This window comes from Plecotus auritus (assembly GCF_963455305.1).
Source record: "Plecotus auritus genome assembly, chromosome: 6".
Classification (NCBI taxonomy): domain Eukaryota; kingdom Metazoa; phylum Chordata; class Mammalia; order Chiroptera; family Vespertilionidae; genus Plecotus; species Plecotus auritus.
The window spans coordinates 51,487,425-51,631,603 of record NC_137773.1 but is presented as its reverse complement, the minus strand read 5'-3'; the positions used below and the strand labels follow the sequence as shown (position 1 = coordinate 51,631,603).

Here is a 144,179-nt window from a genome sequence, read left to right as displayed (position 1 = left end):
ACATGGATATATACTTTTAAGTAATCACTGACCAAATTAATGATTACACTAATATAAAAACTTAACTTTTATTTTTCTGAGATTATTTCTTATGAATTTCTGGGGTAGGGGAATAAAGAGAAAATTTGTTTCTTTTTTCCTTCATCACATGACATGAAGATGAGAATATTGTGGGCATCATTACCCTCCCCCCCTTTAAGAATGGGAATCTCTCCTCACACAGCAGAAATGCTTTCACTCAGACTAGAGAAAGAATTCTCTTTGGAGGGGAAATTTCTATGTAGACTGTGGTTATACCTATTTTGTCTCAACCAGAATCATCAATTAGACTGATTTTTTAAATTTATCTTTAGATTAGATAGTAATTGATTGAATTTATCATGCAGTGATTTTATTCTATTAAGATATTTAGAACAACAGGTTTTATAAAGCCACAAATCAGTTATTTTAGTCATATAGAACTTTCAATAAGGAAAGTAGTACATTTTTTAAAAGACCACAAATAGTAGCAAAACATTCTGGAACCAAGCTCTTTTGAATTTACTACCATCACATCTCTCCCTCCTTCCAGTCCTCTCCATCTCCAAATTGTCTCCAACTGTTACCTTGGTTCAATTCCTCACACCTGTAGCCACTTAGCAAGTCTTCCTACTATTCGTCAGTTATTCTAAAACTAGAGGCCTGGTGCACGGATTCGTGCACTGGTGGGATCCCTGGCCTGCGGGGATCAGGCCAAAACTGGCAGTCCGACATCCCCCAAGGGGTCCTGGATTGTGAGAGGGCACAGGCCAGGCCGAGGGACTCCACCCGTGCCTGAATCCATGGACCGGGCCTCTAGTATGCATATAAGATCTTTGGTTAATCTCTTCCTGCCCTCTCCCCTTCCCTCTGAGAGTCATCAGTCTGTTCCATGTTTCCATGCCTGTGTGTTGAGCGTCTGCCCCCTGGTGGTCAGTGCACATCATAGCTACCAGTCGAACGGTCAAATGGTCGGACACTTAGCATATTAGCCTTTTATATATATACTAGAGGCCCGGTGCACGAAATTCGTGCACGGGGGTATGTGTGTCCCTCAGCCCAGCCTGCACCCTCTCCAATCTGGGACCCAGTGAGGGATGTCCGACTGCCCGTTTAGGCCCGATCCCACTGGGCCTCACAATCCAGGACTGCTGGCTCCCAACTGCTCGCCTGCCTGCCTTCCTGATTGCCCCTAACCGCTTCTGCCTGCCAGCCTGATCACCCCCTAGCCACTCCCCTGCCAGCCTGATTGATGCCTAACTGCTCCCCTGCCAGCCTGGTCACCCCTAACTTCCCTCCCCTGCCAGCCTGGTCACCCCTAACTGCCCTCCCCTGCAGGCCTGGGTCCCTCCTAACTGCTGATCGCCCACAACTGCCCTCCCTTTAAGGCCTGGTCCCTCCCAACTGCCCTCTCCTGCAAGCCTGATCGCCCACAACTGCCCTCCCTTGCTGGCCATCTTGTGGTGGCCATCTTGTGTCCACATGGGGGCAGGATCTTTGACCACATGGGGGCAGCCATCTTGTGTGTTGGAGTGATGGTCAATCTGCATATTACTCTTTTATTAGCTAGGATAGAGGCTTGGTGCATGGGTGGGGGCCAGCTGGTTTGCCCTGAAGGGTGTCCCGGATCAGGGTGAGGGTTCCCTTGGGGCATGGGGCAGCCTGGGCGAGGGGCCTGTGGTGGTTTGCAGGCCGGCCACTCCCCCTGGTGACCCAAGCGGAGGCCCTGGTATCTGGGGTTTATTTATCTTCTACAATTGAAACTTTATAGCCTGGAGCGGAGCCAAGCCTTCTGCTTGCTCCCGTGGTGGCAGCCTTTTTTGGGGGGATTTATGTATCTTTTATAATTGAAACTTTGTAGCCTTAAGCGGAGGCCTGGGCCCTTCCTCCATCACTGGGGGCAACTCTAGCCTTTTGCTCTTTCCAGCTCCGTGGCTGCCGCCATTTCTGTTTGGGTTTATGTATCTTCTATCATTGAAACTTTGTAGCCTTGAGTGGAGGCCTAGGCCGGGAACGGCAGGTGGAAAGCTTGGCTTCCTCCATTGCCAGGGAAACCCAAGCCTCCCTCCTGCTCTCTGTGGCCGTAGCCATCTTGGTTGGGTTTATTTGCATATTTGCTCTGATTGGCTGGTGGGCGTGGCTGGTGGGCGTGGCTTGTGGGTGTAGCGGAGTGAGGGTTAATTTGCATATTAATCTTTTATTAGATAGGACTAGAGGCCTGGTGCACGAAATTCATGCACAGGGGTGTGTGTCCCTCAGCCCAGCCTGCACCCTCTCCAATCTGGGATCCCTCTCACAATCCAGGATTGCTGGCTCCCAAGTGCTCGCCTGCCTGCCTTCCTCATTGCCCCTAACCACTTCTGACTGCCAGCCTGATCACCCCCTAACCACTCCCCTGCCAGCCTGATTGATGCATAACCGCTCTCCTGCCAACCTGATTGCCCCTAACTATCCTGCCCTGCAGGCCTCATCACCCCTTACTGCCCTCCCCTGCAGGCCTGGGTCCCCCCCAGTTGCCCTTCCCTGCAGGCCTGGTCACCACCAACAGCCCTCCCCTGCAGGCCTGGGTCCCCCCCAACTGCCCTTCCCTGTAGGCCCAGTCGCCCCCAACTTCCCTCCTCTGCTGGCCTGGTCACCCCTAACTGCCCTCCCCTGCAGGCTTGATTGCCCCCAACTGCCCTCCCTCCAGGCCTGGTCCCTCCCAACTGCCCTCCCCTGCTGGCCATCTTGTGGTGGCCATATTGTGTCCACATGGGGGCAGCCATCTTTGACCACATATGGGCAGCCATCTTGTGTGTTGGAGTGACAGTCAATTTGCATATTACTCTTTTACTAGATAGGATTAGATAGGATAGAGGCCTGATGCATGGGTAGGGACCAGCTGGTTTGCCCTGAAGGGTGTCCCAGATCAGGGTGGGGGTTCCCTTGGGGTGTGGGGTGGCCTGGGTGAGGGGCCTGTGGTGGTTTGCAGGCTGGCCATGCCCCCCGGCAACCCAAGCGGAGGCCTTGGTATCTGGGATTTATTTATCTTCTATAATTGAAACTTTGTAGCCTTGAGTGTAATCCAGGGCCGGCCAGGGTGTGCGGGAAGCCTGGCTCCCTCCATTGCCGGGGAAACCCAAGCCTCCTGCTCACTCCGTAGCCACAGCCATCTTGTTTGGGTTAATTTGCATACTCGCTCCTGATTGGATGATGGGCGTGGCTTATGGGCATAGCAGAGGTACAGTCAATTTGCATATTACTCTTTTATTAGATAGGATAGATGGCAAGTTGGTCCTGTTATCTCCTAGTGTAAAACTTTTCACTAATCCACCAATACCCAATTGAGGACATTTAAATTTGTTACTACTTTACAGTCAAAATTCTTATTCTATAGTATGACAGTCAAAACACACCTGTCCAATCTTGCCCCAGTCTTATCTTCTGCCCTTATTCCTACTTTCCTGCAGCCTCCAGCCATCCTCCCTTCCCCATGAACCAGACAGTCTAAATGATTTAACAGCATCATTACTTGAACTTGTCATCCTGTTCATATTATGCCTCAAGGATCTTGTAAATGTGTTCACTCTACCTGAAAAGACACTCCCAATCCCTCAGCTGGCTCAATTTCTAATTACTCAGCTCAAACAACATCTGCTTTGCAATACCTTTCCTCACCTCACTGAGCTAAATCTATCACACCTTTCTTTGTGTTATTCTGTACCTTTCTATATTATTGCATTTATCATTCTGTTTTTCATTTATTTGTTTATATTTTAGACTTTCTGAATAGAGTGGGAATTGCTTGAGAAGAAAAACCATATTAGGGCCCTCAATAAATGCTTGCTGAATAATATTATAAGGCTCACGGAATTATGGTCTGTTTTCTAGAGTTGACCTCTATGAAACTGCTGATATGCAGCCCATTTTTGAGCTTCAGAGATAGAAATGCCATAGGATTCAACCTAAATATATCCCAAGAGGTAAATCTTGAGAAGAGTTTAGATTGTTAACTTTACTAAAATCATTATAATTTCTAATGCAAACCAAGAATTTTCTCAGATTGTATGGAAATTCAGCTGAAGAAATTCCCAAATATAATTTTTTTTTCCACATAAAGAAATCAGCCTAGCCTGGCCAGCATGGCTCAGTGGTTGAGCATTGACTTATAAACCAGGAGATCACAGTTTGATTCCTGGTCAGGGCACATGCCCGGGTTGTGGGCTCGATCCCCAGTGTGGTTCATGCAGGAGGCAGCTGATCAATGATTCCCTCTCATCATTGATGTTTCTATCTCTCCCTCTCTGAAGTCAATAAAAATATATTTTAAAAAAAGAAATCAGCCTATAGTTTTCTTCTCTTTGTACAAGGCCCACCTGTTATTCTGAATGGAATTTTTATCTGTCACTTGATTGCCTTACAATTAATATAGAAAGAGCTTCCAGCTCCATTTTGAGGTTGCCGAGGCTACAGGTAAAAGCTCTCCTATGATTGTTTTCTGTACTTTTCTTTTTTAAACATACATTTACAGATATCTTGCTTGAGTCTCTATTTGGATGCTTTCCTCTCATATCTTTGTTAATAGCCTAGGAGGACAAGCATAGGGTTTTGGTTCAACAATGCTCTGGGAAGCTTTTTCAACTTTAGCATCACCACACTAATCAATTTCCATGAGAAGTGTCGCTGCAGGCAGATTCCAGTGCAATTACATGTGCCACCTCCCATTATTTTAGCTTCACTGTTCCCGAAGAGCTTGTTTCCCAAGTATTTACACATGACTTTTCATAACAGTGACTGGCTTTCTCCCAAGCTGAAAGTTGAACAGAAATGTCTTCATATTATTTCTCAACACTCTTTCAAAACTCAAGTCAATATAATAAAGTTGATATGAGAGCTTATATAAGTTCTTGCAAAGACATTTCTTGTCTGACAATAACTCAGAAAGATTTACCCATGAAAGTAACGGTAATGAAGCAGGATTCTCTCTTAATTCTGTTGGACCTATTGGCAATTTTGGTTATAGCAGTATTTTCTGCTTTTCTTTAAAAGTCAATTTCCTGTTTCCTCATAACTCAGTACTAACTGGAAGCAGAATTCTTATATTCTTGTCAGCATACAGAGTTGGCCATCATCTGGACTATGTGGAGTATCTTTGTGTGGTTGAGTTTTGTCTAGTCAAGTTCCTATAGTTTGCAGTCTAATATAAATATCTGGCTTAAAAATGAAGGAAATTGTGTGTGTGTGTGTGTGTGTGTGTGTGTGTGTGTGTGTGTGTGTGTAGGGAACTTACCCTACTAGATATAAAGACTTATAAAGCTATAGAGATTAAGCCCAGCCAGGTGTGGCTCAGCAGTTGAGCATCTACCCAGGAAACAAGAGGTCACCAGTTCAACCCCTGGTCAGGGCACATTGCTGGGTTGCAGACTCAATCCCCAGTAGGGGGCATGCAGGAGGCAGCCAATGGATGTGATTCTCTCTCCTCATTGGTGTCTCTATCTCTTTCTCCCTCTCCCTTCCTTTCTGAAATCAATAAAAAAATATTTTAAAAAGAAGATAGTTGGTATAAGTTGATAGATAAATAAATAGCCAATGGAAAAAGAATAGGGGGCTGAGAAAGTCCCCAAGTATATAGAAAGGAACATTATGACTGATTAGAAATCAGTGAAGAAATGATGAACTTAGTAAATGGTATAAGGATTATTGGGTATCCACATGGAAAAATAAATAAAATCAGCCCCTTACCTCACAATGTATACACACAAAATTCCAAATGGATTCACAATTTAAAAGTGAGAAGAAAAATTATGAAGTTTTTGGAAGAAAATACTTCTTTGATTTCAGAAAAGGGCAGGACCCCTCCATCTGCATAAGAATACAAAATGCTCATTAGTCTGGCCCCACATCATACAGACAGTGCCAGGACAGGTATGTGCTCCAAGTCAGTTAGTGATGATCGAGGAAGTGTAATTTTACATTTGTTATTTACTTATAATATGTACCTTTCTGGATTTCAAACGGTATTTACAGTAACTTACAATAAGTCACAGTCATACTCTTCAAAAATTAATATAGGGAAATATGAAAACAGGCAGAAAGAAGAGGCAATAATTATAGATTCATGAGTAACTCATCTATATATATAAAAGGCTAATATGCAAAGTGTCCCCTCCGGAGTTCAACTGGGAGACTGGGAGTTTGATCACTTGCTATGACGTGTGCTGACCACCAGGGGGTGGCCCAGAATAAAGGAAGGCCCTGGACGGCAGCCAGCAGCCAGAGGAAAAAGGCCCCAGCCAGCAGCTGGAAGGCCCCGATCGTCCCTGATCACTGGCCAGGCCTAGAAACCCTACCCATGCACAAATTTCATGCACCAGGCCTCTAGTTAAATATAAGCTCTTCTAGCACCTTAAACCTTCCACTCAAAGTTAGCCACTCACTACACGGACATCAGCTGTAATTTGAGTTTTAAAGGAGCATGAATATTGTATTTCCTTACTATGCAAAAGAAAGACCGTTATGAAAATTCATTCAATTACAATGAGAATGAATCTTACTACATTTCAAAATCTTAGGACCTAGTGAAAGTCATATAGAGAATCCTTTCTCTGCCTCCTTGCATGAGTCCCAGAGAACTCTGTAGGAGACCCAGAAAACACAAATAACTGGCATTTTTGGGAAGGCATTTCTGGTTCCCTATTGCAGCCTCCACGCTAAGAAAAGATAAAACCAGCTAGGCATTTCTCCAGTCACTACAGACTTGGAGGCAGGGCTACAAGTGATTGCCAAAGTGTTTTCTGTGGCCAGAAAACACACGAGGAGCTGCCTCTCCGCCTCCGTTGGCCTGCTGGGACCTAGGAAGACAGATAGAGTCCTGGTGTATTTCCAGATATGAATGATAAATAACTCAATAAGAGGGGTGTCTAGTTATGTTAGCACAGGTAGAGGGATAATAGTTGTTGTTGGGGTTTTTCCCCTCTTTGGAATTTTAAGAATTGAGACCTTACTTGCTTTTTTCCCCTTGGGCAAGTTTTAATTTAAAAAAAGATTCCTTTTCTCTGAATGGTTTAAAAATATTTAATTTTCTTCCAGGCATTTTCTTGAAGTAATTTCCTGCTTTAGCTTGAAAAATGTTAAATGTGGGATGGGGATAAAGAAAGATCTACCAGACTTTAGGACAAATAATCCTTATGTAAGGCCAAATCAAAAGTATCCCAAGAGAAGTACAGTCGTGCCATCTTTTATAATTGGTTTAAAAAGATGGGACTAAAAACATACAAATCTGTCACTTGATTGCCTTACAATTAGTATGGGGAAAGCTTCCAGCTCTGTTTTGAGGTTGCTGAGACTACGGGATGAAAACTCCCCTGTGATTCCTTTCTGGTGTCTGTCGCAGGTTCTGCGATTGGCTTAGTGATCAAAGACCTGTGGTTATGCTGGGCTGCATAGGTATTTTTCTGTCAAATGGCTATTTAAGAACAAGTTTTTTCCTTAGCCATAGGTGTTGCAGATTTGAGATTAGATTCTCATAGTTTTATGCTCAAGAGGGAATTGGGAATACTGAACTTGGAAGAGAAGGAAAGGGCTCAGATTCTCCAAAATAGTACCTAATTATAATTTCCTGCCAGTCATTTCCTCTGCCACACAGCAAAAACCTTGCTGAAAATGGAAAGAAAGGTGATTATCCTAATTCTTAGATTTTCCTGAGCATGAAAAGAGAGCCAAAGTGATTTCTTAATGTTCTCTTGGAGAGAAGAAACTGAAAGAAAACTGAACCATGTTTCTCGATTCTTCTTTTTTTTTTTAACGACCCCTGAAAAACTTTGCAGCATCGCCCTGGCCGGTTTGGCTCAGTGGATAGAGCGTCAGCCTGCGGACTGAAGGGTCCCGGGTTCGATTCCGGTCAAGGGCATGTACCTTGGTTGCGGGCACATCCCCAGTGGGGGGTGTGCAGGAGGCAGCTGATGGATGTTTCTCTCTCATCGATGTTTCTAACTCTCTATCCCTCTCCCTTCCTCTCGGTAGAAAATCAATAAAATATACTTTAAAAAAAAAAAACAAAAAAAAACAACAACTTTGCAGCATCAAGTTTTGTTAGTAGAGTTCTCTAAGTAACTTCTTTTATTTGGTCAAATCAATTCACTACTTTCACAGCTCTGAATAACATTTATTCATAGGTATTTACTGAACTGCCTACTATGGTACTGTCATTGTACTAGTGTGGATAGACTGAGAAGCTTACATTCTAGTTGGGGAGAAAGAAAATAAACAAAATCCTATAAAGTATATTGGTACACAGAAATGTGAAAGTACTTACGGAAGCCTCTAGGAGGAGAGGGTGAGTCACGGTCACAGAGGGCTTCCTGGTGAAGAGAATTTCTCACCTGAGTTTTGAAGGATGAGTAGGGATAGCCAGATGAAGAAGTGGGGACGTGGGTCAGTGGGCATCCCAGGTAAAGGGAGGAGTCAGAGTTGCCATTCAGAGTCTAAGATGGTTGGAGTTCACAGTTGATTCCTGTGTAGATGCTGCTACTGCTTTAACTAGCGTGTGTGCCCCCATGTATGCTGGATGCATTCCAGTGCTACCTGGAACTCTAACTAGTTGGAATAGAACCCTAATAATCACAGAGTAGGCACATGTTTGGACAGGACCGTTGCCTTTCTGGTTCTTTCACACAGTTCCTGCTGTCTGCATGCCTAAAGTACTTCCATGCTTTCACATGAACTAATTTTTTAGAAAATGTGGATGTTATATAATCAGAACGCCAATACCTAGAGGCAATTCGTTTTGCCATTAGTCAAGTATTTTATTGACCATCTTTGTCTCGGCTAACCCATCTGGATTCCACTGTACTACTTTTCAATCATGAAAAGGCTCCCTTGTTTTTAAGGCAATAAAACATTGTTTATTGTTTATGACATTGTTTGGCATTTTCTTTGTTCAGAAGACAGAAAGATATAATAAGGCATTTTACTAGGCTTTTTAAATCTAAGCCTTTATTTTTCAGGAAGAATAATGCATACATCTACAGCCTAACCATTAAATTCTAAATATGACCCATTTAAAAGAGAATTTTAAAAAGATATCATTATTTTAAAAGCTATTTCCTGACATACTTCCTACCTCCCCATCCTCCAAAAAACCCGAAAAAAACAACAAAAAAAATACCACACCAAAACTATACACAAGATTACAGCTGCATTTCTGGACCAACAAAATGATAATTTCTTTTCTGAAATTTGGCATATCTCTGTCTAGAACCCCCTCTGTGCTGTATGCCCAAAGGCCGTGATGCCAGTCACCGCTCCAGGAGGTTCCGCTATATCACTCCTGGTCACCGAGGGTATGACAGCACCCTCATTCTCCACTTTCTAGAGTGAACTAGTGATATGTTTTCCTTTTACATGTAAATCGAGCTTGACTCCTTGATCCCTGGCTCCCAGGCCTCCTCTGCCCTTCCCTGGGGATTCCAGGCCCACGCCTCCCACCCAGCCAACTGTTGTGCTGCTGAAACCCAGATGCACCAGTGGCCTTCCTTCCTTCCTTCCTTCCTTCCTTCCTTCCTTCCTTCCTTCCTTCCTTCCTTCCTTCCTTCCTTCCTTCCATGAGTAGTTATGGAGTGCCTGCTACATGTCAGACACTGCTCTAAGCAGACACCAAGACAGACAAAAATCCTGGACTTCAAGAGGCTTATATTCCTTTTAGGAAATAATTTTTAATGTATTCTTTTTCTTTACAAATCACCAGAGCATCATGCAATGCTGCCAGCATCGGTGCAAGCCTGGGTCACAAACCGGCTAGGACGCTCCGTATGACTTTCGTTGTGGAATTACCACCGCTGCATGTACCTTCCTTCTGAGCTCTGGTTTGCCTTTTTTGACGGTGGCCATCCCCATGTCTTGCACACCAGCCGCAGGAAGTCTGTTTAGTCGCCCCGTGATCCCCTTCACGGAGAAGATATCCAGATTTTTGGCTCCTGTGCCATCAGCACAGGTGATCGCTACTCACACCCAAAGGCTCAGGAAAACCCGAAATTTCGCACTGGAGGACACACCATGTCCTCGCTTCAACACTTTGAACACCGGGAAGGGACTTATGTTCTAAGGTGCATTTCTGTAGCCTGGTGCCCTGCTCTCCGTTTCCATGCTTCTGGCACAGGTCTCTGCTGGTGTGGCTGGGGCCCAGTGTGCCTTCCAGGTACTTTGCTTCAGTGCCACTCTTAGAAGTATCCTTCTCAGTACAGCTCTTCCAGTTCATTACACGCAGATGTTTTTACAAGGTTTGCCATAGTACTCAGGCAGGGAGAAATTCCTGCCGCAACTACACACTGGGCCCCAAGTCGTTATCTGCCTCCCAGGATTCAGGTCCTGCAGAAAGGTCTGGGGTGGGGGTTGGGAGGTATCAGTGCAGCTTGTCCCTTCCCTATAGTAAATTTCCTCTAAAGGATGTTTCTCTCCCATTGTTATTTTAACCATCTGATTTCTGGCTCTCCACAGCCATCTTTGTCATCAGACATGAGCTAATAAATGTGAACCTTTGAAAAAGGAATCTATATCCCAATTTCTAATACATAAAGGTTTTTTCCCCATCCCTATATTAATTTGAGGATGCAAATAAAAGTGGAATAGAATACCTTTCAGCTTCACTAGACAGCAGCCAAGCTCAAATGCCAATGAATGGCTACCTTTTTTAATCTAAATGTCTGAGCCTCAGGCCGCCATTGAGCTAAAAATATCCTATTATATATGAAACTAGAGGCCCGGTGCATGAAATTCGTGCATGGGAGTGGGGGGTGTGTGTCCCTCAGCCCAGCCTGCACCCTCTCTAATCTGGGATCCCTCGAGGGATGTCCGACTGCCTGTTTAGGTGGGATTGGGCCTAAACGGTCAGTCAGACATCCCTCTCACAATCCAGGACTGCTGGCTCTCAACCACTTGCCTTGCCTGCCTGCCTGATTACCCCTAACCACTTCCCTGCCAGCCTGATCAACACCTAACTACTCCCCTGCTGGCCCAAATGCCCCTAACTGCCCTCCCCTGCCAGCCTAGTCGCCCCCAACTTCCCTCCCCTGCCGGCACAGTCACCCCTAACTGCCCTTCCCTGCTGGCCATCTTGTGGCGGTCCATCTTGTGTCCACATGGGGGCAGCCATCTTTGACCACATGGGGGCGGCCATCTTGTGTGTTGGAGTGACAGTCAATTTGCATATTACTCTTTTATTATATAGAATACAATAAACATTGTGATAAAGGTGAGTTTTTATTTTTAAATATATTTTTATTGACATTAGAGAGGAAGGGAGCAGGAGAGAGAGAGAAACATCAATGATGAGAGAGAATCATTGATCGGTTGCCTCCTGCACGGCCCCTACTGGGGATTGAACCTGCAACTTGGGCATGTGCCCTTGACCGAAATCAAACCCGGGATCCTTCAGTCCGCAGGCCAATGCTTTATCCACTGAGACAAACCAGCTAGGGCATAAATGTGAGTTTCTAAAAAGCTACCTGAATATTTCCTGGCTTTTTATTTTAAATTAAGCTCTTTCCAGTTTTTATTGTAAAAAGTAATATATAATCATTTTTAAACTAGACAATGAATATAGAAAAACAAAAATATAAGCCATAGTCCACTATCCAGAGATAATGATACTTGTAATTCCATTGCTTTTTATACATTTTAACTTCCAATCTCTCAAAAACATTTTAATTAAAAATTTAATTATATTGCCCCCCCCCAAATCATACAGAAAGACAGAGTATAAAAAAGTTCCTAGTTTTCCCCTACAATTCCATTTCTGAGAGTTAATCATTGGTATTAACTGTCCTCCTAGACATTTTTGCATACATAAACTTATGTTTTCATTCTTTTTTAATCCATAGGCAGGTTTTGGTTTGATTTATAAAATGTTACTTTTTTTTTCAACAACTTTGTTGAGGCATATTTTATGCATCACATAATTCACTCATTTCAAGTATACAATTCAATGATATAAAAATAAGTTTTTATTTATTTTAGAGAGAGAGAGGTAGGGAGGGAGATGAGAGAGAAACATGCATGAGAGAGAACCATTGATCGCCTGCCTCCTGCACACCCCCAACTGGGGATCAGGCCCACAAGTTGGGCATGTGCCCTGACTGGGAATTAAACCAGTGACCTCTTGGTGCATGGTACAATGCCCAACCAACTAAGCCACACTGGCCAGGGCCAATTCAATGATTTCTAGAACAGTTTGTGTATGTGTGTGGGGATGTTTTCTATTTTTTTAAAAAAATCTATTTCTTTATTGATTTCAGAGAGGAAGGAAGAAGGAGAGACAGAAACATCAATGATGAGAGAGAATCATCGATTGGCTGCCTCCTGCACGCCCCCCACTGGGGACTGACCTGCAACCCAGGCATGTGCCCTTGGCCGGAATTGAAACTGGGACCCTTCAGTGTGCAGGCTGACGCTCTATCCACTGAGCCAAGCCGGCTAAGGCTGTTTATTATTTTACATGCACAACTATCACCATATATGAGTTTAGAACATTTTCACCATTCAGCAAGATCCCTCTTGTAGCCAGGTCAGTATGGCTCAGTGGTTCAGTATCAATCTCTGAGCCTGTGGGGCACATGCAGGAGGCAGCTGACCAGTGATTCTCTCTCATTATTGATGTTTTTTTTTTAAAATCTCTCTCTCCCTCTCTGAAATCAATAAAATATATATATATAAAATCATGCACATTTACTGTCAAGGCCCATCCCCTGAGCCCTTATACAGGGCAAATACTATCTACTTTTTGTCATTAGAGCTTTGCCTTTTCTGGACATTTCATGTAAATGGTATCATATACTATGTGGTCTCTGTGTCTACTTTCATTTAGCGTAATATATTTATTCTTAGAAAGTGCGGGAAAATGTTTATGGATGCTTAATGAGTTTCCTTTGAAAATAAGCCCTCACAAGTAAGAACTACAAAGAAGTTTTAAGTATTGCTAATGTTAGGGGAAAAACTCACAGCAATTATTAGCCATTGAGAACCTGTGGAAGATGTCTAAGTTTTTTGACATGCCACTCTTCCCTCTAGTGGCCAGAATGAAAAAAGGATTTATGTTGTTAGAACGCATGCCAGTTTCTTCAAATGCTCCTAAATGATAGTCATATTACATTTTGGAATTTCATAGGAGAGATGTTTCCTTTTTGTTTATTAGAGGTCCTTTATAAAACAAATTTCCTGGGAGGCATAATTTACCATTTTCTGCGATTCTTTCCATCATCAAATTTACTAGCCTCCTCATGTGGAGGGATTTAGAATGATGTTAAGAGCTCAAGGCACTTTCCCAACTGCCCAAGTTCAAATCTTAGGTCTGCCAACTGCCCAAGTTCAAATCTCAACTTTGCCTCTTGCTAGTGGGATGTAGGGCAAGTTACCCACTCAGTGTCTGAGTTTCTTCTTCTGTGTGATGAGGATGATACCAAGATCTGTCTCATGGGGCTGCTGGGGGGACGGAGTGAATTAAGGTGCGTGGATCTCCTTAGAACAGTCCTGGCATGTAGTAGGAGTTGAATGAGTCTTATGTACCCTCTGTGTCGTGTTGCCTGCCTTCATTCCTACTGCAATAAACGCCAAAGCTGTCCCTTTCCTGGCTCTGCTGCCCACCGCCCCCCGCTTCTTCCTAAGGATTTGCCTTGTTAATTTTCTCCTCTTTCTCCCTTTGTAATTTCCTCTACTTTACTCTACCAGTTCATCCCACTTACTTCCATCTCCGGTATTGCCTCCCTAGTTCAAGACACCATTGTGCGCTGGTCACAATGGAGACTATTGTTACTGTCTTCTGGTCAGCCACCCTGCCTCAACCCTACAGCACACTGTTACTCAGCAACTCGAGTATTTTAAAAACACGAACCAGAATTTTTTGGTTTCTGCTCAAAAGTAATGTTTTGTAGCCCTGGCTGTGTAGTGCAGTTGGTTAGAGCATGGTCCTGTTACACCAAGGTTGCAGGTTTGATCCCCGGTCAGGGCACATTCAAGAATCAACCAATGAATGCATAAGTAAGTGGAACAACAAATTGATGTTCTTCTCTCTTTTTTTCTCTCTCTCTCAAATCAATAATTTAAAAAAAAATAAAAACACTTAAAATAAGTGATCTTTTGTAGGAATGGGAAACTTGAATGCTGTACGTGATGGATGTTGTAAGCCTTCTTAGTAAAAAACAGCTCTTCCACAGCCCTAGCTGGTTTGGCTCAGTGGATAGAGCGTCGGCCTGCGGACTGAAGTGTCCCACGTTCAATTCCGTTAATGGGCACATGCCTGGTTTGCAGCTTGATCCCCAGTAGGGGGCATGCAGGAGGCAGCCAATCAATGATTCTCTCTCATCATTGATGTTTCTATCTCTTTCTCCCTCTCCCTTCCTCTCTGAAATCAATAAAAATATACTTTAAAGCAACAACAACACAAAACAGCTCTCCCACAGCCAGCTACTAAAGCCTGACAGTTTCTGCTTTTCCAGGTCCAGCACTGTAACCATGGAATTCCCAGTTTTGGAGACAGTCCTGACCAAGAGAAGCAATGTATCTAGAGCCCATTTTCACCCACAGATGGCGTCTGGGATTAACTCTACGTTTATTAGTCCTATAGTCCTGCTACTCCACACTTCCTCAGTGAGCTCTGGGACCCTAGCACTGTCCTCTGAGCTGCACCCTTCCCAACCACCTGCTGTGTTTGCCTGGGGTGTGTGGGTCTAAACTTTTGCTGCTGTTGACTCCAGACACAAGAACCCTAGGCTAGAAATGGAATCTTTCCTGACTACTAATTTATTATATTTGGATACTCATAATATGCTTAGGTTTTGTCATTTTTCTTTCCAAAGGGTTAGACTGGGCCTCCATCCCCTATAGTTCCTCTGGGGTCCTGATGGAGGCCACATGGACCACTTAACACTGACATTGACCTCACTCTGAACAGCATCTCCCCATTGGAGGCTCCTGCTGACATGGCTTGCCTGCCAGATTAGGACTCCTTTGGATATTGTGGGGGTGGGGCTGCTTATGCCCCCCTAGTGCTGACATATGTGACTAGCCGAGTTCCATAGAGTAAATTTTATTTATTTCTCCACAAAAGCAAGAAATAGGTTCATTCCCTCTCTTAGCCCTGTCCAAAAGCATTCCTACATGAGAAACTGACCGGGAGAGCCTTCATCCACCATCCCTGGCCCAACAAGGCTGCAACATAGCACAAGAATTGAAATGGAGGCCCTAACCTCATTATTTCACATGTGTGTCAGTAGGGTCCTGAGGAAGGCAGATAATGAGACAGAGTTAGGAGATTTATTGGTGAAGAAAGCCTCTGAAAGATAAAGGGGAGGGTACAGGGTTGGACAGACATAACCAGCAGACCATGATGTGAATCTGACACATGAAAAAGGAAAAGGGGGAGGAAGCAGGATGGGGCAGAGAGAGCCTCAGGCCACTGAAGATCTGATCAAGTCTCATCCAGAGTGTTTGCCTGTAAGAGGAGTCCATCTTTGGCCAGAAATGATCAGATGGAATAGCCCAAGCCATGCACAGTCCTTGGCTGTGCTGCCCAGGAAGAGTATTTTCTAAGCCTGAAGGCCCAGGGGAACACTTCCTTGCAGCTGAACAGCATATTCCTTCAAAAGAGATCTAAGCATGCACCTCCTTGGCTTCCACAGCAGGGACCTTTGTATTTTTCAGCCAACTTTCCATCTTGTTGCAGGATCAAGTGAACCCTCAAAAATGTTTTGCTCATCAGGTAGCAAGATCTAGTTCCTAACTATGCTTTTTCTCTTTTACTTCTTTCCATCACTACTGCCCCATTCCAAGCCATTATTTCTTGCTAGGGCTATTGCAATAATCTCTCCTGGTTTTCCCATACCCACTCTTGTACCAGCCACACTCTTCCCACTGAAGTCAGTCATCTTTTCAAATACAGGTCTAACTGAAACTCCTAGGAGCTTAGCATTAATCTTAAATGGTACACTTAAATCCTTGACATCATCTTCAAGGTCCTGAGGGTCAGCCTCAATGACCTCTTCAGCCTAATCTCATTCCCTTCACTCACTTTGCTCTAATACAGTGGCCTTCTTTCTTTTCTTCTTCTTTTTTTAAAATATATTTTTACCAGGAGCCCAGTGCACGAATTCATGCACCTTGAAAGGAACTGTGGGCCACGAGGCTGCATTGGGCACAGGGGCAGGTCTCGGCCCATCCTCCATGCCCCCACCCGGCCCCTCCCACCACGGCCCCCAGTTCCCTGTCTGCTGGCAGCCCTGCTCCTGTCGCTGCTCCCACCTGCTGACGGTGCCAGCCACGCTCGCACCCACTGGCGGCACAGAGTGATTGGGGCTGGCGCCAGCAGTGAATGTGAGGCAGCTGGCGCCGCCGCCAGTGGGTGCGAGCAGCCACTGCTTCCATGATCGCCCTCAAGAGCAGGGGGGAGGTGGAGAAGCCCTGAGGGCAATTGCGGCCAGCAGCCGCTGCTCGCACCTGCGGATAGCACTGAGAGATCGGGGCTGGCGCTGGGCACCAGCAGTGGGTGTGAGCAGCGGCTCTGGTGCCAGCAGCAGGTGTGAGTGCTGGGCGGGACCACAGTGCACAGGAGCAAAGAATTTTCAGTAACCATCAGAGGCTCACCCCTATGACAGTGACTAGTGCCCCGCCTTGGCCTGGCGCCCCCCCACCCTCACCTGCTCCACCATCCCGCTGCGGCCGACGTCCGCCATGTTCCATTCTCTACCACCTGCTGCCAACACCAGCCATGTTCTGCGTACGCCCCCTGGTGGTCAGTGCATGTCATAGTGACTGGTTGTTCACCCTTCGGTCTATATGCATATTAGAATTTTATATATATAGATTGATCTCAGAGAGGAAGGGAGAGGGAGAGATAGAAACATCAATGATGGGAGAGATCATTGACTGCCTGCCCCCCACTGGGGATTGAATATGCAACCCAGGCATGTGCCCTTGAACGGAATTGAACCTGGGACCCTTCAGTCTGCAGGCTGTTGCTCTATCCACTGAGCCAAACCAGCTAGGGCCAGTGGCCTTCTTTCTATTCCTAGAAAACATGGCTCTTATATATGCAAATCCCTCTCCCTGGAATGCTTCTTGAATCCTTTCCATGTCTGAGAAATACAGTTTGGTGTCTGTTTACTATTTCCCTATTTAACATACGCCAAATTTCTTTTCAAAAATTAAGCAAAATGTAGGTAACAGGGCAGAATTTTTATAAAAATAAAATTAAGTATATAGAGAAAGTATAAATAGACATGTAAAATACTGAGGACAATATTACCACCCAAGTCACATGTAGAAATAAGTTGAACACAATTATTGTTTTTGAAGAAATAATTTATTAATTATTTTAGTTATGTTTCAGATTACTATAAAGAATAAGTTTGCAGCCAATTATTTCTGGGGAACCATGAAAAAATTATGTAATGTTCTGAGAAAAAGAAGAGAATTAATAAATGTATGACTTCCATATCTGGTGGTATAGCCAACCGGATAACCTGAAAAACTTAACCCTATTCTTGCCATATAATATCTAGAAATTTTGGATAAAATATAATGTTCTTTTAAACACATATCTTGGAAATATCTCTAAAGCAAAGCGAGGGAGGGAGAGAGAAGATATTAACAATTGATAAAATTAGCTGAAGTTTATAGAGGTGCTCTTTGACCTATTTTTTTCCACTGTACTGTGAGCTTGAAATTTTTCAAATTAAAAAAATAAAGTAAAACTATAACAAAAATAGCAACAATATAGACCCCAAATTCTGAACACAATATCATGTGAAACAAGGAAGAGGATGAGGGGGGAAATGCTCAAAATCAAAACATTTCCAGATCCTTTTATTCTATGGGAGGGTAGAGATAACTACTTTCTGCTTCAGTATAATAAATGGTGATAAACCAACTCAAATATCTCCTGGGGGCTATAAATGTTAGATGTACCAAAGAAAAGGTGAGTCCTTTCAGCTAAGACTGCTACTATGAGTAAAAGTCTTGATTCTGTGGTACCTTTTACACAATCTCCTGAAGTTTGAGCAGCTGCATGAGGCAGTTTCCAGAGCTACTTTCCTTTCTTGTTACCCCAAGTTCACACATATCCTTTAACACATCTTATCACTGAAGGTGATCTATCTGTGTGTGTTCCTTTCATCTTCAACAAACTAACTGGTTAACATTCATTTCAGCAACCTTAAAGTTTATATTTTGCTAAAAGTCACAATTTCGCCGAAACCGGTTTGGCTCAGTGGATAGAGCGTTGGCCTGCGGACTGAAGGGTCCCGGGTTCGATTCCGGTCAAGGGCATGTACCTTGGTTGCTGGCACATCCCCAGTGGGAGGTGTGCAGGAGGCAGCTGATCGATGTTTCTCTCTCATCGATGTTTCTATCTCTCTATCGCTCTCCCTTCCTCTCTGTAAAATATCAATAAAATATATTTTAAAAAAGGTCACAATTTCATGAGGAAGTAAATTCATCTCAACCATAAGAATCATATCGGGAATTATCACTTTTTAGACCATGAGATATAAGCAAGATACCTGGTTCCACCGGTGGTAACACGATTTCACTGCGGTCAAGGTCAACGACACTTTACAAACTCAAACCTTTGTAAAGTTGTGGCTAATTCACTCTCACTTCTCACGGTGCAGAAGGTCAGTTCTGGGAGTCTGGGCTTTGTCCATTTGACTCTGGGTCATAGGGCACAGGAGTGAAGTCGGAGGTCATGCTCAGGGGAAGGAACCCTGAGTGGCCATTCACAGGGTGACCTTTATGGTACTCCATTCTCTATTCTCTGAGTGTCTCCATCTTAAATAGTTTTAAACTGACATTTTTTCTCCTCCCTCACCCCCAGTTATAATCAGATTAGAATGGAGAATGCTGTCCTTTGTCCCCCTCCATCTCAGAAGGCAATGGAACTGTCCTCAGGAACATGGTATAAATTTAAACAAACATTCTCTTTTTTCAGAACTTTAAAAATGTATAACATTTATGCAGTGAGATGTGAACTTATCCTCTCTAAAGAGAACGCAAGCACACTTGGTTTTGTTGACCTATAAAAGGGTATTGATGTTCACGAAATCAGAAATGTGGAAAACTTATTTATTTATTTGAGAATTTTTATAGTTAATTTGAGCCAAACTGACAACGCATGCGGGAAGCAAGATCCCAAACGCTCCCAGAAACTTGAAAGGTATTAGGCATAGTTTTGGAAAGGGAAAGTGAGACAAATCTAGCTTTCAGATGTCCTGTTGTGGAGATAATGAAACCATGGCCTTTAGAATTCCTTGTTTTCCCCACATTTCTCAGAAACTTGCATTTATATAATTTTTGTCCTGTGTACAAAGGTACTAGCTTTGCTCCCAACAGTTTTGAACTTTTTCAGGCTGCTTGAGAACAAGGAAATTTGCCTGGATGTGCACTGAAAGTTTTAAACAGAAGAGGGCACTACGTCAGAGCGTCAAACCCCACTCCTACCAAAGCGGGGGGGGGGGGGGGGGGGGGGGGGGGAGAGAGAGAGAGAGAGAGAGAGAGAGAGAGAAAGAGAGTTTCTGGGCAAATTATGCCCAGAGACTGAGATTGCCTTTGCCAATAATTTATTTAACACAAGTTCACTGTTGGAATTATTATTTATAATAAATAATATTTCACAAGCCAAAAGCATACAGGATAATATCTCTTAATAAGCCAACAAAGAAATAAGTACTCCAGCCTGGCTGGTGTGGCTCAGTGGTTGAGCATCGACCTATGAACCAGGAGGTTGAGGTTCAATTCTTGGTCAGGGCACATACTGGGTTGCGTGCTTGATCCCCAGTGTGGGTGTGCAGGAGACAGCCGATCAATGGTTCTCTCTCATTATTAATGTTTCTATTTCTCTCTCTCCCTCTCCCTTCCTCTCTGAAATCAATAAAAATATATTTAAAAATAAATTATCCAAAGCAATGATAGAGTAATCACAATGTTATCCCAAGCAAAGGAGAGATGAATGAAATAAATAAAATCCAAATTTGGTTGGGTTGAGGTGGCCCTTCTATGAGTTGATTCAGTAGAGTCAGTCCTATAAAAGGGCTAATAAGCAAACAGTCTAAGGAAGAGACAGCTTTATCACCAGAGATAGAGGATCCAAAGTTGAGAAACCTCTAGAAAAAAAACCATTAATTTTACTAATTTACTGCCCTACACCTCCATTCCATGTTGATTCCTTTCTGACTACACAACCCCAACGCTATGCTCCTTTGTCTTGTCAGATCCCTCCACATTTAATGTTTCTTTAAGTAAAAGACATATAAATGGACTGTTCCACTTGTCTCACAGAGAATTATTCTTTTAATTCTCTTGTGTATACATAACAAAACTTGGGATTTTCTCCTGTTATTATTATGCTTTGTGCCAATTTTATTAATAGCCACAAGAACTCAAGAAGGGTACTCCCTCTCCCTGACAGCATCTCATGCAGCAAGCTGACTTAAAAGAGACTAAACCCAAACTGCCAAGAGAAGCAAGGAAGAGAGATGGAGAGGGAGCATCCTGAAAGTGAGTGATTTTGTCACAATTGTCCTTGCCTGCCCAAAGGTTAGGCTATGTGAGCCAATAATTGATCACCGTATTTGACTAAGCTGGCTCAAGTCAGTTTTTGTCATGTGCCACCAAGAGTCCTGATAATTCAGTGAATGAAGTCCAAAGTTCTTTCTTCTTTTACTCTTTTTTTTTTTTTTTTCTAAAGGGGCAATGACAATTCTATAACCCTCAGCACTAATCTGTTCTCAGCATATGCTATTCACACCAGGGATGCTACTGAGAATGATTTTTGCATTTCAGGGAGGCTAGAGACAAATCTACTTTATCATTTAAAAGGCGTGGATTTACTCTCTCATGTCTTAAAACTTCTCCAAAATGGCCATGTGCTACTTTTTAAGTAAGAAAAAAAAGGCCAACCTTATTCTAAAAAAATTGAATCTTCAGATAAAAAAGGATAAAATTCATATTTCTATTTGAGGGCCTTAACATGAGCTGTGGGTAGGGGCTACAATACAGTAAAGCAATCTCTGTTTTAAAGTACTTCCCCACATTTTGCTCAAAATTGTTAACATAGCAAGTTTCCTTCTTATAATTTCTTTCTATTCTGATAGTGAAAGTGGTCTGCCTGGTTTTGAAGGCAAAATGCTCTACTGTTTAAAAATGCTTATTTTTGGAGAAACCAAGATGGCGGCATAGGAAAACACCTAAACTGCTGCCTTGCACAACAATTTCAAAACTACAACTAAAAGACAAAACGGACACCATCCAGAACCACAGGAAAGCTGGCTGAGTGGAAATACTAAAACTAGAAGGAAAGAGGAAAGCACATTGAGACTCAGAGGAGCTGCAAAAGGCTGAGGTACGGAGACGCGTGCGCACGCGGAGAGGACGGGTGGCTGAATGCATGGGCGGCTGAGTGCGCAGCTGGCTTTCTAAAGGGGAGGGAGATGGAAGCTCCCGACTGTGCTGAACTCCAGTCCCAGGCGAGACTCTGGGAAACCAGTTTCATTCGGGGGGAATCTGGACTGTCAGGAAAACAGAAAGCACACTGAGCCTCAGGAGCTGCGGAAGGCACGCGTGCAGAGAGAAGACTGACTGCTGAATGCCTGGGCTGCTGAGTGCGTGGCTGGCTTTCTAAAGCGGGAGGGAGACGGAAGCTCCTGACTGCGCTGAACTCCAGTTCCAGGCGAGTTTCTGGGAACCCAGACTCATTCGGAGATAAACGGAACTGTCTGGCAGCAGGTGAAACTAGAGAGCGGCTTTCTCTCAGAGGTGCTTGCAGCGATTACTGAGGGACACTGAGACACAGGGGCCTCATAGGGCAGGGCTGACGGGAAGCCAAGGCTGTCGGCTCTGCCCTGAGACTCCACCTCATCCAAGCTGAGCACAGAGGCTTTTGCAATTTTGCAAGTCTTGTCTCATAAGGCTGTCTCCAGCACAGAAGTTCTCCTGGCGTAGACACAGCTGATCCTCACAGCCAATTGGCCTGGAGATCAATTCCTCCCAGTGATACCAACAACAATCAAGACTTAACTACAACAAGGCTGTACACATAGTCCACAAAGAGGTGCACCAAGAGTGTCCACCTCAGATAACTGGGGAGGCTGAGCCACTGTGCCCTATAGGACACCTACCGCACAAAGCTACTCCACCAACTCAGGGAAGGAGCCAAAATGCGGAGACAAAGAAACAGATCACAAATGAAAGAAATGGAGGAAAGCAAACGACTGGATATAGAATGCAAAACCACGGTTATAAGGTTTTTCAAGAATTTCCTAGAAAAGGCCGATAAATTTTTTTTTTTAAATATATTTTATTGATATTTCACAGAGAGGAAGGGAGAGGGACAGAGAGCCAGAAACATCGATGAGAGAGAAACATCGATCAGCCGCCTCCTGCACACCCCCCACTGGGGACGTGCCCGCAACCAAGGCACATGCCCCTGACCGGAACCGAACCCGGGACCCTCCAGTCCGCAGGCCGACGCTCCATCCACTGAGCCAAACCGGCCTCGGCAAGGCCGATAAATTTAGCGAGACCCTCGAGGATATGAAAAAGGACCAACTAGAAATTAAACATACACTGACTGAAATAAAAAATATTATACAGAGACCCAACAGCAGACTAGAGGACCACAAGAATCAAGTCAAAGATTTGAAACACAAAGAAGCAAAAAACACTCACCCAGAAAAGCAAAAAGAAAAAAGAATCCAAAAATATGAAGATAGTGTAAGGAGCCTCTGGGACAACCTCAAGCATACCAACATCTGAATTATGGGGGTGCCAGAACAAGAGAGAGAGCAAGATACTGAAAACCTATTTGAAGAAATAATGACAGAAAACTTCCCCCACCTGGTGAAAGAAATAGACTTACAAGTCCAGAAAGCGCACAGAACCCCAAACAAAAGGAATCCAAAGAGGACCACACGAAGACACATCATAATTAAAATGCCAAGAGCAAAAGACAAAGAGAGAATATTAAAAGCAGCGAGAGAAAAACAGTTAGTTACCTACAAGGGAGCACCCATACGATTGTCAGCTGATTTCTCAACAGAAACTATGCAGGCCAGACAGGAGTGGCAAGAAATATCCAAAGTGATCAATAGCAAGAACCTACAACCAAGATTACTTTACCCAGCAAAGCTATCATTCAGAATTGAAGGTCAGATAAAGAGCTTCACAGATAAGAAAAAGCTAAAGGAATTCATCACCACCAAACCAGTATTATATGAAATGCTGAAAGGTATTCTTTAAGAAGAGGAAGAAGAAGAAAAAGGTAAAGATAAAAATTATGAACAATAAATACATGTCTATCAACAAGTGAATCTAAAAATCAAGTGAATAAAAAATCTGATGAACAGCCAAAACCGGTTTGGCTCAGTGGATAAGAGCGTCAGCCTGCGGACTAAAGGGTCCCAGGTTCGATTCCGGTCAAGGGCACGTAACTTGGTTGCGGGCACATCCCCAGTAGGAGGTGTGCAAGAGGCAGCTGATCGATGTTTCTCTCTCATCGATGTTTCTAGCTCTCTATCCCTCTCCCTTCCTCTCTGTAAAAAATCAATAAAATATATTAAAAAAAAATCTGATGAACAGAATAAACTGGTGAATATAATAGAATCAGGGGCATAGAAAGGGAGTGGACTGACAATTCTTGGGGGGAAAGGGGTGTGGGAAGAGATTGGACAAAAATCGTACACCTATGGATGAGGACAGTGGCGGGGGAGGTAAGGGCAGAGGGTGGGGTGGGAACTGGGTGGAGGGGAGCTATGGGGGATAAAGGAGGAACAATTGTAATAATCTGAACAATAAATATTTATTAAATTTTAAAAATTTTTTATTTTTTTAATGTGATTTTTATAACCAGGAATATCCATGTCTATTTTCATATACATTTTTCTAAAATCTTGAAATGAAGTTGATAGTTTATTTTCTAAAAAAGAAGTTTATTTCTTTATTTTCCCCCATTCATTTAAATATTCATAATTTTGACAAGCTACCTTCATCCTAATACTACTACTAGTTAAACCAGACAGAACTGGGACCTCCCCACCCTGCAGAGATTTAGGAACACTTGGTGCCAGCACCTAATTATTTTAGGGACTATGAGAGCCCAGATTCTGCTTTGAGATTTCTGATAATTCCTCGAAGTTAGTTTCCTCAGGATGCCCTGTGTTTCTGCCTTAGGCCAAGATGGACATTAGATGCACAAGATGTCTGTACTGCTTTCCATTGGAATTCCATGCCTGCCAAGCACTTTGTGAGATTAATGTTTTCGCCAAGGATTCGTGGGGTTGCTGGATGGAAGCATCTCACAAGGCACAGCCAGCTTTCTGTCATCCCAGCGGATGCACCTCCACCCTCTGTCTCTCCAGTGCATTCAACACATTCCTCTCTTTACTCTGGGCTGGACAGTTCTTCACACATAGGTCCCAGCTTCCAAGTAGGCTAATCATGGCATTTTCCCAACAAAGTTGGGTCTCATTCCTAAGAAAAATGATCACACCAGTTGCTAGGAGAATAACTAAGAGAAGTACTTGACATCTACCTGGGTTAACTGATCATTCCACTGATCAGAAAGGTTGTTGGGTGGTGCTGAGAGTCTCCCATTTTCTATCTCTTTGTGTGGTTCGTTCGGAAAATGTGAGCTATGAAACAGGAAAACCTTCCTAAATAAGTATATGCATGGGAAAAAATATCATCTCTGACAATGGAATCTTTTAACTAATAGGCTGTAGTCATATTAGCATCCTAAGAATTGTGTCATTACTTGTCACCAGATATTTGAGTTCAGTTGTTGTTATTTATTTAAAAGATAGAAGACCTAAGATACAAAAAGTTTTGTGGTCAGTCACAAATCTAGGATTATATATTTCTGGGTGTCCTGGCATCATTTCCAAGGTATTTTCAAATCACAGATCATGAATTACTAGTTTTAAAGACCAGTTTCTATAATGAAAATGTCCCTAGTAAAACTCAAGGAAGCCAACCAAAGTCAACATTAATCCTCAAATAACTTACAGTCTAACTCTGGTACTTGAATAACTCTTTATTCAGGAAGTTATTCAGCACCACCTGGGGGAGTTCTTACAATGAAGAATTTTGCAGAAGATGGTAAAGACAGCTTAAGAGGATAGGAAAGTTATTCAAGTATTCAGGAATTTATATTTCTTTTATTGAACTTTATGAACTTGTAAAGATTAAAATCAATGTAATTAAATATTTTGGGGAGAAACACTTGATTTTACAATTTTAAAAAAATGTCTACTGATTTCAGAGAGGAAGGGAGAGGGAGATAGAAACATCAATGATGAGAGAGAATCATTGATTGGCTGCCTCCTGCACACCCGCTTCTGTGGATTGAGACTACAATGCGAGCGTGTGCCCTTGATTGGAATTGAACCCGGGACCCTCCAGTCCCCAGGCCAATGCTCTATCCATTGAGTCAAACCAGCTAGGGCTACAATTATATTTTGAGTGACTCATATGTACCAGCACTATTTGAGTCACTGCAAGGATACAAAGTTGTGTATTCCTGCCCCTGTACCCAAGTACTAGGGTGGACACAATAGTACTTACTCTATTTTATAGACATCATTCTAAGTGTCTCTCATTTAGTCCTTTACAAGCATATGAAGAAAGTGAGACTATAGCTAATATTTACTGAGTACTATTACATGTCAGACCTAGTCTAAGTGCTTTATATATATTAGATCATTTAATTTTCATTGAAAGCCTAGAAGGTATATAATATTATTTTATAGATTAACTATATTAATCCTTACAATAAGCTTATTAATTAGGCCTTATTAGCATTCCTTTTTGCAGACGTAAACTGAGATGTAGAGAAAGTGATTAAATAACTTGGCCATGGTTACACATTTAATAAGTGATGGAGCCAGGAATCAAACACACCTAGTCTAATGCTAGAGTCTGTATCTTAACCATTCTTAAATGTACTTCCTCTTCTATAAAATCCCATTCTATGTACACTTAATCTACATGAATTCAGCCATATGTACTGAGAAACTGAGAGAACTTAAATGGATAAGGCAGGTCCTCTGTTCATGCTACTCAGTTGGCACATGCTTCGGAGGGAATGCGTTATGGGGGATGAGCTGTCTTGCTTGGTTCCTGTGACTCTCAGAGTGTGAGCATTTCATTAAGCTGAGGGGGACTGCAGCTTTGTATTACTTATCATGTCGGCCAGTTCACTTCATCTGGGGTCAGCAGTGATGTCTTTTAATGCTGGAGGACAGTGCAGTTGATCTAGGGAGAGCAGTAAGTTGCTCTCTAATTTGGCACCTTCTTAAGAAAGTTCCAGGAATTTTTTGGAGTCTAACTTTTTTTTATTTGTTCACTGACTTTGGGGCCTAACCCCTGTGTAAGGTGTATACAATTAATATAACGTAGAGCAAAATATAGCGTCACTTTCAAAGTAGTAACCAAAAGCCGTGATGAGTCAAAGGAGAGCAAAAATCACTTAGTGAGTGGGATGGGAGGTTCTTTGGGAAATCAGGAGAAACTTCTTCGGGGCGGAGAGGCTATTTGAGATAGATTCTGAAGGGTAGGTAGCCCTGAAAGGCAGAGAGAGGACATTATGTGTAGGAGGAGGTTCCTGAGCCGGGAGGGATACGGGTGGGAAAGCTCAGGGAGGAGCCAGTTGTAGCTACAGCCAGGACTCTATTGAGAAAAGTGGTGGAGAGTAAGCCTGGAAAGATAGGTGGTGGGCCACTTTACACAGGCCTTCGTAAGGGAGGAAAAAGAGGAAACTAGCCCACCAACTTACACCATACACAAGAATAAACTCAAAGTGTATTAAAGACTTAAATGTAAGCCATGAAACCATAAAAATCCAAGAAGAAAACATAGGCAATAAAATCTCAGACATCTCATGTAGCAGAATTTTTGCTGATACAAGAGAAACAAAGGAAAAAAATAAACAAATGGGACTGCATCAAAATAAAAAGCTTCTGCACAGCAAAAGAAACCGCCCTCAAAATGAAAAGGGAACCCAATGTATGGGAGAACATATTTGCCAATGATATATCTGATAAGGGGTTAATCTCCAAAATATATAAAGTACTTATACAACTCAACAAAAGGAAGACAAACAATCCAATTAAAAAATGAGCAGAGGACCCGAATAGACACTTCTCCAAAGAGGACATACAAATGGTCAAGAGACATGAAAAAATGCTCAAAGTCACTAGTCATCAGAGAAATGCAAATTAAAACCACAATGAGATATCACCTCACACCTGCAGAATGGCTATCATCAAAAAATCAACAAACAAGTGCTGGTGAGGATGTGGAGAAAAGGGAACCCTTGTTCACTGCTGATGGGAATGCAGACTGGTGTAGCCACTATGGAAAACAGAATGGAGTTTCCTCAAAATATTAAAAATGGAACTGCCATTTGACCCAGCGATACCACTTCTGGGAATATATCCTTAAAACCCTAAAACACCAATCGGAAAGATTATATGCACCCCTATGTTCATAGTAGCGTTGTTTTTTTTAATCCTCACTCAAGGATATTTTTCCATTGATTTTTTTTTTTTAGAGAGTGTGAAGAGAGAGGGAAAGACAGAGAGAAATATCTATGTGAGAGGAACACATCAATTGGTTGCCCCCTGCACGGGGAGGAACCTGCAACCGAGGTATGTGCCCTTGACTGGAATCAACCCTGGGACCCTTAGGTTCGCAGGCTGACACTCTACCCACTGAGCCAAGCAGCTAGGGCAGCAACATTATTAACAATAGCAAAGATTTGGAAACAGCCCAAGAGCTCATATCCTATATAATAAAAGCCTAATATGCAAATCGACCGAACGGCAGCATGACCAATTGCTATGACGTGCACTGACCACCAGGGGGCAGATGCTCAACGCAGGAGTTTCCCCCAGCCCGCAGGCCCCAGGCCAGTCAAGGCGGGTGCCAGCGGTGGGTGGGGCCAGCAAGCAGGGGCACCAGGCTGGCCAAGGCAGGTGCCAGTGGGCCCACCCCCCTCACCCCACAGATTGGCCCTGATCACCGGCCAGGCCTAGGGACACTACCCATGCACAAATTTCATGCATTGGGCCTCTAGTGAATAGATAAAAAAGCTGTGGGAAGTTTACACAAAGGAATACTGTAGGTGTAAAAAAGAGGGATCTTTTTACCCTTTGGGATAGCATGGATAGACCTAGAGACTACTATGCTAAGTGAAATAAGCCAATCTGAGAAAGACAAATATCACATGATCTCACTTCTTTATGGAATCTAATGAGCAAAATGAATTGACCAACAAAATAAGACCCGAAGCATGTTGCCATGGAAGAGACTGACAAACCTCAATGTGGGGGTGGGGAGATGAGGAGAGATAAACCAAAGAACCTATATACTTATATGCATAGCTCATGGACATGGGCAATAGTGTGGTGAAGGCCTGAGGGAGAAAGGGGGTGGAGTTGAGAGGGTCAATAGGGAAAAAAGGTGACATCTGTAATACTTTCAACAATAAAGATAAAAAAAAGAAATAATGTGATAATATGTAGACAATGAATGTAGGAAAATTATTTTAGAGGTATGTCAGAGAGTTGATTAACAAAAAAGTATAATATATTTTATTTTTCTGGGTTTTATAATATTTGAAGTAATGATCAGCTTTTAAAAATCTATAATTTTGTGATTTATTTACCATTCTAAATAAATATGCATATTCACACCTAATTTTGTATAAATAATTATCTATTTTTTAAATAGAGGGCCCTCCCATTGTATAAGTGTCAGGTCCTATAAAGGTTTGGAATGGATGGGATCCAGAAGCTACCAGGAACCCAGACACTTCTCTCTTGCTCTAGTGTTTGCTCCTCCCTGGAGCTAAGCCACAGCTGAAGGGTTTTCCCTGCTCTCAGTTTGCATATGGCTACCCCACAACTACGAACACACATATGCTAGGCTCCAGACACTTGAAGAGGCTGTAAATAGCCTATTGGCCCCAATTCCAAATTCCTGAGAGATCAACTATGATAGGCCCAGTTTATACAAGGTGTACCTTGCTGGTTCAATCAGTCAGTGATAGCCAAAGAGAACAGTCACATGGCATGAGCATGGCTGCTGGGGCACAACCAGACAGTGCCTGGTTGTCAGAGAATAAATAGGGTTGGCTTCCATCAAGGTTGAACTAGAGGGGTGCTGAGTAGGAATGAAAGTGTACCAGAACAGAAGGAAAAGCTAGAGAGCTCCACAACTGATGAAATCAGAGTGGGGAGGAAAACAAGAATGTTAAATGGGAGGCGAACCCTTTATGGCTCAATATGGGAATGAAAGTGATAAAGTGAGGGTCATAAGGGAAGACTAAGTTCTCAGAGCTGTAGCATGTAAATCAGTTGCTCCTCCTAATTGGGAAATTCTCTTCTTGTGCTAATCCTTGGAGGCTTTGATATATTTGATGAAGGGAGGCCATTTTCCTTATAATATTTTAAAGCTCATTTGTTATCTGTGAGGATATTTATTATTTATTGTTTTTTGTTTGTCTGAAGGAGACTGGCAGCATTACTATCTAGTTACACTGCTAATTAACCTTAATTAACCTTCAACTATTTGTATAGCACATAAGAAATAACACTGCTCATATATACTGTAAGGATATTTTTATTTTAATTATTTTAAAATACGTTTTTATTCATTTCAGAGAGAGGAAGGGAGAGGGAGAGAGAGGTAAAACATCAATGATGAGACAGAATCATCTATCAGCTGCCTCTTGCATGTCTCCCATGCAAGAGAGGGTTGAGCCTGCACCCCAGGCATGTGCCCTGACCAGGAATAGAACCGTGACCTCCTGGTTCATAGGTTGACGCTCAACCTCTGAGCCACACTGGCCGGGCTATAAGGATATTTTTAAAGAAACATTTTACTTCTTTATAGCTCATCAAGAATATTTAAGAATATTTTTCATATGCTAACTTCTTAATACTATCATTTCAGACTGATGTTAACTTTGTAAGTTCTAAAAATTTTTTTAAAAGTGTTACCTAGAATACTAAATGGCCTTAGGCCTTGGTAAATTTATGTAAATTTACTGAGATTGTCTTCTCTTTTTTTCTTAAATCAGATTTTTGAAATATTTTCCCCCAAGAACAGACATAGCTAGCATACCTCCAGTACACAAAAGACTCTTGCTTTCTTATCTTATTTTTTTTTTATTTCTTTAACCCATTCACTTATCTCATCCCCAAAACTTGCTACTGGAAAACAGGGTCCCAGCTAAGATATATATATATATATATTTAAAATATATTTTATTGATTTTTTTACAGAGAGGAAGGGAGTGGGACAGAGAGCCAGAAACACCAATGAGAGAGAAACATCGATCAGCTGCCTTCTGCACACCCCCCACTGGGGCTGTGCCTGCACACCCTTGACTGGAACCGAACCCAGGACTCCTGAATCCATAGGCCGACGCTCTATCCACTGAGCCAAACCTGTTAGGGCCCAGCTAAGATATTTTTGTGGGAAGAGGGTTTCACAAAGCCAGTCATATACACTAAATGAATTAGTTACTAATCTACTTTGAAGGTGTTAGAGAGTGGGAATTTTTGAGCATGCTTACTACTACCATTCCAGAGAGGCTGTGGACTATGCCCCAGATAGAGTTGTCAGTGCTGACACCAGGCCAGGCCTTGAGATACAGTCTCATGGCCCCTTCCCAGCACGTAGGCCTTCTTTCATAGAACACTGTCAGCTTTCTGAAGAACAGGATGACCCTGTGAATAACATGGTCGTCAATGGCATGATCCTGACGATGCTTGGGAAAAACTGTTTTGTCTTGGGTTACTTGCTCTGCAAAAACAGGATGTGGTTAATGTGCTTAAAAGTGGTCTTGCACAAAGGGTCGGGGCTGCTCTCTGGACTCCCTGCGTGGAGAAAGGCAGAGTAGTCGCTAGCCGGCCAGCTGGCTGGCTAATAAAGGTTTCCTAAATTTTAATTTGGTCTGGGCTCCAGTGGTCATTCATTCGCGCTCGCTCCACAACAAAGGTATCTAGACCATTTACAGAAAAACCTACAATTGCCATTTGCACTCAAAAAGAATCATTGCTACCCAGTCGGTCTGGTCACCAGAAGTGCATCTTTAATACAAATCTGTCCCTTGCTGGTCTCAGTATGCTGTCATTTGGAAGTTAGTACTTTAGGGCTTGAGAGGCAGGATATAGTGCCTTTGCTCTAGTAACTATTTCCTGCCTAACTGTACAAGTATTACCTTAATGATTGAAGGGCTCTTTGGGCTAATAGCAAATTAAAAATATTAAAGACTGAAAACGTCAATTGAATAACATAAAAATAATTAAGTTTTCCAACATATGTGTTGGAAAAATGCCAAAATTGGCTTATAATAAATATAAATCACCTTATAAAAATATACACGACATTCAAAGGAAAAACTGAAAACCAAAATAATTTTGAACATATGGGTATGGTTAGCTATAGACAAAATTGTCAAGTCTCCATTTGAGTCCACAGTTTGGCTAACCAATTTTAGCTCTTTCCTATGATTTAGCTAAGCTCCCTGATTTCCCTACTCTGCCCTGCTCACTAGAACCAAACCTGTTTCTGTGATTCTATACCTGTGGGGCGGAGCAGGGCGGGGTGGCGGGGGGCTAGCTATCTATTCGATTAAAGGGAGTTTGCTGTTGCTGAGCTCCGTCCACTAGGCTCAAGGGCATCAACATTTCCAAAGACCTTCTTCTTCTACAGCTCTTATCTCAGTGACCTCAAAAAGGGAGCTTATAAAAATAAGAAAAATTTGGATTCAAATTCCAGCTGTTTAGTTGTATTAACACAAGCAAGTCTCTTAATTTTTTAGGCCTCAGTGTCTCCAACTGTAGGACAATTAGGTTAGAGTAAATATAAATATTCCCGACAGTGCTAAGGGACTAAAAGCTGGAGGTTGGGGACTCCAACCTTGCCTCTTCCATCTGTGGAAGCTTACTTCTCTAGTTTGTACTGATCAGAAAAGGACCTCCTCTGGACTCAGTCACAATCAATATGTTAAGAATTAATCATTGTTAACATATTAATTTCTTTCTTTACCCATGTAATCAAATGAAAATACAGACTTTGTAAGTGTGCTCTGAAATTCTCTACTAGCAGACTATAAGCCTCTTTCAGGCTTGTTGAGTTGTGACTGGGCTCCTTCACGTACCTTAAATCTCATGTCAAAGATATTGACCTATTCCTAAGGAGAGTATAGGGCAGGGAGGCCTAACTACACAAGTATTATCTTAATGACTGACGGGCTCTTTGGGCTAATGGCAAATTAAAAATATTAAAGACTGAAAACATCAACCCTGGAGGACACCGTGAGAAGGAGCAGGAGGAAGCTGAGCAGCCTATGAAGGGCACAGTCTGGAGCTAGCAATGATAATAATACCTTCCTGACTGGGTTTTTCAATGTAGGAAACATTCAAACCTGTGCAGAATTTTTGTCAGTTTATTTGAGCCCTAACTGTCGACAATTGCCAGGAAGCAAAATCTCAACAGGTTGAGATAATGTTGCGGAGAATGGCAGTTTTGCACCTTATTTTATACATTACCATCAGAAGAGGAGATGTAAGTGGGTTACATGAAATCCATTGGTGATAGATTAGGAAGCAAAGCAGGGAAACCTCTGAGATTGGATAAAAAGTAAGATGATAAACACATACTTCTTTTATATAGGTGGGCATAGGGTAGTTAAAAGTCAAGAATGATCTCAATGAGAATGAGGGGGTTTGTGGTCTCCACAGAGTGGTACCTGTGCTTTGAGGAGTCCAGAAAAAGAAAAATTACTTTGACATACCAATGATATGTTATCATTGATGCAAAAAGACAGTACACAGGCTCAGTTTAGGTAAAGACTGTCCTTTGTCAGGGAAGATACCAGCCTAGGACATGCGTACCCACCATAAACTTTTAGTTAAAAAGTTTTCATTTCAGGCCATCCTTTGTGGTTACTTTAGGCCTCTGAGTTTGCAAGGCCGCTCGCCACGCGGGTCTTCCTGAGCTAGTCAGGTTAGCAAGTGGCCCCGTTTTGTCCACAGGTTATTATGAGGGTTAAGAGAAAAGGTAAAAAGCAAGTACACATTCAGTCAACACTGTTTAAGATGATGCTAAATTTCAAAAGCATGTTGTTGATACTTAGGCCTCTGACTACATGTAACATAAATACAGGTATACCTGTACTATATTACTATACCTACTAGTATTCATGGACTCTTGAATATTAATTTTAACCATGGAACTTTTTTTATTTCCCTCTATTCTTTACATTAGGGAAGTTAACAGTCTTTCATGTAGATTCACAGTATTTTAATACTCGCAGCTCATCCTTTTCTGCCTGGAATTAACATTTTAATTATGGTCTTCCTGTGACTTTTTTATCCTCCATATTGATTGACTTTCTTATCCTGGCCTTAAATTTTTCTCTTTTTGCTTAGCAGTCTGTCATCAGCAGATATAGAAAGTATACTCAGATATGGTGTGGCAGACAAGAAGAACAGAATGCAGGAGCCATAGGCTGGGGTAGAGGGAATATGTTGATAACCAGGGAAGAAGAGAGGGTCTGGAAAGAGGAAGATAGGGAACATGGCCAGAAACATCAACGATTTGGGTGGTGCCTGCTATGCTAGGCAGAACGGGGACACCAAACAGAGGTGATCAGGGTTGCAAAGTGGCAGCAGTGACCTAAGAATCTGGGGGACTAGGTTGTTGCAGAAAGCAATACTTTTCATCCCTGATGTTTGGACAAGAACAGTTAAAACAAGGCTGTATTTAGAAAGTGGTTAAGAGCACAGGCTCTGAAGAAGGATTCAATCTTAATCTCCACTGTCTACTGTGTAACTTTAAAAAAGTTGCTTGTCTTTTACCATCAACATGAACTTCAATATGAAGATGGAGATAATTATATGGAACTCATAAGATTAATGAACGGAAAGTATCTAGTAGTGTACTTGTAGTGGACAGTATTATTGTTTTTATGGCAATTATTATTTACTTTAATTGAAACAATGCCACCTACTTTGATTTGCTCTCCTGCCAATAGGAAAAACCTCCTGAGAAGAAAGCAAATAAATAATGGGGAAAACAAGTCTTTGGTTTGTTTTCTAATCTTTAAGGCGATCTAGGAAATAAATTTTTAAAATTCTATTACCTCATTTTAACTTATGGAAGAAACAGAGCTAAATGACCTTGAAAACTAGGCAGCTCACAAATAAGAAAATTTATTTCAGATCTTTCCCCATGAAAGATATTTATCTTTGTGTTTTAATGAACTACTATAGCATTTATCCTGAATTTTATTAAGAAATCAATTTTATTCAGAAACTTTAAAGATTAATACCGTCTTAAATCACTAATAAAATGTCTTCTTGTACATTTCATTTAACTTTATAATAAAGGAGGCAAATTCTGCTTACAAAAATTAGTTTTAACATTGAAAAAATTATAAATTCTAATTAGAATAAAGTGTAATCCATCTTAAACACTTCAAATATTTTAATAAAGCAATAAAATGTACTTTACTTGTGGACAGAATAAAATGCCTCCAACTAAAGTACTATTTTAAAGAGAAGGTTGCTTTCAAAATATATCAAGAACTAAAATTATGAAATGACTTTAAGCATTTATTTTGCTAGAAATATTACACCGTAAAATGACACATGCAACTCATGAGGATTCAATTTCTCTTGTATATTCAAAACATTGTATTTTCTGTTTATTTGACCTGATTGCATTTGATGGCACAAATGTCATTCTTAAGAATTGTTTCATTGGATTCTGGGAACTTAACATGTCCCCCTAAATTATTTTGGTTTTGATCATTCTTTAAGGCAGGTTTGCTTAATACACAATGTTTAAGATATTCTGATTCATAAAAGGCAATCTGATACCTAAAATCAAAAGTGAGTTTGGGGATTAGCTTCCTTTACTGACCAGAGTATGGGAGAGTTATGAATAATAATCTTTATAGAAGTCCAGAAAGGGGCAGTGGGTGGGATGGATACAGTGGCTTACAAATAAGGTCAGCTAACACCAGAATATAATTGGGCAGTTGCCTGAAACCACAAATTCTTTAAGGAGAGGCAAAAGAAGAGATTTTTCTGGCTGTTCTTGCAAAGTTACATAGTTGTTGGTAACCTGGGGATTTGCCCACTTGTAATGAGGGAATCTAACAAATTATAGATTGTGTCAGTTATTCAAAATTCACTACTTTGGATGCTCTTGTGGCAGTCAGTTGCCAACATGGGTCCTAGTGGTCTTCATCTTCTACTAGTATTTATGTCCTTGTGCAGTGTCACCACTTACTAAATTGGGACTGATTGCATGACCAATAGAATATGGCACAGTGATGGCTGTGACTCCAGAGGCTAGGTCAGAAAGGGTAGCACAGCTTCCCCTTGTTCTCTTAGACTATTCACTTTGAGAACTTCCAAAGATTAGCTCAAGAAAGAGCATTTCCAGTTTGGAAGGGGCACATGATTCCCTGGCTACCACTCAGGGAATTTAGTCTTCTTGTTCCTCACATTGATTATCACTCCCATCCCTACACTGGGCCCTAAAGGGTCTTCTTCCCATTTTAACATACACAAATCCTATCTAATAAAGAGGGAATATGCTAATTGACCCTCTCACTGTTGCAAAGATGGCGGCGCCCACAGCCAATAAGGAGGGAATATGCTAATCGACTGCCCCGCCCTCAAAGATGGCAGCACCCACAGCCAATAAGGAGGGAATATGCTAATTGACTGCCCCACCCTCAAAGATGGCAGCACCCACAGCCAATAAGGAGGGAATATGCTAATTGACTGCCACGCCCTCAAAGATGGCAGCACCCACAGCCACAAGATGGCGGCGCCCAGTCCCCTCAGCCCTGCGGGGGCGGCAGGCGCCTGGCCGCTCTGCGTGCCTGCCTCTGGAGTCTCCCAGTCCCCTCAGTCTCCCAGCCGCCCAGGACTGGCCCGAGGCGCAGGCAAGCTTTGGATAGTGGCTGCCCAGCCGCCCAGGGCTGGCCCGAGGCACAGGCAAGCTTTGGATAGTGGCTGCCCAGCCGCCCAGGACTGGCCCGAGGCGCAGGCAAGCTTTGGATAGTGGCTGCCCAGCCGCCCAGGGCTGCTGAGGCTCAGGTAATCAGGGCAGGCCGAGGCTTGTGCTGCCGGCAGTGGCAGCAGCAGAGTTGTGACAGGGCGTTGCCTTCCCCTGATGGCCGGGTCACCTCCCACCCCTGAGGGCTCCCAGACTGTGAGAGGGGGCAGGCCGGGCTGAGGGACGTCCCCCGCTTCAGTGCATGAATTTTCATGCACCGGGCCTCTAGTATGATATAAAAGCAGGAAAACCTCTTCCCTTGGTTAGACTATCTTACTGAAGACAGACTGAAATTTTAAAAAGCTTGTCTTAGATAATTAGAGAAATCAAAGGGGGAAATAAACAATCAAGAAGTACAAAAGTATTCTGCCTAGCCCAGCTGGTGTGGCTCAGTTGTTTGAGCATCATTCCATGTACCAAGAGGTCACTGGTTCAGTTCCCAGTCAGGGCACATGCCTGGGTTGTGGGCTCAATCCCCAAAAGGGACTGTTTCTTTCACAGATGTTTCTATCTCTCCCTCTTCCTTCCTCTCTCTCTAAAATAAATAAAAAACCTTTAAAAAAGCATTCTGCCTAATTCACATTATATAATCTCATTTATATTTAATCCCTATAAATGCACAGGAAAAAAATCTGGAAGCTTAAGTGCTCATCTATCATTTAAGGTTAGCTGTGAAAGAGTAGAGGTATGGAATAGCTGGGTATGTATGGAGGGTGAGGAGTAGACAGGAGAGTAGAGAAGGAAAGGAGACTTGGTTTATAAAAAAAAATCTATTTTGTATTATTTGAAAATTGATAACGGCATATTAATGAACTACTGTATAATTAAAATAAATTGTACAATATACAAAACAACAACAACACACACACAACAAAACAAACCCAGCTCCTTCTTCGGCTGCTCCTGGGGCTGCTGTGTGCTCGTTTGGTGCGGACCTGGTAACTCTTTTGTGAAGCAGCAGCTGAGGAGACTCTGGTGCTCACCATGGCCAACTAAAAGCCCAAGGAAGGAGACAAGACTGAGAACAAAGATTATATTAATTTGGGGGGCAGGATGGTTCTGGGGTGCAGTTTAAGATTAAGAGGCATACACCACTTAGTAAACTAAGGAAAGCCTATTGTGTACGACAGGGTTTGTCAATGAGGCAGATCAGATTCCGACTTGATGGGCAGCCAATCAATGAAACAGACACACCTGCATAGTTGGAAATGGAGGATGAAGATACAACTGATGTGTTCCAGCAGCAGACAGGAGGTGTCTACTAAAAAGGGAACCTGCTACTTTACTTCAGAACTCTGTTCCTCCAGACCAAGAAGACATTCTCAATTAGAAAACTATAATTTGGTTTCAACACATCTGACTACTACAGTATAGTTTTCTCTATTCTTTCATTTTCCCCTTCCCCATTCCTTTATTGTACATAAAGTAACTGATGTATGTGCACAAGCATTTGCATTTTTTAAAACTAAATGGCCAATGGTATGTTTCGATCTACATCAAATGGAGATGGGATGGGGAAAAAATACTGGTTCTGTGAAAACGCCCCCTTTCTCCATCAGTGGCATGCTCATTCAGCTCTTATCTTTATACTTAGTGGCCCAGCGCGCGAAATCGCCTGCAGTAGGCTGCCCGCAGGTTCTGCGGGAGCCAGCAGGAGCTGGTGGGAGCTGCACTGCTTGCTCGGGAGCCTGCAGGAGCCACAGCCCCATGGGAGGGAGCTGTGCTGCTTGCACAGGAAGTGGGAGCAAGCCGCTGCCTGTGGGAGCCAGGGTCGGGGGGGAAGAACTGAGAGGTGCTCCATGCATCTCCTGGTGACTGGTCGTGCACGCAGCCCTGCCCACCTGCATGCGCCTGATGCGCATGCAGCCTCCTGCTGATCAGTTGTTATGTGTGAGGGCGTGACGACCATTTGGATATTAGTCTTTTATTATATAGCAGGATTCCAGGAAGTTATTTTGCTCTCACTGGTTAACAAAAAAGAGAACAACATAAAAATTCTTGCATACCTTGTTTGATTGGAGAATTTTAATGTTTTTCATTTATCATTGTAAAACCAAGGACAATTTTATAACTTTTTTGTACGTAGCTGTTACATGTAGGGCAATCTGTCTTTAAGTAGGGATAAATTACTCTAAAAAAAATGAATCCTAGATAGTTTTCCATTCAAGTCAAGTGTCTTGCTGTTTAAATAAACTTCTTGATTAAAAAAAAACACACAACAAAAAACAGAAGTAATAGCAATCTAGTTACTACGTAGATTCCTCCTATTATATGAGCATGTTTCTAGGACTGCTGGCCACATCAGCCCTTTCCTACGGAACCTGACACTCTAGAATGCTATGCTGCAAACTTTCTGGGTTTCTTACATGGCCAGCTTCCATAAGAGATGTGTCTTTCTAAGACCTGCTATCAAAGAGCTGCCTTGGAGATATCAAGCTTGGCATCTTCAAGGACAATACCAAGAGAGCAGATTCCTCTGTCTCCTATTGTATCAGTCAACGACTGCAATACTAATTCTGGATAGCAAACCACCTCAAAACATACTGCTTAAAACAGCAATTCTTTGCTGTAGGTCACTGGCTCCAAGCTGGAGGATGGTTCTAAACCTGCTCCATGTCTCTCATTTTTCTTGGACCAGCAGATTACCCAGGCATGTTCTTCACATTGTGAAAGGCAGGTGTGGAGAGAGGCAAGTGGAAACATGCAATACCTATTAAACAATGGCAGGCTCAGAACTGTCACACTGTCACTTCTGTGCATATTCTTCTGGCCAAGAGCAAGTGCAATGACCTAAGCACACATCAATGGGGTGGAGAAATATTCTATCTCTAACGAGAGGAACTATAAAGCCACATTTCAAAGGGCACACATGCCTGGAACAGTGAAGAATTGGGAAGAAATAATGTTATCTAGCAAGGTTATCCACCTGGGACCTTTCAGCTTATTCCAACTGGCAGTGGGAGAAATATTTCTAATGGTGGCTGACAACAGGAATGATTTAAAAAAAAATCTTTATTGTTGAAAGTATTACATAGGCCCTCCTTTTCCTTTCCCCCATTAACCTCTTCCAGCACCCTCCTCCCCCTTCACCACCCATTGTCTGTGTTATGCATACAAGTTCATTGGTTGATCTCTCCCCACCTATCCTTCCCCTGCTTTCCCTCTGAGGTTCAACAGTCTGTTCATGCTTCTGTGTCTCTGGGTCTATTTTGACAACAGGAATGATTTGACCTTGCAGGTGAGATCTGTTCCTAACTCTAAGAATCAGGCTTTGTCCTTGCAAGCTCCTTAATATGCCATGTTTTTGTCATGGAGATGCAGTAGTATTATTAATTCCTTTAAATATCAAAGTGGACAATGGTTGCCACAAGTGATAGGTTATTTCGCAGGAAGTAGGGGAATAGAAATACTTCCCTAGAAAGGATGCTGTGCTTGTGGTATCCTGTTTACTGTGTATTAACAGTTTGAATGTTATAAGGCTTTATAAATTCTTTAGTTTAAAAGGGTGCCAAGACTTGTCATGTTTTAGGACTCAGGAATCCATAAAACTTCATTAGAGTTAAGAGGATCTTTTTTACTAACCCTCTTTGCTATCTGGGTTTCCCCTTTGTTTAAAAGTAAAAGTCCCTTAATTAAGAAAAAAGCCCACAGCTTTGCTTTTTAAAATAGGAAAGGAAGACTCATACTCCTCCCTCCAATAAATAGAGGTATTACTAGCTTTAAAAAAAAGAAAGAAGATCATTGAATTCTTATGTTCTTCAGGGACTTAAATCAGTGGGGTCTCCTGTGGTTCTCTGACATTTGAGCCCCATTCTAGGGTTATTTCCATGGTTCCCACGTTACTTTCAAGAAGAGCTACCACCTACATTCCTCAGGGTTTCTTCTTCGCTCAAGACTGGTTGTGGAGCAGCAAAAAGAGTGAAGCTGGTGTCCAGAAATGAACCTGGTGAATACCGCGCCAGGTCCTTCTGAGTGCAGCTGCAAGAGCCCGCGGGGAATAGAATCAGTCCCCACGCGCACGGGGCAGTCAGAGCTCTTTGTTAAAGAAACAAATACCGAATCAGAAGATGCTGCGGCTGAGAAATGTGATGGTGGTGGGAACAGATTGAGGCGTTTGCATGCATAACTGTGCATGCGAAAGGCCTTTAATGAGGCGCTTCAAACGCAGGACAACCCAGGGCACCGTGTCATTGGCTTTGTGCACTTGAAGGCGCCTGAGAGTGCCTTGCTCAGAGGTTCCTCTTTGTGTGAAAGTGGGGAAACCAAAAGCGTGCAGCTACTGTTGGCTTTTCAGTTTCGAAGTGTAGGCGCTTGGGCCAAAATACTCCCGCACCAATACACTCCCGCATTCTCGCACCAACAATACTCGTACTTGAGTTACTTCTCCGTCGCTGACTGAGCGAGGAGCGACAAAGGCTCGGTGCGGGCGCCTGCAGCTCCGGGAGCCGCGCCAAGGGGCTGTCCGCCTGGCTCCGCAGCTGCGCGCTGAGCCCCCGCCGCCCGCCCGTCAGCAAACGCGGGCACCAACCGCCGCGCCGCCCGGCCGTTGGGCGGGTGGTAATTTCTGGGAACGGGGCGGGGTTCGCGGGTGTACGAAGCCGGACAGGGAGGAGGAGCGGGCGGCGCCAAGGGGCGCGCGGCGGGCAGGGCGGTGCGCCGCGGGCGTCAGCGGCCGGGGCGGGGCCGGGGCGGAGAGGGCGGTGCGCTGCTACTCGCCCGCGCCCCCACCCTTCACTTAGCCGGGCTGAGAAGTGGAGTCGGGAGGGCGCGGGCTAGTCTTCCAACCCCGGCCCCCAGTAACTGTCAGACTGCCCGAGTGCGGGGCCGTCCTGGAGGAGAGGGGCGAGAGTCGAGCCGGGGATGGGGTGCCAGCCGGGGCCCGCGAGGGCGCTCAGAGTGGAGAGCGTGTGTGCGTGCGGACCGGCCGGCTGGGCGAAGCGGGCGGGCGCTGCAGGTGCACGAGCGGCCTCGCCGCCTCTGCGCTAGTCCGGGAAGGGAATGGGGGAGCTCCGAGCAGGGCGCGGGACACGTGGGGAGAGTCATTACCTGAGAAGGCGCGTTAGGGAGAAGTTGGGGGATCAGGGGCGGGAGAGACCCGAGAGAGCCACGGAGGCAGGTTTGGCTGGCTGATGGGGGCCGCGGGCGGCGGGCCGCGCGGGGTATAAATAGCCGGCCCCCGCTTTGACAGGAGCTGCGGTGACTGGCGGTGCCGCCCCCCCCCCCCCTCCGCTCGCCGCTTGGGGAGGGGAGGAGCGCTCGGAGCGGGCGGGGTGGGGGAGGCGGACTCAAGTGTCCTGGTGGCGGCGGCAGGAGGCCGAGGGGGAGGAGCCGAGCGGGGGGTGGAGGGAGGGGAACGGGGCGAGGGCGGGGGCCACCATTGCTCCCCGCGCCGGGCTCTGTGTCGCCGTGGTCGCCTCGGCGGTTGGGGGTCGGTGGGGCGCTGCGGGCGGGGGGCGCTGCGCGGGGCGGCGCGCGCTGTTTTGTCTCCTCCTCTCCCAGTGGAGCGGCTCGGGCTGCCGGGGAGGCCCGGCTCCCTCCGGACGCCCGGCCAACGGCGGCGGCGGCGGCGAGTCCGCGGCCCTGCCGGGAGGGAAAGCGACGCCGCGGTCTTCCCGGGCGACGCGGCGAGCAGGTAAGAGCGCGAGCAGCCGAGGCTGTGGGAGGGAGCGCGGAGGGCGCGGCGACGAAGCCTCGCTGTCCCGAGTGCCGCCGCCTCCCTCCGCGTCTCCCGCCCCGCGCCTGTGTTGTTTGCTCCGGGGTTTTCCAGAGGCTGTGGCCGTGACACCCGCGGGGAGCGGGGGAAGGGGGCTGGCGCCCTCGGGCAACGGTCGGGAAGCGGGACTCGGAGAAAGGGTAAGGCGCGCTGCGCGCAGCCCGCGGGGAGTGCGGGGCGCGGGGCAGGGCTGAGGGAGAGGTTACGGACCCCGGCGGGGGGGATGGGCCGCGCGCAGCTGGGCTCGCAGTGTTTACATCTCCGCGCGAGTCACCTCTGCCGAGAAGCGGACTGAACTGACCCGCCTTCTCCCGCTGGGAGGCCAGGGCGGGGGTCCGGCTCCGGAGGAAGCGCGTCCTGGGAGGGTCCGGTAGGGCGGGAGGCTGCGGCCGGCGCCTGGGCTGGGCGGCCAGCTCGGGGCGGGACCTGGGAGGCTCGGGCCGCTCGCGGTGGCGTGGAGTGCTGGAGAGCAGTTCCCTCCCCAGCCGAGCCAGGGCCCGACCGCCGCCTCTTACCTATCCTTCCCTGGCCGCTAGCTTGCACGGCAGGTTGTACTCGGTCATTCTTTTATTCTCGCGCTCCTCGCCGGCCCCCTGCTGCCACTTCCCCTACTCCCCGGGGGTAGGGAGGCTTGTCTCTGTTAGGAATCTGTTTTTAAACAAAACAAAAACGGGCTCTGTAATACTTGCGCGCCCAGTGACCGCCTTCTGGATCCTCTTCGCGAAGCTGGCCCTTGGGGAACCGTGCTACGGGCTGTTTTGGGGGGGCGCGGGAGAAGCGCGGGGAGGGTTCTGCTGGGGCTGCCCCAGCAGCTTTTCAGGTGGGGCAGCCGAGCCCCTCTCTTGCTCCAGTTGGGCAATTTTATTGCATGTCAGTAAAGGACGGAGAAAATATTCCAACACACCAAGAGTAATCCAGATTGCTCAGTTTCGGAGGTTTCTCATGGGCTAGTATCCCGGCTCTTTTTTTCTAGATTTGCTGCAGACTAGCCTTCAAGTTTTTAGTACTTCATTAAATGAATGAGGGGACACTTCATTGTAAAATTAGAATTTTCCTCCTTTCTTGTGATCATGAACATGTACTTCAGCTGTGTGGTTTAAATTTTAATCCGGTGATGAGAGAACAGTACTCGTGTGTTTGGTAATCAGATTTACTTTCCTTTTTATCTGTGAGCCTCTATGGAGAGGTAAATTAAGCACTTTTTCTGGAGCCATAATCACAGAAGAGTGCCAGAATCACCGGAGAATGTATGTACCCTTTACTAAGATAAGATTGGATGTTTTTGTTTCAGAGTTTCTTCCTTTCTTCAAGACTATATAAAACTGGAAGTTGTTAAGTTACACTTAAAGGAATTTAGGAATAATTAAAGTTTTATACAGTGCAACACAGTTTACACAGTGCATTAATATGAATGTTATTGAGATATCACCTAGCAAACACATGAAGTAGAAAATAGAAATGTCTTGGGCACCTGAAATTTGAATATTTAATGTCATCCTGTTTTTAAATTTAGTGACTTAACCAATTGATCAATTATTGCTTCTCATTTCAGACATATATACTAAAAAAGTCAGAATTTCATTGGAAAGCATTTGTAACTTTGAGATTTTTCTGTCCTAAGTTAATAGATTGGTAACTGTGTTGATGGCCTTTACCCGCTCACAGATTGCACAAGTGTGCGTTTTTTTGGTAACACCTTGATTGAGATATAATTCACATACCATTCAGTTCACCAATTTAAAATGTACAGTTTAGTGTTTTTTTTTCTTTTAAATCCTTATCTAAGGATATGATTTATTGATTTAGAGAGAGGGGAATGAAGAGAAAGAGAGTGAACAAGAGAAGAGACAGAAGAGAGAGAAAGAGGAGAAACATCAATTAGTTGCTTCTCCCTCACGCCCAGACCAGCGAAGGAATTGGAAACCTAGGTATGTGCCCTGACAGGGACTTGAACCCACAACCTTTTGGTGTATGCTACAATGCTGCAATCAACTGAGCCTCCTGGCCAGGGCAGTTCAGTGTTTTTTATTATATTTATAAAGTTTTGCCAACTATCACCATAATCAATTGTAGAATGTTTTCATCATCCCAGAAAAGAACCACATACCCATTAGCAGTCACTTTCAATTTTCCCCCAACATCCCCAGGCCTAGGCACCACTGATCTACTACTTCTTTGTACTTGCCTGTTCTGGGCATTTTATATAAATGGAATCATGCAATATGTGATCTTCAGTGATTGGTTTCTTTCACTTAACACAATGTTTTCAAAGTGCATCCATGTTGTAGCATGTGTCATTTATTGCTGAGTAATATTCCATTGTATGGATATACCACATGTTATTTATTAATTGGTGAACTTTTGAGTTTCCACTTTTTAGCTATTGTGAATAATGCTGCTATGGACATTTGTGTACAAATTTCTGTTTGAACGTGTTTTCATTTCTGTTGGGTATGTGCACTTTTAAAAAATCAGCTTTTTGAGTTATTTAATTCCAAAATTAATTTATTTTGAGTGCACAATTCAATGATTTTTAGTAAATAGAAGTGTTAAACCACAAGCCAGTTTTATTTATTTTAAATATATTTTTATTGATTTCAGAGAGGAAGAGAGAGGGAGAGAGAAACATCAATGATGAGAGAGAATCATTGATTAGCTGCCTCCTGCACCAGGGATTGAGCCCAAAACCCAGGCATGTGCCCTGAGTAGGAATTGAACCGTGACCTCCTGATTAATAGGTCGACATTCAACCACTGAGCCATACCAACTGGGCACCACAAGCCAATTTTAGAACATTTCTATTGCCTCCAAAATTTCCCTCTAGATTGTTTGTAGTTAACCCTTATTTTCACCCCCACCGAGCCACTGATTTGTGCTTTGTCTCTGTAGATTTGCCTTTTCTGACTATCCTATATTATAATTCTATGTAATAAAAGACTAATAATGTAAATTGTCCCCTCAACTGGGAGTTAGACTGCTCGCCATAACGTGCGCTGACCACCAGGGGGTGGTGCGGAACATGGTGGGCTTCGGCAACATGGTGCTAGCAGCGGCAGCAGTGGAGGTGCTGCCGGCCCCCATGGGCCCAAATGAGAGTGGGACTGTGGTGGGATGGTGGAGCAGCCGAGTGGGCGGCGCCAGGCTAAGGAGGGTGCGAGTGGGGCCCCATCATCCTGATTGCTCAGCAGCAGTGGTGGCGGGGGGGGGGGGGGTGGCGTTGGGGGACTGGGGGGGGGGGCCGCCGCCCAGCTCCCAGGAGCTGAAGGAGAAAGGACAAATAGCAATATTAAAATACTAGTAGCCCTGCGCATGAATCTGTGCTCCAGTAGCTCTCTGCAGGGCCTGGCCACTCTGCGCCCGCTTCCCAGAGGCTCACCGCGGCCCTGGGGCCCATCCGCGGCCAGGTGCGGAATGCTTGCCTCGTCGCCGTGGTCGCTCATGCTGCCCACTCTCAGTGGCCGCCCGCCCTGCCCCCCCCAGGACTGGGGTACTCGGGTGGGGCTGAGAGGACTGGGCGCTGCCATCTTGTGGCTATGGGTGCCACCATCTTTGTGACGGAGTGATGGTTAATTTGCATATTACCCTTTTATTATATAGGATTTCTTCTAATTATTTTCCTTTCAGTGTGCACGAATCTGTGCACCCGGCCACTAGTTTTATATAAATGGAATCATACCATATGTAGTCTTTTACATCTGGCTTCTTTCACTTATACTGTTTTTGGAATTTATCTTTATTGTAGCATGTATCTGTATTTTTTTCTTTTTTATTGCTGAATATTCTTTTGTATGAATATACAACATTTTGTTTATCTGTTGACCAGTTTATGGGCATTTGAATTGTTTCCAGGTTTTTTTATTTTCTTTTTAAAGATTTTTTTTAAAATATGTTTTTATTGATTTCAGAGAGGAAGGGCGAGAGAGAGATAGAAACATCCATGATGAGAATCATTGATCAGCTGCCTCCTGCATGCCCCCTACTGGGGATCGAGCCCAGAACCCGGGCATGTGCCCTTGACTGGAATCAAACCGGAATCAAACCCTGGGACCTTTCAGTCCTCAGGCTGATGCTCTATCTTCTGAGCCAAACCAGCTAGGACCTTTTTAAAGATTTTTAAATTGACTTTTAGAGAGAGAGAAAGGGAGAGTGAGAGTGAGAGAAACAGCATGCTCCCTACAGGAAATTGAGTCAGAGCCTGGGCATGTGCCTCTACAGGGAATTGAACCAGCAACCCCTCAGTGCATTGGTCGCCAACCGGTGGTCTGTGGACCACTGGTGGTCCGTGAGGTCCAAAAGGTTGGCGACTGCTGCCTCAGTGCATGGGACAAGGCCCAGCTAACTGAGCCACACCGGCCAGGGCTGGTTCCAGTGTTTCGTGTTGTTTTTTTAAATATATTTTTATTGATTTCAGAGAGGAAGGGAGAGGGAGAGAGAGATAGAAACATCAACGGGAGAGACACATGGATTGTCTGTGTCCTGCATGCCCCCTACTGGGGATGGAGCCCGAAATCTGGACATGTGCCCTGACCGGGAATTGGAACTATGACCTCCTGGTTCATATGCTCAGTGCTTAACCACTGAGCCACGCAGCTGGGCTGTTTCCAGTTTTTGACTGTTGTAAATAATGCTGCTTGAACGTTTGAGTACAAGTCTTTATGTGGACATATGGTTTCATTCTCTTGGGTAGATACCTAGGAATAGAAATGCTGGTTCATCTGTTTAACTTTTAAAAAAAGATGCCAACCTGCTTTTTTAAAGTGGCTGTACATTTTACATTCCTAACAGCAGTGTTTGAGAGTTCCAGCTTCACATTCTTGACAACATTTGTTATTGCCATTTTTATTATAGCCATTCTAGTGAGCATGAAATGGTTAACTCATTGTGGTGGTTTTAACTTGCATTTTCCTAAAGGCTCAAGGTATTGAGCATTTTTTTCATATGATGATTAGCCATTTATATATCCTATTTGGTGAAATAGATACTCAAAACTTTTGTGTGGTTTTCATTTGTCTTTTTATTATTGAGTTATAACAATCTTTGTATGTTCTGGTTGCAAGTCCTTTATTGGATACATGATTTGCAATTATTTTATCTCAGTGAGTGGCTTGTCTTTTCAACTTTTTTATTGGAATCTTTTGAAGCACAAAAGTTTTAATTTCTTTTGTCAAAAGTTTAAATTTTTATGGAGTTTCATTTCCAGTTTTTACTTTATAGATTAATTTTTTTGTTGTTATAAGAACTCTCTGCCTAATTCAAGGTCTCGAGGATTTTCTGTTGTTTTCTTCTAGATGTTTTATAGTTTTTGCTCTGATACTTATTTTTAAATATATTTTTATTGATTTCAAAGAGGAAAGGAGAGGGAGGGAGAGAGATAGAAACATCATCGATGAGAGAGAATCGTGGATCGGCAGTCTCCTGCACGCCTCCTAGTGGGGATCAAGCCTGCGACCCAGGCATGTGCCCTTGACCAGAATCGAACCTGGGACCCTTCGGTTCATAGGTCGACACTCTATCCACTGAGCCAAACTGGCCAGGGCTGCTCTGATATTTAGATGTATGATCTATTTTAAGTTCATTTAAAAAAAAATATATTTTTTTGATTTTTAGAGAGAGAGAGGAAGGGAGAGGAATAGAGAGATAGAAACACTGATGAGAGAGGAAGTCATCGATTGGCTGCCTCCTCCATGGCCCCCACTGGGGACTGAGCCCGCAACCCGGGCATGTGCCCTGACGGGGAATCAAACTGGTGACCTCTTGGTTCCTGGGTCTACGCTTAACCGCTGAGCCACACCAGCCAGGCTTGAGTTCATTTTTATGTATGATGTGAAATAAATGGGTCTAAATTCAGTTGCGTATGGGTTGTCTCAGCACCATTTGTTGAAAAGACTGTCATTTCTCCATTGATTGTAAATGTAAAGATTTATTTCTGCACTCTCAATTATTTTCCATTATCTATATGTTTGTTCTTATGCCAGTACTGTTCTGTCTTGTTTAATGTGCTTTATAGTAACTGATGAGACCAGGTAGTGTTAGCCTTCCAATTTTGTTCTTGTTTTTAAAACCTGTGGCTCTTCTGGGTCCAGTATAAAAGGGATTGGCTTGTCAATGTATAAAAAAAAATCTTAGAATTTTGATGGGGAATGCAGTTTGGGGAGAATTGTCACCTTACAACATTGGGTTTTCTATTACATGGACATGGAAATTTCTTTTCATTTATTATTTATATATTCTTTAAGATAGATTTTTATTTATTTCAGATAGGAAGGGAGAGAGAGATAGAAACATCAATGATGGGAGAGAATCATTGATCAGCTGCCTCTTGCACGCCCCCTACTGGGGATTGAGCCCGCAACCTGGGCATGTGCCCTTGAGGGAATTGAAGCTGGGACCCTTCAGTCCGCAGGCTCTATCCACTGAGCCAAGCCAGCTAGGGCTCTTTTCACTTATTGATCTTTAATTTTTCACAGTGATGTTTTGTAGTTTTGAGTGTACAAATTTTGTACCTAAAATTTATTTTATTGGGATAAGAACACAACATGAGATCTACCCTCTTTTTAAGTGTACAATATAGTATTATTAAGTATAGGCATAGTGTTTTATAGCATATCTCTATGTTTAGCAGCGGGTTCCTTTTTAATCCTGGTTCAGAGTTTTTATCATGCATGGGCATTGGACTGTCAGATGCTTTATCTGCATCTGTTAGTGTGACTGTCACAGATTGCCCAAGACTTGCCTGTTTTAAGCACTGAAAGTTCTGTGTCTTGGGAAAACCCTCAGTTCTAGACAAACCAGTATGGTTGGTCACACTAGTATCTGAGATGATTATGTGGTTTCTGTCTTTTATTACATTAATATGGTGTATTATATTAATTGATTTTGAGATAATAAACCAGCCTTATATTCCCGAGATAAATCTCACTTGGCTGTGGTGTATAATCTTGTATGTTGCTTGATTTAGTTTGCTAATGTTTAGTTAAACATTTTTGTGGCTCTATTTATGAGAGCTACTGGTCTGAAGTTTTCTTTTCTTGTGATGTCTTTGGATTCGGAACAGTAATACTAACCTCACCGAATGAATTGAGAAGTGTTCCCTCTACTTTCTCTGTAAAAGTTCCTGAAGGATTGGTATTATGTCCTTTGAATATATTTGATAGAACTCACCAGTGAAAGCATCTGGGCCTGTTTTTTGTTTTTTTTCCTCATTGTGAAAAATTTAAAATACTAATTTATTTACTTGTTATAGATCTATTCATATTTTTTGCTTATTTTTAGTTAGTTTCAGTAATTGTGTTCCTATGAATTTGACATATAGTTCATAATATGTTCCTATATATGTTTTTAATATTGCCAGTATAGGTAGTGATGTCTTTCTTTCATTTGTAAAATTGATAGCATGTTTCTAGTCTCATTTTTACTTGGTCATTTTAACTAAAGGTTTGTCAATTTTGTTACTCTTTTCAAAGAAACAAGTTTTGGTTTAATTGATTTTTTCCAGTTGTTTTTCTGTTTTCTATTTCAATGATTTCCATTTAATCTTTATAATATCACTAGAGGCCCGGTGCATGAAATTCGTGCACTGGGGGAGAGGGGTGTCCCTCAGCCCAGCCTGCACCCTCTCCAATCTGGGACCCCTTGGGGCATGTCTGACTGCCAGTTTAGGCCCGATCCCTCTCACAATCCAGGACTGCTGGCTCCTAACCGCTCGCCTGCCTGCCTTCCTGATTGCCCCTAACCACTTTTGCCTGCCAGCCTAATCACCCCTAACCCCGTGGTCGGCAAACTGCGGCTTGCAAGCCACATGCGGCTCTTTGGCCCCTTGAATGTGGCTCTTCCACAAAATACCACGGCCTGGGCGAGTCTATTCTGAAGAAGTGGCGTTAGAAGAAGTTTAGGTTTAAAAAATTTGGCTCTCAAAAGAAATTTCAATTGTGGTACTGTTGATATTTGGCTCTGTTGACTAATGAGTTTGCCGACCACTGCCCTAACCGCTCCCCTGCCGGCCTGATTAACACCTAACTGCTCCCCTGCCGGCCTGATCGCCCCCAACTGCCCTCCCCTGCTGGCCTGGTTGCTCCCAACTGCCCTCCCCTGCCGGCCTGATCTTGCCCCCAACTGCCCTCCCCTGCTGGCCCCTGCTGGTTTCTGTATTCTGATTGGTTGGTTTCTATGCAGTGTAAAAATGATGGCCCCCAACTGCCCTTCCCTGCTGGCCTGGTTGCCCCCAATTGCCCTCCCCTGCTGGCCTGGTTGCCTCCAACTGCCCTCCCTGCAAGCCTGGTCCCCCCCAACTGCCCTTCCCTGCCGGCCTGATGGCCCCCAACTGCCTTCCCCTGCAGGCCTGGTCCCCCCCAACTGTCCTCCCCTGCCTGCCTGGTTGCCCCCAACTGCCCTCCCCTTCTGGCCTGATCTCGCCCTCAACTGCCCTCCCCTGCCGGCCTGGTTGCCCCCAACTGCCCTCCCCTGCTTGCCTGATCTCGCCCCCATTGGCCCTCACATGACTGCCTGATCTCGCCCCCTACTGTTCTCATCTGCCAGCCTGATCTCGCCCCAACTGCTCTTCCCTGCCGGCCTGATCACCCCTAACTGCCTCTGCCTGCCTGATCACCCCTAAACTGCCCTCCCCTGCTGGTCTGATCTCACCCCTGACTGCCCTCCCCTGCTGGTCTGATCTCACCCCTGACTGCCCTCCCCTGCTGGTCTGATCTCACCCCTGACTGCCCTCCCCTGCTGGTCTGATCTCACCCCTGACTGCCCTCCTCTGCTGGCCAATTTGGTTCTGATTGGTCGGTTTCTATGCAGTCAGTGTAAAAAGCTCCGCCTCCTAGGCAGCCATTGGTCCTTCAGAGTTGACCCAGATTTGGTTCTGATTGGTCGGTTTCTATGCCAGTCACCGTCAAAAGCTCTGCCTCCTAGGCAGCCATTGGCTCCTCACAGTTGACCCAGATTTGGTTCTGATTGGTCAGTTTCTGGGCCTATCAACTGGGTGTGATCAAAAAGGTGGGGCTGATCAGCAGCCCTGGTGGAGGCCCAGAGAGAAATGAAGGTGCGCCTGCTGACCAGGCCCAGAGCTAAAGAGAGAGGCAAGTGCTGATCAACAGCTGCCACAGAGTCTACAGATTAGACCATGCTTCTCTTTTCAGGCCTCTCTCTGGTCCTGATTCGCAGCCCCCTCAGCTGTCAGTGCTGGGTCACCATGCTTGCAGCCATAGCAGTCAGTGCTGGGTCACTGTGGTGACCCAGCACTGACTGCAGGACTGACTTCCGGATGGTTGAGCCTCCCGGTCATTGCGGATGTGACGGACCCAGGGTTTTTATATATTAGGATTCCTTCTGCTTGCTTTGGGTTTAGTTTGCATTTTTTTAGTTTCTTAAGGTAGATGCTTAGGTTATTGATTTTTTTAAAATTTAATAAATCTTATTGTTCAGATTATTACAATTGTTCCTCTTTTTTCTCCCCATAGCTCCCCTCCACCCTGTTCCCAACCCACCCTCTGCCCTTACCTCCCCCCCACTGTCCTCATCCATAGGTGTACGATTTTTGTCCAGTTTCTTCCCGCACCCCCCACACCCCTTTCCCCCCGAGAATTGTCAGTCCACTCCCTTTCTATGCCCCTGATTCTATTATATTCACCAGTTTATTCTGTTCATCAGATTCTATTATATTCACCAGTTTATTCTGTTCATCAGATTTTTTTATTCACTTGATTTTTAGATTCACTTGTTGATAGATATGTATTTGTTGTTCATAATTTTTATCTTTACCTTTTTCTTCTTCTTCCTCTTCTTAAAGAATACCTTTCAGCATTTCATATAATACTGGTTTGGTGGTGATGAACTCCTTTAGCTTTTTCTTATCTGTGAAGCTCTTTATCTGACCTTCAATTCTGAATGATAGCTTTGCTGGGTAGAGTAATCTTGGTTGTAGGTTCTTGCTATTGATCGCTTTGAATATTTCTTGCCACTCCTGTCTGGCCTGCATAGTTTCTGTTGAGAAATCAGCTGACAATCGTATGGGTACTCCCTTGTAGGTAACTAACTGTTTTTCTCTTGCTGCTTTTAATATTCTCTCTTTGTCTTTTGCTCTTGGCATTTTAATTATGATGTGTCTTTGTGTGGTCCTCTTTGGATTCCTTTTGTTTGGGGTTCATTATTTCTTCCAATAGGTTTTCAGTATCTTGCTCTCTCTCTTCTTCTGGCACCCCCATAATTCTGATGTTGGTACGCTTGAAGTTGTCCCAGAGGCTCCTTACACTATCTTCATATTTTTGGATTCTTTTTTTTTTTTTTTTTTTGCTTTTCCAGTTGAGTGTTTTTTGCTTCTTTGTATTTCAAATCTTTGACTTGATTCTTGTATTCCTCTAGTCTGCTGTTAGGTCTCTGTATAATATTTTTTATTTCAGTCAGTGTATGCTTAATTTCTAGTTGGTCCTTTTTCATATCCTCGAGGGTATCACTAAATTTATCGGCCTTTTCTAGGAAATTCTTGAATAACCTTATAACCGTGGTTTTGAACTCTATATCCAGTCATTTGCTTTCCTCCATTTCTTTCATTTGTGATCTGTTTCTTTGTCTCCGCATTTTGGCTGCTTCCCTGAGTTGGTAGAGTAGCTTTGTGTGCTAGGTGTCCTATAGGGCCCAGTGGCTCAGCCTCCCCAGTTACCTGAGGTGGACACTCTTGGTGCACCCCTTTGTGGACTGTGTGTACAGCCTTGTTGTAGTTAAGTCTTGATTGTTGTTGGTATCACTGGGAGGAATTGACCTCCAGGCCAATTGGCTGTGAGGATCAGCTGTGTCTACGCTGGGAGAACTTCTGTGCTGGAGACAGCCTTATGAGACAAGACTTGCAATATTGCAAAAGCCTCTGTGCTCAGCTTGGATGGGGCGGAGTCTCAGGGCGGAGCTGACAGCCTTGGCTTTCCGTCAGCCCTGCCCTATGAGGCCCCTGGGTCTCAGTGTCCCTCGGTAATTGCTGCAAGCACCTCTGAGAGAAAGCCACCCTTGAGTTTTGCCCGCTGCCACACAGTCCAGTTTCTCCCCCAATCAATCTGGATTCCCAGATTCTTGCCCGGAACTGGAGTTCAGCACAGTGGGGATCTTCCATCTTCCTCCCACTAGAGAAAGCCAGCGGCACACTCAGCAGTCAGTCCTATCTGCGTGCACTCGCGCGCGTGCCCCCAGACCTCTGCCTTTCGTGGATCCCCTGAGTTTCCTTGCGCTCCTCTCTTTTCCTGACAGTCCAGACTCCACCCGTATGAATCTGGGACCCCAGGGTCTCTCCCGGAACTGGGGTTCAGTGCAGTCGGAACTGGGATTCAGTGCAGTCGGGAACTTCCATCTCTCTCCTACTAGAAAAAGCTAGCCAGGCACTCAGCCGCCCGTCCTCTCCACGCTTGTGTCTCCGTACCTCAGCCTTTTGCAGCTCCTCTGAGTCTTTGTGTGCCCCTCTCTTTCCTTCTAGTTGTAGAATTTCCACTCAGCCAGCTTTCCTGTGGTTCTGGATGATGTCCGTTCTGTCTTGTAGCTGTAGTTTTCAAATTGTTGTGCGAGGCAGCATTTTAGGTGTTTACCTATGCCGCCATCTGGTTTCTCTGAAGGTTATTGATTTGAAATTGTCTTTTCTTACCTAGGCATTTAAATCTATAAATTTTCCTCCAAACACTGTGTTAGCTGCACCTCATACATCCTATCTAATAAAAGAGTAATTTGCAAGTTGACTGTACCTCTGCTACACACACAAGCCACACCCACCAGCCAATCAGGAGCGAGTATGCAAATTAACCCAAACAATATGGCTGCGGCCACGGAGTGAGCAGGAGGCTTGGCTTTTCCCGGCAATGGAGGAAGCCAAGCTTCCTGCACACCCTGGCCAGCTCAGGCCTCCACTACAAGCTTCCTGCACACCCTGAGCCGGCTCAGGCTACAAAGTTTCAATTATAGAAGATAAATCCCAGATACCAGGGCCTCCACTTGGGTCGCCGGGTGGCGTGACCAGCCTGCAGACCACCACAGGCCCCTCGCCCAGGCCACCCTACGCCCCAAGGGAACCCCCACCCTGATCCAGGACACCCTTCAGGGCAAACCAGCTGGCCCCCACCCGAGCACCAGGCCTCGATCTTATATAATAAAAGAGTAATATGTAAATTGACCGTCACTCCAACACACAAGATGGCTGCCCCCATGTGGACACAAGATGGCCAGCAGGGGAGGGCAGTTGTGGGCAATCAGGCCAGCAGGGGAGGGCAGTTGTGGGTGATCAGGCCAGCAGGGGAGGGCAGTTGGGAGGGACCAGGCCTGCAAGGGAGGGCAGTTGGGGGCGATCGGGCCTGCAGGGAAGGGCAGTTGGGGGGGGGACTCAGGCCTGCAGGGGAGGGCAGTTAGGGGTGACCAGGCCTGCAGGGGAGGGCAGTTAGGGGCAATCAAGCTGGCAGGGGAGCAGTTAGGCATCAATCAGGCTGGCAGGGGAGTGGTTAGCAGGTGATCAGCCTGGCAGGCAGAAGCCGTTAGGGGCAATGAGGAAGGCAGGCAGGCTAGCAGTTGGGAGCCAGCAGTTCTGGAATGTGAGAGGGATGTCCGATTGCCACCAGGATCGGGCCTAAACGGGCAGTCGGACATCCCTCGAGGGGTCCCAGATTGGAGAGGGTGCAGGCTGGGCTGAGGGACACCCCCCCACCCATGCATGAATTTCATGCACCAGACCTCTAGTTTTTATATATTCTGCTTTTTAACATTTTCATTTAGTTCTAAATATATTCCTTTGTGATTTTTTCTTTGACCCATGGGTTATTTAGAAATGTACTGTTTAATTTCCAGTTATTTAGGGATTCCCCAGATTTCATTGTTGTTGATTTTTAATTCCCCTGTAGTAGGAAAACATATTCTGTATAATTTTTCTCATTTTTAATTTATTGAGACATTTTTATGTCTTAGTATGTAATCTATTTTGAGGAGTGTCCCATATGTGCAAAAAAGAATATATATTTTGTTGTTGTTGGTCTGAATGTTCTGTAGGTGTTAGATCAAGTTGGTTGATAGTTTTCAGGCCGCCTATGTCTGTACTGATTTTCTGTCTAGCTGTTCTATCAATTACTGAGAGTGAGATATTAAAATATTGAGGTATCTATTTTTGCTTCATGCTTTTGGGGTACTGGTAATTGGTATGGTATACATGTATAATTACTTTAATCTTACTGATAAATTGACCTTTTCATCATTATGAAAGATCCCTATTTGTCTATTGTAATATTTTGTCTGGTATAAGTGTAGCCAGTGTAGCTCTCTTAATGCTTACTGTTTGCATTGCATATCTTTTTCTATCCTTTCACTTTCAACCTATTTGTATTTTTGTTTTTAATTTAAAATGTGTCTTGCCTGGCCAGGTGGCTCAGTGGTTGAGCCTTGACCTGTGAACCAGGAGGTCAGGGTTTGATCCCAGGTCAGGGCACATGCCTGGGTTGCAGGCTTGATCTCCAGTGTGGGGCATGCAGGAGGCAGTCAATCAATGATTCTCATCATTGATGTTTCTATCTCTCTCTCTCTCTCCTTTCCTCTTTGAAATAAATTAAAAAAAACAAAAAACTTATAGGCCACATGTAGTTGAAATACTTTCAAAAAAAGTCTGACCATATCTCCCTTTTGATTGGAGGGTTTAATCTGTTTATATTTAGTGTAACCATGTCTTCAGTTTTGCTAGTTATTTTCCATATATCTCATTTCTATTTTTATTTCTTTGTTCATCTTTTGCTGCCTCTTCTAGAGTTAATAGATATTTTCCAGGGTTTTGCATTTCTTTGTTAGTTTTTTAACTAGATTTTTAGAGTTATTACCTGAGGTGGCTCTAGGAATTACAATATGTATCTTTAAAAATTTTTTAAAAATCCTCCCTCCGAGGACATGTTTTATTGATTTTCCTTTTTTTTTTTAGAGAGAGAAAGGAAGGGAAGGGAGGGAGGGAGGGAGGGAGGGAGAGAGAGAGAGAACACACTAATGTGAGAGAGAAACATCGACTGGTTGCCTCCCGTTATGCTCCCAGTTGGGGATAGAACCTGCAACCGAGATATATGCCCTGACCAAGAATTGAACCCACAGTCTTTTGGTGTATGGGAGGATGCTCTAACCAACTGAGCCATCTGGCCAGGGCACAATATGGATCTTATTTTATCACAGCGTACTTCAGATTGACTAATTTAATTATGGTAAAATATAGAATCTTTGCTTTATTTTCTCACCTCTCCTATCTGTTGTTGTTATTGTCGTATGTTAAATTTGTATATATTAAAAGGCCAACAATACAGTTTTATAATTTTTTATAGGTGTATATCTTTGAAAACAGTTAAGAGAAGAAAAAATACTTATACTCTTATATTTGCAAATATATTTATCTTTTAATGTGCTCTTTTTATGTGTGTGTACTTGAGTTACTGTCTGGTTATTTCCTTTAGCTTGATGGACTTCCTTTAGGATTTCTTGTAAGGCAAGTCTTATCCATGAACTAGCTTAGTCTTTTTTGCGGGGTGGGATTGTTTTTATATTGCTTTTATTTTTCAATAGTAGTTTTGCTGAATATAAAATTCTTTGTTATAGATTTTTTTCTTTCAACACCTTGAATATGACATCTCCTGCTTTCTGATCTCCATTGTTTATGAAGATTTGTTTTTCTCTGTGCTTTCAAGATTTTCTCTTTAGTTTTCAACAGTTTTACTATGATGTGTCCAGGTGTGGATCTCTTTGTATTTATTCTGTTTTGGAATAGTGAAGCTGAAATCTATAGATTAGTATTTTTTAATAATTTGGTGAGTATTGACCATAATTTCTTTAAATATTTTTTCTGTTCTTTTTTCCCTCCTCTTCTGGGACTCTCCTTACATGTATATTGGTATGCTTGATGGTATCACATATGTTTCTGAGGCTGTGTTCATTTTTTTTACAATTATATATTCTTTTATGTTCTTCAGAATTGGTCATTTCTATTGATATATCTTCAAGTTCACCAACTCCTTTCTGTCATCTCAAATACACTATTATTGAACCTGCCTCAGCTAGTGTTAAGCCATACCACACTGAATGTGCCTGATCTCAAATACGCTATTGAGCTCTGTTAGTGAATTTGTAATTTTGGTTGTTACACTCTTCAACTTTAGAATTGTTGCAGCTTTCAAGTCCAGAATTTTTATTTTATTCTTTTTTTGTAATATTTGTACTTTTATTGCATTTGCCTGTTTTATAAGTTACAGTTGTCAAACTCTCCTTTAATCCTTTAAACATGGTTTTTTTATTTGGAAATAACATTAAATTTTAGATAGAAAATAATATCTAAACTACTCATTAAATCTCAAAGTGATGTTTTATTTCTAAATTACTTTCAGTATTTTTAATTTCTATTTTATGATATTCCTGAGAGTATATTATTCTTAAATGTTAAATTTTATCTGATACTCTTAATTTAAATGTAATGAACAATTTACTTATAATTACTAATGTTTATTGATATATGAGTGTACTTGTCGAAAGACATGTCATTAATTTTTAAACCATAGGTCAGTCTCTGAACTGATTATATGGTATAACATCTACTTGTTCATATTTCTTGTTAATTAATTCTCTCATGGTAGGTGCTAATGGGTAGGAAAAACAAACAAACAAACAAACAAACAAACAAACAAACAAACAGAAGCCTAAGAGAGCAATATAATCCATTAGAATGGTTAGGAAATATCAAAATCTTCATATCAGTCTGCACATATAATAGTATAGTATTCATTCATTTTATGTTCTTGAAAGACTGCGGTAAACAAGATAATGTAGTACCTATTAAGGAGACAGACATTAAATTGATTCCCGCTCAGGGCGTAAGCCCAGGTTTTTGGCTGGATCCCTGGTTGGGGGAAGTGCGGAGGCAGCTGATCGATGTTCACTTTCATATTGATGTTTCTCTCTCTCTCTCTCCCCCCCCCTTCCTTTCTCTCTAAAAATAATTATTTTTTAAAAAACAACATATAAACAAGTAAGGTAATTTTAGTCTGAAAAATATAATGAAAAAATGAAATAGGGTAATGTGATATCAAATAGAGAATGATAGGGCAGGTACATGAAAATGGAATATAATTTTGGGGAGGGGAATCAAGAGGGAAATGCCTCCTGCAGGGGTGGTATTTGAAGTGATATATGCATGATGGGTAAGGAGGATTCTGTCTGTTGATGATCCGGAAGAGCCTTGTATCCTAGAGAGCAGGAGGTTTAGAATAAGCTTGGTGTGCTGTAGGAATAGAGCCAGTGGGGCTGGAGCTCAGGAAGCCAGTGAAGGAGCGATGAGGGATGGATGAGGTCAGAGTCGTTGGGTGGGCTAGCTCTGATTGACCTTTATATAAAAGAATTTAGATTTTTTTTTCTAAGTGTGGTGGGAAACCACTGGAAAAACATAGCAGTGACCTTGATTCTTGACTAAAAGTTTATTTACAGTTCAGTATTCAATTTTTTTTTCTTTAACAGTTTCTGAGTGTGAGTAAATAGATGTAGGGTTTTTTTTTTTTTAAAAAAAATAATTTTAGCTTCATAAAGAATTTCAGGGAAAATAACTTCTTCCGGATATTTCTTTTTGAAATTTAATTCTCTAAGAATAAAATAAAATACCAATATGTATAAAACTTTAAATGTAATACAATTATAGCAATGGCAAATGTTCTTGTGTTAACTTCAACCAATTTATATTAGCATTATAAAATTATACTTTCAACTATAATTATGGCCTAAAATATACAGAAGACTTCATGTAGTTGTATCGTGACTGACTTTCTAAATAACTTGATATGTAAACACTTTTTCTCTTATTATTTCACTAGTACAAACTGTCACGGTTATTTTTATTTGGCCTACTGATATTAACATAAAATTATAACTTTTAATTCAGATTAGACAGTGTAGAATACAGTCTTTTTTGGGGGGCAGGGGAGGGAGAGAAACATTGATGTGAGAGAGATTGATTAGCTGCCTCCCGAACACCCCCTACTGGGGATCAAGCCTGCAACCCGGGCATGTGCCCTGACTGGGAAATGAACCAGGGACCAGTGATGCTCAATCCACTGAGCCACACTGACAGGGCCAGACATACTTCGTTTTATTGCACTCCAGAGGTGTTGTGCTTTTTACAAAGTGATGGCAAGACCCAGCACTAGCAAAAAGGCTTTATTGTGTTACTTGATTTATTGTGGTGGTCTGGAACCAAGCCCACAATATCTCTGAGGTATGCCTATATATATTAGAGATGATAAAATAATAGGAGGAAACCAGGAACAAGAATAAGTTGATCTAGTGGTTAACATTGTTGTCTATTATGTGCCAGACACTGTTTTGAGAGGTCTATATACAATGGTGATTAAAATAGCTATGAGGCAGCTCTAGTGGAGCTTATATTCTAGTTTGTGTTGGTGGGATGGGTAGAAAGATTTTCATTAAGTATGTATAGTAGTCTCCCCCTTATCTAAGGTTTTGCTTTCCACCTTGGGGTTCACTGTGGTTCAAAAATATTAAATGGGCCTGGGTGGTTGTTCAATGGTTAGAGCATCAGCATGCAGACCCAAGGGTCTTGGGTTTGATTCCCAGTCTAGGGCATGTATCTCGGTTGTAGGTCCAATCCCCGGCCCCCATCAGGGTGCTTGGGGGAGGCAACCAATCAGCGATTCTCTCTCATCATTTATGATTCCCTCCCCTCTCCCCCTTCCTTTCTTTGAAATTAATAAAAACATTTTTTTTAAAAACATGAAATAGGGTAAAGTTGCCCTGGCTGGGTTAGCTCAGTTGGTTAGAGTCTTGTCCCAATATGCCAAGGTTTTGGGTTCAATTCCCAGGTAGAGCACATAGAAGAATCAACCAATGAATACATATATAAGATGTTTATCTCTCCCACTTCCCCCTCCCTTCCTTTCTTCCCTCTCTCCCTTTCTCTCTTTAAAAAAATCATAAAAAAAGATTCCTAACCAAAAACTAATCTAATTTGTTTTCTAAGTTAGTATATGTTAATTTGCTTTATCCTATCTAATAAAAGAATAATATGCAAATTAACCATCACTCTGCCACACCCACCAGCCAATCAGGAGCAAATATGCAAATAAACCCAACCAAGATGGCTACGGCCACAGAGAGCAGGAGGGAGGCTTGGGTTTCCCTGGCAATGGAGGAAGCCAAGCTTCCCGCCTGCCCTTCCCGGCCTAGGCCTCCACTCAAGGCTACAATGTTTCAGTGATAGAAGATACATAAATCCAAACAGAAATGGCGGCAGCCACGGAGCTGGAAAGAGCAGGAGGCTAGGGTTGCCCCCGGTGATGGAGGAAGCCAAGCTTTCCGCACACCCTGGCCGGCCCAGGCCTCCTCTTAAGGCTACAAAGTTTCAATTATAGAAGATACATAAATCCCAACAGAAATGGCTGCTGCCACGGAGCAAGCAGAAGGCTTGGCTCTGCTCCAGGCTACAAAGTTTCAATTGTAGAAGATAAATAAACCCCAGATACCAGGGCCTCCGCTTGGGTCGCCAGGGGGCGTGGCCGGCCTGCAAACCTCCACAGGCCCTTTGCCCAGGCCGCCCCACACCCCAAGGGAACCCCCACCCTGATCCGGGACACCCTTCAGGGCAAACCAGATGTCCCCCACCCGTGCACCAGGCCCCTATCCTATCTAATAAAAGAGTAATATGCAGATTGACCATCACTCCAACACACAAGATGGCTGCCCCATGTGGTCAAAGATCCTGCCCTGATGTGGACACAAGATGGCCAGCAAGGGAGGGCAGTTGGGAGGGACCAGGCCTGCAAGGGAGGACAGTTGTGGGCGATCAGGCCAGCAGGGGAGGGCAGTTAGGGGTGATTAAGCCGGCAGAGGAGGGAAGTTGGGGGCAACCAGGCCTGCAGGGAAAGGCAGTTGGGAGGGACCCAGGCCTGCAGGGGAGAGCAGTTGGGGGGAACCAGGCCTGCAGGGGAGGGCAGTTAGGGGTGATCAGGCCTGCAGGGGAGGGCAGTTGGGGGGGACCCAGGCCTGCAGGGGAGAGCAGTTGGGGGGGACCAGGCCTGCAGGGGAGGGCAGTTAGGGGTGACCAGGCCTGCAGGGGAGGGCAGTTGGGGGGGGACCCAGGCCTGCAGGGGAGAGCAGTTGGGGGGGACCAGGCCTGCAGGGGAGGGCAGTTAGGGGAAAACAGGCTGGTAGGGGAGCAGTTAGGCATCAATCAGGTTGGCAGGGGAGTGGTTAGGGGGTGATCAGGTTGGCAGGCAGAAGTGGTTAGGGGCAATCAGGAAGGCAGGCAGGCAAGCAGTTGGGAGCCAGCAGTCCTGGATTGTGAGAGGGATGTTCGACTGCCCGTTTAGCCCCGATCCCAGGTTTAAACAGGCAGTCGGACATCCCTTGAGGGATCCCAGATTGGAGAGGGTGCAGGCTGGGCTGAGGGACAAACCCCCCCCCCCCCCCGTTGCACGAATTTTGTGCACCGGGCCTCTAGTTGGACTATAAATGTGTCCAAAGAACAAAACCAAAAAACTTCTCTAATCTGGTAATTTATATGTTCTATAGGCTTCTACTCAGCCATATCGGTGAAAATGAGGAAACTTAGAGGAGCATTGCGGTAGGCTGATTGTAGGGCTAAGCTTTATAAATGATTTAAGAAAAAGGTCACATTCATGTATTGGGAGTATAGCAAGCAAGTAGTACAGTGATTGCAGAATTAGTATTAAAACTCAGAATCTCTTGGGTTCTTATCTATACTCGAAGGCCAAAGTTACAGTATTTTCATGAGTAACCTGACCATATATTGAGTAATTATATTTATAACCTTACAGTGATACAATTTAGATCCATGAATTAAAAGTTTTTCTGCTCAGTGGGCATGGCTCAGTGGTTGAGTGTTGACCTATGAACCAGGAGGTCATGGATCAATTCCTGGTCAGGGCACATTACCCGGGTTGCAGGCTTAATCGCCAGTAGGGAGTGTGCAGGAGGCAGCCGATCAATGATTCTCTCTCATCACTGATGTTTTTTATCTCTCTGTCCCTCTCCCTTCCCCTCTGAAATCAATTAATTTTTAAAGTACTTTTTCTTAAAAACTCAATTCTAGGGTGAGGGCATGAGTCGGCGGGGGGGGGTGGGGGCAATGGGCAGGATAAGGACATATGTAATACCTTAATCGATAAAGAAAAAAAAACAACTCAATTCTGCGTTAAACATATAATACTTTAAACTCTAAATTTCATGATTATTTAAATTTAATTTTAGGTTATAATTAGTAAGACCTAGAAAGTATATTCATTTTAGAACAGATTAGTGAATGTTGTCTTTTTAAAAAAATATATACTTCTTGATTTCAGAGAGGAATGGAGAAGGAGAGAGAGATAGACACATCAATGATGAGAGAGAATCATTGATCGGCCGCCTCCTGCATACCCCCTACTGGGGATCGAGCCTGCAAACCTAGCATGTGCCTTTGACTAAAATCGAACTTGGGACCCTTCAGTCCACAGGCTGACGCTTTATCCACTGAGCCAAACCAGCCAGGGCTGAATGTTTCATCTTACATTTTTGTTCTCTAATGGTGTGCTTAAGTAAACTTTCAGAGCTAGTTCATTTTTTATATTTTATTTCATAATCTGGATGAGTTGAGAATGTTCCAGGAAGTCTGCCTTTATGAATCTTTACATAATATTTGGACATTGAGATGTTGTTCTTAATATGTCATAACTACTAGTAAGCACTTAAACTCAATCATGATATCACTCTATAATGATAAAGCATTTTAAACCTCCCATATATAATATGTGGGAAAGATTGTGTCCATGTCCTCTTCATTACAGACCATTATGTTTGAGATCTCAAGAAGTTAAATAACTGGCTCTTCAGAAAATAGTTAACATAGCAAGTTTGAAACTGCTGTCCTTAGAAAGGCCTGTTTGCAAGGTTGGCCCTTGGCTGGCATCTGGGAACTTGGCTCTCAGGGTGTTCCCAGTAACTGATAAGGGTGATTCACTCTGCCTAGACTGTTTGTGCAAACAGTACGGTTTATGTTGAACACCTGCTTTTCATCTAGGGGTCTGTAGTATTGGTGCACACAAGGCAGAGGGTGCCCCGTGACCTGCCTGCAATGAAACCTTTGGCGCTGAGTCTCCGATGGGCATGCCTGGGCAGAAACACTGCATGCACATTGGTGCATTTTTGCTGCTGGGGGAGAGGAGTAAGCTCTGTCTGACCTCTCTTGGGAAGGAGAGAGCATAGGAAGCTTGCAGATTGATTCCTCCAGATTCCACCTATGTCTTTTTTCTTTATGACCTGCTGTATATCCTTACTCTAGCCATGAGTACAATGACCTCTGACGTACCTCTTCAAGACTGAAAGATCTGTACTGCTGAGGCTGAAGATTTGTGTTTTAACCTCTGTGCAAGAACTTTAGTTCCCCTTGCCTGGTGATTAGAGTCCCAGGTACAGGGACTCTAATCCTTCAAATAAAAGTAAGCATGCATTTGTTTATTATATGTTCTACAGGCCCATTCATGCCCATGTTCTAGTCCTATGGAAGAAGCTGTAAACCTTTGGCTTAATTAGGTAAAGGGAGATAATCTTGTAAATAGTTTTCCTCCTAGCTGCTTTTCCAGGGGGCCTTTTTATTTAGTACTATAAAAAGTTTATATTTTGGTTCTAGGTAGTTATGGGTAAATTTGAATAAGGCCTATGCCTAAGAATAATTTCTTGCTAATACAGAATTTCAGGCAACATTTCTTTCTAAAAAAACAATAAAAAGAAATACAATACTGATGCATATTACACATAGATGAATATTAAAAACATTAAGTGAAAGAAGCCAATCACAAAAGATCACATATTATGTTATTCTATTTATATGAAATAGACAAGCAAGTCTCTAGATATAGAAAGTATATTAGTGGTTGCCAGGGACTGGGGGTTGGGGAATGATAGGGAGTGACTGCTAATGGGCATGGGATGGGGGCGGGGGGAGTGCTGAAAATGTGCTAAAATTAGATTGTGGTGATATCATACAACTTTGTGAATATGCTAAAAACCATGGAGCCCTGGCGGGTATGGCTCAATTGGTTGGAGCATTGTCCCCCACACTAAAAGGCAGTGGGTTTGATTCCCAATTGGACACATACCCAGGTTGCGGGTTTAATACCTTGTCAGGGCACGTGTGGAAGGCAACCAATCAATGTTTCTCTCTCACATCAGTGTTTCTCTCTCTCCTTTCCTCTCAAATCAATTAAAAAATAAAAACCATTGAATTATACACCTTAATTGGGTAAACGTGTTAATTATATCTCAGCAAAGCTGTTTTAAAAATGGTAAATGCATATGCAGTTTTTGTTAGACATTGCCAAATTCCACTTTCAAAGTGTTGTATCAACTTGCCTTCCCAGCAGCAATGTATAAAATTGCACAATTTTGCCAACAGAATATGGTGCCATACATTTTAATTTTCACCAGTCTGACAGATGAGAGAAATGATATATTGTTTTTTGAAAATTTATATTTTCTATGAGTTAATTTGAACTTTTCATATGTTTAAGGGCCCTTTTTATATCTGTTTTGTGAATTGTATATTTTCCTTGAGGTATTTGGTTCTTTATTCCTCTATTTCAAGCGTTCTTTATATTTAGTAATATTAGTCCTTTGTGATGTAGCATCCTATTTCTAATATCAGAGATGGAGTGTTCCTTGTTTTTGCACTTTATGTACACATAAACTTTTTGATGAGAATGTGGTCTGTACTCTAGGGCAACTAAATTATAGTACAAGTAGAATTTACTTCTGGGTGCTACTTAGATTTGCTATCTGTTCACACAGAGTTTTTCTTCCGTCCTGATTAATTCACTTAGTATTCATTATTCAAAGTTGTTTCTCTTACTATTGCCATGCCAGTTTTCACCCCTTCTTCTAAGTTGTAGACCTAATGGTGGCTCCTTTCTGAAGTCTCTCTAGAACCCTCCAAAGCCAACTTGGGTGTTCCTTTTTTATGTCCCCACTGTACTTCGTAGTTTCCTTTATGGCATTGACACTGTAATTCTTCTCTGTGTTTCTCCTTACTAGACTCTAAACTCTTTGAAGGCTGAGTTTTTACTTCATTTTTGTGTTTCAGACATGGTGCTGCTTAACATATGGTAAGTATTCAATAAGTATTATTGGAAGAACTGGTGTAGTAAGAGATAGGAAAGAGGTGATGCCATTGTAGGGGAAAAAACTGTCCTTGGAGGACAAGTGGAATTTGACAAAATGAAGAGGACATTCCTGATGACAGGAGAGGGATGGGGATGTGAATGAGCATGGTGATGTGTACAGTGAACAGTGAAGGTAGTTGTCTTACTGGAGCATCTTTGCTTATTCTTATATTCATCACATCTTGACTGTGTACCTACTATATGAAAGACACTAGTTTAGGTAGTAAAACCACAGATCTAGAAAACCTGGATACACTGATTTTTAAAACTTGGTGCTTTGGGAATTTAGTAGGGAGTAGATTAAGGAGTTAAAAATGAGCAGGGTTTTAAAGAACACTGAAGGATAGACATAGGTGTTTGGCTTGGTATGGTTGATAGGACTTGGCAAGTGAATGATCTGCTGGAGGCTATTATTTTCCAGATGTTTTGAGTCAGGGAGGTATATACAATGTGATTGGGGGAAGAAAATTACAGAAAATTATAATTGAGCTCTGAAGGGATGAAGTTGTATTAGAAGTGAGATCTATAAGACAGGAATTGGCCCAGTGGTTAAGCATGGGAGGGATGTTCAAGACAGGAGAGAAGAATATAGGAAACTACAAACAACTGTGGTATGAAGTTAGATGAAGTAAAGGAAGGTGAGGCTGGATAAGTGAGCGTGGATTAGATAAATGATTTACATACCCGAACATATCAGAATGAACATTTCTTAACTTCTGAAAATAGACCTAGACTTTTTGGTTTTCAAGATTTGCAAAGAGGTTGGGATTTCATCTTGCAGGTGTTGAGGAACTACTGAAGACTTGAGAGGGGCCTGACATTATTTTGTCTCAGACTACCCTGACATTGCAGTAGATGGACTGGAAAGGGGCAAGATTAGAGGCTAAGAGACAAATTCTGAGGCTCTTACAGCAATATAGAGAAGTGATAAAGAGGACCTCAGCTAGGGTAGAGGATATGAGATTATAGAGAAGGGGTCAAGAGTGAGAGTATGATGGTGTTGATGAAGAAAGGAGTCATGGATCTCTGTTTTGTAGGCAACTTGTGTTAGTGTTGGGGTAACTTACTGAGCTAAGCACAATAGGAGAGGTAATATTTTTGTGAAGGTAGCCAAGAAAAAAAAAAAAAGAGATTAGTTTGGGACATATTCTCCTCCCATACTTTTCCCCATACCATTTAATGGTGCTGTGATGTATCTTTGGATTCATTCTTCACTCTTTCACAACCCACATCCCATTTGCTAGCAAATCTTTCCACTTTACCTTCAAAATATATCTAAAAGTTGACCACTTTTTAGTCTCTCCAAACCCTACCACTTGTCTAGCCACTCATTACCCAATTATTATAGTAGCTTTCTGACTGATCTCCCTGCTTCTGCCCTTGTCCCCTGTCTGTTCTTAACCCAGCATCTGAATGATCCTTATAATAATCAGGTCATCCTTCTCCTGGAGTAAAAGTCTGTTCTTAACCCAGCATCTGAATGATCCTTATAATAATCAGGTCATCCTTCTCCTGGAGTAAAAGTCAGAGTCCTTACAGAAGGCCTTTATGACCCTTACTTTCTGTCGTCATCTTGTGTTCTTTCTCCCTTTTGCTCACTTCACTCTAGCCATATTGGCCTCCTTGCTGATCCTTGAACTAGTCAGGTGTACTCCCTGTTGCAGATCTTGAAGTTCATCTTTCCTTTGAAGAAGGCTCTTTCCCAGTCATAGCTTACTCCTTTTGGGTCTTTAGTCATATGTCAGTTCTTTAGTGAATCTTTCTCTGACCATTCAATTTGAAATTGCAATCCTCTTCCCTGCCAAATATTTTTTCCCTTTGGTTCATTTGTCTCCTTAGCTTTCATCATCATCTACATATGTGCTATTCATATTTTTATTTATTTTATATATATATATACACACACACACACACACACACACACACACACACACACACTGTACCCTATCTAATAAAAGAGCAATATGTAAATTAACCACCACTCCGCTACACCCACAAGCCACGCCCACCAGCCAATCAAGAGCAAGTATGCAAATTAACCCAACCAAGATGGCTACGGCCACGGAGCGAGCAGGAGGCTTGGGTTTCCCCAGCGATGGAGGAAGCCAAGCTTCTGCAGTCCTGGTCTGCCTTGGCCTCCCTCAAGGCTACAAAGTTTCAATTATAGAAGATAGATAAATCCCAACAAAAATGGCTGCAGCCACGGAGTGAGCAGGAGGCTTGGGTTTCCCTGGCAATGGAGGAAGCCAAGCTTTCTGCCCACCCTGGCCTGCCCTAGCCTCCGCTCAAGGCTACAAAATTTCAATTATAGAAGGTAACTAAATCCCAGATACCAGGGCCTCCACTTGGGTCGCTGGGGGGCATGGCCGGCCTGCAAACCACCACAGGCCCCTCACCCAGGCCGCCTCACGCCCCAAGGGAACCCCCACCCTGATCCGGGACACCCTTCAGGGCAAACCAGATGGCCCCCACCCGTGCAGCAGGCCTCTATCGTATCTAATAAAAGAGTAATATGCACATTGACCATCACTCCAACACCAAGATGGCTGCCCCCATGTGGACACAAGATGGCCACCACAAGATGGCCAGCAGGGGAGGGCAGTTGGGATGGATCAGGCCAGCAGGGGAGGGTAGTTGTGGGCGATCAGGCTAGCAGGAGAGTGCAGTAGGGAGGGACCAGGCCTGCAAGGGAGGGCAGTTGGGGGCGATCAAGCCTGCAGGGGAGGGCAGTTAGGGGTGACCAGGCCGGCAGAGGAGGGAATTGGGGGCAACCAGGCCTTCAAAGAAGGGCAGTTAGGGGGGACCCCGGCCTGCAGGGGAGAGCAGTTGGGGGGGACCAGGCCTGCAGGGGAGGGCAGTTAGGGGTGACCAGGCTTGCAGGGGAGGGCAGTTGGGGGGGACCAGGCCTGTAGGGGAGGGCAGTTAGGGGAAAACAGGCTGGCAGGGGAGCAGTTAGGCATCAATCAGGCTGGCAGGGGAGTGGTTAGGGGGTGATCAGGTTGGCAGGCAGAAGCAGTTAGGGGCAGTCAGGAAGGCAGGCTGGTGAGCAGTTGGGAGCCAGCAGTCCTGGATTGTGAGAGAAATTCCAGATTGGAGAGGGTGCAGGCTGGGCTGAGGGACACAACCCCCGTGCACGAATTTCGTGCATCGGGCCTCGTGTGTGTGTGTGTGTGTGTGTGTGTGTGTGTGTATTACTGATTTCAGAGAGGAAGGGGGAGGAAGAGAGAGAGAGAAGCATCAATGATGAGAGAGAATCATTGATCTGCTGCCTCCTGCACACCCCCTACTGGGGATTGAGCCTGCAACTGGGACCTGTGCCCTGACTCAGAATTGAACTTCGACCTTCTGGTTTATGGGTTGACACTCAACCACTGAGCCACACTGATTAGGCTATTTTGTTTATTTTCATCTCTCCCCACTGGAATTTAAAATTCATAAGGACAAGGACTTTTGCTTTATTCATTGCTGTATCTCTAGCACCCAACACTGTGATAATATATAATAGACTAGAAGCCCAGTGCATGAAATTCGTGCATGGGTGGGGTCCCTAGGCCTGGCCGGCAATCAGGGCCCATCGGAGCCGTCTTGCCCAGTCCTGATCGGGGCCAGGCTGGCCGGGGCCTGCTGGCTGCTAGCAAGGGCCTGCCAGACTGGGGGAGGGTCGGGGGGAGGGACCACGGGAGGTTTGCTGGCTGGGGGGGAAGGACTGGGAGAGGTTGTCTGGCCATGGGAAGTTGGCTGTGGGAGCTCACTGACCACCAGGGGGCAGCTCCTGCATTGAGCGCCTGCCCCCTGGTGGTCAGTGTGCGTCATAGCAACTGGTCAACTGGTTGTTTGGTTGTAATGGTTGCTTAGGCTTTTATATATATAGTAGAGGCCTGGTGCACAAATTCGTGCATGTGTGGGGTCCCTCGGCCTGGCCAGTGATCGGGGCCAATCGGAGCCATCTCACCCAGTCTCGATCGGGGCCATAGGGACTGGCCAGCCAGCGGGAGGGGCCACGGGAGGTTGGCCAACTGCGGGAGGTTGGCTGTGGGAGGGCACTGACCACCAGGGGGCAGCTCTGCATTGAGCGTCTGCCCCCTGGTGGTCAGTGAGTGTCATAGTGATCAGTCATTTGGTCATTCGGTCGCTTAGGCTTTTATATATATAGATACACACAGTTAATATTTGTTGACTTACTGGATTAATTAATGGTATGCCTCAGATATCCTAGAATAGATGTGTACAATTTATTATATACCCTATTTCATTTCATAAAGAAGTAGAGGTAAGAAAGTATCTAGTAGACTAACTAGAGCCCATGAAATGATTTAGACTGGAAGAGAGATTGTCATGAAGCCATGCCAATACATGAGGTAGCTTAGAGTGTAGAGTCAGAAGAGGACTAGGGATGGGATCCTGGAAATACCTCCATGTTAGTGTTGACCAGAGAGTAGCACTGTCTTTAAACTTAGCAAAGTGGGAACCCTGTTTGGGCCTTGTGCTTTGGAGTGCCTCATCTGGCCTTCCTCCAGCTACGCTCCTCCTGATAAAATTAGGATTTGGGGAAGAACTGAACTAGTCCATCTGTACCTTTTTCTAGGTCAGGTTCTGAGTATTTGAGCCCCTGCCCATGTGGCCCTTCACAGGCCTCTTTTCTGATCCTCTCCTCTCTTGACTGTAGCCTAAGGGATGGCCAAAGGGTATCAGTTTGCAGGCATGTGGCCAGAGCTTGGGATGCTACATGTATGTATATGAGGCTTCTTGTATATGGAGCCAAACTTGGGAAGATATAAAGAGACAGGCTGCAGGCCAGGTATGTGTGTGTGTGTGTGTGTGTGTGTGAGGGGGGTGGGGTATGGTTCTCCCATGCCCCCATAGAACTTGAGGGAGTCTGAAAAGTTCAAATCAGAACTTAGCCTTTTAGATTGTTAAAAAAGTATGTATGGCAAGATGGCAAGATAGAATAATAATTTAATAGCTTGTTAGCTTGACTTATAACTTTTAAAATATTTACATATATGGTATATGGATTTCCATTTAGCCTCGTTCCAAGTTCCTTGAAAATTAGGGGTGAGTCTGTTAAGAGGAAATTGAAAAGGAGGAGCTAGAGAGGGAGAAATAAATTCTGGATAGAGTTTCAAGGAGGGTATGAGCAACAGTGAAGACAGAAATGTGTCCATTGGATTGGACAACCAGAATTTAGTAAAACTTTCAGTTGGTGGTAATTGATGACAAAATTCCATAGAAGGTGGAGTACCTGAGAAATTAGAAGTGGAGACAGAGTATAGAAGACTTTTCTTCTGGAACATTATCCAAGAAAGGGATCAGAGCAGTAGCTGGAGGAGAATGCAGGATCACTCAGGAGGACTGCTCCATGTTTAAGATGAGAGAGTCTTGTAAATGTTTGGACGTTGAGGGAGAGGACCCGGTGTTAAAACAGATAAGGTTAGGGAAGAAAAGGAAATAATTGATGGAGCAAGGGGTAAGCTCCAGGGCATAGGTCAGTGGATTAGCCTTTGAAAGGAGGAGGGCTTTAGAGGAGGGTTGGGATGTTTGGATGTGTCTGGAATGTCAATTTGGAGGGTGAGAGCGCAGGAGGAAGGTGACTTAATAGGCAATAATATATCATCAACATTGCTTTATAGTAGTTTTTTGGGTTAGTTTTTAAAAACCTGATTTTATATTCCTGGGGATCAGGGATTATATCCTGCAGCCACTTGAAATATAAGCCCTAATATGGGGCATAGGCTGTGTATGTTGAATCTGTCCTTACTTAGTAATTGTTATTTAGTGGTGACTTGCAATTTTAAGTTTGATAAAAACCTCTGATTTCTCAATACCCTAGAAGGAATTTATTATTATATGTATTATATAATGTGTATTATTAGGCGTTGGAGATGGTTAGTAATAAGTACATACTGTCTGAATTACACTTATTTTGGGGAAAAAATATTTTTAATAAAATTATATTAATACTGTCTCCCCCACCCCTCCCCCCCGCTACTAGTTCCAGAGAACTGCTGGTTTATGTTTTAGCTCTTGCCAAGTTGTGAAAATAGTGAAGGATGCTTAGACTACTTAACATTCAAATTGTAAGTAAAATTTATTTACGTTATTATTATCTATATGTTTAGAAAACAGAAACTGAAAATAGTCATTACCTTATATGATAATGGTGAGCTTCAGTGTGTGGGGCTGTGAATTTTTCTTATTTTTTTATTAAGATACAAATACTTCCTCCATTTCTGTTGATAAGATAAAAAGGAGATAGTAGTACTGAATGGTCTTAAATAATGAGGTGAAATTTCTGCCCCCGTCCCCAGATATTTCTTTTGCTTGTAGGAGTTTATGGAAATAGTTTATTATTTTATTTCCACATTTCCATGGTACCAGTAAACTTAATAGAGGATATAATATTAATGGAATGATTTATTAAAAATGTATTTTCTCTTTATAGTTTTTCTGCATTCTTTAATTTTTATATGAAAAAATCCTGTAATCTCTGTAATTTCTCTATGAAAAATTTAACATTCACAAAATAAAATAAAGTGTAACTTTTTAGGAATAATCTAATGCATAAATCTAGATGGTGTACATATTGAAATTCATCCCTACTAGGAAAACTGAATTATGTTTACTTGAAACCATTTGCTATATTGTATATTGAACCAATAGCAAAAAAATTATTGAGGAAAGAATAATAAAGTAATGTTTAAGGTATTCCAAGTGATTTCACTACTTTATTTTCACCTACTCTATTTGAAAGTATAAGCTACTCAAATTAATCTGTTTTATAGTTCTTGTAAAGTATTCAAAATGTGACCACAAAGTTAGATTGCTGCCATAGCAAAAGACAATTCTAATTATTCAGATAAATAAACTAAATGAGCCAAAGAAGAACAGTAAAATATTTACAAACCAATAAATCTTTTGATTTGTCTTACAGGCAAATAATTTTAGAAGTTGTCTCGGTCCAGCACATTTCATGTCTTCTTGCATAATAGATTTTTAAAATATCAATGAAAATCAGGAATAAAAGAACACCTTCATAAAGATAGAAAGTTATAACATTTTATCTCTTAGATTATAAATATCATAATGTCATGAATGTTCAGTAGCTTGGTAAGAACTTAATTTCAGTGAACTTGGCAATGCTAAAAAGTAGAATGCTCATTACTGCCCTCTTTTGACACAGGGCTGTATAAGCATATCTCCTTTTAGTTTATACAAATGTTAAAAATTAGATTGCAAAATAGGTTGTGCTTTATATCTTTCCTATACATTTTTAATAACTTCAAAATTCTTCCTCTTTTTAGGCTCTCTGGTTCATCATCTTTAGAAGACTGAATTTCTGGACATCTACTCCACTCTTCTATTGACTTTTAAGATATGATAATGCAAACCTATAACACTGGCAATCATCCATGAACCTTTAATTGCACTGATTAATAGCGTTTCAAGCTTCCTCAGGGAATATACAATGACATCAGCTGTGGTTGACAGTGGAGGAGGTTCTGTTTTGGAGCTTGCCAGCAGTGGAGTAGAGAATCAAGAGGTTAGGCACCCAATGTATTATGTTACTGTTTTGTTCATAGACTTCAGTGCATAGACTTAGTTTTGAAATTAATGAGAAACAGGTATTTGAGAAGAGAAATGTACGAATGAAATTGTACATGTACACATCATGTGTCTTTATATAATTTAGGTAATAGAAGGTTGAGGGAATGTACTGCTGGACTCACCTCTAAGTTGTTGGAACATGCATATGTTGGAATGAACTGGGAGAAAAAAATTGAGAGAATACTGTAGTATTAGTTGAGAGAGAGATTTTAAAATTCATTGTCTTGTATTATAGAGTCTATAGGTATATACTATACCTAAATTAAATTAATCTTAAATTAGAATTTTGTATTTTCTTTAGTTGTCATCTTTGTTGTTTTTTTGTTATATCTTATTCAGTGTGAGGATCCATCATATTTTAATATAATATATATGTATATATGCATAATATTTACATATATATGTGTATTTAAGACTTTAGATAATTTGTAAATCAGAAAAGAAATTTAGGTTTTGAAATTTTTTATATGTAGAATTTTTTACATTATTAGCATTTTGGGTTATTTTCATGTTATTGATGACATTAAATAATCAGAGAATAGAAAAATAACAGTACCAGAAATATAAGAACTTCCAGGGCCTGGCTTCTGTTCCCACCAATGGGAAGGAGCTAAATTAAAATAGAATAATGCTGTCACACTAATGGACAAATATTTGGTCAGACATGAGGTGGGAAAATTGAGAGTTTACTGTTTTTAGAAAATCTGTTTTCTCTATAGTCTGTGAAAGATACTGCTGTTATTGGTACTCGGTACCAGCATAGTGACATGACTGAGAAACAAGTTAGGGCATCAGGCTGTGTGTTCTTCAATCTGAGTTCTTTTTCTTGCTTGCCTGGTGTCTGTCAGTCTTCTAAGATAGCGATGTGCAAATTCAGTGGGAAGGAGATAAAGCGAAGCTTACTACTTTTCCTTGGTTCTCAATGGATTTGGTAACTCAGATGCTCCTGTCGTATAGGAATCTAAAACTGGTTCAAAGTCCATTAAGAGAAGCCACAGCTACAGAACATACTTTGTTCTTGTGATCAATGTCTACTTCTTCCTTGAAGATTTACTTTCTGTAGGATCACTTTCAGGTGTGATTCACCAGAGATCAGGGACCTGGGGGACTTCCATCCATATCACCCAAACCATTTATTGCTGCTTCTTCAAGAGCTTTCTCTTTGTATTATAGTTTTTCTCTGTTGGTATTTAACCCTATGAAGGGAGATGCCGACAACAATAGGCAGAATATATTTACCTTGTGCTGATTGGGTACCGTCACTATGGAAAAGAATACAATAATTTATTTCCATATAAATATAAGGAAGACTCATATTTTTCTTCCTTTACATGGAATCCCAGGTGTTCTTGGCTTAGAGAACTAATTATAAAAGAGAGAATCTGATAAATGTAGTCATTTTACCAAGGCATTTTTGACTAATGATTTATGTGGTAGCCTTACAGGGTGGTCACAAGCATATTAAGTAGTATTACACCAGAGTGGGGTAAACTATTCTTGGGGAACGTTTTCTTCAACAAATATTAACTGACCACTTACCTGTGTCAAGTAATTTTCTAGGCATTAGGGATAAAATACTTCAGAATGGCTGTGAAAATAAATGAGCACTAGAGATGGGTGGAGAGGTGGTAGAGGATATTTTAATTAGAATGGTCAGCGAAGGCTTCTCTGAAGAGGTGGTATTTTAGTTAGACTTAAATAAAGTAAGGAATTGAGCAATAGAAACATCTGGGGAAAGAGAATACCAGGAAGAAAGAAAAGCCATTAATATCTGGAAAATATTCTCATTTTACAAGGGAGTTCTGGAGATAGTGACATTTGAAAGATAAAATTTTTTTAGAAATACATTTTTATTGATTTCAGACAGGAAGGGAGAAGGAGAGAGAGAGAGAAACATCAATGATGAGAGAGAATCATTGATTGGCTGCCTCTTGCACGCGCCCCCTACTGGGGATGGAGCCCATAACCTGGGCATGTGCCCTTGACCTGAATTGAACCCTTGATGGGACCCTTCAGGCCGATGCTCTATCCATTGAGCCAAACTGGCTAGGGCTGAAAAATACATTTTTATCTTACAAGCAATTTTTTCAGGAATATATCTATAATATATACTAGTATATAATATCCATACTGTAAAAATAGGGTGGGTGGAAAAAAATGACCTTCAAGATTCTATAATCATAACTCAAATCTGAAGAAAAAATAAATGTATAAAAAGTGGTGGGTACTGTATTGGATACCTGAAACTAATATAATATTGTATGTCAATTATAATTGAAAAATAAAATTTAAAAAATAGCCAGTAGTTGGCCAAACAAAAGTGGTAGGCATTTGGAGAGTTATTAATACATGTTTAGGCTTTATTTTTATAACTTTATTTCTTATTGTAAAAGTAATACATTTTATTAAGTTAGGATAATCCTGTTCTGACAAAAATACCACAAAAGTAAATTACAATCAAACTTGAGAGTGTAGATGTAAAAATCACAAAAAATAGTAATAAATATACAAAATGCTATTATATATTAGAAGTCCAGTTACCAAAGAGGATTTAGATATACAAGGATAATTCAATATTGAGAAAACCAGTACTGTATCTCTACTAATATGACATATGACATATGATATGTTAGTAGGAATAAAATACTTAATGAAATGGGATTTTATGAAATTCTATAGCCACTCCTGATAAAAACTCTTAATACTATAAGTATAGGTGTATACTTTCTTAACATTATAAAAAATAACTTACAAATCAACAGCCAGAATCCTGTTGAATGGTGAAGTACTAAATTATTTTCTTTAAAATTTGAAAGAAGATAAATGTAGGTAGTACCATTACTATTATTTAATATTTTCCTGCAAGCAGGCAAAAAAGATACAAATATTATAAAGGAGAACAAATTATTATTTGTAGGTAATATGAATAGCTACCTGGGAAAACCAGAGGGAATCCATGGAAACCCATTAGAGCTAATAAAAGTTTGGCAGGTACAAAATTAACACAAAAATATTTAGCTTACTTTTGTAAGGACTATAATTAGTTATAAAAGATCACGGACAATAAGGTTCCTTTCAGAAAATTAACCAAAAATATAAAATGTTGAGGAATACCTATAAAAGATATATGGGACTTGTTTGAGGAAAATTATTGATACTGAAGTACATGAAAGAAGACTTTAATAAACAAAGAGCTATACTTTATACTGGTATAGGAGAGATGGGAAGGTCAGTGTTGAGGACATCAATTTCCTTTAATTTATATATTTAATATCATGTTCATCAAATGTTAGGGCAACTTTGGGGAAAATTAATTATATAAATCTAATGATTGCATGGGAGAGTGAGCATGCAGAAATAGGTTTCACAGAAATATAGGATTAGTGCAGGGGGGAAAAATTTAAATATAATTCTAAAAACACAGTGAATATATAAGGTCTAGTGGGCATCTGGTTCCAAACAAACAGGATTGGGCTTTTTTTTTTTTTTTTTTTTTTTTTAATCCTCACCCAAGCAGTGAGGATATTTTTTCCATTGATTTCTAGAGAGAATGGAAGGTGGGTGGGGGGGGGGGTGGGGGGGAGACAGAGGGAGAGAGAGACATTAATATGAGAGAGAGACATCAATTAGTTCCCGCATGCACCTTGATCCAGGTCAGGGCTGGAACCTGCAGCCCAGGTATTAGTGCCCTTGACTGGGAATTGAACCCATGACACTTGGGTGCGTGGGTTGACGCTTCAACCATTGAACCACACCAGCCAGGGTGGGATTGGGCATTTTTTCACTTTATATTGTGATGGAATAAGAGACCAGATTGTACTTCTACCATAAGCAACTATGAAAATGAACAAAATATATGAAATCACTGTTTTTGAAACATTGGTGCTATGGTCTGAATGTTTCATGTCCTTCCAAAATTCATATGTTGAATCCTAACCCTGAATGGTGATAGTATTAGGAGGTAGGGCTTTTAGGCAATGATTAGGTCACGAGGGAGGAATCCTTATGAATGGGATTAGTGCTCTTAATAAAAGGCTCCAAAGAGATCTCTGCTTCTGCTATGTAGGGATATAATAATAAGTCTGTGACCCAGAAGTGTCACGCTGGCACCCTGAACTTGGACTTCCAGCCTCCACATCTTTGAGCAATAAAGTTCTGCTGTTTAAAAGTCACCCAGTGTATGGTGTTTTGTAATAGCAGTCTGAAAGAACTAAGACACTTAGATCTCAGCGCAGGACTGCTTTCTGAGAGAAGAGAAGGTCTGATTGTACTGCCTTATTGCTTGGGGCACTTTCTGGACCACAGTGTGGGATGAAGGATCCAAGCAGAGTGTGACCGTCTCACTGAATTGAGGAAACAAAATTTGGAATTTGGAGAGGCTAACACAACTAATTTCAGGGACAGAGTATCAGAGGAAGAATAAGTATCTGTCCTAGTAAACATTATTAAAATATTAAAATAAGACAACAAAAGTAGAACCCAACTTCGTAAAATCTGCATATTCAACACCCAACCATGTTAAATGCAAAGGAGCTGGCATAAAATCTATAACTTGGAGAGAAAAAACTGTTAATGACAACAAACGAGAGGGATGATGAAATTAACAGATAAGACTTCCAAACAGCTGTTATAAATATGCTCAGGAAGCTAAAAGAAGTTTTTCAGGTAGATACCTAGAAGAGGGATTGTTGGGTCAGATGGTAACTTTACTATAATTTTTTTTTGAAGTACAATTTCCATTTAGTTTTCCCCCAGAAAACTTTTCTTCACTCTTTAAAGATTTAGCTCCTTACTTACATGGGCTTTGGTGGAGGTCATGGGGCAGCACCCGCAGGCCTAAATCGGGGTGGGGGTGTTCGGTCCTTCCGGGCTTCACGAGAACGTTCCCGACTACTTTGCTGTGAATGGCACAGCTCACACAGTAATGCAGCTTCACATACAGCTTGGGAAGCACATAGGCGTCGAAGACACTCACTTCGGAGATGTCCCTAACGGCTGCGGCCTCTACTATGTTTCGAATGACAAACTTCTTAATGGCCTTGTCCTTGGGAATGCACCGGGCGCAGTTGGTGCAATGAATAGGCTGCACATGGCCTCGGCCTTTTTTGGCACGACTGTTATTCCTTCTTTTCTTGGTCATCTTGGAAACGAGGACCCGAGAGAGCTATTATAATTTTTTTGAAGAACTGCCATGCAGTTTTCCATTGTGGCCAAATATATGGTGACAGAAGATGATTTAACTTTGGGTGGTGGGCACACAATGCAATATACAGATCATGTATCATAGAAATCTGCAATTGAAACCTATGTAATCTTAATAACCAATGTTAACCCAATAAACTTAATAAAAAAATTAAAATAAGGATAGTTTTAGTAAGAATTTAAAAGAAGTTAAAACATGAATCTCAGAGGAGAGGTATAAAAGACATAAAGGAACCAATGAAACTTCCAGAAATGAAATATTATCTGAAAAGAAAATTCACTGAATAGGATTAAAAATAGATTAGGTACTTCAAACAAAAGGACCAGTGAATTTGAAGAGAGCAATAGAAACTGCATTATGGCTCTAGCTTGTTTGGCTCAGTGGATACAGTGTCAGTCTGCGGACTGAAGGGTCACAGGTTCGATTCTGGCCAAGAGCACATGCCCTCTCAATTGGAAGAATGCTATTGAAAGCTTGTTATGTTGTACATAAAGTAATATTATTTATAGATAAACTTGGTAAGTTAAGCATATTATAAAATCTAAAGAATCACTAACCAACCAAACAAACTAAAAACAGACTTTGTTATCTGTAGGACAATATAAAGTTTATGTAATTTGAGTTCCAGAATGAGAGGAGAGGACAACAACAAAAAAATATGAAGAAATAATGGCCATAAAATTTTCCAAATTTGATGAAAAGCATAAACTTAAAGATCTGAGAATCTTGCCCTAGCTGGTTTGGCTCAGTGAATAGAGCGTCTGCCTGGGGACCAAAGGGTCCCGGTTTTGATTCCAGTCAAGGGCAGATACCCGGGTTGTGGGCTCGATCCCCAGTAGGGGTTCTACAGGAGGCAGCCAATCTGATTCTCTCTCAACATTGATGTTTCTAGCTCTCCCTCTCCCTTCCTCTCTGAAATCAATAAATATATATATTTTTAAATCTGAGAATCTTAAATCCCAAGCAGGAGCAAATAGGCACCGAGGCACATTATCATAAAATTGCTGAAAGCCCATTTCAGAAAGAAAATCTTAAAAGTATCCAGAGAAAGATTCCTTACATACAGAAGAACAAAGATAATGACTACAGATATCTTGACTGAAACTATGCAAGTCAGAAGATAGTGATTTCTTTAAAACGCTGAAAGGCTAAAACTTGTCAACCTACCATTATATATTCAGTGAAAATGTCCTTCCGATGAAGCTTTTTTTCAGAACAACAAAAGCTGAGAGAATTTATCACCAGGGAGCTTGTGTTATAAGAAATACTAAAAGAAGTTCTTTAGGAGAAGGTAAATAAAAGTTAGGTATACCAAATGGAAACTGAGATATACATAAAGGAATGAAAACCACTGAAGAAATAGCTAATGTATGGGTAAATATAAAATATTTTTTAAAATCAGTTTTTAATTTTTATAAAATTGTTTATAACAGAAATATGAACAGTATATGCTAGGGTTTACAATGTGAAGAAAATGTATGACAATAGTAGAACAAAGGGTGGGAGGAGGGAATTGGAAGAATACTATTGAAAGCTTGTTATGTTATACATAAAGTAATACTTGTAGATAAACTTGGTAAGTTAAGCATATTATAAAATCTAGAGAATCACTAAAAATCAAATATACATAATAAGCTAGTATTTGAATTAAAATGGTTACTAAAATATTCAGTTCAAAAGAAGACAGAATAAAAGGAACAAAGAATAAATCAAACAATGAACAAGATCAGGATGGTAGATTTCAATCCTGTTGTATCGATAATTGTAAATATTCTAAACAGTCCAAATGTAGATATTGTCAGATTGGGTTTAAAAAGAAGTCAAATCAATTTATGTTTCATAAGAAATTCATTTTAAGTATTAACAACACAGCTTAAAAGTAAAACTGTAGAAATAAGTGTGCTATGTAAATTTCATAAAAAGGCTAAAGTGGTTTCAAGATAAGATTATTACCAGGGATAAACATAGACATTTCATAATGATAAAAGGACCATTTTGTCAAGAAGACTTAACAACCCTAAATGTATATACACTCGGTGTTAGAGCTTCAAAATACATAAAGCATAAATTGACAAAACTGAAAGAAGAAATAAAGTATATAAATTTACAGTATTAATTGGAGATTGCTGCATTTCTCAATTAGAAAATCAGTGAGATAGAAACATCAATGTTGAGAATCATTGATTGGCTGCCTCCTGCACGCCCCACTCTGGGGATTGAGTCGAAATGCGGCCATGTGCCCTGACTGGGAATCAAACTGTGACCTCCTGGTTCATAGGTCAACCTTCAACCACAGCCATGCTAGCTGGGCCAAAGACCTTATTTTCAAATTAGCTCAGATTCACAAGTACTGATGGTTAGGGCTTTACCATCTTTTGGGATACACAATTCAACCTTTTAATAGGTGAATTGAGGGTTATATTTCAAAGAATGTTAAAAGCCATTGTTTAGTAGTTAAACTTCCCTTTTAGACAAATGGGGAATCATGACAGCTTTTTGCACAAAGAATTCTGATTGTAATGTGAAAAGATGCCCTCCAATGTCAGGGCAAGTATAGTATGTTTGAATGCTATTGTTACAATGTAAAAATAGCCGTCACTAATTTGTGCATATTTAATTTTCAAGGGACTTTTAAGAATAGTATTATAATCTCTTTTTTAAATATGAAGAAAGTGAGGTTTAGAGGAAAAACGCAGGGTGGGGGAATAGGGAGAAATGTTGATAATTTGTTCCCAGTTAGACATGTTAAGCTTGAAGTATCAGCTGAATATTCCTGTAGTGATGTTAAGTTGGTAGTTTAAAAGTTGGGTCTGGAGTTTAGGAAATGGGTCAGAGTCTAAAGCAAATATTTAGTGATCATCAGCATAAGAGGTGCTATCCGAAACCATAAGAATGGGTAGGGGGTAGGCTTGCCTGGGATGGTAGTGTAGAGTAAAAAGAACGGAGATGCTGAAGACCGAACCTTAGCAAGTTGGCTAGGTTTGAGTCACTGGAAATGGAAGAAGTGTCAGAGGAGACGCTTAAACATAAAGTGGTTTCTAGAAAGAGAAGTGGTTCCTGAAACAACTTCATTTAAAAAGAAAGTTTTTTAAATGAGGTGATGGTCAGTGTATAGTCTGCAGAATGGCGGAGGAGAGTGAAAACTGAAATAGAATTTGATCCCTGGTGACATTTTGAGTGAATAGTTTCAATGAGGTGGTGGAATCCAGATTACAGATATATGTACAAAATGAGTCAGAGAATTAGATTGTCTTTTTTAGAGGTATATACAGGAGGAATAAGGAACAAAAATCTGGAGTTCAGGGATAAAAGGAGGGAGAGAGGGAGAGAGACATTGATGTGAGAGAGAAACATTGGTTGCCTCCCGTATGTGCCCTGACCAGAAATCAAATCCACAACCTTTTGATGTACAGAAAAAGGTTCTAACCAACTGAACTACCCTGCCAGGCTGAATTAAAAATTTTTTTGGTGCTTTTTATGCATAAATGAACAGAAACATTGAAACACTAAAACAAAGAGTCGGTCCAGAATCCTAATTGGTGGGGAAAGAGAGTATTAGCCTTCTACAGAATTCTAGTCCTCAAGTATTTCATGGTTTAGAAAATTTGACTTATTTTCTACTGGTAGAGTGGGGATGGGTAGTTCACAATATAAATTAATCTCAGATTAACCTTACTATTAAATACTAGAGGCCTGGTGCATGAAATTCATGCACGGGGGGTGGGGGGAGTGTGTGCAGCCCAGCCTTCACCCTCTCCAATCTGGGACCCCTTGGGGGATGTTTGACTGCCTGTTTAGGCCCAATCCCTCAGGCCCAATCCCTGAGGGATTGGGCCTAAACTGGCAGTCGGACATCCCTCTCACAATCCGGGACTGCTGGCTCCCAACTGCTCACCTGCCTGCCAGCCTGATCACCCCATAACCACTCCCCTGCTGGCCTGATTGATGCCTAACTGCTCCCTTGCTGGCCCAATCACCCCCAACTGTTCTCCCCTGCCGGCTCGATCATTCCCAACTGCCCTCCCCTGCTGACCTGATTTGTCCCCAACTGCCCTCCCCTGCCAGCCTGATCGCCCCAACTGCCCTACCCTGTAGGCTGGGTCACTCCAACTGCCCTCACTTGCCAGCCTGGTTGCCCCCAACTGCCCCCCCCCCCCCCCTGCCGCCAGCCTGGTCATCCCACACAGCCTGCTGTTCAGTCGTTTGGTCATCCCTCACTAACCCCTCTGCTGGCCTGCTTGCCCCACGCAGCCTGCTGTTCAGTTGTTTGGTTGTCCCTCAATAACCCCCCTGCCGGCCTTGTTGCCCCAAGCAGCCTGCTGTTTGGTTGTTAGCATCCTGGACAATGTGCATATTCCTCTATTATTAGTATAGATGCTATTCCATTTCAGAGGAAAGAAAGAAGTTTTAAGTCCCTTGGATTATATTTAAATAAAATATTCACTGCTTGTGTTAATACTACTTCAGCTGCTACTTATGATGCTGTTTTCTGAGTTTCCAATGAATGGAGACCTCATGTCATCTTCCTTCCAGTATGACCTGTCCCATGCTCCTCATTAACTCCTCTCTTCCAGCTGGGTGCTGCTACCTGCAGGCTGTGGCTACAAAGCTGAGCAAGAGGCATGATGATTCAACTGTTACTATATACAATTTGTGGGAAAGAATATTTTTTAATGGCAAAACATTGGACCTGTATTTTTCACCTTATACAGAGTAGGAAATGTAATGTTACTATTCAGCATGTACTTTTAAAAAATATGTTTTTATTGATTTCAGGGAGAGGAAGAGAGGGATAGAAACCTCAATGATGAGAGATAATCATTGACTGGCCGCCCCCTACATGGCCCCTACTGGGGATCGAGCCCACAGCCCAGGCATGTGTCTTGACCAGAAATTGAAACATGACCTACTGGTTCATGGGTCGACACTCAACCACTTAGCCCCACCAGCCGGGCCAGCATGTACTTTCTCTTTTTAATTTGCTGTATCCTTGTTTTGTAATTTATTTAAAAACTAGAGGCCTGGTGCACGAATTCATACACCAGTGGGGTCCCTTGGCCTGGCCTGTGGGATCAGGCCAAAACTGGCTCTCCAACATCCCCCAAGGGGTCCTGGATTACGAGAGGGTGCAAGCCAGGCCGAGGGACCCCACCAGTGCATGATTGGGGCCAGGGAGAGACGCGGGAGGTTGGCTAGCTGAGGAGGGACCGTGGGAGGGCTCCAGGGCATGTCTGGCCTGTCTCGCTCAGTCCTGACCAGCCAGACCCCAGCAGCAAGCTAACCTACTGGTTAGAGCATCTGCCCCCTGGTGGTCAGTGCATGTCATAGTGAGCGATTGAGTGGCCTTAGCATATCATTAGCATATTACGCTTTGATTGGTTGAACGGACAACCAGACATTTAGCGTATTAGGCTTTTATTATATAGGATTTTTTTGTGTGAAATGTTTGATACACAGTGAAGAGTGTATAAAATATAATGCTTCAGTCTAAGAATAACAAAGAATACATATTACCTGTCACTCAGGTGAAAAAATAGAAACCACTAGTATTTTAGAATACTGAGAGTGTCCCTTTCTCATATTCTACCCTGTCTGTCCCCAGAGGTGCCATTATCTTGACTTATGTAGGCCCTGGGTGGCTGGGCAGCCGCCATCTGAGGCTTGCCTGCGCCTCAGGCCGGCCCTGGGCGGTTGGGGGGCTGAAGGGTCTGGGGGACTCCGGAGGTAGGCGCCCCGGCGGGGCTGAGGGGCCTGGGCGCCGCCATCTTGTGGCTGTGGGTGCCGCCATCTTTGAGGGTGTGGCAGTCAATTAGCATATTCCTTATTGGCTGTGGGTGCCACCATCTTTGAGGGCGGGGCAGCAATTAGCATATTCCCTCCTTATTGGCTGTGGGCGCCGCCACCTTTGCGACGGCGTGAGGGTCAATTAGCATATTCCCTCTTTATTAGATAGGATTGTCTGTGTATATGTCCCTAAATGACATATTATTTACTTTGAAAAATGAATAGTGTGTACAAGCTAACTGCATTAGGGAAGGACAGCATTTCCACAGTTAGATGAAGGCTTCCAGGAAGAGGGCTGACTAGTTGGCATCAGGTTCACTGACTTTTAAGAGCTTCTACTCAGGCAATCAGTAAGTGGTGTCACAAGTTAGTTCTTGGACACACTTGGTCAGGAACCAGTGTGGGCTACAGTAGGGACCCTGTGTTAAATGTTTGTTCAGCAGGTATATGTTCCCATGGAAAGAGTGCTGCTCTTTATTTTTTATGTCTATGCTCTTTGTGGTCTTCTTTCAGCACTTAGGAGAGTATCAAAGCAGAACACACTGGGAGGTGAAAAGAGTGTTCGCAGATGATGCAGGTGGCAAGGAAAGGTGGGGTGAAGGGGCCATCAAGGCAAGCTCGCTATGAATGAAAATCTGGAATAGGCTTATCTGGACGTCCTGTGCTTAGAAACAATGTCAGTGTTTATCTTGGAGATGGCAGATTGTCGTGCTGTCTCAGGAGTCATATTGCTGCAGTCTGAACTGGTTGCCCTTTAAGTCCAGTGCACAGCTGCATGCTGGAACCTCTTTTCCCAGGCCTCCTTGAAGATCACTGTCATCCCTCTCCCAGCTTTGGTCTCCTGCATGTTCTGTATCCTAAGTCATCTTTTTTTTGTTTTATTAAATTACAAATTTACTCTTTTTTTAAATATAGAAAACACTTTCCAATTGCTTCTTGAGAAAGAATGCAGGGAAGGTAAATGTGAGCTCTCCCATGTCTGAGAGAAGGCTTTCATAAGACGGTTTGGCTGGGAGAAGAATTTAGGTTGGAAATAATTTTCCTTTATAACTTTGAAGAAATGGTTCCATTGTCATCTTCCTTCCAGTATTAGGGTTGAGAAGACTGAACTGTCTCAAGTCTGTGTGTGTGATGTGTATTTTCTTTCCAGAAGCTTGTAGAATCTTCTTTTTGCCCCCAGTATTACAATACTTCACAATGGTGTGCCTCAGTATAGGTCTCCCTTAATTTTTTTACTAATTACTTGGTAGGTCCTTTCAAATGGGCAGCTTTAGGTCCTTCAGCTCTAGAAAAATCTCTATTAATTCTTTGATTTCTTTCCAACCTCCCCTTCTCCCTCTCCATACTATTTTTTTCTGTAATTCCTGTTATTCATATATCGGCCTCCTGGACTGTCCTCTAATATTGTTCTCTTTCCTGTCCTCTTTTCTAGTGCTTTATTTTTTTTCTCTGGTTCTTGGAAGACTGCCTCAGTTTTATCTCCCAAGCCTCTGCCTTTTCATTTTGGTTATTGTGTTTTTAATTTCTAAGAACTCTTTATTTTTAAATGTTATTTATTTATTGTATTCTGTTCCTGTTTTATGGATATAATATCTGTGAGGAATATTAATATATATGTGTGTGCATGTATGTATATATTCTGTCTTAGACAACTAGTAATATTTGGCTATCTGCTCATGATTAACAGTTGAGGACTAAAATGCTGACTAGAAACGGTTTTTGGTACAGTACTGATACTAGCAAATGTGCCTAATAGACCTCAAAGGTACTCTTGTTTCTCCCTCTCCAATCTTCTGCTCCAGTGGGGTGGGCTGGTTACTAAGCATCGTGGAGAAGGGAGTGGGTCTAGGAACCAGAGTGCTTTTCAAACAGGCTTAATGGGATCTTCCTTGTTTGAGCCTCCTCCTCTTTCTCTACCACCTGCTGCTGCTGCATTTCCAGAATTAATTTGAGATTTTGCCTTCTGTGGGTCCTCCAGTATCTGTGCTGTTTCTCAGCTGGCTCTGCTTCGAGGCTGTGATTTGGCTTTCCTGGGTCCACTAAACCACTTAATAATATTCACCCATCCACTTTCAGTTACTCAAGGTTTTGTTACTCTTATCTCTTCTTCTTTGTAGTTTTTATCTCTTCTCCTTGGTTGTCTAAAAGTCTTTTACTGCTTTCATGAGAGTGAAATTATATGCATGTTTTTAATTTGCCATCTTAATTCTAAAGCCCTGATTATTTAAAATGTGTATTAGTCTAAGTTTCACCTCTTAAGACTTGGACAGATTATTAAAGTTAACCCTTTGCATCTCTTGTTTTTTTGTGTGTGTTTTTTTTACGTTCATATTTATACTACATTAAACTCATTGTGTGGGTTCCTTGAGACCCTAGGAACTCAAGGCTTTATAAGTGAATCCAGCATTTATGAATAAAAAGGTTGATTGTTTTTTAAATTTGCTCTTGTAGGAAAGTGAAAAGGTTTCTGACTATCCAGCAGTGATTGTGGAGCCAGTTCCGAGTGCCAGATTAGAGCAGGGCTATGCAGCCCAGGTTCTGGTTTATGATGATGAGACTTATATGATGCAAGATGTGGCAGAAGAACAAGAAGTTGAGACCGAGAATGTGGAAACAGGTAGACATCTCATCAAATGTTTATTATTTATAACTTTCTCATTTTGTGTCATTGTTGCTATTGCCAGATGAATAATATACCGAAACCCCTTCCTTTTAATGCTATTTAGTATAGATTGGAAAGCAGTGAAACATCTCTTGTTTAAGGAAATTTATATGGACATAAGAAGTTCTCTATTATAATTTTTTGAGGTATAGCAAAGTCTTATATCATGGACCCTAAGGACAAAATTACAGGCGCACAATAATTATTTTGATAATTTTTTTTGGAAGTGCAAAAGTTGAGTAGTTATTTACTTGTATTAGAGGTCAGTAGGCTAGTACTTGAGGGTAACTTTTTTAAAATTTAAAAATAAATAGAGTATTCTCATTCAGTAACAGATTAAGAGTTTCTTTGAATCAGTATTGATGGAGCAGTATGATTCCTTTTTTCATAGGTCAGAGTATCTTTGCAGTAATCTATCAGATTCTTCTTCCCTTTAAGTCTTAGAAATTGTGGTGTTTCAGTCTGTCTGTGGTGAGATAACTGTAAGTTTAATTGGGGGTTAGTGTGTATAATTCTTGGAGAAACCTTTTAATTTTTGCCATTGACTATAAAGAAAATAAGAGTATTTTACCAGAAGGATTGCAATGACCCTTTTATTAAAATAAACATTAAAATTTATCTTTGGCTATTAATGGTGAAAAAGAATCCTTATGCTTAGTGTACAATTCTAGTAAAAATTCGTAAGCATTTCGATAAATTCCTATAAATGTAGCAAAGTCTCATGATTAAGCATGGTGAGAATTGGACGTTTTGCCACTTGCGGAGGCCCAGGAGCACTGTGTAGCACTGCTGGCTTCTTCCAGCTGAAAGCTGTTCTTCCTCCAGCCATATTTTGAGCTGAGGGATTGGAAGCTCCCTTGCTCTTCAGAGCTTCAGAGCGATGGCAACAACAATGCCAGCAAACCCCAGGTGACTTGGTGACCAATTCATTTTCAGAACAGGTTGCCAAACGTTTTAGATGGGTGTGGTGACTGTAGTCTGTGCTGGTACTTGATTTATGATAGACTAGAGGCCCGGTGCATGAAATTCGTGCAAGGGGGTGTGTGTCCCTCAGCCCAGCCTGCATCCTCTCCAATCTGGGACCCCTACCAGGATCGGGCCTAAACGGGCAGTCAGACATCCCTCTCACAATCCAGGACTGCTGGCTCCTAACAGCTCACCTGCCTGCCTTCCTGATTGCCCCTAACTGCTTCTGCCTGCCAGCCTGATCACCCCCTAATCACTCCCCTGCCAGCCTGATTGATGCCTAACTGCTCCCCTGCCAGCATGTTTGCCCCTAACTGCCTTCCCCTGCAGGCCTGTTTGCCCCAAACTGCCCTCCCCTGCAGGCCTGGTCCCCCCAACTGCTCTCCCCTGCAGGCCTGGGTTCCCCCCAACTGCCCTTACTTGCAGGCCCAGTTGCCCCCAACTTCTCTCCTCTGTCGGCCTGGTCACCCCTAACTGCCCTCCCCTGCAGGTTTGATCGCCCCCAACTGCCTTCCCTCCAGGCCTGGTCCCTCCCAACTGCCCTCCCCTGCTGGCCATCTTGTGGAGGCCATCTTGTGTCCACATGGGGGCAGTCATCTTTGACCACATGTGGGCAGCCATCTTGTGTGTTGGAGTGATGGTCAATTTGCATATTATTCTTTTATTAGATATGATTAGATAGGAAAGAGGCCTGGTGCACGGGTGGGGGCCGGCTGGTTTGCCCTGAAGGGTGTTCTGGATCATGGTGGGGGTTCCCTTGGGGTGTGGGGCGGCCTGGGTGAGGGGCCTGTGGTGGTTTGCAGGCCGGCCATGGCCCCCAGTGACCCAAGCAGAGGCCCTGGTATCTGGGATTTATTTACCTTCTATAATTGAAACTTTGTGGCCTGGAGCAGAGCCAAGCCTCCTGCTCGCTCCGTGGCCACAGCCATTTTTGTTGGGATTTATTTATCTTCTATAATTGAAACTTTGTAGCCTTAAGCGGAGGCCAAGGCAGGCCAGGGCAGGCGGAAAGCTTGGCTTCCTCCATTGCTGGGGAAACCCAAGCCTCCTGCTCGCTCCGTGGCCGCAGCCATCTTGGTTGGGTTAATTTGCATACTTGCTCCTGATTGTCTGGTGGACGTGGCTTGTTGGTGTAGTGGAGGTACGGCCAATTTGCATATTACTCTTTTCTTAGATAGGATAATGCAAGTGGGAGGAAGATACATGTGTTTTTCTCAGAGTTTGGAGAGTTTTCCAGTCAGAAGGTAGAAGTCTAGTGGCAGAAATGAATTTTCTTCCTGAGGAAAAAAATAAGAACAGCTAACAGTATTATGCATGATGAAGTAGCTGTTGAAACTGATTTTATTATAGGAGCATAAATAAACAGAAAACTAATAGTATCAGAACAAAAAGTCTGATAGGTAAAATTGAATGAAAAAAGTAGAATTTGTGAAATTTCTGTAAAATGTTCAAAAGCATAAGGAAGGCTATGATTTTAGTAGCAAATTAGAAATTATAAAAAATGAAAACTACAGTGCCAAGTTTGCATCAGTAGAACCTTGTTTTATCACAAAATATTTATCACATTAAAATATCAGAGCACGTTGGCCAGATCTTAATTGGTTGTGCAGTTGGTGGCCAGTGCTTCATTAATTTAAATTACTTAGATAAAAACAATTTCAAATAGGAAGCAAATATAATCCACTTAAGGGATTTGATTTTCTTGGTCTTGAACTCTGAGGGTGATGATATCATTTGCAAGGCAGAGATATGAGTGATTGTGATATTGAAAAGGAGGATATACAAAGTCTGGGTAAAGTAATAGCTATTTTTATGATATTTTAAAAGTGGTTTTTGAACACTTGATGACATTTTTTTAGATTTATTTATTTTAATACTAAAAGGAAATGTTAGTAAGTAACTCACATTATTCTAAAATAGTCTAAGTGTACTGAGAAATTCATCTTAAATTTTTTTTTTTTTTTGGTTAATCTTCACCCGAGGATATTTTTTCTGTTGAATTTTAGAGAGACTGGAAGGGAGGAGAGACAGAGAGAGAGAGAGAAACATTGATGTGAGAGAGGCACATTGTCTGGTTGTCTCCCGCATGCACCCTGACTTTGGAGCCGGAGATCTAGCCTGCAATCAAGGTATGTGCCCTTGATCAGAATCGAACCCAAGACCCTTTAATCCACAGGCTGACACTCTATCCAATGAACCAAACTGGCTAGGGTTCATCTTAATTTTTAATTACATACTGGCTTGTGGATTTTTAATGAAATCTATGCTTGCTTTATTACTTCTAAAAATAAAGGTTAGTATAGTATAATTATTCTTATCTCTCTCTTTACAGAACAACACTGTAAAACTTAGAATTCAGATTGTTTTAAAAAGGCATTGCCAAATTCATACTGAAAACTGCTGACACATACATCTATAATCACAACAATTTAAAACACTTGTATTTATTCATCATAAGGCATGCAGATCATGGAGTGAGTCTATAATATACTGACTTATTTGACAATACTATATCTCATGGATTTTTAATAACTTTATAAGGATGGTTAATATATATAGATTAGTTTAGAATAGTTCATCAGAGCTTAATTTTGTTTTTATTTAAAGAATCAAATGCATTTTTAAATGAGTTAAAATTGACTAAATTTTCATTCTTCTGATAGCTGACCTCTACAATGTATACAAAATGAATGAAGGTTTTTATGATTTGTCATAATGCATGTTTCCTTTTGAGTAGTGGAGTAGGATCAGACTCATTTCTCATGGTATAAAGTTTTCACTTAAATTCCAGATACCTGTAAATTTTGGAGAAACTGAGTGGGAAGAAAAGCAAAGGAATATTTATAAAATAGTTATATCAGTTTTTATTTGGGGAATTGGTGGAAATGAGATAAATACAGAATAAGATTTCCTTTTGTACATCTAGGGAACACTTCCTGAAATGTTCCTATATTATAACTTAGGTTATATACATTTAAAAATGTTCATAATTAGCCTGGTGTGGCTCAGTGGTTGAGTGTCGGCCTATGAACGAGGAGGTCGTGGTTCAATTCCTGGTCAGGGCACATGCCCAGATTGTGGGCTCAATCCCCAGTGGAGGCAGCCAGTCAGTGATTCTCTCTCATCATTGATTTTCTCTCTCTCCCTCTCTGAAATCAATAAAAATACATAAATTTAAAAAGGTTTGTAATTATACTAATTGATTTATATGTCAATTCTCTGCATGTTTACAATAAGTTTTTCTTCTTGTATTCCTATATATCCATATGTATGTATCCACACGAGAAACAGTGTTCATGATGTCATCCAGACAGGAGTACTATAATCATATAATGATATATATTTAGCCATTTTTATTATTTTGTGAATAAAATAATTTCTAATTTTGTTAGGTGTAATTATAGACTAAAAGTCTACATTTTCCTCACAGAGTTTATATGTAATTATAATCATCTCTTAAAATTTATAGGGAAATCAAATATGTTTTGAAACTTTAAAAGTAGGCATATTTATGTAAATCTGTAAACTGCTTTTTGATGATAGCTTAGGGTTAGTAATCATAAAGAGCCTTTGAAGACTAGCAATGCAGTCTGGCTGAAGGTGGTCTTGAATGGCGGGCAGGAAATACCTTTGTCAGGGATTGCAGGCTCTACCAGTTCTGGAGGCTGTTCCTGAGACTGATGGGGTGAGTTGGGGGTGGAGAGGAATCTCTTGAATTCCATACTAAGATTGGAAAATGCAGTTTTTATGTTTACTCAAAATATATGTATATTATATGACTGTAAATTTTAAAAGGTTGTTACAGATTACTATTTTAAAAGTAATAACTTTATGCTAGTGCAATTAATAATAGATAGCTTTTTTAAATTTTTATTTATTAGTTTGAGAGAGAGAGATTTGTTGTTCCACTTATTTTTGCATTCATTGGCTGATTCTTGTATGTGCCCTGACTGGGGATTGAACCTGCAACCTTGGTGCATCAGGATGAAGCTCCTGGCCAGGGCAAACCTATCTAATAAAAGGGTAATATGCAAATTAACTGCCACTCCATCACAAAGATGGTGGCACCCATAGCCACAAGATGGAGGCGCCCAGTCCTCTCAGCCCCGCCGGAGTTCCCCAGTCCTGGGGGGGCAGGGTGGCCGGCCGCTGAGAGTGGGCAGTGTGAGTGACCTGACAGAATGCTTGCTTCGTTGCCGCGGATGTGGCCAGGCCAGGGTGCGCATGGGCCTCTGGGCCGCGGAGAGCCTCTGGGCAGCGGGCATGGAGCGGCCAGGCCCCGCAGAGAGCTACTGGTATGCAGGGCTACTAGTAATAGGTAGGTTTTGATAGAAATCTTTTAAGATTTGTCTGAGAAGATTGAGCTGTTTAGGCTCTCTGCCTCTTCATCCTGCACTTAAATTTTATTTAAATTTATGAGAATATATTAATAAGTACTTTGCATTTTTTATGTGCAAAGGCACTGTTTTCAGCGTGTTTCAGAGAAAAGTTCAATTTACAGGATTAGGGAATATTTGAGAGAAAGTGAAGAAGGAGGACACTTGGTAGGATTTGGATGGACAGATAGGAAGTAGGCGAAAGGCACTTTAGACTAAGGGAAATGTCTTTAATAAAGGGTGGAATATTAAAGTTCAAGGTTTATTTTATTTTTTTTAATCCTCACCCGAGGACATTTTCCCATTGAGTTTTATTTAGAGAGAGTGGAATAGAGAGGAAAAGACAGAAACATCTATGTGAGAGAAACATATCGATTGGTTCAACGCCTCCTGCACGCGCTTGGACCAGGGCCTGGGCCAGCGAGGAGCCTGCAACTGAGGTACATGCACTTGACTGGAATCAAACCCAGGACTCTTCAGTGCCCAGGCCGGCACTTTATCCACTGAGCCAAACTGGCTAGGGCTCAAGGTTTGTTTAGATGATACTGAGTAAATAAGACATTGACAGGAGGTTCCATTATGAGTTGTGACTAGATTGTGATTTGAACCCAAGAGTTAGTCATTAGGTGTATAAAATGCAGAAATATTTGAGAAATTTTGAGTGGTGGGAAAATGAGGCAGAAAGGCTAGCTGTTGCGTCAAGGGATAACTTGAGAAATATTAAAACAAGGTTAGAAGTAATAGGAACAGAAGGGGCATATATAGGCTATACTACTATATAAAGTCTAACAAAACATGACAGATTAAAGAGAGAGGCTTAGTTAAGATATTACTCAGTTTTTTTTTACACTAAGTGATAGTGATAGTGTCGTGTATGGTTTTGAGGAAGGCAAGATTGTTTCAGGAAACAGGTAAGTTTGGTAATAGGCGGGTTGATTTTGAGTTGAAGCAGAGCACCTACAGGGACATACTCAGGTATTTAAAGATAGGATCCTGACAAATGGATAGTCAGGGTCACATCACAAAAGAGATGGCATATTCAAATTAGGATAATTTAAGGAACATTAATTTTATTCCCCTTTATCCCTCTAATCAATCACCTTTCAAGAGCTCTGTTGACCAAACCCAGTCTGAACCCAGGGGAGTTCTGTTGATGAAATCAGCCTCCTGGGACAGACAGCAGAGTGAAGAAAGGTGGAGACTAGATCGGGAGGAGCAAGTGGAAGCCATCTAGTACAACTGAAGCTTAGTAAAGAAAGGCCAAGCAGCAACTGATTTGGGAATTATTCTCATTGAAGCCATGGAAATTAATGCAATCTCCAGGGCGAAAGGTATTTGAGAGATTTCCCCAGGGGAGAAGATATTTAAATTCTATATTGTCTCTCTATGATCGAGAACCAAGGACACAGAATTAAGGAATTAACCTTAGGGAATGTTCACATTTCAAGGAATATGAAGAAGCTAAAGAGTAGTGGAAGATATTCCTGAGCTTTTTTCTTTTTTTTTTCTTTTTAGCCTTTTAAGTAGCTCTCATCAGTAGGAAAGGGAAGAATATTAGCTGGCTTGGTTAGTCCTGGTTTAAGATTTCCACTTTATCACTTATTTGGCAGTATTTAATCTCTTCAGAGTCTATTTCACTGTCATAACATAGGACAGGACATCAGGGTTGTGAGGATTACATAAAATAAACACATAAAACATAGTGCTTATGATGTAGTAAGTGCTCCATAAGTGTTCTCTTAACTTCATTGACATCTTTTTATGTGCCTTCAAATATGGAAAAGGTCTTTTATACATTAAAACAGAGCATTTGTTTACTTCTCTGTTATGTTTTTCTCTTTCTTTTCACTTCCACTTGTTAAAAAAAAGCAAATGCTTTGTATCTCCAGTTTGTACTTTTTGCTCATCATTCCTTTCTTAAATTATTGTTTGGCAACTACATTTATCATTCTCCTGAAGCTCTTTGTTTATCAAATTTCAAAGGCCACTCCTCTGCCAAATTCAGTGACCCACAGAATCGTCCAGAAATAGCTCCTTCTTAATCTGGCCTTCTTATCTACTGAAACACTGTATTCTTGCTGTTTTTCTTACTGCCCTGGCATGGACTGAATTTATGCTTTTGAGCTTTTGGTCAAATAGTTTTCTCTCAAGAATGTGTTCAGGTATTAACCAGTCTTTAAGGCCCAACTGTGGGAAACTTTCCACAGAGATTGTGGCCTACATTAAATACTTCCTTTCCTGATCTTCTGTTAGACCATTGAGGTACGTGCCCCGTGCCCTTGACCAGAATCAAACCTTGCTACCCTTTAGTCTGCAGGCCACTGCTCTATCCACTGCGCCAAACTGGCTAGGGCTGATCATTTACTTTCTTATACTGTTCTTGTGTACATACTCCTTTTGTTTTCAAAGTGAGCGTGTAAGTCCCTTGAAGACAGAAATAATATTTTTAATTTTTTTCAAATATGGTATGTAATGTAGTGTAATTATATTATACATAGCTGTTAGGAAGTACAAACTGAAACAAATTGAGTTTTGATTTGTATTGCAGTATAAGCATGAACCATCTAGCCCAGCTGGTGTTGCTCATTGGTTGAGTGTCGACCTATGAACCAGGAGGTCATGGTTCGATTCCAGGTCAGGGCATATGCCTGGGTTTTTGGGCTAGGTCGCCAGTAGCGGTGTGCAGGAGGCAGCTGATCAATGATTCTTTCTCATCATTGATGTTTCTCTTTCTCTCTCTGAAATCAATTAAAACATATTTTAAAGAAATACCTAAGCTCTAGCTGATTTGGCTCAGTGGATAGAGCGTCGGCCTGCATACTGAAGGGTCCCAGGTTTGATTCTGGTCAAGGGAACATCCCCGGGTTTCGGACTCGATCCCCAGCAGGGGGATTGTAGGAGGTAGCCGTTCAATAATTCTCTCTCACCATCGATATTTTTATCTCTCTCTCTCTCCCCCTCTCCCTTCTCTGAAATCAATAAAAATATTTTTTTAAAAAATACGTAAAAAAAGAACCATCATTGTAAAATCTTTAATTTTTTTTGTTTATATGCTAAATATTGACTACCTTAGAGTTATTTAAAATAGAAAAATATAGATATCCAAAAAATAAATGTGGTCATCTAAAATACATCAAAACCATGTTGTCAGACTGAAATTATCATGTTAAAATCACATTAGGTTTTAATCATTCTTGCTTATACCTAAGTTTTCTTTTTTCTTACAATGAAAGCACATTGGAAAATTTGAGAAGTACATATTGCAAAGAATAAACAAACAGTGAAAATGACCCATAATCTTACCAGCGAGAGGACAGTAATTGCTGCTTTTCTACACTTCCTGCTGGCCCTTTTTCCCCCAGTGTTCTTTTAAGCATAATTACCATTATGTTGTGTAATGCAAGTACAATTACTAATCCTTACGAACAAACATTGACTGAAAGATGTCTAGTAGTTTCCCCCTCCGCCCTTCTGATCATTGGGGACAGAACTTTGGTTTTTGACCAGGTAAAATAAAGTAATTATCAAGAAAACTTAGAAAATTTCTTTTGTGATCAACAAAATTGTGTTTAGGCATTAGTTGAAAAGGCAGATGAATGATACAAGAATTTTCATGCAACTCAACATGAAAGCGGTACTTTTTAAAAAAAATAAGTGAAAGTTTAGGTAAAAATGCAGTTTAAGAAAATAAAAAGAGATTTCTCTCTTGAAAAATAAGGAGTCCAATTTCTTTCTTGAAGAATCTCAAAACTAAGTTGGCTTCATGATGAGCTGTGACAATTTTTGTCTTTGTTATATCATCAGAAATCCTCCCTGTGGCACAAAAGGACTCTTTTAATTAGAAAATATTGTTGCCACAGGGAGGTAGAAGATCGACATGAAAAACTGGGCATCTGAAAAGGAGCCCCTATCCTAGGATTACCTGAAGGGGAAACAGATTGAGCCAGAAAGAAGACAATGCTGGTAGGTTGGTTTTTAATTTATTAAGAATATTTACAATTTTACATTTAATTACAATTATTTCAACTACCTATACCATATTTTTGTTTGAAGGGTGAAAATGATTCATTCCTCCTGAAGGAAGGAGAAATAACATTATATAGTATTTTTCCTCTTAAACAGTTTGCAGGTTCCTAACATTTGTTTCTTTTATAGATAAAGGGCTTTTCATATCTTCACTTTCTTAGAAGCCACCACTTAACATCTTCAAGCCTTTTAAAATATATATATTTTTATTGATTTCAGAGAGGAAGAGAGAGGGAGAGAGAGAGAGAGAAACATCGATGAGAGAGAGAGACATCCATTGGCTGCCTCCTGCACGCCCCCTACTGGGGATTGAGCCTGCAACCCAGGCATGTGCTCTGACCAGGAATTGAACCCAGGACCTTTTGGTCCAAGGAATGGCGCTCAATCCCCTGAGCCACACCAGCCGGACTTAGAGCCTCTTTTAAAATTTTCATTTCTGCTATTTCTGCTTCTAATCTAAAATTTTCCTAATTTTTTTTGAAGCATTTTCTTCCAGTTATCTATTTTCTGGCGTTTAGCCTAATCGCTCGTTTTCTAAAAACATAAAAATGTGAATCTCAAGTTCATTTAGTTTTGATTCTAGAATTGTTTGAATTATAATTGTACTGTGATTTAGATCAGTTAGAAAGCATTATTAGAGAAAAGTTTTAATATTTTAGGAGACTTATCAGTTGTAAGATACATTCTGATTTCAGAGTTGTCAAAATGTGAAAAAATGTAAATCTTAGAATTAATGAAATATGATATGCAATTATATGAATCATGACATTTTCATTTTTTGGAAATTAGACATTAAAATATCAGGTTTATGAAAAATGGAAATGAGTTGAAGTTGCGAAAGTCTCTGTATCTTGATTAAGATCTCTAAATTCTTTTTTTAAATTAGATTTATTGAGGTAACATTGATTAATAACATAGAAGTTTCAGGTATACAATTTTATAATATATTATATTCCATTGTGTGCTCACCATTCAAAGTCTAGTCTCCTTCTGTCACCATATATTTGATCCCCTTTACTCTCTTCATCCTCCCCTCATCTAAGATCTCTAAATTCTTTACTGTCTTTTAAGAGAGGGTATTTAATTTAAAAAATTATTTAACTGTATTGTGTAAAACTGTACAAAATAACCATAGTATTAAATTATGGAGAGTATAGAAGGTAAAAAAAAAATGTAGTATAACACATTTACTTAAGTCAATAGTTTTTTCATAATTGTCACATTTTAATTGGATTTTATGATCTGAAAATAAGGTAAAATAAAGCTTCTGCTTTCTAAGCTACTATTTTAAAACAGAATCCTTCAAAGGCTCTTTAAAATAGCCAGTGATTTTTAGTGTACTTGAATATAAGTTTTACAGATTATTAACTATGTGAAGAAGAAAATAGTGGCCAACAGCAAAAAATTAACTACCCTGTTAATTAGTAAAGCACATTTGAAAAGGACTGATTTTAAATGGTATTTGTATACTTTCCAAGAAAAACTAATTTATTTTACATAAAGAGAATGATAAGTATGTCTAGGGAATAGATTATTAAAGCATGTTTGTTTGGTTTTGGAAACTAGTCAAATCTATTCCTCAGACTTAAAAAAAAACACACTAGGTAACAATTTTACTATATAACAATGTGCCTAAATAATACAGCTTTATTAATTCAGACAGAGGAGAAGACCAAAGGCCAATTATAATTTTAAAAGGGTGGCACACAAGGTTACAGGTGTTGCCAAGAAGGGATGCTCAAGGTTCTTAGATGTACAAATAAGAACTTCAAAACCTGTCTGCAGGAAATTCACACATTCATTCATCCTCTGCCAGCTCTTGCTCAGGACCTGCAGCATGTCGGGCTCAGAGCTGCGTACCTTGTGAAAACAAGATCCTGGCGTTGCCAGGCTTTCAGCTTTGTGGAGAAGGTGAACAGTGAAACAGGTTATTACAATAAACTGTGATGAGTGTTAATGATGGAATTAATGGACGGTTTAGAAGAGTATACAGCAGGGGAATGCCTCCCTGAGGGACTGACGTTAAACAGATTAGAAGGGTTTGAAGTTATTAGCGAAGCTGAGAGTAGCATGGTTGAAAGTCTCCGGGAAGGAGAACCTGGCCTGTTTGAATTGCAGAAAGGAATTGAGTGTAGCTAGAATATGGATTATGAGAAGGTAAAGAGATTAAGGTGAGGCTAAAGAGGTTAAAAAATGTTTTACTGCAGAGGGCTTGGTAAACTTTGTATCCATTTGTGGGGCCTTATCTTTAGCACAGTGGGAAGCCTTTTAAGAGTTTTTTTTTCCGCTTTTTATTTAGCCTCCATATGTTTGAATTTTTAAAAAAATATATTTTTTATTGATTTCAGAGAGGAAGGGAGAGGGAGAGAGAGATAGAAACATCAGTGATGAGAGAGAATCATTGATTGGCTGCCTCCTGCACGCCCCACACTGGGATCGAGCCCGCAACCGGGGCATGTGCCCTGACTGGGAATCAAACTGTGACCTCCTGGTTCATAGGTTGACACTCAACCACTGAGTCACACCGGCTGGGCTGTTTGAATTTTAAAGTATGTTTTTTTAATGCAAATTTAGTTGTTTCCAAAATAGAACTGTAAATGAAAAGTCAAATAAGACAAAACATCATCTAGAATAAAGTCTGAAAGCCTTAGCTCCTCATTCACTTAACTATACTTACCTTCTACTGTGTTGGCTGCCTCTACAGATTTGAGCCGTACGTGTGCTCATTGCCAGTACTAAGCCAGAGGTGGAGAGATGAGGTAGTTGCACAGCTAGCCTTTCTTTTTGGAATTAAAAGCTGGGTGTTTTGAAACAGTGCTGTTTCAGGAGAAGGAGGAATCATTGTCCCGTATGCATCCTGCATGGCCTTCTGTAAACTGGGAAAGGGGTCTGTAAGCTTTTTTTCTTTCCTTCCTTTTTCACAAAAATAAGTTTTCTTGGATTCATCACTTAGAGGAGGTCATGAACACTTTTTAACACAGGTATCAACTGTTAATTCAGTATCAGTTTTTGATCATTTTGTGTCACGGGCCTCTTTGGCCATATGGTGAGGCCTGTGGACCTTCTCCTAGAACAGTGTTTTAAAATACATAGAATACCTACAGTTACCAAGAAAGACATGTATTGAAATGCAGCTTTCAGACTGTTTTAATTGTGATATATTAATGTATATGCTTCTTGAATAATGCATTATTAAGACCTAGTGGCGGATCTAAGTTACTGCCCTTTAGTTGTTTGCCTTAATTTAACTGATTTTACAACATTCTTATGTTTGAACATATATTTCTTTATAGGCTTATTTCATATTTTATGACCTCTTTGTTCGTCTGAGATCCCCTCTATGTCTATGACAGATTTTTCTGTGACTAATGGTTCTCAAACTTGAGCATAGATCAGAATCATCTGGAACGCTTGTTAAAATACAAATCGTGAGGCCCCACCTCCCAAATCTCTGATTTGGTGGGTCCAGCATGGGACTCAAGAGTTGACATTTTCAACAAGTCCCCAGATCATGCTGATGCTGTTGGCCCAGGGTCCATACTTTGAGAAACTAGACTGTTGGGAATTGTAGCACCGAAAAAGAACTTCTGCTATTATGAAAACCCAACTAATACTGTAGATTGTTACTATGTTATGTCATAGGCATCACAAAAGATTGTTATTGGGGGTGAGAAGTTACTAAAGTTCTTTCATGTCTATATGAGGTGATATAATGAATTACAACTATTAATTCATTGGTAGACATTCATTGAACATCTATATTCCAGGCACAATATATGGCATGGGGCTAGAGCAGTAAACATGACAGGGGATATCTCTGTATTCATGCCACCTAGAACCTAGTGGAGAAACAGATAAAGTTGCCATACTGTAAAATTGCTTTGTCACAAATCAGATTACATAAATTAACAACTTGAAATTGTTTTTTGAGTTAATATTTGCAATTAAGCTAAAACAATAAACTCAAGGTTTATTATTTTATAAAAAGTTTATAAAAAATGAACTTTTGTTATAGCCTCAGCTACAACTTGTGATACAGTAAACTAAAGGATTATTTCAAACATTTGTAGCAGCAGATAAATTCTCCATATGACAGTTATTACGTATGGTTGAGATACTGGTAAACTGAATAGTTAAAATGTAAAAACTACCTTTTATATACCAAGTACTGTCCTAGCTCCCAGGGAGTGATTCAGACTTGAATGACATATGGTGTCTGGCCTCAAAGAAGTTTACCAGCCAACTATGTTGAAAAAAAAAAAAAAAGCAAGTATTCAAGGAAATAATAGTATGGAGTAGATAGAGTTGGAGAAAGGTGAGGAAAGACAAAGAATTGCCAATTATGGTAGCTAATCAAGGTTTCAGACTGCATTATTGCTACTGTGGTAGGTCATATTTAAATTTCATCCTAAGGGCATAGTTGACAGTTAAGTCTGGGTTGAGGGCAGAGGAGCAGATCAAATAGAATTAAGCACTTATAAATCTCACCATTTAAAAAAAATATATTTTTAATTATTTCAGAGACAGAGAGGGAGAGAAAGATAGAAACATTAATGATAAGAAAGAATCATCGATCGGCTACCTCCTGCATGCCCCACACTGAGGATTGAGCTTGCAACTCGGGCATGTGCCTGTCCTGGAATCAAACTGTGACCTCCTGGTTTATAGGTCAACGCTCAACCACTGAGCCACACTGGCTGGGCAGCCTGGTTTTTGATAAAACTGGATTTTAGGAGGAAGTGTACAGAAGGCCCTATGAGAAGGTTCAGGAGCCTGACTATAGTTTTGTAGGTAAAGAATCTTGGTCAATTGCAAGGTTTTTTTCTGGTTGAGAAGTCGTCATTTATACCTTCTCCTGCCTTAATTCCTAGTCCACTGTCAAATCATGTCAAGTGTGCTTCCACAATATATCTTGAATCTACCAATTTCTTCCCATCTTCATCGCTACTAGCCTAGTCGAAGTTGAAGTTATTTTTCGTATGAGCTACTGCGTTGTCCTTTGGCCTTCTAATTGGTTTCCTCGTTTGAACTCTTGTCCCTTCTTTCCACCACCCCAAACAATCCATTCTTCACATAATAGCCAAAGTGACTTAAAATATATATTTATAAATTGAGTCATAATACTTCCATAAAAACTTTCAGTGGGTTCTAATTACACTTAGGATGATATTCAGGATATTTTAAGACACTGAATAATTTGGCTCTTCTCAGCTATCTAGCAACAACAACAACAAAACTCCTAACATTTGAAGTTTCTTTACTATATGGCCAGGAATAGTTTTTAGGGCTTTACATATCAACATATGTAATCCTCTCAACAACCATAGGCTGAATAACTTGTTCAAGGCTAGACATCTGTTTAAGTGGCGATGCAAGGATTTAAACTTAGGAGAGCTCCAGAGCCCAAGCTCAGAGGTATTTATGATTAATTATATCATCCTCCCCCCCCATCCGAACACTGTTATCTTTCACCTTTTCATTAATCCTTCCTTTACCTTCACAAGGGCGCTCACATACGCAGGTGTTTTGTTTTTTCCCTGGAACATACGCCTTTTCATTTTTCAGCTTCTATCTCCTTGTCTCACTTAGATCTCAGTTTGAATGTCACTTTCTCAGAGAGAGAGAGGCTTTAGTTAATACTCTTCTATCTCACGTAGGGCTGTTGTGTTACTTTGTCATAGCCTCAGCTACAACTTGTGATACAGTAAACTCCCACTCTAAGGTGGTAAATGTTTTAATATATTCAAATGTATAAAAAATGGCATTATCGTGAGTTTAATGAAATGACCCGAGTCTGTCTAGTGTGAAGGAAGACATGTGTGGAATGGGCTCCAGGGTTCAGAAGGAGGTATCCAAATGAGTCTAAGGTGAGGCTGTGGTTTGGTGCCACCTGGTGGTATCTGCACTCCAGGGACTGCAGTTGGAGGGTCCAGTGGAAGATGGGAGGCAGTTACAGGTCACTTACCTGAAATCATGTGTTCATGAAGTTTTACTTATGAATATATATATATTTGTGTCTATGTTTAATGTTTCCTCACAGTATTTCATACAGCCAGAGACCATATCCAGTGTGTTTACTGGTATTGCTCAGAACCAAGATATCAAGTAGGGTTTCAGTAAAGTGTTTATTGAATGAGGCGGGAGTGAATAGGAAGACATTGTGAACCAGAACAGAATGCCAGGAATTTTGTATTTTATTTGGAGACTGACGAATAATTTAACTTGAGATGAGACTTTGTGGAGATATACGGTTGAGAGAGAAAAGGCTAGAACGGCAGAGTACAACCAAGTTGTGGCCGTTGAATAAAATACGAACTGTGTGAAACATGATCTGGAGAAGACAAGAAGTGAAAAGGATATTTATTTTAAGCAACTAGAGCATACTAAAATAATAGAAATAGAAGACATAGCTTCCAAAATACTACATTGGGGAAGGGGGAAGGAAGGTTAAAGAATATAGTAAACTTGACCAGTCTAACAAGGGGCAACAAAGGATAAAAATTCTGGAAATATAAATAATAAATGAAGCCCTGGACGGTGTGGCTCAGTTGGTTGGAGCGTCATCCTGTACACCAAAATGTTGCAGGTTCGATTCTAGGTCAGGGCACATACCCAGATTGCAGTTTCATCTCCAGTCAAGCATGTACGGAGAGGCAACCAATCAATGTTTTTGTCACACATCAATGTCTGTCTGTCTCTCTCCTCCCCTTCCTCTCTCTAAAAATCAAAAAAATTTTTAAATCCTAAATCAAGATAGTAGAAATAAGTCTCAAACATCAGAAATTATATTAAAATCACCTATTGTGATATTAACATGTTTTGTGTGCTGTTTTTAACAGGTACACAAAACAAAATTAAATAGGAAGAATGGAAAAATACATTCATCAGAAAAATACCAAAGGAAGCTGGCATCATAAAATAAAATAGAGTAGAATTTAGGGTGAAAATCTTTTAATTTGGACATTGAGAGACTCTTCAAATTACTAAAAGAAACAATCCAGAAAATAATCATCATAAACTTACATGCGTATTAACAACATAGCTTTGAACTACTATTTAAAGCAAGAACTTTCAGAATTATAGAGAGAAATGGGCATGTCTACAAAACATTGGGACTTTAATACATCTCTATCGAAGCTGAAAAATCAAGCAGACACAAAATTAAAAAATGGCATCAAAGAACTGAACCACAGAACTGACAGCTTTCATAAACTGGAGATATATAGAACATTGTGCCTAACCCAGTAAATTACAATCTTGTACATCTATACACACACACACACATCAGTTTTTAACTGTGTACTAGACTAGGTCATAGAAGAATTTCAGCAATGTCCAGAATATCAGTATCATTAAAATATTATTTCATCATAATGTAATAAAATTAGAAGTCAACAATGAAAAGATATGTCATAAAATTGATAAATAAAAACACATTAATGGATGAATGAGGAAATAAAAATTATAAAATGCAGCTAAAAACAAGGAGAGCATTGCATATAAAGATCTGAGATGTGACTTAAGCAGAACTCATGGAAATTTAATAGCTCTAAATGTATTTATTGAAAAGTAAGAAATATTGATATAATGAGCATATGTTTAATGCTAGGTGTTAAAGAATCAACAGAATAAATTCAAATTAAGTAAAAAAATAAATTAATAAAACTCAATATTAAATAGAAAATAAAATAATACATTATGAATAAAACCATGAAGTTAATAAAAATGGATAAACTTCTGTAAAGACAAATCAAGGAAAAACGAGTTCTATAAAGAACAAGAATATGACCCACAGAATGGAGAGTTTTAAAGTCATTAGAGAATACTGTGAACAAACTATTGCCAAGGAACTTGAAGACTTATGGCGTGGACAATTACAAAAATATATATCCCTGGCTGGTGTGACTCAGTTGGTTGAGTGTTCTCCAGTGCACCAGTTCGATTCCCAATCAGGGCACATACCTGGGTTTTGGGCTCAATCCCTGGTAGGAAACGTGCAGGAGGCAGTTGATCATGTTTCTCTCTCACACCAATGTTTCTCTCCTCCTTTCCTCTCTCTCCCTCGCTCTCCCTCTCTCTAAAATCAATAAAAACAATAATATAAATTACATATAACTAAAAAAGAAATAGAAAATCTAAACAGATGAATAACCATTTAAGTTCTGTAATTTCACATATGCATCACCTCATTAAAATAAAATCCAGACCGAGGTCTATTCTAAAATTTTAAGAGAGGAGTCTGGACTCTCGGGCGGAGACTCGGGAGCCGGGGAAGGCAGAGGTCTGAAGGCGCACGCGTGCCAGTGCGCACAAAGGCTGCGGAGGTTGCCACAGGCTTTCCCTAGTGGAAGGGAGTTGGAGGCTCCTGACTGCACTGGGCCCCAGTTCTGACTGCACTGAATCCCGGTTCCAGGCGAGCCCCTGGGGACCCACGCTCTTTGTGGGGGGAGTCTGGACTCTCGGGCGGACACTGTGGAGCCGGGGAAGGCAGAGGTCTGAAAGCGTGCGCGTGCGCACAAGGGCAAGGCTGACGGGAAGCCAAGACTGTCTGCTCCGCCCTGAGACTCCACCCCATCCAAGCTGAGCACAGAGGCTATTGCAATTTGGCAAGTCTAATCCTATAAGGCTGTCTCCAGCACCGAACTTCTCCCAGCATAGACACAGCTGATCCTTACAGCCAACTGGCCTGGAGGTCAATTCCTCCCAGTGATACCAACAACGATCAAGACTTAATTACAACAAGGCTGTACACACAGTCCACAAAGGGGTGCACCAAGAGTGTCCACCTCAGGTTAACTGGGGAGGCCGACCCACTGGGCCATATAGGAAACCTAGCACACAAATCTACCCTACCAACTCAGGGAAGCAGTGAAAATGCGGCGTCAAAGAAACAGATCACAAACGAAAGAAATGGAGGAAAAGAAACGACTGGATATAGAATTCAAAACTACGGCTATAAGGCTTTTCAAGAACATCCTAGAAAAGGCCGATAAATATAACGAGATCCTTGAAGATATGAAAAAGGACCAACTAGAAATTACACATACACTGACTGAAATAAAAAATATTATACAGAGACCCAAAAACAGACTAGAGGAACACAAGTCAAAGAATTGAAATACAAGGAAGCAAAAAACACTCAACCGAAAAAGCAAAAAGCAAAAAAAAAAATCCAAAAAGTTGAAGATAATGTAAGAAGACTCTGGGACAACTTCAAGTGTACCAACATCAGAATTATGGGGGTGCCAGAAGAAGAGAGAGAGCAAGATACTGAAAACCTATTTGAAGAAATAATGACCGAAAACTTCCCCCACCTGGTGAAAGAAATAGACTTACAAGTCCAGGAAGCGCACAGAACCCCAAACAAAAGGAATCCAAAGAGGACCACACCAAGACACATCATAATTAAAATGCCAAGAGCAAAAGACAAAGAGAGAATATTAAAAGCAGCAAGAGAAAAACAGTTAATTACCTACAAGGGAGCACCCATACGACTGTCAGCTGATTTCTCAACAGAAACTGTGCAGGCCAGACGGGAGTGGCAAGAAATTTTCAATGTGATGAATAGCAAGAACCTACAACCAAGATTACTCTACCCAGCAAAGCTATCATTCAGAATTGAAGGGCAGATAAAGAGCTTCACAGATAAACAAAAGCTAAAGGAGTTCATCATCACCAAACCAGTATTATATGAAATGCTGAAAGGTATTCTTAAAGAAGAGGAAGAAGAAAAAAGTAAAGATAAAAATTATGAACAACAAATACATATCAACAAGTGAACCTAAAAATCAAGTGAATTAAAAACCTAAGGAACAGAATAATCTGGTGAATATAATAGAATCAGGGGCATAGAAAGGGAGTGGACTGATAATTCTCAGTGGGAAAGGGGTATGGGGGGTTCAGGAAGAGACTGGACAAAAATCATACACCTATGGATGAGGACAGTTGGAGGGGAGGTAAAGGCAGAAGGTGGGGTGGGAACCGGGTGGAGGGGAGCTATGGGGGAAAAAAGAAACAATTGTAATAATCTGAATAAAGATTTATTAAAAATAAATAAATTAATTAATTAAAAAAAATTTTAAGGGATATATAATCCCTATCATATACAAAGTATCTAGAAAACATTAAAAAAGGAAAAGTTATCTAACTCTAGTATAACCTTAACCTTAAAACTCTCCCAGTATAAAAAAAAATAAGTTGTTGCAAATTTATGTATGGACATAGCTACAAATATTCTAATATTTTCTTTTTTAATTGTTATTGATTTCAGAGAGGAAGGGAGAGGGAGAGATAGAAACATCAATGATGAGAGAGAATCACTGATTGGCTGCCTCCTGCATGCCCCCCACTGGGGATTGAGCCTGCAACCTGGACATGTGCCCTGGACCGAAATCAAACCCGCGACCCCTCAGTCCGCAGGCCAATGCTCTATTCACTGAGCCGAGCCGGTCAGGGCTACAAATATTCTAAATAGTAGCAAATCAAATCAGTCACTGATTAAAAAATACATAATGACTAAATGCATACTAGGAAGGCAAGAAAGGCCGAAGATTAGAAAATCTATTAATGTAATTCACGACATGAATAAATTAAAGGAGAAAAACAATGTAATTATCTCAGTACATCCCAAAAAAGCATTTGTTAAAATTCACCATCTTCTGAGAATAATGACTTAATCAGGATTGGGACTTGATAAAGGGCATTTTTCAAAATCTAGCCCTGACCAGTGTGGCTCAGTTGAGCATCGTCTCAAAGGTTGCCAGTTCGATTCCTGATCAGGGCACATGCCCGGGTTTGGGGCTCTATTCCCAGTAGGGGGCCTTCCTCTTTCTCTAAAATCAATAAAAACATTTTAAAAAATCAATTGCAAGTATAATGAATGGGGTAACAATGCCAGCTTTCATCTTTTCTAACTGGCATTATTACTGGGACTCCTAGCAAATGCAAATAAGACAAGGAAAAGAAATAAATGTCATAAAGATCAGAAGGGAAGAAACAATATTGTTATTTGCAAATGGTTTAATTAACACAAAATTTAAGAGAATATATAGATTTTAAAACTGGAGTGTTCATCAGGGTTGCAGTATTATAAGAGCAGTAATCAGAAAAAGAAACAAAAAGATTCCCATTCAAAACAGTAGAAAAAACTTAAGTATTTAGAGATAAATCTAACAATAATATTCAATATCTTTATAAAAACAAGAATTTAACTTTTATTGAGGGACATAAATAAATGAATAATATGTAAATTCCTTAAGAGGAAATTAGAAAACCTAAACAGACCAAAACTATTTTATTTCTTTAACATTTAACACAAACACAGATGGACAAGTAAACATGTTAAAGCTATTCTTCCCCAGTAAATCTATAAATGCAGAACAATTCCAGTGAAAATCCCAAGGGGACTTGTTTTTGGTAGAATTTCACAAACTTTTAGATAAAGGTCCAAAAATTGTCTAGTCAATTCTGGAAATGAATAAACTGTGGGTACATGCCCTTCTATCCGTAAAGAATGATTTTGAAACTATAGAAAATATCTAAATATGTTATTGGCCCATAGATCATTTAATGTAGGATAGAGTAAAGAACCCAGAAACAGAGTACACATATACCTGGTATATAATATACATTGATTTAAATCAGTGGGAAAGGGTGAACTGTTCAATTAATTGTATTAGGATACTTGGCTTCTTATATAGAGAAAAGTAAAAGTAGATCCTTATTTCATACCCTCTTGTTTTTTACTTTTTCAGTTGATTTATTTATTCTTCTTTATTCTCTTTCTCTATACAACAATCTCATATCCCTCTCATCAAATTTAATTTGATTAATGGGTATTTTTTTAGTGTATTGAGTGTGTATATCTTGTGGTATATATTTAAAATTTATACAATGGTATTATGTATCTCACTTCGTTTCATACTTTTTAAAGTAATTATTCTCCTTAATATCCATTAATATCCATGTTGCTTTGTATATATCTAATGTTGCTTCTAACTGCTGCACAATGTTCCATGATAGACACCCACCACATTTTTCCATTTGCCTAGTAAGGGATACCCATCACTCCTTTCTTTTACCAGCTATTGCTGCATAACGAACCACCCCACAGTTTATTGGCTGGAAACAAGAACCAGTTATTGTTTCTCCTGAGCCTGTGGGTCAGCAATATAGTTCTACTGAGATGGCACGGGCGTCCTCTTCTCCTTGTGGTGATCTGTGGATCAGCTGGGAACTTGCTGGTCTAGGAGGACCTAAGCTGCAACAACGTAGCCTCCTGCTCTCTTTTTTCCAGTCATCATACTACTTTTTTGTTTCTTAAAATATCGGACAGGAACATCATGTGTAAGAGTAATGATACCAATTGGCATCCCTGTTTTGTTCCTGATCTTGAAGGATGTGTATGTGAAGTTTGAACTTGGAGTTTAATGTTTGTTGTGGATTTTAATATATAGTATATATCAAGTTAAGGAATTTCCATCTATTCCTTTGGTTTGTTTATGTGTTAGTTATATATGTAAGTATGGAGTTCTATCACATGCTTTTTCAGCCTTCTTTGATGAGTCATGATTTTTCTACATTATTAATGTCACTTAAGTGACAGATTCTCAGACATTGAACTCTCCTTGGGTTTGAGAACACCCATTGCTCATCATTTTGCTTTGGTTTGCTTTCAGTTAAGGGCCTTTCATAAATGATATGGAATTACAATTTTCTGTTGTGTTGTCTTTATTTGGTTTTGGAATCAAGATTACACTAGACTCCTAAATAATCCAGGTTGCTTTTATATGTTATTTTCTTCAACTTTTGGCAACAAGTTTTATAAGAATTAATTTTATAGTTGGCAAGATTTTGCCTAAACATTAAGGGATTTCATTTTGTGGAGAGAAGGCTTTGGACTACATTTTAATTTCTTTTCTACTTACTATTCTAGTCAATTTTTTCTTTAAACAATTTATATAATTTCTTTTTTTTTTTTTTTTTTTTTTTTTTTTTTTTTAAATATATTTTATTGATTTTTTATAGAGAGGAAGGGAGAGGGATAGAGAGTTAGAAACATCGATGAGAGAGAAACATCGATCAGCTGCCTCCTGCACACCTCCTACTGGGGATGTGCCCGCAACCAAGGTACATGCCCTTGACCGGAATCGAACCTGGGACCTTTCAGTCTGCAGGCCGACGCTCTATCCACTGAGCCAAACCAGTTAGGGCTATATAATTTCTTTATAAAAATTCATCTATATTTTAACTTTATGAGGTTAAATTTTTTATAATACTGATTTAATATTTTTATATTGTATCTATAGTTATTACTCCTTCCGTCTTCTTTCCTTCCTTTTTTTTTCCTTAATCCTTACCTGAGGATATTTTTTCCATTGCTTCTCAGAGAGAGTGAAAGGGAGGGGGAGAGAGAGAAAAAAACATCGGTCAGCTGTTCCCGTAGGTGCCCTCACTGGTGATTGAACCCACAGCCTTTTGCTGCACAGGACGATGCTCCAACCAACCCAGCCACCATCCAGGGCTGATTTCCTTTTCATTATTCCAAGGATTACTTAACATACACTGTAAGGGAAAACATGTATGAATTAGACTGTATCAAAATTTAAAATTTTTGTAGGACAGGATACCATAGACAAACCAAATTAAAAGCCAGATAGCAGGCTGCAGAAGATATTTGCAACAGATACCTGAATTATCTAGAGTAGTTTAACATTCTACAGATCAATAGTACAAGAGGTATCACAGAAAATTGACAAATAATATGAATAAGCAATTCATAGGAGAAATGTTAATGGTCAATAAGTAATGAGAAAATGTCTATCCTCAGTACTTAGTAAGTATATACAAATTAATACAACAGATGGCAAAAATTTAAAGCCTGATCATATTTTTTATTGGTGGCATTTTAGATTTGCACATCTACTTAGGACAGAGTAACAGGTAAAATTAAAAATGCATTTATTCTGTGAACTAAAAAAAATCTATTTATAGGTATATACTGTGGAGAGACTCTAGCATACATGCTTAAGAAAACCTAGGTAAGATTTTTTATAACATTGTTTATAAAAGTGAAAATTGAAGCAATTTTATTTTCCAGCTGGTAGATAATTAGATGAATAAAATGGGGTAAATTCATGTACTGGAATACTTTGTAGCATCTAAAAAGCATAGCTATATTTACTTATACCAACAGGTATAGAATATAAATCTTGAATGGAAAAAGTAAAATTTAGAATGGCATATATAGTATAATGTCATTGATGTACCCAAAGCATGCAAAAACAATGCTATATATTATTCTGGGATATATACACACACACACACATACAAACATATATATACACAAAAACATAAAAGTATAAAAATAGACTGGAAGGCCCTGGCCTGTTTGGCTCAGTGGATAGAGCGTCAGCCTGCGGACTGAAGGGTCCCAGGTTCGATTCTGGGCAAGGGCACATGCCCGGGTTGTGGGCTCGATCCCCAGTAGGGGGCATGCAGGAGGCAGCCGATCAGTGATTCTCATCATTGATGTTTCTCTCTCTCTCTCCCTCTCCCTTCCTCTCTGAAATCAATAAAGAAATGTGTTAAAAAAAAATAGACTGGAAGAATATATACAAAACTCATGTCAGTGGTTCCTTTTGGAGAGATGGAATGGTGAATAAGGACTGGAGGTAGTAGTTAAAGATGTTATCTTCAGCTGTATTAATGTTATTACTTTAAGCCATAAATAACAAAATAGTTGGTCTTGTGTTGTGGGAATATGACTATTTGTTACATTAGTTTTTGTAATTTCATGCATGTTTTAAATCTTTCTCAAAAATTGTATGAGATGAGTTCTTAAATTAGAAAAACAGGTTACGCATTTCTAGCCTGGGATGATGGTGATGTCATTGACAGTGTGTGAAACAAGGGAGATTTGTAGATAAAAGACCTTTAGGTATCAGTGGGTTTTCCAAAGAAAGATGCTTACTAGCCCTGTCCAGGTGGCTCAGTTGGTTGGAGCGTTGTCCCATACAACAAAAGGTTGTAGGTTTGAACCCTAGTCAGGAATCAACCTTTCAATATTTCTCTCTAACATCGATGTTTCTGTCTGTCTCTCTCTCCCTTCCTCTCTTTCTAAAATCAGTAAAAACATATCCTCAGGTGAGAATTAAAAGAGTGATGCTTACCATACAATTGGAAATTAGAACTTAGAGCTAAAAAAATAAATAAATCAAGCCTGAAGATGCTGGTTTTCTAATCAGTCAGAAATAATACTGAAAGCCTTGGTGCTGAACTGATGCTAGATACCATTCTTGATAGAATAGAGAATGAAGAGAGAAGGTGTTTAAGGATGACACTTTGGGAGAGCAGTCAGAATTAAGGCTGAAATCAACTGAAAAGAAATAGGAATAAAAACAAAGCCAGACAATTTATAAGTTTACTAAAGAGGCCTGGTGCACTAAATTTGTGCACTCAGGGAGGGGTCCCTCAGCCCGGCCTGTGCCCTCTTGCAGTCCGGGAGCCATCAGTCGGACATCTTTAGCGCTGCTGTGGGGCAGGAGAGGCTCCCGCCACTGCAGCTGCGCTTGCTGGCTGTGAGCCCGGCTTCTGGCTGAGTGGCGCTCCCCCTGTGGGAGCACACTGACCACCAGGGGGCAGCTCCTGCATTGAGCGTCTGCCCCCTGGTGGTCAGTGCACATCACAGTGACCAGTCGTTCCGCTGTTCGATCAATTTTCATATTAGCCTTTTATTATATAGGATTATAATGAAAATCAAATGAAGGGAAGGATTTCAATAAGGGGTAGTCAATAATGCCATTTGTTTGGATAAGTAGAGTCAGGTGAAGACTAAGAGGATTTTGCTGGGTTTGGCACTTATTAAAATCTCAGTGTTGCCTGGCCAGTGTGTCTCAGTGATTGAACATTAACCTATTAACCAGAAGGTCACAGTTCGATTCCTGGTCAGGTCACATGCCTGGGTTGTGGGCTCAATCCCCAGTAGGGGACATGCAGGAGGCAGCTGATCAATGATTCTCTCTCATCATTGATGTTTCCCTCTCTCTTTCTCCCTCTCCCTTCCTCTCTAAAATCAATAAAAACATTAAGAAAACAACAAAGCTCAGTGTTGACCTTTGAAGCAACTTTTAATGGGTAGGGTGCAGAAGCTGTATTTCAGGGGGTAAGGAGATTAGCTAATCTGAATATTCCTTTTGGAATCAATCAAGATAGAATTTGAGTATAGTTGTAATATGTTTTAGTTAAGAACTCCATTATAAATTTTTTCATAAATATGCTAAAAAGAATCATGTATTAGCCCTTGTAAAGTTTCACAGAAATTAAAATTTTTTTTTTTTACAGAGACTAAACATTCTCTAATAATAATAAAGAACCCAAGTCCTTGAAATTAGTTGTCCTAAATGTTATTTAAAACTAGAGGCCGGGGGCACATATTCATGCACCGGTGGGGCCCCTTGGCATGGCCTCTGCCCTCACACAATCTGGGACCCCTCAGGGGATGTTGGACTGATGGTTTCAGCCCCGATCTCTGCAGGCCAGCCAAGAGGCCCCACTGGTGCACGAATCCCTGCACCGGGTCTCTAGTATGCATATAAGATCTTTGGTTAATCTCTTCCCGCCCTCCCCACACCCCTCTTCCTTCTGAGATTCATCAGTCTGTTCCATGTTTCCATGCCTGTGTGTTGAGCATCTGTTCCCTGGTAGTCAGTGCATGTCATAGCTACCGGTCTAACTGTTGCTTAGGCTTATATATATACTAGAGGCCTGATGCACGAAATTCTTCCTTCCCCCAGCTGCCCGCACCAGCTTTCCTCTGGCACCCAAGACCTGGGCTTCCCTCTGGCCGCCGCCCCAGGACCCGGGCTTCCCTCACAGCCCTGGCTTCGTCCAGAAGGACATCCGGTTATTATTATAGATAGATAGATAGATATAGATATTATTAACTCTTTTTAACTCACTTTGCAGGGCATCATGCACATATGGGTGCTTAATAAATGCTATTTGAAAACAGTTGTTTGTTCAACATCCATTAGAAAAGATTAGCTGCAATAATCAGTTGACAGTTCTCTAGGAGAGGCTGCCAAGAATTGGAAGCAGTGTTTTCTGCCATTAAATGAAGAATCAATAAGGTCAAGGAGAGTCTGGCCCAGGAATAACCTAAGTAAAATGCAGAAAAGATGAACCTAAGCCAAATCATCATTCTCAAAATTGGTCCATACTGGATCCTTTTCATAATAAGGTTTTCATGGTCCATAAATGCATATGGCAAAATAACTTAGGATAAAATAACTTTGTAAAATCATGTACCGCTTTCAGAATCTTAAAATAACCATGGTCCTTCTCAGAAAAATGTACATTTTGCCAACAAAATTTTTGACCCCTATTAAACCCATGTCTTAAAAAGGCTTTTTTATACATATAAATAATTTAATTTTCCTGGGTAGTAGCTCAAAATATAGTATAAATCCACTAAGCTATTTTGTATATTATACTGTCTCCAAAAATTTCACCCTCAATGGGTGTTCTCTGTGAATTGAGAAGGCTTATTTTTTTTTCTTTTGTCATATTATTAGTGCTACCAGGTGTAGTATTAATGGGTCCCTACAACAGAAATGTGCTCAAAGTAAGTGCTGGATTATTATTTGTTGAATAAATGAATGAATATGTGACTATGGGTTTAAACATCTTTATTTTAATAATATTTTATAAAACCTGGCCATTAAAACAGTAGAATAAAACCTGCAAATAGAGAATTAAAGAGTAGTATAAAACATATGAAAGAATTCATTTTTTCTTTGTGAATCTATAGACTGCATTCCTAATCTATTGTCTATCTTATAGGGTTGGTGAACCAGGCCTAACTTAATGGTCTTACGTGATTTCCAGCTTATTATTCTTGATAGATATGTTTTTCTTGTAGCTTAGTTTTCTTAACCTTTTCCCTCCGTAAGTATCCCCAACACATCACACCCCAGCTTTGAATTTCATCCTTAGATTGGTTTTATCAGAAAAAAAAGCTTAGGCTGTTTGGCCTCCTCTTATTGTTCTCCCACCAATTCACTGCTCAAAATTGTTCCCATTTAAAAAATATTTCTCAGACTCTTATCTATTGCTTTAGCTTTTGACATTAAAAAGCCAGACAACCATTTTGCAATTTACAATTCATAAATATAATAGTAAAATAGGTTTAATTTTTTATCCATTTTATAACTTATAAGTTTTATAGATGAAGATTGTTTTGTAGAATTTTTGTCCTTGAAATCATAGATACTGTGTGACTTTGGTCAAAATTTTAACTTTTACACATAGTTTCCTGATGTGTAAAATGAGGTCATTGAACTAAATCAGTGATTCTCAAATAATTTTACCATTGGTAGTTAAGGAGCTTTTAGTACTAAAATAGGAAATTAGCATCCTTCTCCCAAATTATAGAAAAAAATTAATGGATAGAATATCTCCTACCTATAATTTTTTAAAACTTTAAAGCCTGTTTTGTCCTTTGTTTGTACTAGTATCTGATAGAGCACACAATTCTGAGGTTTTTTTTAAGTGTTATATATTATCTCATTCATGGTAGGGAAAGAGATCGTGATGTTCAAGTTCCTTATTTTTTTAAAACCTCTTGGTGATGTTGTCTCTAGGCTCCTTTCCAACCATAACATTTTTTGATTCTGTGCACTAGATAAAGGGAAAACACAAATGAATTCACCAGGCAAGCTAAGAATAAAAAACATTGAAAACCTATATGGTATTTGAAATAATTGTATATTTATATATATAGCTCCCAAGAATTTTTCCACCATGGTTACTACAGGGATCATAAAATCCAAGGAATAGCCAAAGGTATCTAATTATTAGACTTTAATGATAATGGTTATATTATGAAGACTTGTTTTCAAAATGGAGAGTTTGGAGGATGGAAGAGTTGATGTCCAGACTATAAAGAATTATGAAATGGAAAGAACTGCTCAGGACTCTAGTTGAAAGTTAAAGGTCATTCACAAACTTTACCCTGTTCTTTCTTTATCTAAGCTGTGAAATGTCACAAGTTGGGAGTTCAAACTGCTCCTTCCTTCTGTATTAATTCTCCTTTGCCGATTAACATATTACCCCAAATTTAGCAGCTTAAACAATAAACATTTATTATATTGTGTAGTTTTCAAGGTAAAGGTTGGGGAATGCGTTATCCTCGTGGTTCTAACTCGGGGTCTTTCAGGAAGCTGCAGTCATCTGAAGGCTTGGTTATTAGCGCTGCAGGTTTTGTCTCCTAGTAGCTCTGTCACATGACCGTTGGCTGGATGGCATTTTCCCTGCCTAATGGGCTTCTCCACAGAGTTACTTGAGTGTACTCAAGACATGGCAGTGAGCTTCCTATGAGAGAGTGACTCAAAAGGAAGAGATCAAGCAGACAATTTCTGAAGTCACACCCCATCACTTCAGCTTTCTTCTGTTTGTTAGAAGTAAGCCATTAAGTTAAGCCCACACTCAAAGGGAGAGGGGGAATTAGGCTCCACCTATTGAAGGGAGGAATATAAAAGAATTTTCAGACAAGAAAATCCATAGGTACTAAATGCATCATAACAGATAAACAGGCCTTGTTACTTTGGTGGTTGGGGAGTGTTTGAGGGTAAGGGCTCTAGAGCCAGAGATGCTTGGGTTCAAATCTTGGCCCTGCTTCCCATTAACTCTGACCTTGGTCAAGGAACCTTAGAGTCCTCATCTATAAAATGAGCACAATAGTAATACCCATTTCATAGGAAGGTAGAGAGGAATAGGTAATAAAAGTGAATGTAAAGCATCTAGCATAGTTAGTGGCTTTTATTTCAATAAGAATTAGCTATTTTTTACCTTAATTTTTCTTGCTAGGACACAGCAATAACTCTGTAATGTTATCAGAATATGAATTTGCTCTCTAGTATCTAGTGTCTAACTGTTCTTACTCAGTTTTTTATTCTGCTTATTAATACCCGCTTAATCTTTGAAGACTTGAGAAATTTAGCAGACTTAATCTTTGAAGACTTGAGAAATCTGGCCCGGGTGGTCGGGCCAGATTGTGTGTGTGATGTGTGCATATACACACTATGCATGTTATATATGCACATATTCACATATGGTTTGAAAAAGTATGTGTATATTTAAATCCTATCACATTTATATTTTTTACATTTTGCCGTGTTGCTAAATTCTTCAAATATGCTTTTTTTTAAAATATATTTTTATTGATATTTTACAGAGAGGAAGGGAGAGGGATAGAGAGCTAGAAACATCGATGAGAGAGAAACATCGACCAGCTGCCTCCTGCACACCCCCCACTGGGGATATGCCCGCAACCAAGGCACGTGCCCTTGACCGGAATCGAACCCGCGACCCTTCAGTCCGCAGGCCGACGCTCTATCCACCGAGCCAAACCGGTTTCGGCTTCAAATATGTTTTTAAAAAATATGTATTTTTATTGATTTCAGAGAGGAAGGGAGAGGAAGAGAGAGATAGAAACATCAGTGATGAGAGAGAATCATTGATGGGCTGCCTCCTGCAGCACCCCCTTACTGGGAATCAAACCCACAGCTCAGGCATGTCCCCTTAACCAGAATCGAACCTGGGACCCTTCAGTCTGCAGGCCGACGCTCTATCCACTAAGCCAGTGGTCAGCAAACCGTGGCTCGCGAGCCACATACGGCTCTTTGGCCCCTTGAATGTGGCTCTTCCACAAAATACCACGGCCTGGGTGAGTCTATTTTGAAGAAGTGGCGTTAGAAGAAGTTTAAGTTTAAAAAATTTGGCTCTCAAAAGATATTTCAATCATTGTACTGTTGATATTTGGCTCTGTTGACTAATGAGTTTGCCGACCACTGCACTAAGCCAAACCAGCCAGGGCTTCAAATACGTTTTTAACGAATACATTTCTATTTCCAAAAGCATCCTATCCTTACTTGCTATTCGTAGTATGTTATTGGTTTATAAAAAGTATTGATGGCTTTTGAAAGCCTAGTTAAAATAGCAATACAGAATTCCATTTACAATAATAGCATGGCAGAATTGCATTTATAGTCCAGGAAATTGTGTTTTTACAGAGCATTAAATATAAAGGAATCAGTTTTTTTTTCATTAATTTTTATCATTAACACATGTACATATGTATATAGTATATATGTGTGTATATAATAACTGTGAAGTATTATGCAGGAATAGAGATACAGCTTCTATTTTCTTATAAAATATAAGACCTGGATATAATCAGGATGTATAGCAATTAAAACACACACATACTATTCACTTCTTAAGGTATAGATCAAGAAACAAATAGTGAAATAAAAAGTTAGGTATCAGGCTTTTAAACCTACTCCGACGTTGAGGAGAGCCAAGCTTACCTGTCATATCCAGAAAAAAAATACAAAACCTCTGTCTTATATTACTCTCTTCCCTTCTAAATACATGAAAAACTACTGATTGATAGGAGTGGAAATTCAGATATAATTTCAATTATCTGCCTAAAGGCCTGGAAACTATCTAAGTCTAAGATGCTGCTATCAGTGGATGATCCTTATTTTAAACTGACTAGATCTAAAAAATGAAAGCTATCAGTCATATATTTCCTTTTGTCCAAGGAGTAGCAAATTTACCTACTGCAAGAAAGAGTTCCTTATTTGGTTTAAGGGGAGTTGTACTTTGGAAATGGCCTATAGGCTCTTTTTTGGGAGGGTGGGGATCGTGGTGGTCGGGCCAGGGGAAAGGGCCAAAAGAATAAATTAGTATTCAGAAGAAATGAAAAACATAAAAAGTCATAGCTATGTAAATTTATTCCGAAGTTGCACTGACATGTCAGGCAAATATTTTTAAAATGATATTGTATTAATATTACCACTGGAAGAATATTTTTCTCTAGATTATCAGTACAGTTCATTCAATTCCTATAATAAAAACTATGCCTTATTTTCACTTGTACCTGCCAAGCTCTTTTTGTGTTTATTCAGCAAATACTTATTGAGCACTTACTATGTAGGAGGCATGGTTGTACTTAAATTTTGTGTAGGAACAACTTTGAGGAAAAAGTTGTTTCAAACTTTTTTTTATATTGTGAAATTCTGAAACTAGGGAAGCATTTTGGTAGTTTTTGTTTTCATGAAGCCACGTCTGAATCATTTTATTGGTTTGATTTCCTGTGTTAATAAATTTATAGTCAACAAATGGCAATTTACCTCCATTCTATTGTATTTTAATATGAACTTCATTTGTAATGAGGTTTCTATCAAAAAGATTTTTTAAAGTAGATGATGCTATAAATGAATATGTTTATTTGTTCCCCAATGAACCTAGTAGAAGTGAAAGGGTGCTTGAATGTCATAACTATCAAATTGAGGAAGGATAATCAGATCGCCCAGGGATAGGAATGTTCTGTTGTTTACTAATAAAATGCCTGCTTAGTGTGCCTTCAACGACGAAAAAGGACGCAGTGGTCTCTGAAGTAGTTGGAAGTGTCTTACTTTCCAAGTACAGCTTTTAGAATATTTTGTGGATATGGCTCTTTTGGGGGTTGGTATTCCTGTTTTAAAGTGCAGCCTGTTCAAGTGAAGGGGTTCCATGTTGCCTAAGCTTTAAAACGGCCAAAACAAGTTAAAGAGCCACCTTTATTTACAGCTGCGGGACTAGGCGTTAGGTCTGTTCCAGGAAGAAAATTGGGCTCATGGCTCTTTTCCACAGTGGGGACAATTGCAGACTTTTCTTCCGCAGAGCGTGAAATGCGCCTCTTCCTGCCGCGGGCCCTGCCCCGCCCCGCCCGCGGCCCCCGGGGCGACCCCAGCCTCAGGTGTCCCTCCCGCCGCGGCCGGGCGGGCGGGCGGGCGCTCCGGGGGCGTCGGGACTTCCTGTCTGGGCGCGGGGCGGAAGGATCGCGTTGCCAGCCCAGGCGGCCGCCGCCGCCGCCCCTGCCGTTAGGTGGTGGGGTTTCTCCGCCCGGCGGCGGGAGGCGGGCCGGCCTCGGCTTCCTGTCGGAGGACGCGCAAGGATCTGGGCGTCGGTGTGTGAGCGAGTGCGTGAGTGTGTGTCGGCCGCACGGCGTGGCTCGGGCCGCGGGTTCCGCCTCCCCCCGCCGCCGCCGCTCACGGTGGAAGTCAATGTGCAGCAGCAGCGCCAGCCCCGGGATAAACATGGCGACGTCTCTGCATGAGGGGCCCACGAACCAGCTGGATCTGCTCATCCGGGCTGGTAAGGGCAGGGGAACTTTTCTCCGGTGCAGCGGTGCAGCGGGCTAGGGGTGCACCCAAGGCGGGGTGCCTCCCCCGCGGCGGTCAGTGCCGGGGTACAGTGTCCGCCTCGGTCCCTGGGGCGGCCGGGGGAGAGGGGGGTAGTGAATGAAGTAATGGAGGCGACGAATCAGGAAGTGATCACCTTGGAGAGTAACCTGCCTCGGCTCCGGCACGGCCGCTGCTAGGGGGCTCGGCGAGCAGCGCGGCAGCGGCGGGCGGAGCGCTGGCAGCAGGAGCCGGGGCGCCGAGCCGCAGGGAAGTTGGGGACTCGGGGCGGACGAGTTGCGCGCTGCGCCCCAGCCGCCGAGGAACCAGGAAGTGAGTGCGGCTGTTGTCTGTCGGCGGCGCCTGCCACGCTGTCTGGCCGGAGAGGCCGCTCTGCCCGCGGCCGGGGACCGCGGGCTCCCCGGTGAACGCTCGCCGCCCCCGCCCCGTTCTTCTCAGACCAGGTCCACGGACCCACTACTTCCGCATGGACGGGGCAGCCCGGGCCATGTCCGGTGGACCGCTACCCGCCAAAAAAATGCCCTGACCCTCCCCACCTTGTGCAGCCTCGGAGTAACGGTTCTGGAAGGGTCACTTAACGTGGAGCGGCCCGGGGTGCGGTGTCTCCCAGCCGCCCGCCGCCCCTTCCTCATCTCATGGGTGGCAGCGAAGAAGTAGGCTCATGCCCCTTCCCTCGTGGGTGGTTTTTTTTTTTTTAGGGGGAGAATGGGAAGGACACGGAATATCTTGTGTAGCCCTGACCTGGCGCGCTGGGGTGTCAGAGGAGGAGGCTAATTTTTGTAAACAGTGGGTGAATGCGAAGGAGTGGAGCGGCGGGAGGGAGTCACGGCCCTAGGGAAGTCTCAGCACGGAATTGCCCCCGTACCCCCTCCCCCCCAAACCTCCCACCATAGCGGAAGCGCCTCGGAGAGGACAGAACGGCCGGGATTGACAGGCCTCTCGTTCCAATCTGCTCGCTGAGATGTTCCAAATGAGAACGTTGATTTCTGGGGGCGGGACTCGGGGCTCGCGCTGGGCCAATGGAGATTGGGCGGGAGTGAAGCTGACAATGTACGCATGGAATTGGAGGGAAGAGGAGTGTAAACACGGAAGTGGCCGCGGGGGTGGGGGATGTGCAGCGCCACTGCTGCAGCGGAAGGGCACGGACTTAAGTTACATAGAAGCGGCAGCTTTACTTAATGGACAGCGCTGCGAGGGCCCGGAATCGATGCAGCAGTGCTTGCATCTATTTACTTACTAGAGTAATAAACACACATGTTCCTTTCCCCCGGTTATATTTCATATCGCCACCGATGGGAATCGGAAGATGGGAAATACCAAAAGAGTATCGCTGTAAAAGATGTTGCCCCCCCCCGTTTTCCAGCCATTGTTTTTAGGTAGGGCACGTGAATTTAGTTTGGTTGGTGAAACTGTGATTCTGTTCGATTGGGGGAAATCATGAGCACATGTGTATCTCTGAATTTAACAGAACTTTAAGTTTAAAGAAACTCGGGAATACTGTAACTGTATGTATTGTATAACACATGAGTGACCAATCTTTATTCTGTAAAATGTAATACAAGACGTTTTAAGGGTCCCAAAGAAAAAAATCAGCTTACTGAGTAGTGATTAAAACACATTTGCCAGTTATTTTCTGATCAGAGTAAAAACTTAGTGAATAAGAGGTAGAGTACAAGGAGAACTTGGTTCCATTGTGTGTGCTCAATTCACTAATAACATAATATGAATTAAGGGATGGAATTTTTGGCTTTGTAGGATTGATTGGGTCAGTGATATTTCTGTGAGTGATAAACATGTACATTTCAGGAAATGGTTCCAGTGGTTTTGAACATAACCCCTGCAGTTAGAATCTTGAAAAATATTGTAAAGGTAAAGGGCTTAATTTTGTCTATGGAAGATATTTTTTTCATAAGCTTTTAGAGTTATTAGTGAAACTGAATGTGACCTGTAGATACTTTGCTTGGAGTGGATACATATAGGCAGCCTACAGTTTGAACATACAAATATTTAATATCCCTTTGTTAAGGTGGTGGTGGTGTTTTTTAAGTTAAAAGCAGACGTGCAGCCCTACTGCATTTACTTAGTATATGTAAACCTTACAATCGAAGTTTGCTTCATGATTTTAATGTCTTGTAAAGAATATGTTTTACATATAATTGTTTTCAAATTATTTCCTCAATCATGTTCATGTAATCTGAAGCTCCTTTACAAGTCCTATTTTAGAAGGAAACTTGAGATAGGTTTGCTGATTTACACTAGGTTTATTCAGTGAGTTCAAGTTGGGGAGGAAAGGTGGCCTAGGAAATGTAGAACTGGGGATCTAAATTTTTATTGCTGCCAGTTTCCAATGACAGTGGGAGAGTAGTTTATAATGTTGGTAATTGTAAAATGGACAAGATGATACCTTTTTAATTCCCTTGAGGGAAGTTGTCAGGTGTTATACATCATCCTTCCTCAAAGATTTTACAGTCAAATTGAGGAGACAGATAAACATCTATATAATATTTAAGTATATACAGTGATTGCTATAATGGGTTGATGATTAGTGTAGAATGACTGATAGTAAGAAAAAGTTATGGAGGAGATAAGATTTTCAGTTGAATATTGTTCGATAAACTTTTTTTTCTAAGCAAATATAAAGCACTTAATATTGTTATATGTTAACACTTATAAAGGTACTAGAGGATATATTTTGCTTTTACTTTCCTCCTTTAGAGGCTTAACTATCAACTTTAGTTAGCTATCAACTTCAGCTTTAGTTATAAACATTTATGCTGTCAGAAGAGTTTGAGTAAAGAATGAAATAAATAAGCTTAGTTAATAAAAACCATTTTAACATACAAAAGAGTTGACATACTTTATAAAACTTTCACTGGCAACATGGTATGAGAAAGAGCCTTAATTCTGAAGTCGGGAGAAGAGGACCTACATCTGGCTGTCACTAAACTATATCTGTACTCTTTAAGGCTTCATTAGGATTCATTAGGTGTTCTATAACTTTTAAAGTTCTGAAATTATAAGTGACTGAGAAATATTTAATAGGAAGTGAAGGCTTTTCTTTTTCTTGGATTTCTTTACATTATGCCATGTGAATGAATATGTCTAAGGTTATGAAATTGGGAGGTTACTCACTTCCTTTTAGCCAGTCTTGGAACTTGAATATGACTATGATATAGTTTACTTAATTTAGGCTCATTTCTAGTATGTACATATATATAGCTTATAGGAAAAATGGATGTCAATAGGAAAAAAAGAATGTCCCTTAATATTTCAGCAAAAGTATTGTGTATGTATAATCTGGATTTTCTTGAAGATTTTCAATTTAAAATATTCTGCCTTCTTATTCTCAAATATACTTTTCTTGACTTTTTTTCCTTCTTTTTGAGAATTGAGAAGTAGAGTCACCAGAAGCTTTGTTTTACTTTAATTAAGGCAGTTATTAAGTTAAAGGAGGGAATTTTTTCTGGAAATTTAGCCTAAGTATTTTCACTAACAAAACAAGTGTGTCTGTTTTGTCATAGTTTATCGTGAAATTTGAACTTGAAAATCTTATTTCTAATTTACTATATATTGGAATGTCTAGTATCAATCTGGAAAAAGTTGAACAGGATGTGAAAATATGAAGCATATGTTGAAATAAAACAAAGAGTGGCATTAACTTGTTTGTTTTTGTTAATCCTTACCTGAGGATGTTCTTTTTATTTATTTATTTTTTTGAGAGTGAATGGAAAGGAAAGAGAGAAAGAGAAAGAGAAACATCGATGTGAGAGCGACACACCATTGTCTGCCTCCTGCACTTGTCCCTACTGGGGCTGGGGATCAACCTGCAACCTAGGTACTGTGCCACAGGCTGGAGCTTGAACCACTGAGAAACACAGGCCAGGGCAAGAATGGCATTAATTTTTTTAAAAAATATGTATTTTATTGATTTTTTTACAGAGAGGAAGGGAGGGGGATAGAGAGTTAGAAACATCGATGAGAGAGAAACATTAAAGAGCTGCCTCCTGCACACCCGCTACTGGGGATGTGCCCACAACCAAGATACATACCCTTGACCGAAATGGAACCTGGGACCCTTCAGTCTGCAGGCTGATGCTCTATCCACTGAGCCAAACTGGTTAGGACTGGCATTAACTTTTTTAAAAATTTACTTGAAAATGTGTTTAAGAAATTATTCTTCAGAATTCATTGCAGCATTAGTACTAAAAATCATATAAAAACTGAGTTAAAGAGTAACATTAGTGTAGTCAATCAGGATAATTCAACAAAACAATTTCCTTCAGAAACAAATTTGGTTGGTGGACAGGGGCAGGCATGAGAGTGTTCTTGGTAATTATTTAAACTCTTTGTGTTACCTGTAAATTAAATGTTCAAAAGGTTGCAAAGAAATATTTATGAAAATCTTAAAAATCTTTTATGTGTAAGTGGACAAAATACTGTTGTGCTTATGGAAACGGATACTTTGATGTTTATGTTTAGAAGTTAAAACTTACAAAAACATAGGGATAGAATTTGGGTGTTTATTATATAATTACATTTGATAAAAATTACAGCTGCAGTTCTGAAAAACTTAAATTTCTGGTCTGGGAATTCTGGGCGTCTGTGAAGTCAAAATTGTTTTCATAATAATACTAAGACATTACATATTTACCTTTTCACTTTCACAAGTGTTCTGAGGAGTTTTCTGGAGGCTACATGACTTGATATTCCAACATACTTAATGAAGAAGCAAATAAGAGTTCAACTGTTTTCCACCATGTATTTAAAAGATTTGTAAAAGTGTAAAACAAAGCTACTCATACTTACTAAATTTTTTTGTTTTAGAAAGGTTATTTTGGCTCAGTGGTTGAGTGTGGACCTATGAGCTAGGAGGTTGAAGTTCGATTCCTGGTCAGAGCACATGCCCGGGTTGCAGGCTCCATCCCTAGTGATGATTCTCTCTTATCATTGATGTTTCCATCTCTCCCTTTCCTCTCTGAAATCAATAAAAGTATATTTTTTTAAAAAAGAGGAAAGGTTATTTTGCATAAAGTATTATGTTTACAAGTATTGGGTTAATTAAATGAGTTAATAAATATTTTGAAGTTTTGATAGATTTAATTTCAAATAGTATAAATACACATAGAATGGCAGTCCTTAAATTGGATGTAAAGGGCCCCTTTTACCAAAAAAGTTTGAGAAGCTGAAATATAGTTTTATTTAATAAACACTTTTCAGTACTGTGGCCACTAGCCACATGAGGTTATTGAGTACATGAAATGTGGGTTAGAAACTGAATTTTAAAAAATTTTAATTTAAATGTAAAAACTGAAGTAGTGGAAAACTTTGTCAATTACATGTTGAAATGACATTATCTTGGATATACTGGGTTAAATGAAAGGTATTAATTTTACCTGCTTTTAATGTGGTTACTGGAAATTTAAAAATTATATGTAGCTCATGTTTTATATATATAATATATTTTTATTGATTTCAGAAAGGAAGGGAAAGGGAGAGAGAGAAACATCAATGATGGGAATCATTGATCAGCTGCCTCCTGCATGCCCCACATTGGGGATTGAGCCCGCAATTGGGCTTTGTGTCCTGACAGGGAATCAAACCGAAATCTCCTGGCTCATAAGTCCACACTCAACCACTGAGCCATGCCGGCCAGGCTCATGTTATGTTTTTATCAGACAACTCTACTTTAGAAAATAATTTTATTTTCTTTCCCTTTTCAACCTTATAACAACTATTGATGAGAAAGTTAAAGGGGAACAGGTAAAGATGAGAGTATCCTAGGCCTTTATCTTTTCCCTCTTTTCATAGCATTCATTCATATTCTTCACTCGCCCGTTATGTCATACATAGCCTTGGGGCATTAGAGGATAAGGTGTGGTAGTGAGACAGTTGAGTGATGACCTTGTAATGTTAGTTTATGGTCTTGCTTGTAGTGGGATACCACTATCACCTAATGAAGTGTTTTCTGATTTTTTCCCATTGCTCTCAAGTTAAATTGCTATTAAGTTACATTTTTTACTTTTAAGAACATTGTTATGAACTAGGTCCATTGCCAGCATTCTCTTCTGCAAAGCTGAGAGGTATGTCTCTTGTCAGACTTAATTACCAAGTTTGGTATTTAGTAACAGCTGTTGAGTGAGTCTGGAATAATCTACCATACAAACACCAGTTGATGAGAAAGCTAGAAACCGAACAAGAAGACCTCTTACCAATGGTAAAAGAAGGCATAAGCAAATTTAATGGCTCTATGATTAAAATTAAAATAGTTTTGAAATTTATTTGGTAGACTTATTTCTTCAAGGAGTATTTACCAGCAACACCAACTACTAGTGTTAACTAGAAAATATCTCTTAGATTACTTTTAGCTTCATTGTTTCTATTTTTAAAATGAGTTGCTTATTTTCTCCCACAGTTTTTATACATAGGTTTAGAAAGACTCCAGCAAGTCAGGTTTTAAGTGAGAAAAAAGGAATTTTCAGCCATTGCTTATAGTTTGCTTACTTTGATTACACAAAATTGTTAAATTTATGTTTATCCTTAAGAGTTGTGTAAAATTTTTAGTTTAAATTGTGTTTGAATTATTGAGCAGAACATCTAGTATTAAAAAGTTTTTAAAAATTACAGAAACTTGAAGAGGAGAAATATCTTTCAAATTTCTGTTATAAAAATGACTTGTTGACTTATGTCAATGAAAGAAAAGGGAAAAGATAGTGTCACTTTTTACAAAATGGGTGAAATATTCTTGGAAATTATCATGGGTACATTACTGTAAATTGATCGAAGTGTGAGTTCTTGGGTGTTCATTTCTTAAATAGGTGCTTAGGGTTATTTTAGTAAATAAAAATGACAAAAAATAAAATAAGCATAAAAAAAAAGAAATTGGCACTCCTTTTAAACAAACTTAGCTTACAGAGTAACTTTAATTTTGCACTTTCATTTAGTTTTGAAATATTTTACTTCCATTTATGTTTTGTCATTCTCTAGCTACACAAGGCCAGTGATCTAGTTACACTTATCTCAGTTTTATGGCATAGGGACTGGTACATTATGAGAAATGCTCAACAACCATTTGTTGATTGTATATAAGAATATTAGATCTTCTGATCGATACTTCATTAGAAAATTTATGTATATTCTCATCCTAAATTTAAAGGATGAATAAATAAGTTTTCTTCTTAAATTTGTATGTATTTTATTTGTTTTAATCTGTAAATATACATTTTCTGGTAAAATATAATATGTGGAGGTCAGAAATATAGGCAAGAAAATAATTTCCACTGATATAACTAATATGAAATTATGGTCTTTAAAATGTACCTCAAACTACTTAAGAACTTGGCAACATAATGTATAATTGCTAGACATATTTCATTTGTTTTATAGCTTGAAAATCTGATAAAATTCTATTGCTGTATTATTATCAAATACTTGAAGCTCTGATTTTAATATGATAGTTTTTAGGGTATGTCTTAATACAATTACATAAGGAATTAGTTTACCCTGGATGGTTTATTAATAGCAGCTAAGACAACAGCTAAATTGCCACACAAGCAGACCTTGAAGAGAATGAAGTTCCTGGTATAAATTTTAAAAACTTGAGAATTTGCTTAACAGGGTTCTTTAGTGTATGTGAGTATTATAGGGAGGTACTTTGAAAAATATACTTGAGAATTGCAGTATATTTATACTTACTAATACTAAGTGTCTTAAAATTGAGCTGGAAGGACTGATTGAATCCTTTGCTTCAGTGAAGCTGCAGATAAGAGTAAGCAGGGTCACCTAAAGATAGATTTACTTAGAGGTTTGGCTGCCTCTCTGGAACCGGTCAGCTTTGAGCAGATTTCCATAAATGGACAGAGCAACTGGAGAGACCCAGTACCTTGGTTGAGAGTGTGGATGATGTGCAACAGGTGGTAAAAACAGTCACTGGATTTTTTTAATAAATGCTCTTCAAATGACTGGTGTTTAAAGGCTGAGCATTTGGGGAATTTTGAGACTAAGTGAATTTTTTTCAATTACAAGTTTCCTGGAAACAGTTTTAAAAGATTCATATTTTTAGTGTGTAGAACTTGTGGATTTACAATATGGTTTTATGGAATTTGTATAAATACTTTCTTTTAGTTCCTTTAGAAGATTAGAAACGGTTTTAGAACCTTTCACCAAGTAAAACATTCAATGTTTTAAGTCAGGATGTGAAATTAATATTTCGTTAAGATAATAAGTTTGTTCTTGACTTGCCTATTTTCTTGTAGGGTCATTGGGTTCTTAAATTTCAATACATAAAAGACATACTTGCCTACCTACTATATGAAAGGTCTCTGTTAGGAACTAAAACGGATATGAAGATGAATTAATATAGCCACTCTGATCTCAAAGAGTTTATTGAATTCTTATCTATGTGTATGTTTTTTATGGGAGTCACCTCACTTTATTCTTATAACTATGTGAGGTACGGAATACTACTGTTTTGTATAAGGAAACCCAGACTTATAAGGAATTAAATTGCTGGGGCTTAGTAACAGAAATTACTGGTATAAGTGGCAGAGGATAGAACCCAAGCTCTTAGACCTGGAAGTCCAAACCTCTGCTGTACACTTTACTGCTTCACAAATAATTCAATCAGCAAAGCAATAAACTAAGTTCAAGGAGAGAGTTACAAAAGGTGGTAAAATTAGAAAAAGATTCATGAAAAAAAAACAAACATAAAAACTCCTTTAAAAAAAATTTCTTGGGTAACACCTAGCAAAGTCCTCAAGGAGAGAGAGAGAGGTTATTGTGAAGGAAATTCCCACATGCTTTGGTGCCGCAGCTAATGCACTAACCCAGGAGGGTCTGTAGGAATTTAACTAATTAATTAAAGTAACTTAGAAATATGTGTTTCTGACTAATTTTGATATGCATGACCCCTGATTTTAGTAACAGTATATCAAAATATATAATTGACTTTAGGATTGTTAATTCACAACCATCCTTACTCTCCATAAGTTAGTTTTGGCCTAAAATTGATACAGGTTTAAAATTTTAAGCGTTTTTCTTTGTTTTCCTTTGGATAAGATTCAGAAATTTCTCAGTAATTGCTAGCCAATCTCAATAGTTGCTTTATAGTTAACATTCATTTTACAAAGTGAGGATACTAGATTGTTTTGGTGTTTAAAGTATCTCTATAAATAATTTACATAAACTAATGTGTATCAGTGATTTAGAGTTATGCCCATAAGAGTTAATTTGTATTTATGTCTTCTACAGCAGTGTGTTTTAATTAGTAAATGTGTTCAGTGCATTTTTAATTAATTAGAACTTATTTTTCCCCCAGTGGAAGCATCAGTTCATAGCAGTAATGCACACTGTACAGATAAGACAATTGAAGCTGCTGAAGCCCTGCTTCATATGGAATCTCCTACCTGCTTGAGGGATTCAAGAAGTCCTGGTATGTGAACTGCCCTATTTATATTAAACCTGTCACATCATTTCATGTATCTAGAATGAATGGTTTTTTTTGGTTTTTTTAAAAAAATATATTTTACTGATTTTTTTACAGAGAGGAAGGGAGAGGGATAGAGAGTTAGAAACATCGATGGGAGGGAAACATCGATCAGCTGCCTCTTGCACACCTCTCCCACTGGGGATGTGCCCACAACCAAGGTACATGCCCTTGACCGGAATCGAACCTGGGACCCTTCAGTCCACAGGCCAACGCTCTATCCACTGAGCCAAACCGGTCAGGGCTAGAATGAATGGTTTTTAAGATACAGGAGCATGGTTGGGGTTCTCAAGATCTGTTATACATGAATACCTGAGACAGCAGTATTTGATCTTTATTTGTCAAAGTACCCAAGTCTTAAATACTTAATTTTCATAATAAATGAATGCCCAGTATAGATAGACAGAAGTTCATTAAGTTGCTATTTAGACTATCATGTCTTACTTCCTTAACTCTGGTAAATTTATAAACCTTTGTACAATAGTCCTTAAGTGAATGGCAGATGGGGCGGGGGGTGGTTGCCTCCTATGACCACCTTTAATTCTTTATTCTGTGATAAAGTGACTCAAGGGAACCATCTATTGTGGAGAGAGGAGGAAGCTTCCACCATTTCCTTACACTCCCTTCAGGCTGTGAGTTTTTCTTTTCTTTTGGTACCTTTTTTCCTTTAAGGCTGCCTTTGAGAGTTATGTTGTCCTAATTTTAATATTCCGATGTTAATTTAACTTGATATAGTAAGTGTGGACCTCCTTCTTTCCTTTTTTTTTTTAATATGTTTTTATTGATTTTGGAGAGAGGAAGGGAGGGGGGAGAGAGAGGGAAGGAGAGATAGAAACATCAATGATTAGAGAGAATCATTGATGGGCATGTGCCCTGACTGGGAATTAAACTGGGACCTCTTGGTTCATAGGTCAGTGCTAAACCTTTGAGCCACACATCTGGGCTGGACCTTCTTTTTATAGGACTTTACAATAAATACTAAGAGTAACCAGACTTTTAAAGTAAAATAGGAATCCTATGTATTCACAAGTATGAGAAGAAAATTAGGACATATTGGTCAGTGTGTTAATCCATGAGAGTAGGTATTAACTATCTCTTTATTGAAATAGAAATGCCATCTGATTATTTATGTACATTGGAAGAAAGCCAGGACAACATTATTGTTTAAATGAGTGCCAAATAGCAATCTTTATGTACTGTTTTAGTGACCCAAAATTTAGGGCTGTTTCATTAAATAAAGTTTTAAATATGAAAAGATATTCATTGGGCTGTAATGAGCATATTTTTCTTTTTTTCATATTTTAAAATGAATGATAAGTGCTTACTTATCACTGAAATCACATTTATTAAATGTCTTAAATTTTACTATGTGCATGAATTAGCTAGTTAGAAAATAATGATGGGTACATGGATGGAAAGTATTAAAGAACTCATTATTTTATTTCCAAATATTTTCCCAATTGTCAAAATAATGCAGTTGTCTACAATGAGCTTAAAAATACAGGGTGGGGAGAAAGTAGGTTTACAGTTGTGAGTATGTGAAATACAGAGTTTATTCCTGTATTATTTATTACTTATTGTATTATTTTCCATATGACCGACTGTAAACTAACTTTTGCCCCACTCTGTATATAAAAGTGTGAAGACCGGAAGGTGACTACTCATCTCCCCTTCTTACCCAGAGGATTAACATTTTCTTTAAGTTGATTTTTCTTGCATTTTATTTTCTTATATACTTTACTTCAAGTTCTTACCCTGCTTTGATGAATTATTAAACCTCACCTCTACTAAGTATTGAATTGTCCACAGTAAGAAGCATTAATGGGGGTGGGAAATTTTAACTTTTCAACTTTTTTTTTATAGTGGAAGTGTTTGTCCCTCCTTGTGTATCAACTCCAGAATTTATCCATGCTGCTATGAGGCCAGATGTCATTACAGAAACTGTAGTGGAGGTGTCAACTGAAGAATCTGAACCAATGGATACCTCTCCTATTCCTACATCACCAGATAGCCATGAACCAATGAAAAAGAAAAAAGGTAGAGTATATTTATAAATTTCTGGAAGCGTGGGTGAAATTTTTTGTATGAAATATATACTGTAGATTTATGATTGATGTTATCTTAACTAGATACTCTCAAAGAATCAAAAATTGAGATTTTAATTTTGTATTTTAACATGTTCATACTATTTAAAAGGAGTTAGTATTTAAGCCCTAAAAGTAGTTGCCTAAAAATGAGATCATAATGGGTGTTGGACACACAGAAGGAAAATCAGAGATTCACTGCACATTTGTCTACTTTGTGGTCCTTTTAGGTACTTGGTTACCTTTTTTAAAAGGAATTTAATCTTTCACTATTTTTCATAATCCTGTTTTCCTACTCTTTTGTGGACATGAAAATAAAAGCACAACTTTTTTTTCGATGCCTTCTTTTTCCCCCCCATTCCTTCTTTTAAATACCAAGATTGCCAATAGGGACCTATAAGTGAAATAAACTCACTAGTGGGGTAAAGAGAAAGAATATTTCCACTTAGTTGTCTCCTGCTGGGACATCACTCACCTGATCCTGGTAGGTGGGGCACAAGGCTCCAGCAGATCTCCAACATCCTGAGGAGATGGGTAGTAAGTGGGTCCTTTTCCTGTTTGAATCAAAGGTAAAACTTGAAATGACACCCTATACAAATTGGTACTCATCTAATTCCTCTTTCTTCACATTTTAGAATGGGGGAAAAACAAAGGCAAAACTAAAGGAAAACAACTTTTTTTTTTCCTAAGAAAAACTTTTATTAAAAATAATGGTGTTTTTCTTTTCTTTATTAGAAGTGTTTCAAATTGATGTGATGTTCCCAGGTCTGTGCTTATTGCTGTGAGGGATACAATGAAAATTAGGTCAGAGTGCCTTCCCTCATATAATACATCTATATATATAAAAGCCCAAGTTGACCGTTCAACTGTTCGAATGGTAGCTATGATGCGCACTGACCACCAGGGGGTAGACACTCAACACACAGGCATGGAAACATGGAACAGACTGATGAATCTCGGAAGGGGGGAGGAGGAAGGGAGGGATGAGATTAACCAATAATCTTATATGCATACTAGAGGCCCAGTGCACGGATTCTTCGTCCTGGCCTGCGAGGATCAGGCTGAATCCATGCACCGGGCCGCTGACATTCCCCGAGGGGTCCCGGATTGCGAGAGGGTGCAGGCCAGGCCAAGGGACACCACCGGTGCACGAATCTGTGCACTGGGCCTCTAATATCCTATATAATAAAAGGCCAATATGCAAATTGACCAAACAGCAGAAAGACCAGTCGCTATGACGTGCACTGACCACCATGGGACAGACGCTCAATGCAGGAGCTGCCACCTGGTGGTCATTGCGCTCCCACAGGGGGAATACCACTCAGCCAGAAGCCTTGAGCCGGCTCACAGCTGGCGAGCGCAGCGGCTGTGGTGGGAGCCTCTCTTGCCTCCGTGGCAGCGCTAAGGATATCCGACTGATGGCTTAGGCCCACTCCCTGCTGAGTGCATGAATTTTGTGCTCTGGGCCTCTAGTAGATTATATGTATCTTTTTAAAAAATATATATTTCTATTGATTTCAGAGAGGCAGGGAGAGGGATAGAGAGATAGAAACATCAATGATGAGAGAGAATCACTGATTGGCTGCCTCCTGCACGCCCCCTACTGGGGGGATCCAGCCCACAACCCCAGCATGTGCCCTTGGCTGGAATAGAACCTGGGACCCTTTAGTCCACAGGCCGATGCTCTATCCACTGAGCCAAACCAGCTAGGGCAGATTATATGTATCTTGAGGGAGGTATGAATACATGACAGAATTTAAAAGGAAGAATCACTTTTTGCTGTAAATGTTTAAAAGCAAAAGACATACATATTAATAACCTTGTTTGCCCACTGCCCACTGTAGCCTTTGGCTGGTTGCATCCAATGGGAGCTGTGACAAAATACTTAAGAAATTTTTAGGTTTATAAGAGGATAGAAAAGTTCATGAAAAGCTGGTATCATTTAGGGTAGGTACCAAGACCTCTAGATAAATAAGTTGATATGTGGAATTAACCTATGTGGTTTGATATAAACCAGGAAATAATTTGCGAATTTAATTTTGATTTTATATATTTAAAAAACAGATGGCCTTAATTTGAATTACATATAACATCATTATTTACTTATTTATTTGTGTTTAAGTACATTTGGGACATACACTTAAGTAGGTTATTTTTTAATAGCATGGTCTTTTGTATTTCCAGAGCTTGTAATATACTGATGTGTGTTGTGAATCTCAAAGGGAAGATAGCATGCAGTTTTCCAAAAAGGTTATTTGACTGTAGAACCCTTTTCCTACTGATGAATAACCTGTTTCTCAAGTAATGTAGTTTGGGAAACGTTGCTTTATGAGAAAGTAAAGTAAGCCTTTATGGGCTAACGTTTCCATTAAGGAAGTGGGCTATTTTGTGATGTAGGATACAGTAAAGATGTTTGTATTATTACTGATTGATTTGTACATGTAAATATCATTTACATTGGGAAATTAAGTTCTATTTTAACAAGGAAGCCAGTGAACTTGCCATTTTTATTTTGGGAAAGCATACTTCTTATTGATTAGAATTAACATAATGAAATCCTAGATCATAGTATCTATGCATTTGAAGATATAAATTAAGGTACTTTAATTTAGTTCTTTATTTGGTTGAAAATAGTCCTTGCTAATGAAGAGTAGAGTGACATCATAAATCCCAGGTGTATGACAATCACAAAATCTATAATAACATACAGGCATACCTCAGATATTACTGGTTTAGTTCCAGACCATTACAATAAAGTGAGTCACACAAATTTTTTGGTTTCCAGTGCACATAAAAGTTATGTTTATACTATTAAATGTGCAATAAATAGCATTATAGCTTTAAAAATGTATATTACCTTAATGAAAAACACTTTATTTCTAAAAAAATGCTCTCCATCACTTGAGCCTTCAGCAAGTTGGAATCTTCTTGCTGGTGGAGGGTCTTGGCATGATGTTAATGGCTGCTGACTGATGGGGGTGGTGGTCACTGAAGGTTGTGGTGGCTGTGGCAATTCCGTACAATAAGACAACAATGAAGTTTGCTGCACTGATTGACTTTCTTTCATTTGAATATGTAGAAGCCATTGCAGGATTAGCCTAGTTTCAATATTTTGTGTCAGGGAATAGGGAGGCCTGAGGAGAGGGAGAGATGGGGATCAGCTAGTGGAAGCAGTCAGAACACACACATTTATCAATTAAGTTCACTGGCTTATGTGGGTGTGATTCATGGCCCCAAAACAGCAATAGTAACATCAAAGATCACTGATCACAGATCACCATAACAAACATAATAACAATGAAAAAGCTTAAAATATTGTGAGAATTACCAAAATGTGACAGAGACACTAAGTGAGCCAATTACTGTTGGGAAAATGGTGCCAATAGACTTGCTTGACTCTGAATCTTCTGTTCATAAAAAAAAAAAAAAAAAAGCAAATATATGCAAAGCCCAATAAAGCCTAGGACAATAAAACAAGGTGTGTATGTATTTAATCTGAAAATACAGCAGTCGCCTCATTCCTGGCTTTGCTTTCCATGGTTTTAGTTACCTACGGTCAACCCAGGCCTGAACACATTAAATGAAAAAGTCCACAAATGAATGATTCATCAGATTTGAATTGCAGACAATTCTGAGTAGTGTGATGAAATCTTGAGCCTTCCAGCCCTGAACCTCAATCCTCCTTTGGTCCAGCATCTCCACACTGTATATATGCTCACTGCCCATTAAACTTAGTAGCTGTCTCTGTTATCAGATTGACTGTCGTATCACAGTGCTTGTGTTCTGGTCACCCTTATTCTTACTTCATAACGGCCCCAAAGCACTAGAGTAGTGATGCTGGCACTTGAGATATGCCAAAGAGAAGCCCTAAAGTGCTTCCTTTAAGTGAATAAGTATGTATGTATGTATAGGAAACAACATAGTATATATAGGGTTCAGTACTTTCCATAGTTTCAGGCAAACACCTGGGATCTTTGAAGGTATCTCCCACAGATAAGGGAGGACTACCGGATAATATATGTGAATATTCCCAACCTCTTTGTGGAGGCTTCTCTTCACCTGCCAGCATTCATTCATCAGTGCTGAAAATTGAATATAGTGCATTTCAGGCTTATGCCTTTTTTAGGGTAGAGAAGTACAGCTCTTGCTTTTCTGTTCATTGTGGATTCTAGTCTGAGGGAGCCTTCTGACAGAAGCAAAGAGAAACAAGAGTAAGGACATAAACATTTACTAGAGCCCAGCCTGTGTGGCTCAGTGGTTGAGCGTGGACCTGTGAACCAGGAGGTCACGGTTTCATTTCCGGTCAGGACAGGCGCTGGGTTGCAGACTCATCCCTAGTGTGGGGTGTGCAGGAGGCAGCCAGTCAGTGATTCTCTCTCATCATTTATGTTTCTCTCTCTTTCTCCCTCTCCCTTCCTCTCTGAAATCAATAAAAATATATTAAAAAAAAAAAAACAGAAGACAAACATTTACTAGACTATGACATAATTAGTTGAAAGATTTTCTTACCTTTATAGTGTACCTGCATATTTGAGGGAAATTTAAACTTATGCTTAAATTCTGGTGAATTGATTGGCTCAGAGCAGTAGAGTGTGTTTAAAATAATAGTTTTTACCTTTTCTCATTTGAACTCAAAGGGCTTGTGAGATTATCAGGTCCTCTGCAGTAACTAGGTAAAGCTTTTTGTAACAATCATCTAGAACGGATGCAGTAGAATCTGTTTCCATTGCCACATTATTGGAAAAGTTGAGCAAACTGAGGCTCTGACCATGTAAATAGTGGTTAGTAGAACCTGACTTGCCTTATACATTGAGATTACTACCAACTAACTGCTCTAATCTAAAATTGTAGAAGTGCTTTTAATGTTCTTAAGTGAGACTTCTTATATATACTGAATCTATTAATATACAAATTCGTCTTCATGAATAATGTATTATCAAAGAACCTGCTAATCATGCTTATTGTTTTTAATGTATGGTTTCATTATCTTATTTTTTCAGTTGGCCGTAAACCGAAGACCCAGCAATCACCAATTTCCAATGGGTCTCCTGAGTTGGGTATAAAGAAGAAACCCAGAGAAGGAAAAGGTAATTTGGGGAAGGCTATTTTGGAGGCCAGATGATTATTTTTTTTTCAGTCTGAAATATTTCTAGTATGTGCCCATGGCAGTACTATCTTTTTTTGATATATATATTTTATTGACTTCAGAGGGGAAGGGAAGGGAGGAGGAGAGAGAGTTAGAAACATCAGTGATGAGAATCATTGATTGGCTGCCTTCTACTCATCCCCTACTGGGGTTTGAGCCTATAACCCAGGCATGTGGTCTGACGGGGAATCAAACTGTGATCTCCTGGTTGATGCTTAACCACTGAGCTACCCTGGCCGGGCAGTACTGTCTTCAGTAGTACTTAACAAGGAGCTTTTAAACTCTATGCTCACTCCTGTCTGCCTGAGTTTCTGTAGCCATGGATACACGAGGGGAGTGCAAGGGGGTAGGCTTATTTTGGAAAAGGTCTTAAGTGCAATATGATGTACAGCTCTTCTTAAGAGCTATTGTTCTAGAGCAGGGGTCCTCAAACTTTTTAAACAGGGTGCCAGTTCACTGTCCCTCAGACAGTTGGAGGGCCGGACTATAGTTTTAAAAAAAAAAATGAACAATTCCTATGCGCACTGCGGGCGAGTCGGCTGCTAAGCAGAACAGGCAGTGGCACCCTGCGGGCCGGATAAATGTCCTCGGCGGGCCGCATGTGGCCCGTGGGCCATAGTTTGAGGACCCCTGTTTTAGAGCAAGCATGTCAAACTCCCCGCCCATGGGCTGCATGCCTTGTTTATTTGGCCTGTGTTAGCCTTTGAGTTTGACATACTTGTCTAGAGGATGTGTATATATAACAGCAGGCATCCTCATCTAGAGTCACTTAGAACTGAAAGAAGGTTACAACTAAGACTTATTTTTGATACACAATTTCTTAACTGATAGAAGCTGTGCAGTAAATAATTTAAGGCAAGCTGAATTCAATTTCCCAGTCACCAAATTTGAGTCATGTCAGTCAGGAATCAGAACAAAAATTTACCATTTTTTGCTTTAGAATTTGTATATTCTCATTATGAATAAAAATAGCAACAATCCTCCTACCTTCTGTGCTCTCCTAATTTATTGGGTAAGTTGATGTCAAGTAACGCTATCTAATAAAGAGGGAATATGCTAATTGACTGTCACACACTCACAAAGATGATGGTGCCCACAGCCAATAAGGAGGGAATATGCTAATTGACTGCCACGCCCTCAAAGATGGCGGCACCCAGTCCCCTCAGGCCTGCTGGGGCAGCAGGCGTGTGGCATGGCCGGGATCGCCTCCCATCCCTGAGGGCTCCCGGACTGTGAGAGGGGGCAGGCCGGGCTGAGGGACCCCCCTCCAGTGCATGAATTTTCATGCACCGGGCCTCTAGTACTTTTATAATGGTTTCAGGTTTGTTCTGGTAATGTGATAGTTAAAAATTGATCACTTCTGTGAATAAATGTTTTCAGACCAGTATTCAATAATTGGGTCATTTGGTTTTTATTTACTAGTGGCCTGGTGCACAAATGCATGCACATTGAAAGGAAATTAATTAGAAATATTTTAATATCGTTATTCGCCCTTTCTCTATAATAGAAGTGTCAACCAAATTCATGATCGGCAATGACAGACCAAAACACATGCGTTTGGTGCCAGTGAGAGCTTTATGTGTATTGTGCATGTGCGAGTCAGCTTAGCCTTTTATAGATATAGAATAAATTTGCTTAATTAGACCTGTTTTCTGATTTAGCTAAACTTTTTCCAGCCCAGTGAAGCACTCCAACTTCTCTTTCAGGTAATTGTCAGCAACACAGCAGTAAATACCAACACAAAGCAGATTATTATTGTAGATCACGCAGGGAGAACAAAGGGTAAAATATTTAACTGCAGCAGTGTTTGACTATATTCTGCGCAGTGAGCAAACCTGAAGTCATTTTCAAGGTCCACCCTTCTTTTCAGTCGGGTCAAGTTTCTAAACTTTCTAAATCTCCATTTTCCGGCTAATGAAAAGAAAATAGGATTCCACCAAGTCGCCTATCTTCCTACTCTAGGACTTCTGTGAGGATCAAATGAGATGAGGCACATGAAAACACTTCACAGACATTTGGTTCAAGTGTAAAATGTTTGCACCTGGCTATAAAGCAAGTCGTGTTCCTGGGCTGAAGAAACCCCAAGGAGGCTAGTTGCTAGGGTGAGGAAACCGGGCGTTGCTTCGTGACGTCATTACCTGGCACCTGCAGCCACCGTTGCTGGGCTGGGCTGTGGGCTGTGTTTTGCGCCATGGGGTCCCGGCAATGTTGGCTGTGATTTGGTGGGCTGTCGCTCCAGGGTAGTGGCGGGGCCTGTGTCCCACTTGGGGGAAGCCAAGTGTTGCTTTGTGGGCGCCAGGTCCACGGTGCTGTTTCTCTTGTAAACCTGAATTCTTTTTAAAATTGTGCTGCATTTTTTCTCCTGTTATCTGAAAACATAATGTGTATGCATATATTAAAAATATTTTAACAAATGTCCAGGTCATATTTACCAGCTGGCATTCTTTTACTTAATGTGTGGGTATTTTGCATTGTGATATTTAATAAAGACATTAACATGAGTAGAAGAGTGTTGATTTAAGACAAGTTTGAGATCCACTAAAATTAATTGTTGTATGTTTGTCCTTCCGGTGGCTCTGGAAGCTTCATATTTTCTTTGGACATCATTAGACGTCTTAGTTCTTGAAGTACAACTCTAATGCTATATGAATTTCAGCATTTTGCTAATACTGGTATGCTCCGTGCACCTACCATTCCACTGGAATTATTTATTCCATTCATATTAATTTTGTTTACAAGTCTAACTGATGGAGGAACTTCTGGGTATTTAGGTCCACATTCTACTTGCAGGCTATATATTCTGTTGTCATAATTTGTCCTTGGTGGCCCAATAATCATGCCGGTCCACCTTGTATCATATCTTCGTCATCTTCAAGGCACCAGCTAACCGTACCATCTCCTACTCCTTTTTGTCCTTCAAGTTCTTCCAACAAGTGAAAATTATGAGGAACTTTATCTCCTGTGGAGACCGTCATCTTCTTCTGCACCCTGATGCAGCCGTCCCCAGCCATACATCTTGATGTATAGTAGTTGAAAGTGATGTAGTTCAAAGTTATGCATATATATATTTTTTTATTTTAGAGAGAGGAATGTGGTAGGAGGAAACATCCCTTTTCAATAAATTAATAAATGCCTTTTGATGAATTTTGATCATAGAATTTGAGCTTATATAAAAACATACAAGTTTAAATAAATTTATTCAGAATTTAAATCTGTAAATTAATAAATATGATTGTTTTAAGTTCACTTAGTGCTATGCATTATGCCTTTGCCTTTATTGAACTCAAAATCTAGGCTAGGATAATATATGATAATATAAAATCTAGGATCTCGATTATATTAGTACCATAACTGGAAATATACATAGGATGTTATTTTAAAAATCCAGCAAACAAAATAAAAAACTAAGAAAACAAAAAAAGGAAAAAAAAATCCAGCAACAACCCGGCTGGTGTAGCTCAGCAGTTGAGTGTTGAGCCAGGAATTAAGAGGCCACCGGTTCAATTCCAGGTCAGGGCACATGCCCGGGTTGCAGCCTCGATCCCCTGTGGGGGTCATGTAGGAGGCCGCTGATGGTGATGTCTGTCTCTCATCAATGTTTCTTTCTATCCCTCTCCCTTATGCTCTCTCTTAAAAAAAAAAAAAATGCAGTAAACAAGTATATTTATGAATTTTGTTATGATGAAAGTTACTTTATATGACTTACTAGACAACACAATTTGACACTGTTCAAAGATTGCCAATATAGTCAAGTACTTAATGACAGACTCAGTACATTTGTGTTTACAAGTAGTAAATGATTTTATTTTTATCCAGCACAATTAAATATTTGCTTTTAATTATGTTAATGAATTTTTAATCAATATCTATCATTGTTTTCTAAGGAAACACAACCTACTTGTGGGAGTTTCTTTTAGATCTACTTCAAGATAAAAATACTTGTCCCCGGTATATTAAGTGGACTCAGAGAGAAAAGGGCATATTCAAGCTTGTGGATTCAAAGGCTGTCTCTAAGCTTTGGGGAAAACATAAGAACAAGCCAGACATGAACTATGAAACTATGGGACGAGCTTTGAGGTAAGAGCACAAAGGAACGAGTTTTCAAACAAAATTTACACATTCTTTCTATTGTCTATTTAGCTGTGAAAACCCCTTATTTATGATAACTTTTAATTTTGGAGGATATTCTAGAGAAGCTTCTTTAGATTTGGAGATAGATGGGGAGAGAGGAGTTTGGTCTGGATGTCTAAAATTTCAACATGGTTGGAAAATCTGTTTCTCCAGAAAAAATGTGCTTTTGCATTTAGGACTATCCCATAATACAAAATTAAGTTACAGACCTTTAAGAAAATTAAACCCAAATGAAAGTTTCCAAATTGTTAATTTGCTTCAGTTCTTGTGAATTTGTTATGATGGATTTATCTTGACATGAAAATTTCTCAACTTTTGTCAGTTTGAGAAACCACAAAACTTGTAGTGTACATGGCTTTTTCTAACTAAGGGTCCTTGTACATAATTTATGTGACAGTATTCACATATCCCACAGATTCATCTCTTCTAAGCACAGCTTATTAATTTTCCATGTTACATCAGATTGTTTTGTAATCTATGTATAAATCTGAGTTGAATTTTTATCAGTGTTCATAAAATAGTCTGTCTTTAGGTTAAATTACTTCCTTTAAGAATGAACTTTTTGCTACTTTATATCCTCAAGGTTATAGGGCCTACAGCACCAGTTCCAACTTCATTCCTACTCATGATTCTCAGCCATTTGAACAATCCAGGCAGGAAGAGCTCCTTCTTATTTTATAGAAATAAGTGAGTGTTTCTTTTATTACCCATTCTTCATGGTGGTTTGATTCATTAAGTAATTTTTCCTTACAGATATTATTACCAAAGGGGTATTCTTGCAAAGGTTGAAGGACAGAGGCTTGTTTATCAGTTCAAGGATATGCCCAAAAACATAGTGGTCATAGATGATGACAAAAGTGAAACCTGTAATGAAGATTTGGCAGCAGCTGCTGATGAAAAATCATTAGAACGAGTGTCACTATCTGCAGAAAGTCTCCTGAAAGCAACCTCTGTCCGTGGTGGGAAAAACTCATCTCCTCTAAACTGCTCCAGAGCAGAGAAAAGTGTAGCGAGAGTTGTGAATATCGCTTCCCCTGGTCATGATGCTTCGTCTCGGTCTCCTACTACTACCACATCTGTATCAGCAACAGCAGCCCCAAGGTAAGTGAGGGAAACTGTTAGTTGTATTTGCTTTTTTAGAAAACTCCTTGGCAAAACGATAAGTTCTTTTTTCAATATTAGCATTCTAAGAACCCACTGCTGGTCAGGAATTGAAAAGTACCTGATATTTTAAATGTACTTTGTTGTTATTAAAGTAGGTGATGTCTCATTTAAGGTGGATTTTTATGGTTTTCTAGATGGAACTTAATATGGGCTTTAGTTTTCTAAATATATTTATTTCATGGTAGTTCATATTCTAGGTGTCAGGGGTTTGTCAGTACATACGGAAAATTTGGGAGCACTAGTTTGTACATTTTGTATTTGCATTCATCATTTGCTCAAGAAACCTATTTCTACTTTAGCATTAAATATAGTCTATAATCTTTTTAATTTACCAGGACAGTTCGTGTGGCAATGCAAGTTCCTGTTGTAATGACATCATTGGGCCAGAAAATTTCAACTGTGGCAGTTCAGTCAGTTAATGCAGGTGCACCATTAATAACCAGCACTAGTCCAACAACAGCAACCTCTCCAAAGGTAGTTATTCAGACAATCCCTACTGTGATGCCAGCCTCTACTGAAAATGGAGACAAAATCACCATGCAGCCTGCCAAAATTATCACCATCCCAGCTACACAGCTTGCACAGTGTCAACTGCAGACGAAGTCAAATCTGACTGGATCTGGAAGCATTAACATTGTTGGAACCCCACTGGCTGTGAGAGCACTTACTCCTGTTTCCATAGCCCATGGTGCACCTGTAATGAGGCTATCAGTGCCTACTCAACAGGCATCTGGCCAGACTCCTCCCCGAGTAATCAGTGCGGTCATAAAAGGGCCAGAGGTTAAATCGGAGGCAGTGACAATAAAGCAGGAACATGACATGAAAACTTTGCAGCTGGTACAAGAAGAAAAACCGGCAGATGGAAATAAGACAGTGACCCATGTAGTGGTTGTCAGTGCCCCTTCAGCTATTGCCCTTCCCGTAACTATGAAAACGGAAGGACTAGTGACATGTGAGAAATAAAAGAGCAGCTCTGCCGTGGACTTAGACTGTTAGTAATAGTACTAACATAAATGTTTGCAAGGGATGTCATCAAGAAAAGTCAAAAGGAGACTTTAAAACATTTTTAATGCATATAGGAAAACAATCAAACATACTGGAAATAAGTTACCTATCCCATGTTTCAGTGGGAAATGAACTACATATTGAGATGCTGACAGAAAACTGCCTCTTACCTAGGAAACAACTGAACCCATCAATAAAAAAGGATTGAAAGGGACCAAGCAACTCACTACAATATCAAGTTACACTAAGACTTGGAACACTAACATTCTGTAAGAGGTTACAGTTTTCAATGGGGAGGGGTTGGGATGGGTGATCTCATTGTTACATATAGCAATTTTTGATGCATTTTATATGCATACCAGCAATTATTACTGTGTTCACACAGAACTCACTTAACTGGTGCTATGTGAAGACTCTGCTAATGTAGGTATTTTAGAATGTGAATTGAAGAATGGATCCAAAAGCTTCAGAAAGAGGATAGCAAAAAAGATCTAGTGTGATTTTTTTAAATAAAATATCATATAGCTTAAGCTGATTTAAAACAAAGGCCTTAGACTAATTTTCGGTTTTCTTTATTGAAATAAGCTAATGGCTTGTTTGTGTAAAGCTTTTTTTATTAAAAGAAAAATTTTAAAAATCTTGTACCTAGCACAGTATTGTTATAGAATTTACATGTAACATTTTATATGGTAGTTTAAGTCTGTCAGTTTCTTAATTGTGGACAAATTAACAGTTGGCTCTGGCCTTTTGCTGTAACATGCCTGTGTCACTCAGCCCTGTCATCTGTGCAGACATATCAGTTTCTGTTCTCCTGTCACTTGGAAGTTAAGGCTCAGCATGAATTTTTGTCAGGTAATTCTTAATACCTGGAGTTTTCTTTCTTTTTTCCTTTTTTTTTTTTTTTAGTTGAAGTTTAAGAGGGAAAGTACCAGTGTTCAAATTTGAACTATAATAGTTTGTATATTCAACATTTGAAGTATATTCTATTTTGTTGTACTCTTGTTTCAAAGTGTATTCAAGTAGGTTTTCTGAAATATAGAAATTTATCTTGCATTTTGGTCTCTGGTGATATTTTTAACAATATTCAAAAGCTAGTATAGAGACATAATTTTAGTTAAGAATAGAAGTCCTATTTCTCCTTTCCAATTAAAGAAATCCTACTTCTGTTTTGTTCTCTATATTAATATTTGGCAAATAACTGCATGTTGCCACTTCCTTTCTAATTATTATCGTGAACTATAATGTTCTAGTTACCATAATGAATTTACTATTTTAATGTTGGCCACACTTAAAGATTTTATATTTTAAATCAAGACCATTTGCTTCTCATACTTTCTGAAGGTTAGAAGGACAAGTAATATTCTGGCTCTTTTACAAATGAGGAACTGGAGGTCCAGAGGGATTACAGGAGTTTCCAAATTTCACACCAGACTAGGTCCTATGACTCTATATCTTAATGCTCTTTCTATTACAAAGAAAAGTTGTCTATTTTTACATCTTTTAGAAATTTAAATAAACTGATACTTAATATTTTGTGGCCTTTAATTGTGCATTTCATCTGATACGACTTAAGTTGACAAAGATTTTTTTAACAGCTCCCTTTGTAATCTTTTTATCTTTACCATAAACATACCTAATGGTACTTTTTAATAAAAGCTCAAAAAAAACCCCTCACCTGATTCTTATCCCATTTGAAAGTTAATCTCAAATTCTACTTCTTTAAATATTCCCTACTCCGCTTTGGCAATTCATTGTATTCTTTAAAAAAAATTTTTTTTATCTTTATTGTTGAAAGTATTATAGATGTCCCCCCATTTGACCCCTCTACTCTGCTCCCCCATCCCCCAGGTCTTCTTGCACTATTGTCTGTGTCCATTGGTTTTGCATATAAATTCTTTGGTTAATCTCCCCCTCCTCCACCCCAATTGTATTTTTTGCACTGCAATTTCATCCATAATACTGTTGTAGGGTAAAGATTATATACTCCACCATACCTACACCCCTCCTCAAGTGCTGAGCGTATGAAACATGGACATTTTTTGATTTTGGTAACATTTGCTAAGAATATGTCATGTGCTATGGCGGGTGAAGGTACTTTAAATTTTTAGTAATTCCCCCTATGCTATATTAATTGGTTCTAATTAGGTGAAGCCAGGGCTACCTAGCTAGCTTCCTCCACTGCTCTACCTGAATACTTTTGGGGTACATCTTTCAGAATTAGTACACTTATGGTCTAAATTTGGAAACATGTTCACAGCATATACTAATTGGA

The 144,179-nt window shown here is 40.7% G+C and overlaps 1 protein-coding gene and 3 pseudogenes across 12 annotated transcripts; 2 read left to right on the top strand and 2 right to left on the bottom strand.

Moving 5' to 3' along the window:
- The first annotated feature begins 35,280 nt into the window (after window positions 1-35,280).
- LOC308251644 (small ubiquitin-related modifier 2-like) lies at window positions 35,281-37,385 on the top strand (annotated as a pseudogene). Its single transcript has 2 exons — window positions 35,281-35,310; window positions 37,120-37,385. The product of its transcript is annotated as a small ubiquitin-related modifier 2-like (transcript).
- Window positions 37,386-41,441: 4,056 nt separating this feature from the next.
- On the top strand, window positions 41,442-143,560 carry ELF2 (E74 like ETS transcription factor 2). 9 transcript variants are annotated; one of them, XM_080671553.1, is made up of 11 exons: window positions 41,455-41,752; window positions 64,898-64,968; window positions 71,018-71,102; window positions 72,327-72,565; window positions 86,069-86,234; window positions 128,210-128,323; window positions 130,241-130,414; window positions 135,462-135,548; window positions 139,492-139,684; window positions 140,492-140,839; window positions 141,238-143,560. In XM_080671553.1, exons 4-11 carry the CDS (start codon window positions 72,491-72,493, stop codon window positions 141,863-141,865), a joined length of 1,785 nt encoding a protein of 594 aa, XP_080527679.1. In that variant the 5' UTR covers window positions 41,455-41,752; window positions 64,898-64,968; window positions 71,018-71,102; window positions 72,327-72,490; the 3' UTR covers window positions 141,866-143,560. The 9 variants fall into 9 exon arrangements, with proteins under 9 accessions (XP_080527682.1, XP_080527678.1, XP_080527679.1 ...); XM_080671556.1 differs by lacking the exon at window positions 64,898-64,968 and having other exon boundaries at window positions 41,442-41,752; window positions 130,277-130,414; XM_080671552.1 differs by lacking the exon at window positions 64,898-64,968 and having other exon boundaries at window positions 41,442-41,752.
- On the bottom strand, window positions 77,424-77,774 carry LOC308250692 (small ribosomal subunit protein eS26-like; annotated as a pseudogene). The gene has a single exon. The product of its transcript is annotated as a small ribosomal subunit protein eS26-like (transcript).
- LOC308249757 (ubiquitin-conjugating enzyme E2 variant 2-like) lies at window positions 138,152-138,607 on the bottom strand (annotated as a pseudogene). The gene has a single exon. The product of its transcript is annotated as a ubiquitin-conjugating enzyme E2 variant 2-like (transcript).
- Window positions 143,561-144,179: the final 619 nt, after the last annotated feature.

What these genes read in the sequence shown, in the direction of transcription:
- ELF2 (XM_080671552.1), top strand. Translation starts at nt 72,491, where the DNA reads ATGACATCAGCTGTGGTTGACAGTGGAGGAGGTTCTGTTTTGGAGCTT. An exon ending in GACCGAGAATGTGGAAACAG is followed by an intron (nt 86,235 to 128,209) that starts GTAGACATCTCA and finishes TTTTTCCCCCAG; the next exon opens with TGGAAGCATCAGTTCATAGC. An exon ending in ACCAATGAAAAAGAAAAAAG is followed by an intron (nt 130,415 to 135,461) that starts GTAGAGTATATT and finishes TTATTTTTTCAG; the next exon opens with TTGGCCGTAAACCGAAGACC.